Source organism: Netta rufina (assembly GCF_964035555.1).
Source record: "Netta rufina genome assembly, chromosome: 8".
Classification (NCBI taxonomy): Eukaryota; Metazoa; Chordata; class Aves; order Anseriformes; family Anatidae; genus Netta; species Netta rufina.
Genome location: NC_140131.1, coordinates 28,868,212 through 29,011,572, shown reverse-complemented (window position 1 = coordinate 29,011,572; position 143,361 = coordinate 28,868,212). Strand labels below are relative to the sequence as shown.

The 143,361-nt window shown below is 37.3% G+C and overlaps 7 protein-coding genes across 10 annotated transcripts; 4 read left to right on the top strand and 3 right to left on the bottom strand.

Moving 5' to 3' along the window:
* The first annotated feature begins 32,575 nt into the window (after positions 1–32,575).
* On the top strand, positions 32,576–56,390 carry SLC35A3 (solute carrier family 35 member A3). Its single transcript, XM_084291404.1, has 8 exons — positions 32,576–32,630; positions 43,390–43,594; positions 44,468–44,622; positions 44,726–44,848; positions 46,077–46,248; positions 49,340–49,458; positions 49,975–50,108; positions 55,137–56,390. The coding sequence occupies exons 2-8, from the start codon at positions 43,408–43,410 to the stop codon at positions 55,225–55,227; spliced, it is 981 nt and encodes a 326-aa protein (XP_084147530.1). The 5' UTR covers positions 32,576–32,630; positions 43,390–43,407; the 3' UTR covers positions 55,228–56,390.
* Positions 56,391–62,410: 6,020 nt separating this feature from the next.
* On the top strand, positions 62,411–75,517 carry MFSD14A (major facilitator superfamily domain containing 14A). The gene is made up of 12 exons (XM_084290899.1): positions 62,411–62,550; positions 66,438–66,533; positions 68,194–68,256; positions 68,835–68,962; positions 69,948–70,062; positions 70,360–70,578; positions 70,887–71,000; positions 71,437–71,508; positions 71,953–72,065; positions 72,190–72,287; positions 72,849–73,012; positions 74,166–75,517. The coding sequence occupies exons 1-12, from the start codon at positions 62,464–62,466 to the stop codon at positions 74,370–74,372; spliced, it is 1,476 nt and encodes a 491-aa protein (XP_084147025.1). The 5' UTR covers positions 62,411–62,463; the 3' UTR covers positions 74,373–75,517.
* Positions 75,518–76,358: 841 nt separating this feature from the next.
* On the bottom strand, positions 76,359–89,702 carry SASS6 (SAS-6 centriolar assembly protein). 2 transcript variants are annotated; one of them, XM_084290873.1, is made up of 17 exons: positions 89,603–89,702; positions 88,776–88,836; positions 86,541–86,620; positions 85,342–85,446; positions 84,193–84,364; positions 83,200–83,277; positions 82,118–82,237; positions 81,845–82,036; positions 81,426–81,620; positions 80,939–81,028; positions 80,673–80,852; positions 79,971–80,052; positions 79,417–79,526; positions 78,516–78,638; positions 78,141–78,232; positions 77,601–77,692; positions 76,359–77,494 (listed from the first exon to the last, which is right to left on the bottom strand). In XM_084290873.1, the coding sequence occupies exons 1-17, from the start codon at positions 89,668–89,670 to the stop codon at positions 77,409–77,411; spliced, it is 1,926 nt and encodes a 641-aa protein (XP_084146999.1). In that variant the 5' UTR covers positions 89,671–89,702; the 3' UTR covers positions 76,359–77,408. The 2 variants fall into 2 exon arrangements, with proteins under 2 accessions (XP_084146999.1, XP_084146998.1); XM_084290872.1 differs by having other exon boundaries at positions 78,141–78,235; positions 89,603–89,684.
* A 30-nt stretch (positions 89,703–89,732) lies between these two features.
* On the top strand, positions 89,733–97,111 carry TRMT13 (tRNA methyltransferase 13 homolog). Of its 2 annotated transcripts, XM_084290869.1 has the most exons (11): positions 89,733–89,892; positions 90,279–90,325; positions 90,425–90,491; positions 91,230–91,292; positions 91,403–91,472; positions 91,904–92,010; positions 92,937–93,104; positions 93,763–93,835; positions 94,748–94,822; positions 95,719–96,124; positions 96,439–97,111. In XM_084290869.1, exons 1-11 carry the CDS (start codon positions 89,761–89,763, stop codon positions 96,611–96,613), a joined length of 1,383 nt encoding a protein of 460 aa, XP_084146995.1. In that variant the 5' UTR covers positions 89,733–89,760; the 3' UTR covers positions 96,614–97,111. The 2 variants fall into 2 exon arrangements, with proteins under 2 accessions (XP_084146995.1, XP_084146996.1); XM_084290870.1 differs by lacking the exon at positions 94,748–94,822.
* On the bottom strand, positions 96,826–104,077 carry LRRC39 (leucine rich repeat containing 39). Its single transcript, XM_084290871.1, has 9 exons — positions 103,892–104,077; positions 102,943–103,141; positions 101,936–102,041; positions 100,692–100,848; positions 99,952–100,088; positions 99,384–99,529; positions 98,865–99,017; positions 97,507–97,646; positions 96,826–96,947 (listed from the first exon to the last, which is right to left on the bottom strand). Exons 2-9 carry the CDS (start codon positions 103,065–103,067, stop codon positions 96,892–96,894), a joined length of 1,020 nt encoding a protein of 339 aa, XP_084146997.1. The 5' UTR covers positions 103,068–103,141; positions 103,892–104,077; the 3' UTR covers positions 96,826–96,891.
* On the bottom strand, positions 103,892–120,241 carry DBT (dihydrolipoamide branched chain transacylase E2). 2 transcript variants are annotated; one of them, XM_084290868.1, is made up of 14 exons: positions 119,919–120,241; positions 116,565–116,688; positions 116,329–116,404; positions 115,262–115,443; positions 114,693–114,820; positions 113,307–113,550; positions 112,693–112,859; positions 111,598–111,675; positions 109,786–109,977; positions 109,534–109,605; positions 107,045–108,521; positions 106,721–106,792; positions 105,610–105,655; positions 103,892–104,002 (listed from the first exon to the last, which is right to left on the bottom strand). In XM_084290868.1, exons 1-11 carry the CDS (start codon positions 119,967–119,969, stop codon positions 108,354–108,356), a joined length of 1,482 nt encoding a protein of 493 aa, XP_084146994.1. In that variant the 5' UTR covers positions 119,970–120,241; the 3' UTR covers positions 103,892–104,002; positions 105,610–105,655; positions 106,721–106,792; positions 107,045–108,353. The 2 variants fall into 2 exon arrangements, with proteins under 2 accessions (XP_084146994.1, XP_084146993.1); XM_084290867.1 differs by having other exon boundaries at positions 106,721–108,521.
* A 201-nt stretch (positions 120,242–120,442) lies between these two features.
* RTCA (RNA 3'-terminal phosphate cyclase) lies at positions 120,443–129,146 on the top strand. The gene is made up of 11 exons (XM_084291407.1): positions 120,443–120,579; positions 120,696–120,796; positions 122,354–122,497; positions 123,894–124,017; positions 124,509–124,567; positions 125,088–125,229; positions 125,978–126,102; positions 126,226–126,284; positions 126,898–126,992; positions 127,799–127,903; positions 128,262–129,146. The coding sequence occupies exons 1-11, from the start codon at positions 120,535–120,537 to the stop codon at positions 128,358–128,360; spliced, it is 1,098 nt and encodes a 365-aa protein (XP_084147533.1). The 5' UTR covers positions 120,443–120,534; the 3' UTR covers positions 128,361–129,146.
* Positions 129,147–143,361: the final 14,215 nt, after the last annotated feature.

Sequence of the window (143,361 nt, the reverse complement as noted above, 5' to 3'; positions counted from 1 at the left end):
AGATTGTTAGGAAACTGTTGATTCCTAAAAGCACTGACCAAAGCAAACTGTTCATTTTTGCCAATCGAGAGAAACTAGGATGATACAGAGACACATCAATTGCCAGCCTACTTTGCTTCTCATGTTCCACCCAAGTAATCCTGCTTTGATCACCTGTGTGTATGTTTTGATGAGTAAGTGTGGGAGTATGGGAGTGATAGAGGGTAGAGCCATAGCCTAAGATGATTAAATAAAATTAAACTCTCCCTCTGTTGAGTTAGAAATTTAAGAAGAAATATAATTACTTTGCTAGAAAATGAAAATGTGGGGATTTATCTTTTTGTTTGTCTGTTTTTCAACAGGGTACTTCATATGATAGCAATCCCTGCCACCAGGTAAATGGACTTCCATCTCTGATTTTAAGATATATCCAAAATGAGTTTTTCCACTGACTCAACTGGTAACATCCTCAGCTCTATAGAGTGCAAATCCATGTAATTTTAGAACCTTAGAATCAGTTGGAAGGGATCTTGAAGATCATCCAGTTCCAAACCCCTAGGCATGGGCAGGGATGTCACCCATTATATCAGGTTAGCCTAGGGCCCCATCCAACCTCCTAAACAAGTATCATAGTTTTCATTAAAAATAATCTGTAGTCAAACAGTAAGTGTCAAAACACACATTATTTCTTGTTTAATTTACAGGATGGATCACAGAGTGGTAGCCAGGTAGGTAGCTTTTTATTACCTATTGAATAAAAAATTGTAAGCAGCTCTAATCTAGAGTATAATTGTGTTACTCATGAGGATATAGGCTCGTGCAGAGTCTATCCATCTCCAGACTTCAATTAATTCCCAATAGTTTGTATTGGCCCTGAAACTTACATACCAAGAGCTCTGCAACCTAATAAAGCTAGCTTTGTGTGTTCTGATAAAATTTGGTTCTCCAGTGTTATAATTGTTGCTGTATTGTTTTCACAGAGTGGATCATACACCTCACAAAACTATGGTGGTAGACAAGTAAGTAATACATTTTTATTTCTTTCCATTGAAGTTTTACATCCCACAGGTTCTATGGTGTCTAATCAATAATGCTCCTGCAATATTGTAATACGTTTTTTAATTTTGTTGTTAGCAGAGTGGATCATCGTCCTCACAAAATTATGGTGGTAGCCAGGTAGGTAGACCTTGATTTATTTTTTATTTTTTTTTCTCCTGTCACAAGTTTTAATCCTATCTGATAAGAAATTCTAATCAGATTAGTTTTTCATTCTTAGGTAGCTACTCTGTGCCATGCTTGATTGAGATTCTGGTATTATGATTACTGACATCTAGAAAGTTCTATTTATTTAAAGGAATCCAAGGCAGTTTCTCATTGTTATTACCAGCCCCTGAATAAAATCACAATTTCTTCTGAAGTAGGGTTTCTGTTTGTTTTAAAGGGTGGTTCATCCTCACAAAACTATGGTGGCAGCCAAGTAAGTAATGCTTTATTTCTCTATTCATACATATTTTTACATAAGCTTTAGCCCCTGCTTAAAATTAGCTTTTCTGGTTGCTGATTTTATCTGATTTTTGATTGGTTGGTTTGTTTTAAAGCGTGGATCCTCTTCTCAAAACTATTATGGCGGCCAAGTAAGTAATGCTTTATTTCAGCAATTATACACCACTTCATACAAGCTTTAGCCTCTGCTCAAAATTGGGTTTTCTGTTTGCTAATTTTCTCTGATTTTTGGTTGGATTTTTTTTTTAAGGGTGGATCCTCCTCTCAAAACTATTACGGTGGCCAAGTAAGTAATGATTTGTTTCAGTAATTATACATTGCTTCATACAAGCTTTAGCCTCTGCTCAAAATTGGGTTTTCTGTTTGCTAATTTTCTCTGATTTTTGGTTGGATTTTTTTTTTAAGGGTGGATCCTCCTCTCAAAACTATTACGGTGGCCAAGTAAGTAATAATTTGTTTCAGCAATTATACTTCATACAAGCTTTTAGCCTCTGCTCAAAATTGGGTTTTCTATTTGCTAATTTTGTCTGATTTTTGGTTGGTTTGTTTTAAAGGGTGGATCATCCTCCTTTGACTATTATGATAATCAGGTAACTAGTTCTTTATTTCTTCTAGTTACACATTATTTCATGCATTTTTTTGTATTTTCTGATTAATTGTCATCTTTCTCATAGATGTAATAAAATGTAATGCTTTCTATGCTTTTCTTATTTCTTTTTCTGAAGCATGGAACATTCTCTCTAAACAGCTGTCACTGCCATGTATACAACTCTTTATTTTCCTTACAAAAATCCTTCTTTAACTCAGCAGCAAATTTTTGTTTTTCATGCTTTAGTTCTGTTCACATTTGCATTCACATTCACAGTTTGCACCTTTAGTTCTGTTCACAGAGTGCAAGATCAGACAAAATATATTATTAACAATCCTTTTTTTGTGAGGAAATAACTAGTATCTGATGTCCTTCTAGGATTCACAGGTTTCCTCAGATGATAATCCCAATGCTTGTGATGATGTGAGTATGCTTTATCTAATACATTTTCATCACAACATTTTTCATGTAGATGGGAAAATATTACACTACCATATGTAGTCTTGCAAAAAAAAAAAAAAGTTACCCAGAAGGAATATTTAGTCCCCACGCTAATAGCTGTTTCAGCAGCTGCATATTTTCTTACTGAAAATTTTCAGGTGTTTACAGATGTATTTTGTGCTTTTAAACACATTTACCTTGATGAAACAAAATATGAATAAAAAGATTTCAGTAACTGCACTAACAGAAAAAAATTCCCCAAAATAAGGATACATTTTACAGTAATTAAAAATAAAATCAAATGGACAAGGTTTAAATACATACAGTGAAAGAATGAAAAGAGAAAAAAATGCCAGATATTCCACTGCTTTTCACTTCATGTTTTTACTAACCTAAAGTTAGTGTTAAAATGTTCTTCATACTGGAATGATAGGATTTCAAACTAATTTAGGCAAGACAGTGGAGGATGCAAGCAATAAAGCACGTATGATGTATGTTGTCTGTACACGACATCAGAAAGAATTGGGTTTCTGTAAGTTTATTGTATTTAAATTTAATTTATTCTTTTCCAGAATGACACAACATATAGTGCTAATGGTCGGGTAAGTGCTTTTTCTCTTCTACAGTACTCAGATTGTAATGACTAATGACATTTTTAGTAGCACTTCCATGTTAGATCTGTGGGCCTTTACTTACAATATATGATTAATTTTTGAAAGATTTTATAAAGCAATAAAAGAATGAGATTATTTGATCTCATATTTCTCTGCACTCAGTCCCTTCTATCAGTCCTCAAGGCTGCTGCACAGTTACCTAAAACTGTAGAGTACTTATAGGAATATACAATAACACAGTTTTTATGAGGACCCTTACTATATGTACTTTGGATAGTTACTTTGGAATTAACCATCTGTCTATGTGAGGTATGTAGCTGCCTCAAGCTTTTGTCACTTTTTCTAATTTAAACTTGCAAATATGCTAGGGTTCTAAAGTAAGATTTATCCTCTGTTGATGCTCCCTCTGTCAGGACTTTCCATCCTGTCCCACAAGCATGAATGGTGACTTACATGGACAAATTGTTACCAAGCAAATACACTGCTGTGTAAATGAATGATGTTTTTCCATACTTGCTCATGGAAAAGCTTTTTCCATCTGTTACAGCCTACTTTTCTACTTCTTACTGCCATCTAGAGTAACTTTTTGTCATCTGCCTCTTGCTTTTTCTTCAGTTGTCACCCATATTCTTTACTGCTTCACTATTTTTCCCTGTTTTTCCTCTTGGATGTTAGTACTGTACAAGATATGCATCCTAGGAAGTAAGGAGGTCTTCTAAAAACTTTTTTTCTTTGGCAGTTGTATTTATCTTGAAAGCAGTGCATTAAGTTTAATGTAACAAGTTCTGCAAAGCAATTCCTTCCACAGTAAGCGTTCTTTAAGCCTTCTCATTGCTTCCTGCTTTAGCCACGTAAGATGCTATTATTTTCTTGGTTATCCCTGTTCAGTGTGCATTGTTGGACTTCATTTTAAAAGAGTTTTCTTTTAAGTGCTCTCACAAAGAAGATGTATAGAATGTTTGTACACACACACACTGCTCTAAACCACAGTGGGTGAGCTGAGAGAGACATAGAACTCTGCTAAGCACAAACATCTTATGGAGAAGTTGAAGGGTGAAAAACAGCCTTCAAATATGTTATGTAAGACTCAATGATAGCAAAGTGTATTGCCTCTGATAGAAAAAATATGACAACATGTAACTGAACACAGATTGCAGAACATCTTTTAACAAAAATCAGGTAATGAATTTGACACAAATTCTTGCTTTTCTCAGTACTCAAGCCAATTTCTTGAAAATTGGAATCACGCTTTGAATATAGAGTTGATACAGTTTAGTAAACAAAGTGCTTTATGCTTTTGTGGTTTCATACTGAATTGCAGGAGTGGGATGGGTGAATACAAGCAGGAGAGAGACTTTGCTACCTCACTGTTTATTGGGTGTGTATTATGGTACAATTTGGTCTGAATTTTGTATTGGTTCCACATGAAGAAACAGGATTTGGATTCCTATATTTACAATATGATTTTTTTAGAAGATAAATGATGCTTTCCTCTCTTGCTCCAAAATTAGTTTATCAATGTTTGAGTTATTTGAAAATAAAAAATGACTAATACAAGTATTTTCCACTGTCATCTGTTGAAAGTGAGGAAAGTCAGAACTCCATAGACACTTTCCTCTACCTAAATGTGCCACTTTGATACACTTAGATTCTTGCTGGAAGTATTTTGTGTGGATGTCTATCTATAAAGTAATAACTGGCTTCTGGTTCCCTTACAGAAATCCGGTTGTGCAAAGAAGAAGGTTGTTGCCAGAGTAAGTAACTTTTATTTCCCACTGCTTTGTAGGACTTTTGCCCAAATTATACCTTATTTGTTATAATTATATCTATTTTTCTCTAATTATGTTTGACCTAATGAATATTCTCCTGTTTAATGAAGTAAATAAATAAAATAAAAAAGTTTGGCCATTTGCTCTTTTGGTGAATTTATTTTAAAACAACATATACATATATATGAAGAAATACATGACATTAAAATCTTGCTGTGTGGTATGGGGTAACTCAAATTCCTGTTCATCAGGAAGTACATATAGAGATACTTTAATCTACCGTTAGTTAAAATTAATGTGTTATACAAACAGAGGGCAGTTAAAATGGTAACTGAATTCAGACAGAATGATGAAGTAAGACAAAGTAATGCTCAGTAATTTATTCTGCTTCTTTTTGTATGGAGGAGACATAGATATCTGTGTTGTATAGCTTCAAGTCAGTAACCTATAAAAAATTAAGCAAAGGATATTTTATTTTATAATAAGATGCTTCTACTCATATCCATTAAAGGTTGTGGAGTCATAAATAAGTAATACAGACCAAAAAAAAGGCTGATGACTGCCTATAGATCAGAGTTTTAATCTCTTAATAGCAAATGTCTCTCTTTACAGGATACATCACATGTTTTGAGCAGAAGAGACTATGATGTACAGGTAAACCATACTTGTCATTTCTGAATGCTGATATTACAGCTGCTTGATGTATTAGAAGAATAAAGATTTAGCTTCTTCAACAGATTATTCTATCTAGAGTTAGATAGTTCTTTTCCAATAGAACTATATATTTGAATTTATTACCATTGCTGAAAAAATGAGTTACTACTTATTTCTTCACAGAATGAATCTTCTACTTCAAATAACAGCCACACTAACTTTCAGGTAATAATATAGTGTCCACTCTATCATCTTACTGAAAAGAGCTTTCTCAAACTATATTTCAGTTTCTGAAAATTACATTCCTCTTATTTATCTGTGCTACACAACGTTATTTTGATGTGGCAGCATTTCCCCATAACGTTAAAATTTTGTGCAGTTGTGAATGATAAAAGGCACAGAATTTAGAGTCCTTGTTCTTCCACTCCATTAAGCAGGTAGCAATTGCAGGTAGATTTTTACATAATATGTTCTCAAAAGTTGTTTTTAAAACACAAAAGAAATAGTTTCAGAGTCTCTTTTTAGAAACAGTCCTTCTATAGTGATGGTAATGGCCAGTTATATCATTTTCATCTAGAATTTGGTAACAAGGTATACCTTAATTGTGTACTTCCATCACAAAAGTAGGTCTAGCCTTCTAGCCTTCATGTTCTGTAGACCTGTGAACTGTTGCAGTAGTCTATATGTTCCAGAGTTACGTGAAAGTTTGACCTACCCTGAGTGACAACTGATTCTATTTTTTTTTAATACTTTGTACTCTAGCAGTACCCATCAGCTTTCTCAGAGATCTGTAATCTCACTATGCCCAGCATTATGCAGATGTAACATTATCACAGTCCTTTGACTGAGAGTTTGAGGTCTAATTCAGTAATTCAGTGAGATCCCTGAGCTCCAGTGGGTAGCACTTCTCTTAATTAGTTTTCCTGATACCCATTTGTTATGTGTTGTACCAGTCCCCAAATAGGTTTCAGCCAACTTTACATTTTCAGAATGATTCAGGCAAAAAGTTATGAATAAGTTTGTTTGGTGCAGGGAAGTAGTACAAAGAGTTTGTGACCTTATATCTCACTACATCGGTTTATACACATCAGATTCTTTTCCTTTTCTATGCTTTACATATGATAAAATGTTTCTATAAAAAAATAATTGGTTTCTTCACAGGGTGGATCATTTATTGCAACTGGTGGTGGATCAAGTAGTCAGGTCAGGCATTTCTCTATTGTTGACTAGTTTTGTTCACATAGCTTCCTGGTAATTAAACTAATTAAACTAAGGAATTAGAGTTTAAGTCCAGTAATTTTGTGCAGGGGTTTGCTAATGTCATATATTAAATTGTAAATGAAGTGAGCTTGTTCAGACTATGTTTATTTGAAATGGCTTCTGAAATCACTTTTTAATATTTTCAATTTCACACATGACTTATTGGCAAATGGACATTGGTGATTCTTTGTACTCCTGACTTCCAGATAGTTCTATCTTGATTAGACATATATAACTGAGACATAACACTGAGAGATGTAATGTTAGTTTAACTTCCAAAGCAAACTTCAAACATCTAGGACTATGCTTTCTCATTCATTCCAGATATAAGAAAAGTCACAGCTCCACGGTAGTCCCCCAGTCTTTCTTTCCCTAAAAACGGTTTGGCATCTCACATATGGTGTTATACTTAACTTTCACAAATCAATCTGTTTCCTTTTATTTATTTATTATTATTTTATTTATAGGGTGGCTGCATTTGTCCTGATGGAAGCAGTGGTGTTAGACAGGTAATTCTTTTTCCTGAGTTTATACTTACATCTACATAATGAAGTGTTTTGAATTAATCATCTAATAAATATAGAAAATAAATATAGTGTAATACTGAACATTATTAATATTTTCCTTAGTATGCATAGAATTACATACAATGAAATGGAATAATGAAGTCTCACAGTAAGCACGCAATTAGTATTTGGGTGCTAACTTTCTGTAAATGCTTTGTAATGCAAATGTTCTGTCAGTTGACTGTTACGTGCTAATTACTCGTTGCTTTCAAAAACATGTGTCAATATGTCCCATAGTAACCCCAGATTTTAAATGGATTCAGATTAGCTTCCTAGTACTTCTCACACATCTTTTAAAGCATTGTGACTAAAATGTCAAAATTTGATAAATATTTCAAAAGATAATCTTTTAAATTAATACTTAAACTAGTTCTTACCCATAAAGAGAATCACTGCAACCTCATTGTCAGTGGGGCATTTTTATATTGCATAGCAGTGAATTATTTACTAAAATTCGTCATATCTATTGCCCTATAAAACATAAGCATTTCTACAGTTTGAATAGACAGAAACAGGAATATTTTATTATAAAGTGTAAGATATGTATTTTTTGATTCTCAGATGTTACAGATTTAAACTATCCCTGTTGTAAATTGTATAGAATGTGGATTTTTACATCATCTATTTCATACCTGAAAAATTACAATACAATTTTTTCTTGAAGCTGTATTTACACAAACCCTCCTGAGCAGTGTAAATTTTTTTTTAGTTTTCAATTTCAACAAGAAACTTGTTGTGATTTATTATTTCTATAAAAAGCATGCACTTTAAACAAATTAATTGTATGAAGAAATAACTGCTTTCCGAACTTACTGTGGTTAACATTTAGCAACAGTAATTTTGGTCTGGCAGAAGATCACCTCTCTCACATAATTGAGGTTGACCAGTAATGATGACCCATATGTTTTAAAAATATAGCCTTTAATTAATCTTAAAATTTAATTGAAGAAAAATTTTTTTTTGCTTTGTTATGTAATACTACATTAAAAAAATACATTTACAAGGAAAAAGTATGTAATTATGCAAGTTTTCATTCTACTATGGCCTTTTCCCCTTTGTGCTTTCAATTGGTTTTAAACAGCAAATGACCATACCCTGGCCAGGAGGTGGAGGGTGTGTTTAGTTACTATCAAAGAACGATTTTCAACAGGAAGGAAAAACGTATCAGGTTCTTTAACCTGAAAAGTCCAAGCTAAAGGTTTTTTCACTTCTAACAAAAATTACCAGTATTCTCTTTAAATGATAGCAGAAACATCCCTTCTAAAATAAAATGTATATATTTTATAACATCTATTTTGAAAAATATTTTTTTGAAAGAACAAATTCATAACTGGACTCATTTACTTAGATGTCTGTTTTCAATAATATAGTTAGTCTGTGTTTTCCTTTTAGGGAGCCCCAGGTTCATTCCACGGCTCTTATTCTGGTAACCAGGTACACATTCTAATCATTGTACCTGCATGCAAGAAGCCTAAAAAAACTTTCTTGAGAGAACACCTTAGATCCAAAATAGTAACCCCTTATGTTTCCTCTGCAGGGAGGGTCTACCTTCTATCCCGGTGGATCTTATGGACAGGTAAGTTCTTCCTCATTTGTTATGTCAACACAGTCTTCCATTACCTTCGTTCCTGTACTCCCGAATAGTGACTGTTAGGAAATATCCTAATTAACAGCCAACAATTGAATCAAACACAATGTAACTTACAGCACGAAGCCTGTCAGAGGAAAAAGACTACTCTGTGTTTAGAACTGCCATGGATTCATCTTTCATTCAGCTCAGAAAATCATTGTTGTAAAGTTTTTTGTTCTTTAACAATATTGGCCTAAAGTGAAGGTCAGGCACATTTATTTATACCGCTCTGTTTGCAAGAAAGTAGGTAGTCTATGTTTTCCTTTCAGGGAGCACCAGGTTCTTCATACAGCACATATTCTGGTAACCAGGTAAACATTCAGATAAAGTGCCCTACTCAGAAGCTCCATCTAAAACCTTTCCAGAAGGAGTAGTCAAATGTAAATGAGTAACCCGTTCTGTCTTCTGCACAGGGAGGATCTTCCTTCTATCCTGGAGGATCCTATGGACAGGTAGTTGTTCCTCCTTCCTCGAGTGGATAACACAGACAGACATAATCCTGATTTCTAGACTGCCAGTATTGCGGTTGCTGTGAAACACTGTAATTATAGACCTGACAGTTTTCCCTTAGACTAGCTAACTTAAATCAACCGTGAAGTAACTTAGCAGTGTGAAGTCTGGCAGAGAACAGTACAGAAAGGTGAAGACAGGTTCTTTGCAGAAATTAAATGTCAACAGGCTAAGAAAACTGCTGCCTGAAAACTTCTCCTGCCTTAACATTATTGGTCTTAATTTTTATTTAGGCACTAAAGGTTATCTCAAAACTGAGAGAAAGAGTATAAACTGAGAACTGTATGCCTTGATAAGGAGCACTTACCTTGGCTGAAAGAAACTAGCTGGTCTGTGTTTTCCTTTTAGGGAGCCCCAGGTTCATTCCACGGCTCTTATTCTGGTAACCAGGTACACATTCTAGTCATTGTACCTGCATGCAAGAAGCCTAAAAAAACTTTCTTGGGAGAACACCTTAGATCCAAAATAGTAACTCCTTGTTTCCTCTGCAGGGAGGATCGTCCTACTATCCCGGTGGATCTTATGGACAGGTAAGTTCTTCCTCATTTGTTATGTAAACACAGTCTTCCATTACCTTTGTTCCTGTACTCCCGAATAGTGACTGTTAGGAAATATCCTAATTAACAGCCAACAATTGAATCAAATACAATGTAACTTACAGCACGAAGCCTGTCAGAGGAAAAAGACTACTCTGTGTTTAGAACTGCCATGGATTCATCTTTCATTCAGCTCAGAAAATCATTGTTGTAAAGTTTCTTGTTCTTTAACAATATTGGCCTAAAGTGAAGGTCAGGCACAGTTATTTATACTGCTCTTTTTGCAAGAAAGTAGGTAGTCTATGTTTTCCTTTCAGGGAGCACCAGGTTCTTCATACAGCACATATTCTGGTAACCAGGTAAACATTCAGATAAAGTGCCCTACTCAGAAGCTCCATCTAAAACCTTTCCAGAAGGAGTAGTCAAATGTAAATGAGTAACCCGTTCTGTCTTCTGCACAGGGAGGATCTTCCTTCTATCCTGGAGGATCCTATGGACAGGTAGTTGTTCCTCCTTCCTCGAGTGGATAACACAGACAGACATAATCCTGATTTCTAGACTGCCAGTATTGCGGTTGCTGTGAAACACTGTAATTATAGACCTGACAGTTTTCTCTTAGACTAGCTAACTTAAATCAACCGTGAAGTAACTTAGCAGTGTGAAGTCTGGCAGAGAACAGTACAGAAAGGTGAAGACAGGTTCTTTGCAGAAATTAAATGTCAACAGGCTAAGAAAACTGCTGCCTGAAAACTTCTCCTGCCTTAACATTATTGGTCTTAATTTTTATTTAGGCACTAAAGGTTATCTCAAAACTGAGAGAAAGAGTATAAACTGAGAACTGTATGCCTTGATAAGGAGCACTTACCTTGGCTGAAAGAAACTAGCTGGTCTGTGTTTTCCTTTTAGGGAGCCCCAGGTTCATTCCACGGCTCTTATTCTGGTAACCAGGTACACATTCTAGTCATTGTACCTGCATGCAAGAAGCCTAAAAAAAACTTTCTTGGGAGAACACCTTAGATCCAAAATAGTAACTCCTTGTTTCCTCTGCAGGGAGGATCGTCCTACTATCCCGGTGGATCTTATGGACAGGCAAGTTTTCTTCCTCATTTGTAAAGCCAACACAGTCTTCCATTATCTTCATTCCTGTACTGCCCTTGAAAGAAGAAAAACTCTTTCTTAGAGGAATCAAAATATTAAAGTCTTTTTTTTTTTTTTTTTTTTTTTTTCTCTATAGGGAGGGTCTTCTGCGTATGATAGTAACAGTGAATCTTACGGTCAGGTAAATACTCTTTTTTCCCTTTTTTGTTTTTGTATAAAGGTTGCTTGTATAAATAGTGCTTAGGGCCAACACCATGGTTCCTACATATAGCTATATATTCTTTATTTGGGCTCTTGCTTTACGTTTCAGTGACGGTTTTTGTTTGTTAGTTTGTTTTCTCTAAGGAGTGAAATTCCATATACTCGTCATGTCATGGAATTTTACAGGGATGTATGTGAAAAGTTGTGTGCTTCCAACTGCTAAAGCTTATTGTCCTCAATAATACTAGCTTTGAATTATCATCCATAAAAGTCTCTTCAATACTAGAAACAGAATTTGCTCTAAGAATATGTCAAGGTAGTGTTTTACAAGGATATAACTGACCTTCTCAATATTCATTCTAATAACTAAGTAAATATTTGCATAATTAAAATCTCCACAGAACCCCCACCCCCCTGCCCAGCAAGTATGCTTCCAAAATGAAATGTCTGTTTGCAAAATGAAAATGATTTCTGTTTTCTGAACAGGATGGATCTTCCACATATGGTGGAGCTGGATCTTATGGTCAGGTAAATATCATTTCTATCATGCTTCATCAAAAGCTGAAGATTGCTGTGTTGGTTCTTACATGCACTGGCTTCTATATTTCAACTTTTTTTTAAGTGATGACCATGTGATAGCTTTTGGTTTCCCTTTTATTTACCCATTTACAATTCCAAATATTTTCACAATGCTTGGAAGGTTATGCGTTATAAAACTATCCTGCTTACCGTGCCACTGTGACTATTCAGTCTTTTAATTAGGATAACATTTTTCCTCTTAATTAATGGTTTTGCAGTAGCTCACTGAAAAGTATTTTGTGCATTTACTTTACACCACTTACTTATGTAGAAGCCATTGAAAGTCTAGGGGAATGCACATACTGTATTTAAGTCTGTATGTATCGATGTGAACTGCATTGGAGAACCATTTTGTAGGGACTACATTCTTTTTTGTTTAGCAATATATTTCCACCACCCAAATTCATGTAAAATTATTTATTAAAAATAAGACATAATCTAGACTGCTTTTTCATAAAAAAATATTTTCTTATTGGTACTTCTATTGCAGAGTCTAGAAACAAAGTGTAGATAATGGGATATTTGGATGTAAATAATAGTTTATTTTGTAAATCAACTTTATCTAAGATGTTTCCTAAGAGAGAACATGTTTACAAGTAATTCTGAGAGGTGTGTGTGTATTAGTTTGTTCATTTTCTTAAACCTCCTCTGGTTAAGCAGCAAGTAAAGTTATACATCTTTTTCTTTTCTTGAACATTCCATGGCTTAGGTAAAATTGGAAATTCTAAGTGGTTCATTATTTTTATTCTTCTAATGTATCTTATTTACAAGTAAGGTCATAAGTCCTTTATATATGAAAATAAATGTTTTTCCATTATTTTATAGGATTCCATAGGAGGTGGTGAATCCGATGACTTCGTAAGTATTTTTTCTCTAGTATACCAATCTCAGAATTTACTACCTTTTAACATGTCTGGGTGCTTATGTGTACCTTTACCTATCTCATAGTCATACCTCTAAGAGCTCCTTCACAGCATATTCTAATAATCTGTGTTGCTTAGTAATCTTCTGCAAGAACTTCTTTGAAATTATATTATTTCTATAGATAAAAGAAAAAGCAGATTTAAATTATGTCACATTATTGTGCTATGGTATGATAAGGATTTAGCACACTAAAATTACAATTGCAACAGTTCATACTTGTCACAGTCATGCATTTTTGAATTGGTCATTTGAAGTAGCAATTACAAAGGAAGCTCTCTTTCTTTATTTCATAATTTCTGTCAAAATTCCACATCAGTATATTCTCACAATATAAAAAAAAAAAAAAAAACAAAACAAAACAAAAAAAAAACACCAACTAGATTCTTTCTACTTCCAGTGATTTGAGTACTTTGAGTATTTAATTTAATATAATAATAGTAATTTAATACTGCAACAACATCTGTATTATCACTATATCAGATGAACCATTTCAGTTCTTAATGGTTATTTTTTGTGGACTATATCCTTAAGAGCATATATATTTATTATTCTGGACTCTCATAACATTGACACTTATCTTGTTTCTTCACACAAATCAACTGTCCAATTCAATGGCTCTTAAAATCCAGATTTATTTTAAAATTCTATTTTTCCATGTTTTGAGAAAACACATATTCGACCTTTAATCATTATACCATTTCAGTCTATCTTACAACTTAACTTATCACTACTGGGGAAACTAGTTCCATCTCCTTCCATCTTCAGTTCAAACAGCACTTACTTCTGTGTTTTTTCCAATGGCAGATGAATAAAAGAGCTTCAAGCTCCTTCATTTACATATTATGTATGAATGCTGTGTTTTCATGTAGAATGGTCAGAACTGCTTTCTATTCTGTTTACTTCAGTCAGGAGGAAATACTTTTTTTTTTTTTTTTTTGTATTATATCTGTCTTATGTATTATTATATTTGTATTATGTATTATATTATAAAGGTGTTTATGAAACTTTCCACATTTCATTTGTCATTTTCATGGAGTCTTGAGCAATTGATTGAGCAATTTTAACTTTATTTCTACTAAGTCAGTTTTCGAATGTATTGGTGAGTAGAAAATGGTTCTTCAAAGGTTTTTATAAGTACAGTTGTGTACTTCAGCCACACTTATTATTAGTTTACACAACAGTTTCTTTAATCAAAACTTTATTGTGGATGTTCATCAAAGTTGAACTACGCTACAGATGACTCCTAGGCTTATGAAAGGAACTAAACTCTTAAGAACATTGGTGTGTACCGCTGAAGTCTTTCAAGATCCAAGACATCTTTTAAAATGCAACTGTTTTTCTCTATTATATTCTAAAGGGAAATAACATAGTTTATGATGAGACTTCACTCTTTTATTGCTCGATACTGAAAATCTACTTAAAAAAATATAAATTACACTAGTTTATATAAATCTCTATCAATGTTTCTGTTGTTTGGTTTTTTTTTTTTCTGATTTTTTTGGTCTTGTTTTTTGTTTTTTGTTTTTTTCTAGGGCAACTAATCCTTTCTTGCTAGCTCTGGCCTGGGATAGCTTTCCAAATAAAGAAGTGCCACTCTCACAAAAATGAGCACAGAAAGAACTTGAAAGCATACTGCATATTCTACACCCTCCATTTTTAACTTTCCCAACAAGTCACACAAACAAAGCCACAGTTTTCTTTGTTTTCCACCCTTGCTTAGATGAAATGGAGATATCTGCCATGAAATAACTGGATTCTAATGTTTTTACAGGATTCCACCTCACCATCTGGCAGCCGGCAGAGTGAACGGGTAAGCACTCCTTCTTAAATGTTACTGGGTTCTCTGCCCCAGAGTTTTTTAGGACTGGCAAGTACTAGCCAGCTGAATTACAACTTGTGCGGAAGCTGGTGTAGCAGCTTTTGATGTGGACTAGAAAGCCCTCAAGCTAAGGCAAAGACAGAATGAGAGTATGGCTAAAGTGTTTAAGCACTACCAGAAATCCCAGCTGATTCTGAGGTCTGCTCTTAAATCTCAAATTCACAATTACAAGCACAGTGCCACAATTTACTTGCTCATGATCTCCCACTTTTTCACTCATTGTCCTTTGCAAAAGGTTTCTATGCCATGTTTTTTCCAGCATTTATTCTAGGCAAAACCCTGTGCTTTTTTGTGCATTATGATATACTTACAAGAGCTTCCACTTTCCTGTCATTTTAACTTGTCACCCATTTTATTACTTCAAATGAGAATACAGTGACTCAGACTAGGAAATTATTTTGGTGAAGATATACAAACTCTTTAGTCATTGTTTCCAAAAGAGTATCTTCTTCACAAAAAAAGCATGGATAAAGGGGCACGTGCTGTTTTATGCAGAAAGTGTTTCTTGTTCTTGAACAGTCCATGAAAGAAAGTTAAGGAATGTGGAGAGGCAGAAAGAGTATTCAACTTTCCTCCTTATCTTTCCATGCTACAAAAGAAAGGAAGTCTTGGGTTTTTTTGTCATGTACTTTCAATACATTTTTCCAGGATTTTTATTCCCCAGGAGGCAGCCAGTCAGGTGGACATGTAAGCATCTATTTTATTCATTATTTGCAGTTCCATTTCCAAGTGGCCCTTCTATTAAAAGTGATCTTTACAAATTATGCCCAACTATTCTTTCCAGAATCTCGTGACAGCTGTCTTGTGAAATCTAATTATAAACTTAATGAAAACCAAACAATTTTGTAAAAGCATGTATACAACTATTGAATAGCATAGTCTTGCTTTCTAGAAGCCTTATAAACAGAAATAAATTCAATTGTTGTTCTTTGTTTTCAGGGATTATCCTCTCAAGGTGGTGGCTACTCCAGTGGACAGGTAAATACTTTTGTACTTAAAAAAAAAAAAAAAAAAAAAAAAAAAAAAAAAAAAAACCTCTGTATTGTATTGCAGCGATTTCAATTTTTTAACCAGGACTGAAATCCATTTGGTCCTCTTATTTATATATAAGTTTATATAAATGTCCAAGTAGAAGCAGAATGCTCAAAATACAGTAATGGAATAAACTGTTTCTGACACTAAGAAACAAATGAAAGTAATAAAAATTCTTTACAATGTGTATTTTAAGAATAGAACGAAAGTAATTTGTAATTATTTTTTTCAGAGCTCATCCTCATCAGGAAGCAACCAGTATGGTGGGCAGGTAGGAAGTTTTTCTTCTTTTTTTTTTCCTAGTATATGTCTTTCAAGAAAATATTATGGAAGTGGTAACATGTAAGTTTTTAGACTACTGTATTTTTGGTGTTTTTTTTTTTTTTTTTTTTTAAACCCTCTTTAAAATTCTACAGAGTATAAAAGACAATACAGTTTGATCAAATAGACATGTCAAACTTAAAGATGATATTTCAAATGAAAATATAACTATTTACAGCGATCACCTTCTTCAGGAGGCAGCCAATATGGTGGACAGGTAGGCTTTTCTTTCTCCACACCAGACAGTTGTGCTAGTGACGGTCACCCCCAATTTACCCATGTATCTTTCCTTCACAAGAACTGTTTTTTCTCACCACTGTCTTTCTTGTCCAAAGCCTAGGTGGCATGCTACTTTCTTTTCCTATATTATTCAGAGATCCAAGAAGCCAAAGTAGCCATCTGTCTGTCAGTTGTATCTGAGTTTCATTTTCTTTATACTTATTTTATCTAGATTGCATGTGGCAATGAGGCACAGAATGGCAAACTCCAGCCACCTCTTAGTTTAATCAGAGTAGAAATCCTGGTAGGCCTCCGCTGGAAGTCATCTTTCCCTAACATCTGTAGTATGTAAGAATACTGAATGTATTCCAGCCACTCTGGCCTCTTTGAGAGAGGGAGAATAACCAAGACTTGTTCTGTAGTCCTACTCAGATTTTTTTTTACTTACACGTTTGGTGAGTAGAGTTCTCAAAGTAAAAACTGTAGCTAACAGATTTGAAGATAAAATTAGGTTTTACCCCAGGAATAGTTGCAAAGAATGGAGAGAACAAAAAATAGATTAATTTCTAGAGAGAACTTGGACAGATATGAATGTTATTTTATGGTTTGTATACCTGAGATTGTAGAAGAATTGTAACTAGAGTCCCTTTCAGTGCTGTGTTTCTGTGATCTTAAATACCTTCTGGATTCTTTACAGGGTGGATGTGATTGCTCTGGTGGAAGTTCTGTAAGTGTTGTTTGTTCATTGTATTTTTTTCTTACTATATATTAATTTGGAAAACTATCTGTATACCTATTTATTTATAACTCATTTACTTATCTATTTGAAAGTACTATTTGATTTTATATTCATTGTTCCTTTGGTGATGTTACATATAAATGGCATGATAGAAGATATTTCTCATTATGCCAAGATGCAGAATTCAGATGCCCACTGCTGGCACCAAGGTGTATTCACTGAACAGTACCTTTCAGTTACCATACAGTATCTATAGAAATGTGTATGTCTTCTTAAAAATAAATAACAATTCTAAAGAAAGGCAATAGTGGTTTTACTCTAGAGTAGAACTCTAAATTAAATACCAGAGTTAATTGACAAAAGTTTCGTCATGAAGGGAGGCTAAAATAACAAAGTCTATGAAATTGCCAGTTGTAAAAAAGTTGACTCAGAAATATATCTGTCTAATTAAAAAAAAACAAACAACAACAACAACAACAACAGCAAAACTCTGAAACACCTCTCATTTGTCATTTTAAGGACCTTTCATTGTCTTTTAAGTCCTTATCAAATTATTTAGGCTGTGAAATAAGGTACCATATGTTTTCCAAAGCAAAATAATATGTGGTCAATCAACCTGTAGCATGTAAAAGACATTCCCACAGCTTGAGTAGTGTTCTTATTTTCTAGGTAATCAGTCATGGGTAGATAAAAAATGGTTCTTTGTGATGGTTCTTTTGGCCTTACAGGCCAAAAAGGACAGATAGTTAGCTTGGCAAGTTAAGAAAAGAGAAATTTTAGTGTAATGTAACTTCAAACTGTGATATTCTTCTTTTAAAGTAGCAAGGAAGATGCATTGTAAGGTTTTGTTTCATTTTTAGTTTGATTAAAGACAAAGCAAAGGATAACTTACTTTACCTTTTTTTTTTTTCCTCCTTACCCACAGGGTGGATCACCTACCTCACTGAGAAGCAATTCCTCTGCAAATGTAAGCAGTGTTCATCACCTCTTAAGTGTGTCCTGTGTTCTTCTGTCAATGTGATGTCTAGAGAGACTAAAAAGAGTCAATAATGAATAGTTAAACACTTCTGAAAATTAATTAGTTACAATTTAAAATATACACAGGACCTTCTTGCATCATTCAATTTCTCTTTCCATTTGAGATATTATTCATTCAAACAGAAGTCTTTGAATGAAAATGTTTGGCAGAAAGACAGGTACATAACAATTTAAATATTTACTTTGGGAATCAGTTCCATTGCCTTCCTTGGAATGATGTCAAAATATCCCCTAGGGATATTTTAGTTTTATCTGTTTTGTATTCCTCTCAGATCATTCACTGCAAGAAATAGTTTAGTATTTCATTGATCAGTAATTTTGTGATCTTAATCACCTCATATGGATAAGAACTCTTTTTGCAGGAGAGACCTGTTTTACAGCATTCTCAAGACCAATTCTGTTCTCATGAGTTAGAAAGTCACGCAGTACATGTCACTGGAACTCCATATGTGCTGTACTAGAAGGAAAAAAAAAAAAAAGCACTGGGATCTTTCTGTACCTAGCACTGAACTCTGTGGCATTCTTGTCAGTCTGCTAGCTGGTATAAAGCCAGCTTAGATGCAGCTACATAAATGCACCGTATGAATTAATACTGTGGGATAAATAGAACTAGCCTTGTGCTCTCTTGTAAGGAGGACTGTGTATAGATTTACAGTCAGGAAAATATTCTAACTTGTCTGTGTTCTACATCCTTAATATTATGGTGGAGTTTGCTTTCTTTCAATCTTCTGATTAGGACTGAGGTTTTTTCATACTGACTTGGCCATCTTCAGAGAGCGGGTCTGAATCGGGGGTTGTATATAGAGTGAGCGAACTTAGCAGCTCTGTATACATGAACAACTACTGCAAACTTATAGAAACAGATATACAGAGTGAAACGGTCATTGCTGATGAATTGATGGCCACACTATACACATTTCCAGAAGGGTTAGTTCTAGTCTTGTGGATGAAAAGGCAGTTTACTACTGAAAGGCATTGTGTCCCTAAAGAACATCTTCCAATTTAGTTTCACCTGAAAGGCATCTAATTCATTCCCTCCAAGACCACTTCATGATGCAAACCAAACTGTAGTGAGTGGGTGCTACCAGGAATTTCATCTCAATGGTACACTCCTGATCCAATCCACAATGCACAGATGTACCCAGTACCTCAGCATGGGAAAACGGCTTGTGTATACTTAATGTAGGTCTCAGTTCTCCCCCAGCTGTATGTTGGGGTCCACCTCAGAATGTTGTCTTTTAGTATCTTCTCTACAGCGCAATTGGAAAGCCATTTTGCACAGTAAGGATTCCTTATGAAGGACACATTTCTGACAAGTGTTTAACATTATGTACTAGACACAAAACAGTTTTGTTTCATAATGAGGCTTAGCGGATCTTGTGGAAAAACAGTAGTATTCAAAAGGTCCATAGTACTCTGCAAGAATGAATATTAAAAGCTTTTTTGTGGGTGTGTCATTCTTCAGCGTGTTCACTGATTTTTAAACTGAAAGAAATAAACTGCCTGTCCTTCAGTCAGATCCTCTGAAGTGAAATAACTGATATTTCTCCTCTAAAAGTGCTCTAGGGACAGCCATTCTACTGGACAGGTACACATTGAATTCTAGACATGTTAGCAAAATAGGGAAGGATAGACTTTACATTTTGAGTGGATTTTAAACTCAAGAAAAAGAGTTAAAATAGAACTGCATGTACTATTGTCCTCCCAGAAGTCCTTAAAATAGTTCTGTTAGAGAAAAATAACTGATATTTTTTTCTTCCGCAGGGCACATCTTCTTCTGGAGGCAGCTATTACAGTAGCCAAGTAAGTACTCATTCAGAAAGAAGAGCCACCCTGACACTTTGCAAAATGATGGTTATTCAAAAACTCTGTTGAGTTCAGTTTGTTTGTGGGAACTTTGTTTAGAGAGCAAAAACTCAGTAAATTAAATTTGTTGAGTTTGGTACATCCTAAAAGCAGTACATGATGGCATTCTGAGCAACTAGTTGCCCTCATTTTGGGGGAACTTGCATGATGATGGTCACATAAAAAATAGATGTGGGAAACAATGAACCAGAATGCAGCATTTTTTATTCAAACTCACAATTACAAGCGTGGTGACATAAAAGAATTGTGAATCATGATAAGTATCATCAAAACATTATCAATAACAGTGACATATGATCATTCATCAGAAATAAAGAATCTGAGTCACAGAAAACAAAACAACAACAACAAAAAATGTCCAGGCAGAAAGGCTTGTTTCAAAGATGCATGTTCTGGTGTCATGCTGCTTGTATTGCTGACAAAGAAGTTTGATTTAAGGTGAATGCTGTTTTGTTTTATTCTACATCATCTGCAGTAGCAAGGATTCTTTTGGAGAAAAATCACATATCCAACAAAATATCTTTCATCACATTAGCACCTGTCTCATAAGCATAAAGGGGCGTGTGCTAGATTGTGCATGAAGAAATTATTTGTTATTTCTCTGAAATAATAAATTATTTGTTATTTCTCTGAGAGAGAATCTTGAGGTACATGGTGAGGCAAGGTAGAAAATAATTTCCGTTGTGACCTTTTGAAAGGTATGTAAGCCTTATCATGTCTGCAGAACAAAAGAGAAAATGTTTTCAGGAGTACTGTGACATTGCAGTGTACAGCTATCAAGAGAAACAAAAGTGCTTGTGTTTTAAAAGTAAAAAATTCAGTATGGATTGGCAATTCAAGTATTTCCTGAAGTTATGTGGTAAGGCTTGAACTCTAGTCATTAGAGCATACCGAAAGTCTTACTAACCTGTCTTCCCTCTTATCTTGTTGTCTTGCTCCTATTGTCCTGGGATAGTAGTGGTTTGATTTAAGGAAATCCTACAGCAAATAATTCACTTCTTTGGCATTTTTTACAGGATTCATATTCCTCTGAAACTAGCCGTTATGGTGGACATGTAAGCTCTTACTTTTAATATTTCTGTATTATTTTTTCTTAACAATATTTGACTCTTATCAACTAAATGATTATCAGGATAGCTGCCGCAATTTAAAATTTTGAGAACATTTTTAGTGATCTATTCTCTAGTAATATTGTGAATTTAAAGAAAATGAAAATGCAGAGTTTATTTTGTGAAGATTATAAACAAAACAGTAAAAGAACAAAATGCAGATGTATTCTCATATCCATGAGTTACCTTGTTTTCTGTTAAATCTTGTGAAACAGAAAAAAACAATTTTCAATATTTTTCCAGGGACCATCATCTTATGGAGGCAGCCATTATGGTGGACGAGTAAGCATTAATAGTCCCCACTTACATTTTTTTTACCTAAGCATAACTTGTATCTCATTCGATGTCTGCCCACCTTTAACTTAATTTATATTAGTCTATAATCCTAGAAAGTCTTTCAATATAGCACTGTGCTTGCTACTGTGATTAAACTAAACAAGTTTAGATGAAGACCATATTTAAGACTAAGAAGAAATAGAATGTAAAATACATGGTTGAGTCATATGGCTCCAGAAATTTGCAGGACTAGGTCATAAAAGTGTGTGTATGTGAATACAGTCCCTTGGGGTAAGATGCCACGTCTTTCTGAAATAAATACTTTGTGAAGCTGACCAAAAACTTTTAAAGTCTCATTATATGGATGTAAAGTTTCAGTTTCTTTTCTGTTGACATTCAGGGTTCACCTTCCTCAGGAGGCAGCCAGTATGGTGGACAGGTGAGAATTCTTCCCTTTTGGTATTTATGAATTTATACAAGATAATAAGTAGTTCTCTGTGTAAGAGACTACTCTAAGATTGGTTATTTTTATATTCTACTTAGTTTGCTGCTTATAGTAACTGTAAATGTACATGATACAAAACCACAAGAGAGTTTTTAGGAGATGTAATTTCTGATGCATCATGGTAGATGCATCAGACATTTTCACAGTCTGGTTAATCCGACTCATAGTTTTGCAGTGAAAGAAATGGGGTACCTTTCTTTTGTATGGATGGTGGTACAAAGGAGTACTATAACATGGCCATAAAGAACACTTAATTCTTTTTGTTCAGGGTTCACCTCCTTCAGGAGGCAGCCAGTATGGAGGACAGGTGAGAATCTCTTCCTGTGTAGTTCTTATGCTAACACACACACTTTCTATCTCATAACTCACTACTTTTGTATTGACTGCAAAAAATATAATTTTGAGTAAGCTCTGTTAATATGACTATAGATCATCAGGTTTCTAATGATCGTGATCTGAAACAATAAAAAAATATGAAAGGACAGTACTTCTGTTGTAGCCTCTGACTTACACTCCTCATTCTAGAACCTTCTTGCCTTCTACTACTGTTATGGTTTCTTAGTTCTCACTGTAAGAAGTGTGGAATCGAGTTGCATTCCTCCTCTACTTCAACCAATGGAACACCTCAACTCCCTTAGCAAAACGCAAGTACAGAGCTGGTATCAGAGAAACAACGTGCCTCAGGAAGGGAATGGGAGAAGGTTAGGAGTTGTTAAAGGAAGGTGTTCTATGCCCTTGTGAAATGAAAGAGGATGAAGAAGGTTTCTGGCCCAGTCTTACGGGGAGCCTTTCATATGCAGTGAAACCTCCCAACAGACTGGCCCTTGTCCTCTGAAAACATTTCTCATCAGATTTATTGGAAAGGAAATTAGATGAGAAATAAATTTTCAGTCAAAATAAAATGCCCCCCAAATGCAACTACATATAGAGTCATAATAGGTCATGATCACTCCTTACTATCAGTATTATGGAAGATTCACGTTACAGATGGTCCCTAACTTGCATAGAACACATAAAGGAGTAAGAGGAGTGCTTTTCTGTAATCCTTCATTGTACAACAGAGAAAGAAAATAGTGTTTCTTTCAAAATTCTGTAAAGAAGCTTTTTGATATAAATAATAATTGGTATCTTTGTGTCAGGGTCCATTTTTCTCAGGTGGCAGACATTATGGAGGACAGGTGACAACTGTTTTTCTCTCTCTGGGTTGTTTTCCTGTTGTTCACCTTTCTCTCTTTCCCTGTTCTGAGAAAAACAGTGTAGCTGTACTATTCGCACTTGTGTGAAGCTCCCTTTGATTTAAACTTTATTGTAATATTTATAAATATAGCCATTTTAAAGACCAACAGATATTTTTAAATGGTTATGAAGGAAGAGTTTATATTCCTGTGGCTTTTAAATCCATGGAAAATAAAATTGTGTTTTTCAATAACAGGTTGTAAGTTAAAGAATGTGCAACAAATATAAATGCTTCCTTATTTCTTTAGGGTATAGCTTCTTCAGGAAGCAGGCAGTACAGTGGACAGGTAAAATCTCTACCTTCATAGTATTTGCAGTTCTGGTAAAGAGTTCATCAAGAAAACCTTGTTCAGTAATGTTTGGAAAAATAAAAAATAAAAATCTAAGGAAGCATAGCTTTAAGCAAAAGTGTTGAGGATTGCAAAATCCAGGTCTATGTGGTATACCATGATATGAGCAAATGCTACAGGGGTCTGTGTGACTATATTGGAAATGCTTCCTTAAATTCAACCTTGATCTAAGAAATCCATTTTTTTTTTTAAACAGAAACAGTTTAAAAGGCTAAGGAACAGAGAACAACCAAGAATGTTACTGAATAACACAGAAATAATTTGTTTCTCATTTTTATTCTAGGGCTTTTCTTCAGGAGGCAGCCAATATGGTGGACAGGTAGGCTTTTCTTTCTCAATACCAGTCAATTGTGCTAGTGACAGGCACTCCCAATTTACCTGTGTATCTTTCCTTCACAAGAACTGTTTTTTCTCACCACTGTCCTTCTTGCCCAAAGCCTAGGTGGCATGCTATTTTCCTTTTGCATGTCATTCAGAGAACCCAAAGGCCAAAGTTTTCCCTAATATCTGTAACATGTAAGAATATTGCATTCATTCCAGCTGCTCTGGCCTCTTTTCAGGGGAGGTGGGAGAGGAATAACCAACACTTTTTCTGTACTCAGATTTCTTTATGCGCCCTTGTGGGAGTATAGTTTTCACTGTAAGAGTAAATGACAAAAAGATTATATTAACAAACAAACAGACGACAACAAAAAAAAAAAAAAAAAAAAAAAAAAAAAAAAAAACAGTAAGTGCACAACTTGCCTGAAAGAACAGTGGAGAGAGAAGAACATAATTTTTAGAAGGTGCTGAGTGAGTCTTTGAGCAGGAACTTGAGTCTGTTCTCTTGCTATAGCCAAATATGAGTTTGACTTTTTAATTCAGAAGCTTCTTCCAATCATGTACTCCTTAAAAAATAAACTTGTTTGTTTTGTATGTAATACAGGGTGGATGTCTGTGTCCTGGTGGAAGCTCAGTAAGTATTCTTTGTATATCTTCCATAGTAATGTGTAACTGGAATGTTCCCAAGGAACTACACTTGAATTAATTCTTCCCGTGAATTTATACAAATGATAATAGTTGTTTGGCATTGTGCTTAAGTGAGAGATTTTGAACTTGCTAAGGACTAAAATATTAATTGACTTGCAACTGTAATATTGTATTCAAAACTAGCTACCCACCCAGATGCATTTCTATTTAAAAAAAAAAACGGGGGGGGGGGGGGGGGGGGGAAATAAATTGCACTTTCCCCACCCTGGATAAAATAAATAGTAATGTTCTCCAGTCGTATTGAAGGAAACCCAGTGCCAATTCTCTAAAATACCCAGACATGAAAAACTGCTTCAAAGCATTTCATTTATTTGGTTTGTAAGAGAGGTGCAGAAGTTTTCTGAGAAACTGTTTTCCAAGTATCTCATAGCGTATTTGCTGTTTTTGGTATATGTGTGTGTGATACTGCTCTTTCTATGATGGTTATTAACAGAATGATTGAAATAGTGAGCTTGAATATAAAATTCTTGGCTTAAAATGCTTTCAGGTGGGAGCAGAGCAACATATTTATTTATTTATTTTAAAGGTTACTATTTTCATTTTTCTGTCTTAGTGTATTTTCTATATTTTTGTAACTACTAAAAACGAACAAAAACCACCTGCTTTGAATTTTATGATAATTTGTTTTTTAACTGGATTCAGTTATCTGTTGCTACAGTATAGACAAAATTGCTTAATTTCTTCTTTCTCACCTTATGAAATCAAGCAAAAAACATGTTGCATGAGTATACCACTGAGTATCAGAAGTGCTAAAAACAGCATATAAACTATTAGCTTGCTTCTCTTTGCAAGCAACCAATGTGAAGGAATAAGGAGTAATTGAAACTAAAACCTTTACTTGTTTGATCAACCAACTAGAAAAGTATACTAGCAATCAGTGTGAATTTCTTCACAGGCACAATAAGTCAAGATTATGTTCTTGATGCTTTTATGCTCTTATGTTTTTCCTCTACATAAGATGGAATTTTACACAAAGTAACAATTGCTATTTTTTGTTGAATATAGGGCTCTTTTGGAGGAAACAGCTACCATGGTGGACAGGTAAGCAATTATTCTTTAACACTTGAACGGATTAGCTTCTCGGGAATTAACATGGCTTGGTTGCCATATTCGCCCAGAAGCCATTAAATATTTAAGTTAATCACAGAGATAGGGACAGAGCTTTTAATGGAGTATATCTGGCTTTTATTGAATCAGTCTCTTCAGATTTCAATCGTATCTTTTTATAGTGTCTGTTGACTTTATCAGAGCCAAGATTTTAATAGTAGTCAAGATTGTAGTTTTAGAAACCTGTTTACTTTGAAAAAATATTTGAAAATATTTTGCAGGTTTTATCTCATTGAAAAAATACTAACGTAGTGCATAACAGTGCTCTTCCTCTGATGTAGTCATCTGCCACCTGCATTAATACCTATAAGACTCTTTCAGTTACTTGGTGTTAAGAATATTGTTTAGATTAGATCCATTTTTTGGTGCCAGGTAGTAGTGGGGAAAAAAAAAAAAATAAAAGAAAAGAAAAGAAAAAAAGAAAAAAAGAAAAAAAAAATAAATACAAAGCTTCAAAATTTCACTTTATTATTATTTTTTTTTACAGGGTTCATCTTATTCTGGAAGCAATCAGTATGGGGGACAGGCAAGCAACTCTTTGTTTTCAAGACTTTATTCCTACTTGTTATTTATTAAATGAAAAATACGATGCAGGGACTGTTAGTAACTGAAATGAAAAAAACAGCAACAAAATTCAATACAAAGAAAGTGAATAGATCATAATTTCAGTTGTTTTACCTCTGAATGCCTCTTACTTCAAGAGATAATTAAACCATTTTCATGTTTCTGTTGCCCATGGCTACGGTACCAGTTAAAAATCTATTTTCTGTGTTATTTTTCAATCTTAGTTAGCATATTTTTTTTGCAATTTTTTAGACCAAGTACTTGGAAATATGATGCAAAATATACTACTATATTGCTCTGAAAATACATATTTGAGTGTGTTGCCCACAATAATACTTCTTTCCTAATCTTCAGCTGCAATTCAAACCTCTCACTGTAAGCAGCTCCTTATGTGCCTTTTGTAGACTTAGTAGTTTGTTACAGATAGAGGAAATATTACTGGCCCAAAAAGTTAACAAATATAATAGATGCCTATCTAATAAGAGCGCAGAACATATTTTTCATTAGTATTACTCTGTTGGGAAAAAAAAAATCTTTTTACTTCACTGGAAAGCATTTGAGTTCACTATCACTGTATTTAGTCAATGATTTCTTGTAGCACAGAGAGAACAGAGGTCTAAATAACTCAGGTTTTATAAGCTTCATAACAAATCACATCTTTCCCAACTTACTTATTAGAAATAATAAGGAAAAAAATACACTCAAAGCTCTCTGTATGCATGCTTCACCTAACAGAAAAATCATAAGCAGAATTTTTCTTCTCTTGAACAGAACCATACATAAAGGCACTTGAAATCCATATATTTGTCAAAGAGTAGTCTTAGCGGGTGTTCTGTGATGGCCAAATTTACTACTTTCATCTGTTAAAGAATTTAGAGGAATTAGTCAGAAGTTTTTCAACTGCATCCTTTCAGATTAATACACTCCCAGATTGCTGCTGCTGTCTCCTGTCACAAGGTCTTTCTATGATATTTCATTCTGCACAGCAAAAAGGAGTAACTGTTGTTATTCTATTATTCTGTGAATACTTAAGGATTTTTTTTTCTGTGATTTTATTTTATTTTATTTATTTTATTTATTTATTTATTTATTTATAGGGATCTTCTCACTCAGGAAGCAGCCAGTATGGTGGGCAGGTGAGTGTATTCTCTTCCCATCACTGCTAATGCTTTCCCTGTACTCTCCGGGTCAGTTATTTGATGCTGAAAGATGCATTCATTTTTACTGAGCTTAAATATCTGAGGTAGATCAATATGTAAATATCTATTAAAGTAGCTTCAGCAAGTTGAATAAAAGAATTATCTATATTATTATAATTACTGCTCTGTGAAAAACATATCTTTGATCATACACTGCTTTTTTGATTCAGAATAATAAATTGCTGTTGTTTTGAGGTATAGTAGATAGATGAGGTTTTAAGTACCCCAGTTAGTTTTGTTCAAACAACATTCAAGTAAGTTTGTCCTAAGTACTGCACAAATGGTCTTAAGGCAGTGACACAAGATGTTTTTTATTCAACTAAAAGGTGTTTGATTGTCTTCTTACAGGGCTCATCTTCTTCAGGAGGCCGACAATATGGTAAACCAGTAAGTAAAAACTTTTCAAGTTCAACTTTTTGTTTGTTTATTTGTTTTTTCTGGTAAGCCTGTTTTTTCATTTTACTTTTTTTTTTTTTAAGAAAAAATTGTAGCCAATTAATTACAGACATTTTCTGAGAGTTACTCAAAACAAATATGCAGTGTGTTTGGACAATCTCAACAAATGCAAGCACAAGATTTATTTTCACTCAGTTCCCTAATTTTTTTGCCAGCATTTAACTCAGTAAATGGACTTTGTCATTCTCTAGATTATTTTTAGTAATAACAGAATGAGACTATAGGACTGTTATTTGTAGTAAGGGACTTTCACGAACAGTTACTTCTGTTTAAATTCATTCAGCAATCATACACTGTGTGTTCAGGGATCACTTTTTGAATTACTTTATATCTATATGTCTTTGAAAATATTCCTGGCTTCCTTTGAAGAAAATATTTTCATTTTGAAGGACACAATAGTTGCTACTTCACTATGTTTATTTTTACCTTTTCCCTTTAAGTATTTTCAACCATGTAATTTAGACCTTGCTCTTGTCAATCAATTGCAGGAGATACAAGTAAGCACATGCAATGTGCTTATTTCATGTTTCTCTCTTATAGAACATAAAACCTGTTCATATAGAACCTGTTCATTAAAAAGTGGGCACAACTGTTAATTTTCGTCCAGCTAAATCATAAAGGAGAGATGTTTTATGTACCATATTTGAGTACCATTATTGTACCACTTCTTAGAGTCAATGCCTGTGAGATTTCTTGTTGGCGATGACATTCAAATAAGCAGAGCTACTTTGCCAGAGGACCAAATAAGATTTTGTAGAATTACTAGCTTTTCAGTATTCACTTTTATTTTAAATTATGTTCCTTATTAGAGCTTTCTTTGGGGCTGTATAGGGCTATAGCATAAAGACTCTTAACGTTTCCTTTTTTTTTCCATTCTTCATTTCAATTTTAATTTACCTTTTTTTCCTAACTGTAGACTGATTCCAAATGAATTAATGTATAATTTGACCTTATTTTTTTCATTTCTATATATTGAATACATTGTAACTACAAATCAACTCCTTAAGAATTTGAATTAAACTTTCTATGACTAATACATCACACAAACAAATATTTACAACAGGACAATGCTAAGCATTCTTAATTCACATAGGCTACTCTCTGGGATTTTGGGGTGACTGGGCACAAAATACGTTTCATTGTCCTGTGGTCCTTTATTCCAGTTAGCAAGTATATAATGAAGTACAAATAAACTTAAAGTCAAAACGAACTGGCTATTTTTATTTTTATTTTCAGGGTTCATCTTCCTATGGAGGTGGTCATCAAGGAAAGCCAGTAAGGACATTCTTTTTTCAGTATACCACAACTAATTCGGAAATGCTGATTACAGTATTTAAAATAGTTTAATATAATTGAAAATTAAAATTATGTTACAATAGTAAATAAGTCATAAATGCCTGAGAAAACTGGCCACTAAATTACAGTTGGAATATTTTGTTCAAACTTCAACCTTAGGGTGAGGCTGCATTCATTCCTCCCACCAACAACGTTTTGATGTATCTGTTATTTGTCTAGGGGAATGTGTTTGGATAATTTTGTTAGGAATTATGTATTTAAATACCAGGGTAGCTGTTTCAGTTTCAAATTTTGTTGTTCACTCAGATTGATACATGGCTTTGAAAATCTTCTGAAACTGTTAATGGAATAAAAAAGGTGTAGCTGTGCTTACTTGAGACCGTTCACTTAAAACGGGAGAAAAAATTGCAAGGAAAATGTAAAATGAAAGTCTACTAATATAGGACATTTTCTAGATTCATGTATGTTCTTTAAACAGTTCATGAGTAGTCTACTACAGCAAAAGTAAATGTCTTATTAATATTTTACAGGGGTACTCTAACTCAGGAAGCACTTATTCTGGGAAACCGGTAAGAAAAATGTCATCATAGAATCTTTTAACATCATAGATTTTTTTAGTAAATAAATAAATAAATAAGTAAATAAAGAAGGATGGTTGGTAGAGCAATTTCTGGGTGATTTGGTTTGAAGATAACACTGTATATTAGTTCCTTTTGTATTAGAGCATATTTAAAGAAACTGCTATTGGAAACATGGGAAATACGGAAAACAGCCTCTGGTTGGGGAAGCTCTTTTGGTTTCAGTTATTTTAAATCTGAATCTGTCTTGCTTTACATTCCAGTTAGTGACCTTGTTACATTTTGCTGTCCTCCAGTTTTGAATTCCTGTTTTATCTGTGTAGGTTTTTGTAGGTCCTGCTTGGTTAATCCTTAGGTTTTGGTGTTGTTTTTTTTTGTTTTTGTTTATTGCTTTGATTAACCCAACTCTTGAGTCTTTCAGTTACAGGTTACTTCTTTTCCCCCACCGACCCCTCACACTGTTCCCTCCATTTTTATTTTTTAGCACTTCCTAATTTTTTAAATCCTCTTTCAAATACAGGGATGAGAAACTCTGTATGGAATGTGATAATGGAATGAGAGAAAAATAGGCTTTTGCCCCTTCATCAGTTGTAGCTGACATTTTCACATGTAAAATGGGATAAAGAGAATGTGGAACTAAAACTATTTCCTTCAACTGTCTGAATCTAACCCACAGCATATTTTTTATTGTTATTATTATTTTTTTAAAAAAATAGTGGTCTTCAACAAAACTGTCTTCAAAACCATTGAGTTTGAACACTTCTAGATTTCCTTACTTTTTGTTTGTTTGTTTGTTTGCAGAATTCGCCTTCCTCAGGGGGCAGTCAAGTGGTAAGCAATTTTCCTCTTTGTGGTTTCTACTGGTTTCTTCCTATTTATGTATTGCAGAAAATTGAAAGAATTTATTATACTTGTGAGGCCTAAACAATATATAGATTATCAGATTTCCTGTATGTGAATAAGCATTTGAGACTGCATGTGCAATGTACATATAATAAATGTGGACAGTATCAATAAAAATGTAGAAAAGCAGGACTATGTAGGTGGTCCTGGTTTTGAATGTATACTTTTTATACTCCTGTTTATTACTTGAAAACTGAACACCTGTTGAGTTGCACATACTACAGATGTGGCACATATTTTTTTAATGTCAGAAGTATCTACACAATAGAAGGGGCTAATAGAAAAAGATTGCTCTGAAACTTTCTATGCTTTTAATGAGGGGAATTTATTTTGAATTTAGCTTATCACAATTGTTCTCTGTTTTTATAGAGCTCTGCTGGGAAACACTCCAGTCCCCAACTCCTGCTGTTTTTCAGTGTTTTGAGTGCCTTTGTACTCTCTGCTGTTACATCAAAATGGTCTATATGAACTTCTGAAGATGTGTTTGGCATCCTAGACATGGATTGTACACAGTAATATCAGATTAATTACCCGGTGTCAGAAAAAATACCCTTAAATGAAATTGGCAGATTGTACTTGGTTGTCATGTTCTATGTCTGGTTAATATGTCATGTCTTTCATTAGTTTATCTTCTGGTTTTAGTCATTAGTAGATATCATTAGTTTCATCAGTGTTTTAGGCATCATTTTAGGTATAATTTTAAGAGAGCATATTGTACCTACCTGTATGATTTTTTTTTTATTATTTTTATGTCCAGTCAAGAATGTGATGAACACCTATCTGAACTTTGATTGGTGAGAGAATCAAATGCTTAGAAAATTCTTGGTTAGTAACCAAAGCAGAAGGAAGTCGGATTGTTTTATGTGCAAACTGAGCAGTGTCCAGGTCCTCACCACATAAAATAAAGACAGCCTGTAACTTCTGGTAAGCAGATGTCCATAGTATAGCAGAAAAATTGCTAAAATAATATCAGAGTATTGGCTTTAGTCTATTGTAGTCAAATTCATGTTTAATATGGAGGTTGAAAAGTGAAAGATCTTACAGAGGACTGAAATCTGTTGGGTATTAAAGCATATTTATTAAAGAAGCCAAACAGCTCAAGGCAAAGAAACAAATGGATTGCAAATAAGCTAGGGCAGCACAGGAGGCAGTTAGGTCAGTTGCCTGGAAGCTGCTGAAAACCAATGTATTTTCCCCTGGGAAGGAACAGAAATGTAATTAAGTTCACAAAATTGGTAGTATCTTAGGATTGGCTCCTTTTCTGAAGTGTTTTGTCTAGCTTACGCCACCTGATGTATCTGCAAGTTTAATCTCAAGAATGACGCTGATACCCGCAACCAGGTACAGGACACGTGGGCGCAGAGGACCCTGGCCCATCCTTGGCTTCAGGAGCTGTTCCACCGCGTGCAGTACCATCTGTCGGAGCCGCCAGCCTTGGTGCAGTGCCCACGGCAGTGGCACCAGCGTGGCGGTGGCGTGCCCATGGCGGTACTGCCGATACCACCTCGGCGCCAGCTTCGCGCTGCGTGATGTTACCAGCACGCCTTCTGCTTACCCATGCTTCTAGTTCATGTCTTGTTGAGGGTATGCCCACCAATAAACTTGTATTTATTGTCTCCTACGGTTTGCAACTGCACCTCGCGAGGTCTATCTCTATCCACCTGCCACCAGCCCCCCGCTGCTGCCCCCCGCTGAGCCCCCGAAGCCGTGATTCAGGCATAAAACACACGAACGCGACCTTGACCCCTGGGCGGACAATTACAATAACGCTGCGTTAATGGGAGAGCGCGCTGCGAGCTGGCGCCGCGCCGCGGCTCCCCGGCCAGGCCGCCCCTGGCGGGGGGAGGCCCCGGGGGCTCGGTGCCCTCACACGGCGGCGGCCCCGGGGGCCGGGCGGGGCGGGAGGCGAGGCCCGGCACGGCTCGGCACGGCCCGGCACGGCTCTGGGAACGGAGCGGGCGGGGCCGCGGCTGCAGCCGGAGCCTTTGCGGGACGGGACCGCGGCGCCCGGAAACAGCGCGGGGCCGGGGCCGGGGCCGGGGCCGGGCCGCGAGGGGCCAGCGGGGCGCCCGCAGGTGGGAGACGGCGCTGGGGGGGAACCGCGGCGCCCTCAGCCTGGGGGAGCGCTGCGAGAGGGGCGGCCTGGGGAGGGGGAGCCGGGGAGGCCGGGGTGAGGCGGGGGTGCCGAGCAGCCGGGTGGGTGCTGCGAGCAGGTGGGAAGGGGCAGGGCAGCACCAGCGCAGCGCAGGGAGCCCCGTGGAGCCTGTCCCGAGTGAGAACGGGGGGGAGCTGGGCACCAGGGGAAAGGCTGTCAGGGAATTATGCGTTAGAGAAGAGAGAGACCTAAATAAATGCACCGGGGCTTGTGTTATTTGAGACCTAAACAGGCCTGAGCGATACGCAACAAAATCCCCTAAAATTGAGTGGGCGCCCGCTGGCAAGCTTGTCTGTCGTGGTGGCCTCTGCGTGGAAGTGTTGGGGTCGCAGGCAAGCCTCGCTTCCCAGAGAACTTGGGAGCAGGCTGACAAAATGGGTTTGGGAACGAACATCAGCTGAGAGACTGCGCCTCCCAAAATTTGTGGGGTGCCTTTCTGTGCAGTCAGGCACTGTGCGTGACCCCCTCGTACCCACTGCGTGTGGGCCCGGAGGGCCTGACCTGCTCAGTTCTTCTCAGCAAACCCCACAAAAAGCCCGGCTGTGCAGGCAGTCTGTTGGAGTAGACTCCAGCTCTGTGGCTTCAGCTGCAGCAGGCTGTAGCCCTGTAGCTCAGGCTTTTCTTTTACCAAGGAAGAAGTCGCACCAAATTTTAGGGGCTGCAGAATGAGTTTGAAGCCGTAGAGAAACTGATTTACAGTAACCCTTTCCTTTGGAAAACTGTAACTCATGGTTCCTTTCCCCATTATCTCTCCTTCTGGGAGATAAGGATCCATTGGTTTGGGATGCGTGATGTTCTGGCATGTGGAAGCAGAGTGTGTAGTGAAAATGTAGGTCTGGGGAAAGACTGTGGTAGAAGTAAGTATAAATTTGATTTAATCAATGCAATGTATTTAGAAGTCGCTCTATATCCCTAACAATCCTACATTTCCTTATGCTGGTTATGGTGCTTTTTGTAACAACATAAAAAAGTCAGGGGTCATCTGAACCAGGTACCTAGGGGAATTAAATCACTTGTCTGAAATCACATGCCAAATTTGTCATGGTTAAATCAGGGCAACACATTCTTGATCTCTGGGACAAGCTTGCTACTTGGAGCTAGCTATTCCTCTTCTATTACTCTTGAATGGCTTGCTACCTGGGCATGTTCTTCATCAGTTACTTCAGTCCCTGCCTGTACGCATGCTGCTCCCGTAGGCGTAGTGCCCTCCTTGGAGCTCAGGAGGCTGCACGGCTGGGCTGCAGGGAAGGAGGGGTTCTTAGTGTGTGCCTCCTAGGAGCCAGCCTAAGAACATACCATGGTTAGGAGTTTGGTATTTTCCCATTTGAACCATTCACACTTTTGAATCTTGTTGTCTTATACTCAGACCCCTTCAGTACACTGCTTACCGGTCTAAATGTATTGGTAATGACTAGCTTTCTGCAATAAGTGTCTACAGATTTATTTTCACTGCAGTATCTTGCTTGCATTACTGCACTCAAACTGTGTGGCCTTGTTGGAGGGTGGCTGCCCTGCCTCGAGTGCACAGACTTGGTTAGTAACTCATGAGTAGCATAACTGTGAGCTGCAGCTGAACCCCAGCAGTATTCAGTGTTCGCTCTCAGCACCTTAAATTGAGCCACGTCATTGACTTTACGCATCTGCAGGAGCTGCAGCGGGGCAGCGCCTCAGTTCACCCCCAGCCTGATGTTGCACTCATGTACATGTATGTTTGAGGAGGGATTTGGACTAAAAGTGAGAACTGACTGCCTGCTTGCTCTCAGAGCCTGAGTGTGACGAGTATCTTTCCATACTGTGACCTGTACAATGAATGCAGTGTGTGTACTGTTTGAAGAGAGAGGCAGGTTGTATCAAATTTCCATGCTGGCAGGCAGGCGTTGGCTTAATAACCTGAGTCAATATAAAACTACTGCACTACTGTGCGCATATAAAAAGTCTTTCACCTTATAAGCAATGCTGAAGGTAGATTTAGTTCAATGAGGGCCTGCATTTCCTGAGCACTGAATATTTATACTCAATATGCGATTTCTTGAACACTCATCAAACCAAATTAAATTCTCATCAGTCAAAAAAAAAAAAAATAATCTTATCTTTGGGTTCTTAGCTTTGCTGTAAAGGATGAAGTTTTGGTTGGGTTTGCATTTGTTGGTTTGCCCAGGGTGGGGTGTTAAAGTGTATTTAGCCACACTGAAAATTTGTCTTACATTTGAGATTCACAATTCTCAACTTTTCTCTCTGATACATAGATTAGAATGGTGACATTTTTGCCAAACAAAAAAGAATAAAAATCCTTTGTGTGGTCATTAAAAAGAAAAAAACAAACAAACAAACAAACAACAACAACAAAAAAAAACAGTGTTACGTTCTGCATAGTTTTCTGTGAATATGGAAGAAAACCTTACCTAGGTCCCAACCAATCCATAGTATTATCTGAAATGAAACATTAGTTAATATGTAATTGCATCCTCTTTATTAGACTTGGCAATGTCAGACTTTTCTGGTTGAACGATATGCCAGTGAATCACTGATACAGCTTTCCAGTATCCTTGGCAAAAGCCTAGGTTTTTGGACCAAAGTTGAGAAGAAATCATTGGCTGGTCTTTAGCAATTGCATTTTAATGTGTAACTGCTCTGTCTATAATTACCTTTTAGCATCAGCCTGATTTTTATAAGGCCATATTTCAGGAGCTAGGTCCATCAGTGTTCCACTGTGTTGTGCTTGATATCCTTCTCATGAAATACTGTTAGAAAGTAGTGAGATGCTTTTATTTTTTTTCACTAGTTAAGATATTTTTTTTTTAATGTAAAAGGAGAAATTGAAAATACTACTATAAGGAAACATTCATCTGGAGAGAAAAAAAAAATGTTTTTCACTTCTTGCTAGAAAAAAAAGGGAAAAACTCTGCTAGAGGTATTTGCTCTTATAATACTTATGAGAAGAATACAAGCTTAAAGAAAAACGGTGCACTTAATTCACATTATAAAGTATCCAGCGAGAAGAATGAGTAACAAACAGAAAAACAAACGAAGGAGCAAGGTAAGGTGACAATTATAGGCAGTTTATGTGAGGGAACAGAGGTGAAATCCAGTATGAGGAAGATGGAAAACATTAATGGTGACGTTTTAAACATCAGAAATACCAGCTTTGGGGTTATTACAAATATTTACAACTTTATTATGATTTTCATAAAATTGACAGGCATGTGAAAGATTTACATATTTGGGGCAGAATGGGGAAGAGATGCATTATTGAATGATAGAAATCCAAATTTGGCAGTTAAGTATTTCTATGCGTGTAAAATCCTGTTCAGAAACCAGTTTGGCAGCACTTTCTAGATCCTGAAAGGTCTTCACTTCCTCAGTACCATCTGGGATATTTATTTACGTACATAAACTGTTCATTGTATTAGGTGTTGCTTTCAGCTGTAAAGAAGGCTACACTGAGTCCGATAGCTTCTACACCAATGCTTTATGGAACAGAGTGTCCCTGTGAGGAATGTGGCTGGGGTACAGAAAGTAGCATGTTCTGTGCATGTTATCCGACCCAGGGAAGAGGGCAGTGCCCATGGTAAAACAGAGAAGGAAGAGTTTTAGTGGGGAAAAAGAGGTTCTTCAGGTTCTGTGAGCTAGCTCTCCCTCCACCTCCCCATTGTGCTTTTCCTCCTTGTTGCCAGCTTATTGTACCTGTCTGTGTAGGAACAGCAGCAGCAGTGGGTTCACGTTCCTCCTGAGAAATGCGAGAACACAGCCCTGTTTCTGTGATCTGCTGTCTTGATTTTAAAGATTTTCACCCAGGAAGTGCATCCATACCTGTTCCGCCAGAATTAGTGTTGACTCTACTGTTCGCTTTCCTTTTTTTCCCCCTTCTGTAAGGCAGGCTTAATCAGTGCTTATTTTCTGGCAGTTCAGACACAGAACTTGCGTACTGGCACACAAAAATTAATAAACTTTTCCTTTTGCACTTGTTAAGAGTCTGGCAAATTCTGTCAGCTTTGTGTTATAACTGTGTGACTGCCTTTTCTTTGGTTAAGCATTCTGAAACTCGTAACAGGAGAGCACATTATTATTTAATCTGTGAATTTAACCTGTGCTTTTGTTCTGTGACTTGCTGGAATTCATACTTAACTGCTTTCTTGGTGTTTTATCCGCTTCTCAGGGTAGTGTTGCGTGTTTGGTTTATTTTGGATGCTGAATTCCTTTTTAATTTTTTTTGTATAAACCCCTGAAGTTTCAGAAATGTGAGGAAAGTTAAATTTAATAAATTTAATTAAAATTGAGCCTGCTGCAGTGACTAAGAAAAGCTTTCTAGTAATTGAAACTGAATTAGTGAAATATATTGCAGAATACTAGTTAATTTAGGATAGTCTATAGTTGCAAAAGAAATGCATAGTCAAATGAAATGTGGATCATTTGAGCATGAATTGAAATCTTTTTTTTAATTATCAAACAATGAGAAAATGCAAGAGCTTAAAAATTCGATGAGTCTGAAACATGCTGATCAAATAAGATACTTTGTGTTAGACAAAGCTGTCTTAGGGGTTCTGTGCTTACCTTATCTTAATTTCTTTGTAACATCATGGTGAAAAATTTAGGGAGCACCTGGACCCGTGTGATCGCCCTGCGCCCTTTTATTCTTGCCCACAGTGTCAGACCAGGCTTGCAGAAGAGATCTCCTCATATGCAACTCAAACTGCCCTTGGGCAATCATAGAATCATAGAATATCCTGAGTTGGAAGGGACCCTTAAGGATCATCAAGTCCAACTCTTGACACCACACAGGTCTACCCAAAAGTTCAGACCATGTGCCTAAGTGCACAGTCCAATCTCTTCTTAAATTCAGACAGGCTCGGTGCAGTGACCACTTCCCTGGGGAGCCTGTTCCAGTGTGCAACCACCCTCTCTGTGAAGAACCCCCTCCTGATGTCAAGCCTAAATTTCCCCTGCCTCAGCTTAACCCCGTTCCCGCGGGTCCTGTCACTGGTGTTAATGGAGAAAAGGTCTCCTGCCTCTCGACACCCCCGTACGAGGAAGTTGTAGACTGTGATGAGGTCTCCCCTCAGCCTCCTCTTCTCCAGGCTGAACAGGCCCAGTGACCTCAGCCGTTCCTTGTACATCTTCCCCTCCAGGCCTTTCACCATCTTCGTAGCCCTCCTCTGGACACTTTCCAACAGTTTCATGTCCTTTTTATACTGTGGTGCCCAGAACTGCACACAGTACTCGAGGTGAGGCCGCACCAGCGCAGAGTAGAGCGGGACAATCACCTCCCTTGACCTACTAGCGATGCCGTGCTTGATGCACCCCAGGACACGGTTGGCCCTCCTGGCTGCCAGGGCACACTGCTGGCTCATATTCAACTTGCTGTCTACCACGACCCCCAGATCCCTCTCTGTGAGGCTGCTCTCCAGCGTCTCATCGCCCAGTCTGTACGTGCAGCCAGGGTTTCCCCGTCCCAGGTGCAGGACCCGGCACTTGCTCTTATTGAACTTCATGCGGTTGGTGATCGCCCAGCTCTCCAACCTATCCAGATCCCTCTGCAAGGCCTTTCCACCCTCATTCGAGTCCACAACTCCTCCAAGTTTGGTGTCATCAGCAAACTTGCTCAAAATACCTTCTATTCCTACATCCAGATCGTTTATAAAAATATTGAAAAGTACCGGCCCTAAAATGGAGCTTTGAGGGACCCCACTGGTGACCGCCCGCCAGCCTGACGCAGCCCCATTTACCATAACCCTTTGGGCCCTGCCCGTTAGCCAATTGCTCACCCATCGTATGATGTTTTTATTTAGCTGTATGGTGGACATTTTGTCCAGTAGGATCCTATGGGAAACCGTGTCAAAAGCCTTGCTGAAGTCCAAAAAAATCACATCAGCTGGTCGTCTCTGAGTTTAATGAGGCATTTCATTTAAAATAGGTTGGTCATATTTCCTGCTAGAATTCTCTTTTTTAGTGGTTTAGGTATCTGTAACTAAAGTAATTCAGTTAGATTTGGAGACCTCCTACAAACTTGAGAATAAACTCTTAAACAAATCCTTGATTTTGTGCAAGATTCTCTTGCTGTGGATATATAGCGGCTGAGAAGCTCAAAAGTTTATACAGTCAGATCTTTAAGAGACAGAAGTTTTAAGGCTAAGAAAAGTCCTGTCGTTTTCTTCTTGTTGCTCATATAGTAAATTCGGATAATATTCGTGGGTTTTGTTCAAGAATGGAGAGAGGAAAATAAATACACCCCCTAGGTTTACTGTCCATTAAGCCAAATTGATTGTGTTCCTTTTGACCTAATATATTACATCTGTAAACAGTGGGGCATACCAGTATTTCAGGAAGGACAGTGTAAGAATGATATTAAAGTAAAATTGAAGATGTAAAATTTTAGCCTGTTGTGGAGAAGTTACTAAAGGAAATGAAAATCTGCAAGTCAGAAATGCATTTGTTTTGTCTGAAAGAAGATTGCGAAGTGGAAAAAGGTGATTTTACACTTCTAAAAGTCTGCTTCCTTTTAGCGGTTATTTTCCAGACTTCCCACAGTCTGATATTTTATGAGCTGAAGGTCAATGTGTCCTGTATAGTTGTGTTGTGTTTTTTTTTTTTTTTTTATCATTTTCTCATGCTGCAAAACCTTTTCCATGTCCTCCTCCCTTTTGTTTTTGAGGAGAACAGCTCCTCACGTAGCATCCCTGTACATTTTCCCCCCCATGTACTGCCATCCCCACCGGATGAAATGCCGTCCTGGCTCCCTGCAGGCAGGCTCTGGGTCCGGGCCTGCCCCTCACCTCTTCCTCACCTCCTGCTGTTACCGCAGGGTGCGGCCACAAGGTTTGCTGAGTAAACTCTGCAGGCGCAGTTTATTGTACTGTGTTTTTCTCTTTTACCTGGACTAATAAAAGAAAAAGATAATGAGGCTAATAAAGTCGCAGGGTTATTGTGGCCACTGAACACCCAGCCTTTGAATTAGCACGTGTAGATCTGGTTGGTGAACAGATGCGTGCTGCAGTACTGAGCAGCCCGGCCAAAGTCCAGTGAGAAACCAGCCTGGGAGGAACCCTGTACACAAGAAGCGCGTCAGGAACTTCGATTTCAGTATTGATTTAAGACCTCAAGGTGCAGGCTGTTACTGCTGACAGTATTTAATCTTGCTTATGACTGCACAGTCCGTTGCAGCGGGGGTAGCAGGAACTCCTGGCTAGGTGGGTGATTACCCCGCTGGCAGCGATCTGTACATCTAAACCCCCTGTGAAACTGCAGCTGAAGGCAGTTCGGCTGTTTGAAGTTCAGCACTTGGCTCATCTTCTGGATCCAGTCCCCAGTTTGCACCCAGGATTAAGGACTGATATGCAAATGTTATAAAAGCAGGGAAGAGAGATGAGGATAGTTGATAAGACGTTGTTTGCTCAGCTGAGGGTGCTTAGTTCATTGGTACAGGTAAGGATCTGAACTATGTAGTTCCTGCTCGGTGAACCTTTCGTGGATTTAGTACGGCATGAAACTGGTTCTCTGCAAACCTGTCATGCTGACCACTGACAACACAGCTTTTAGTCTATTCAGCTATCAAACTGGACTCTTAAAGTCCTTTTTTTAATGAATTTGGTAAAACTCTGAAACTGCTTTGGTGGATTATTGTGAAGAAACACATTCTGCTGCTGGTGCTTTTTTGGACACGTTGCTTGGCTTCACAAAGCAGCTTGGTAAATGGGACAAGGTGGAGTTGTGACTGTGTTTCTGGAAGCAAGATTACATCAGTACTATTACTGTGGGGAAAGTTCCCTTTTTTTGGATCATGATTACTAATCAGGATAATACTGTAGTTCGAGACGACGTGGTATGTGCTCCTTATGGATTTGCTGGTGGGCTTACTAAACTGCCGTGCATGTCGGTAGGCTTTCATATGAATGCTTTGATGCTTGCTCATAAACAAGGTATTGGTGATACGTTTTTACACTGCATAGTATACTATAAGCTGCTTAGTAAATAGTTGTATTTCAGCAAGAAATGCATGTGAATGTTATTTTTTGGTATTGTGACCTATTTCATTTGAATTATTGAACTCCGAGAACTGTGAACATCTCTAAAATAATTTGTCACTTTACAGGCTCACAGAACACAGAAATTTTGGTCACAGTTCAGCAGAGATGTGTGTTCCCATTACCTATATTTTGTTCAGAAGCTTTTTGAAAAATGAAAACCAAAAAGTTTAAAAAAAAACAAACAAACTTATATGTAAGTGTATTTTTATGAGATGGTGTTGTTCATCATAACCACATATTGCTCTTTGTACATCCAGATTTTCAGGTCTCAATACTAAAAAATTGGGTAGATGGAAAAGCAGCACAGAAATGGTGTGAGTTGGCCTCTAAATGTGCATTTGCCTACCAGTTTTTTCCTGTAGCATAGCCAGACCTTTTTATAAAGTTCAGTTCTGTCTTCTCTGTCAGTGGAATTATTTTTTCTTTTCCTTTTTTTCCCTCTGTTTTCTCTATTCTGCTGGTATTTCCCCAGAGGGTATGACGTCTGATCTTTCATATCTTCTCTTCATCGCTTCAGAGAAACCGTTCTTTTTCTTCTCTTTCTCCTCCTTGTTCTCAGCTATAGCAAATGTACTCCTGGAGGTGCTTCTCCCTGACTAACTGTTCTCCACTTTGTTCTTGGGATGTGTAGTTACAGTTATCCTTATGTCAGGGGTTATTCCATCAGAACTTGTTCTTTGAAAAAGTTAGCAAAACTGAACTTTTGTCTGCGGTTTTCTTCATGTGTTACATTTCTGTCTGATTTATACTGTTCTCTGCAGCTGCATCTTTAGCATTCATGTCTTCAGTGAAGAAGCTATGAAGCCATAGTTCCTACAAAAGTATCTTTGGTTAAGTTTCCTCAAAGAAATTCTTGTGCATTACTTCTTCAGCTTCTGCCTCCAGGCATCTTTTTATTTCTCCTTTTCTATTAGGCTTTTGCAAATATTTAGGCAGCCAAATGACTCTTGAGGTAAACAACTATATATTGTAGGAGATGTGTCCGTACTTCATACCTCTCTGACTGTCTGCACTTCATAGTTGCTTGCAGGTTCCTGCGGTGTCTCTTAAGTACAGATGCCATATAGACACCCAGCTGACTTTCTAGACTTGACTGCAAAAAATCATCTACAGCTTAGGGACAGGGTAAGGGCAAGTCAGAAATATTTGAATAACACAGGTATGCAGATCACTGAAAAATATCAGTAATAATCGTTGTGAAGTGCATCTTTAGTTAGAGAAGTGCAGTCAGAGGGAAACCACTTCAGTTTCAGTCGCAAATATTTAGAGGTACCAGCACATCATTCTGCAGCGTGTACAAAACTAGATGGTTAAGAGTCAAAATTTGTGTTAAAAATGTTGCACTCTATAAATGTAAAGCGTATATGGGGGCAGCTTTGGCAAATGTATCCAAGAAGTACTACACATCAGCTTTACACTTCTAAAAATTAGAACTGCATGCAATGTATTGACTTGTTACTATTTTTCTTTTACTTAAAAATGTTTGTTAACTTTTAATTACTTGTTTGCTTTTATTTCGGCATTATAAAACACTGCTCTGTTTTTTGAATAAGTGGGTAGTGAAGACTGTAACATTAAATTTTCTACAGGGAAACATTTCTGTGTAGATGGATCTTCTTCATACTTAACGTGTATGAAGAATATCAGAAAACAGTGTAACATTCTGAGTAACCCTGGTGCATTTTTGAATTTCCTTGCAATATATCGTGCTTCCAAAAGCAGAATTGCTCTCTGATAGTCTCCTGCACTAAGTTAGTGCTCAAATTGGTGGGAAAGGGCAAAGAAATGATGTTGAAAGTTGATTCTAGGTATGAAGGGCATACAGTTTTACTAGTGTAAGGTTTGTGGTAGTAACCGCAGTATGAGAAAGTAGGTGCAATCACTTTTATGCAGCTCATTTTTTCTGAGCAGGATAATCAGCAGGACAGAATTAGTGTTGTTTCCCCTGCTGCCCCACCATCCTCTGTGTCTTCCTGTCCAGCCCTGCTTCCCCACAACTCTCCTGAAGCCGTTCTTTCAGCTTCAGGCACACCCCTTACTCTCACTTAAAGCAAGCCAGTCCTCACCCAGTCTTACACCATCACGACATCACCTAGCAGGGCAGAAACTGCAGCCTGAAAAACTCTTCAGAGAGAGAGAGAGAGAGAGATCTCCTTCCTCCACCTCTCCATTGTGGGGATAGCTCATTGCAGCAGGTGTACTGAGCATTCTGCAGTACCACAGTATGGGGCTTTTTATTTGATATTTTGAAGGTATCTCTTATATAGGTGAAGGCTCAGAAGGTCTGTGACTGGTTTAACTTCAGAGATTTCTTCTGTGAAACCAGTTATTGGAAAGTTAATTGTAAGTTAGGAGTCCTTATTTGACTTTTTTTAACAGGTAAATATTCCACTGAATTCTTCTATTAACTGTTAGGTTTAATATTCTAATATGCTTCCCCATTTCTAGTCATGTATTTAAAAATATTTCTAAAGTGTTAATCTCCTTTCTCTTTAAATATCAGATTAGGTTCTTTGTTTTCTTTTGCTGGCTGAGGTCTCTGGCTAACATTTTTAATATGCTGATTCCTAAGGGAAATGTCTGTTTGTGATGTTACCTTTTAAGCCTGTTTTTATATATGTTTTTTTTTCTTGTTTGTTTGTTTTGGTTGTGTTTCAGGAAAAAAATAATCAAGAAATGTCTACCAATTTAAAGTACCTTTCCTTGAGCATCCTGGTTTTTCAGACTACAAGTCTAGTGTTGACCATGCGTTATTCTCGGACACTGAAAGAAGAAGGACCTCGTTACTTATCCTCTACTGCAGTAGTTCTTGCTGAACTCCTGAAGATTTTAACCTGTATTCTATTGGTCTACAAAGACAGCAGTATGTGTTAAATTTTGCACCTAGTAATTTTTGTAATCAATATGCTGTATTGTAATAGCAACTGCAAGGCAGCCATGTGAGTATGGGCCCACAATAAAACATTTTCCTTCTTATTTAAGAAATATTCTTGGAAAGACTGTAGTCATACTTCACTTCTCAACGCATAACATATTGTCTATTTGCTGAAGAGCATTCTCTTTGAATATGAATACTAAGGTATGCAAGAATAAATTTTCTACTAGCAGCTTGAAGCTTGTGTTTTTCAGGCATTTTAGGAAATTCATAAATAGAAGTAGGAAAAAGCACGAATGGTAATGTAGAAACGTATAGCAAACAAAATGACAGATGCTGGAGGAAGGAAGCAATTTCATTAATACAGAAAGAAGCACAGTCTTAAGCTCAAAAAAAAAGTATATTTGCATTTACTCTATCATTCTTATCTTTTATATTTTATACTGCATTTATCCAATTCCTTGACATACATATTTGGTCTTCGGTAATTATAAACATCATTATGTATGCAAAAATATTGCTGACTCTGTAGGCTCCTAAATGTGTACTGCTTAGCTGATGTTCTTTAATGTATCATCTTGAAATATATATGATTATTAATAACTTTTACTTTAACATAGTTTGAATAATTGTTCTAGTTCTGATAGTCTAGGACAGCAGGACGCTTTGCAGGACGTTTTTAAAAAGATGAGGTTTATGAGAACCAAACAAACATTGTACAGTATTTTGAGTTCTTGATAGTGGTGACAGCTATAGAAGGGGGGCAATAATGTGGAGAACAGTACATTGCTCTCTCCTTTTTTTTTTTTTTTTTTTCCCCTTTCCATTTAGTTAACGTCTATTTCTGTGTTTCTTTGGTAGAGTGCAATTTACGGGCTCTGAACAGAGTGTTACATGATGAAATCCTTAATAAGCCCATGGAAACTCTTAAACTTGCAATTCCTTCAGGAATTTATACTCTTCAGAATAACCTGCTGTATGTAGCATTGTCAAACCTAGATGCAGCCACATACCAGGTATTGTACATTTGGATTGCTCCGCAAGTTTAAAAAAAAAAAAAAAAAAAAAAAGGAAGAGAATATGAATTGTGTGGTAATAACTGTTTCTGGGTTCTTTTAGGTTACATATCAACTGAAAATTCTTACCACGGCACTCTTTTCTGTGTCCATGTTAAGCAAGAAATTGGGCGTATACCAGTGGCTGTCATTAGTGATTTTGATGACAGGAGTGGCATTTGTGCAGGTAAATAGTAGCAGGTGGTTTGTAATGTGCTTGTGTAATGTGTTTAATCAAGGAACATGAGTTTGTATCCTGATTATACAGCTTCATGATTCTACCACCTCTGTGCCAGTAACAGAGTACAGCCAGGAGCTACATATCACAATTGGCCAGGGCTACAGGACACCAGAAATGGTTCAAAGGCAAAAGATAGCAACCTCTTCATGTGTTCTGCTGTATAATGTGACTGAGCCTCTGGAGCATCCTTCAAATAACAGCATTACAAGTATTTATTTACACATTTTTTCTGACATTAGTGATTTGGATTCACAGGCCTTACATGATAGCACAGTCCTGCTGCTCACCTTATGATACAGTTTCACCATGGCAAATTTACTCAAACCATTTTGGGAGCAAAATTCATTCCAAATGATATAGCTACAGGGGTTTGTAGTTTTCAGAGGGTAGGATCTGGGGATAAGAGGCTATTCTAAGAATTTTTAACAGATTTTAGCATATCATAAAAATCTTTTATCTTAAATCTTAAAGATTTTTTTTTTTTAATTCTAAGGATTAAATGTTATGGAACTTTCAAATTTAATAATTAAAAATGAGAACAGAACATTCTGACAGTAATTAATAGTCTCTTCAATACATTGTCCACGGTATCGCCTTTTATTCTGTTAGCTTTAGAGATATTGTGAGGTTTAGTTTCACAAAGTTCAGCATGTTTTAGCTCTCACACTGAAGAGTGATTTTGTGTGACACACACAAAAGACAATTCATCACATTTTAAAGACAGCTGTTATAAGTGTATATTCTGATTTATCTGAGTGTATATAGCTGTTATAAGTGGTATTCTGATTTATACTTGTATGGAGAATAGGTAACTAACTGGCATGTGGTAAAAGTTAGTGACTGTGAATAACCAGGACAGATCATGTTGGGATTCAGAAACAGTGCTGACGGTCCAGAAACGTGTCAGATAAAATCCTGGCCTGTTTAAATTGATAGGTATTCACCCAGCTGAGTCACAACTTTACTCGTTATAAATACATAGAAAGAAAAGTTATGATTTTGCAGTTCTTTAGAAGTGTTTGTGATACAAAATGCAAAACCTTACAAGCATATGATAGTCTGCATTTAGTAACTAGTATTGCTTAAGGAAAAAAACAAAACTTGTTTTAGATGTTATAGATGCTTATGACTTTATTGTAATAGTGACATTTGAATAATTGTTTTTTATATCCAGTGGCCTTCAGACTCTCAAGCAACAGCTGCTAAGGAACACTCAGCAGGATCTCAGTTTGTAGGCCTGATGGCAGTTCTTATAGCATGCTTTTCTAGTGGATTCGCTGGAGTTTATTTTGAGAAAATTTTGAAGGAAACTAAGCAGTCTGTGTGGATCAGAAACATTCAGCTTGGTAAGTTTAATTTTAGTCTTTTGTTACAACAGGAATACTGTATTCTAAAGAATTAAGATAAATGTGCAAAAAATAAAAAATACCGAAAACATTTTAGTATTCTGCATAAACGTACTTTATAAATAAGAGTAGTTTAAACTCTGCTAGATAGGGTTCTAGGAATTGCTTTCTGCTGTCAACCTAGTTCTTGATTTAACTTGGTTATAGAGTGTTTGTAAGTTTGTCCAGAATCTGTGAATTGAATTTGTATTTAAAATGTTCTAAGGAATGTTATCTTATGCAGAGTTTTGTATATCCTTTGTGTCTTTTGCACTAATTAATCGGATAAATGTACATAGTAGCTTTTTTTCCATATTTTTTATTTTTCTTAGAGAGCATAGGAACATTAAAAATAAATATGTTCCTAAAACAATGCTTTGAGACCTATTTTAAAATAAACATTTTTTCTCTTGTCTGGATAGGAAGTTTTTATAGCTTGGCACTTTTAATACAAAAAGAACTCATACATTCATGAATAAAGTTGAGGTAATTTATTATGATTATTTCAGTACAAAGGTCAGTTTGTTTAAGTTGTCTGTGTAATCACCAAAGAAAGGTATGTGCAAATGTTCATCCTAACTATTTGAATGCCGGCACCTATTAGTACGGGAATACCTTCTATTTCCAAAGTAGTTCTACATCTTCTAGACCATAGATATAAATGATGACAGAGTTGATCCATTTTCCTGGATGTGTTTTCTCTCACCTCAGAGCAATCTTGCCCAGTTTGTAAGATGAGAAACACCACAACAGCAATACCTTTTTGTCCCTGTTTTTGCAATAGGAACACAACTGACTGATGGACTTGCCTTCTTCCTCTAATGGGATACCTCTGGTCCTCACCTGTAGGCAATAATTTTTATTGCATATTTAAGTAAATTTTGGGGGCAGAATTTGAACTTAGGATAACACTTAGGATAGACCTTTGACCAAATTCACAGTACTGTAGACTTAAGTCATAAGGATATTTTGTTTCATCAGGATGTGTACTAGGTCTTGTAAAAGGTAATGAAGTAACATAAAAACAGGAGATGGTGGTGTTTTTAGTTTGTTTGTTTTTTAATTAGCTAATCGCTAATATTTGTTAACATTTATTGAAATTGTATACATTAACACTAAGGCTTCCCTGTGGCTTCATGCTGTTGTGACCTTTTCCCTTCCCAGTCGTAGCCAATAACCATGGTTAACCACATGCAAACAGGGCTTTTTGATCTCCCCTCATGTTACAGTCCTGCATACTTGTTTGCCAGGTAGTTTGAATGGCTTTCAATTTGGAACAGGTAAGAAGCAAAAACATGAGTATTGCTTCTTGTTTCTTTCACAGATTGGCTGAAAACCCAAATAACTGTGTAGACAGGCTGTTGACTATTTGAACTGATTATTACTCTGAATTTCCATAGCACTATGGTATGCCACAGTGCAGATATCAGATACAAATTCCACTTAAACACTTAGAGTTATTGAAAAAATCAATAATCCTTAAAAAGTACTCTTCAGATTTTTCTACAGTGCACAATTGTATGTATGAAAGCAAATGACTTTACTAGTTTGATAGTAAGCCTGGTCATACATTGAATGTTTCAGTAACTGTTTCATGAAAACAATGAGATCAGAACAGATTGCATATTAACATAAACAGTTTAAGATAACGAATAACTGGGACTATGATGTATAAAGACATAAATGTTTGTAAGAGTAGTGAAAATCAGATCACCTGATTTATTTAATTTGCTTCAATAGAAAATTCAGTAGAATATGTTTCCTGTTACATTTGTTTTTCAGTTCAGAAATGAAATTAATTTTGTCGTATTTCATAAAGGATTTCCTGATACAGCTTTTAGAAAATATTTAAAACATTTAACCATAATTTCAGAAATACTTTAGTGTATCCTTTCTGCAAGTGCAAGATAGTTACCCTCTTCAGATGTTACATCATTCACAAACAAGTCAGTCATAAGCAAGAGCTTTGAAACAGAGCTTTACTTAAAATACAAAGAACAAAAAACATACATCCAACGTGATGTTCATTTTCATATCCGTAGAGACTTATTAGAACTGTAGGAAAAAATGAAAACAATATCTGAATATTTTTTGAAAAATTGTCCTCATTCAGTTTCTAACACATGCTAGTATCTTATCTGGGATGTATAAGTAGTTGGTTTCTTGTTTCTGTATTTCTGCGGCTCAACAAGAAAAGAGAAATAATTGGTTTCATATGAGTCAAATCTAAATCATTAAGTATGTCTACAAAAAAAAAAAAAAGTATTTCATGTCAAATGGAAGGTTTTACTTCACTCAAAACCAGGCCCTTCTTTTCAGATGCAAGAAAAAACAATGAAAATAGCAGTCAGCTATTCACAGAAATGGAGTGGAGTAAGTGCTTCCCCTTTCCTGCTCAGGACTAGAGCCTAGATCAGTCATAGAGGAGATGCTTTCATCACTTATTTCCTGAGGGGATTACAGAAGGCTTCCTGTCTGATAGCAGAACACCAAATAGTCACCAAATTAGAAACTTTAAAATCTCACCTCGGTTTCTTCTTCTGATGTTGTCAGTGCTAGTAAATGTTCATTGTGTTCGAGGCTGCTAGCTCAGACAAGGGTCTTGGAAGTGGGGTGCTTCCAAAACTGAACTGATCAGTCCCTCTTTTGCCATGCCAGTGGCCATCTCCTCCTCTGAAAGGTTTCCCTGTTTTTCCTTCCTGAAGTGTGACTTCAGCCTTTAGTCATGACAAGTTTCAGAAAAACTGAAATTGTGCTTAAGTGAGGTTTTTTTACATGCCATAAACAAAAATCACCTTATTTCAGTAGAAAGTAATGAAAGATATGTGTATAAGAATGTCACAGTGGACACAAGGAAAAAATGTGGATATAAATGTGGAAAATAGCTTTTTAAAAGGGATGATCCATCTGAACACTGATTGCATTTGAATGTGGTGATGTTGGATGTGCAAGTCCTATTTTCAATTCAGATATATGTGAGCAGACCTTGAACAAGGAACCTGTTTGCGTGCTTTTTTTGCCTGAAGTTTTTAAACCCATCTTGTACTTTCAGGATTTTTTGGTAGCATATTTGGACTGATGGGTGTATACATTTATGATGGAGAACAGCTGTCAAAAAATGGATTTTTTCAAGGATATAATCAACTTACTTGGATAGTTGTTGTTCTACAGGTGAGATATCCTCTATCATGCTTTGTGAGTTGGGGACTTAACTTTTCTGTAAATGACTGGGTAAATGAGTGTAATTGAAGCTAAGTTCTATAGTTAAGTCTGATACAGCGCTATTAGAATTAACTTCTAAATAAAAACCTGGAGAATTCAGAGCAAGTATATGATTAACTATTGTGCAACATAAAAGCATGTAAGCATTTTTTCTTTTGCAATGCTTAAAAAAAAAAAAAGGAAGAAAAAATGTATGCCCTTTCTCCTTTGGCTAAAACTGCAAGTGTAAAGTACAATAATTTTTTCTACTGATTTAATAATGGTAATATGATAAACAACTTATTTATTAGGAATTGAAGAACACCACTACTCATCTTCAACAGTGTATATACATAGCAGAAAATAAATGTTTCTATACATAGACAAAAGCTTTTCCTGAAGTAAGTGTATGTTGTTAAGCATAGATGCTCCCAGTGGAATTATCACATTGCAAATCCAAACTTCATTTTCAAACTTATTTTTCAGGCACTTGGAGGCCTGGTCGTTGCTGCTGTTATAAAATATGCAGACAACATTTTAAAGGGATTTGCAACTTCCCTCTCTATTATACTGTCAACATTGATCTCCTATTTCTGGCTTCAGGATTTTGTTCCTACAAGGTAAGAACTATTTTCCATGTGTACAGAAAAAAACAAAAACAAAAACAAAAACAAAAAACAACAGTAGTTGAAAACTTAATGCTTACCAGATATAACTACTAAATAAACGAATAAATAAATAAATAAATAAGCCTTTATAAAATATTTAGATTCAACTCCCACAGAAAAAAATAGTTTCATAGCATAACTAACACTTAAATTTTGTGGTATAATTGGCAAAATCAAATTTTCTATAAGATAGAGCACCCTACAGGTCACAAATAATTGAATCTCAAATTTCATCTTTTGCCAAAACATCCTCTTTATTCCAGGCTCTATGTTTTAGTTCACTGTTCCTTTCTTTCTATCCTCCACCCATTCTCACTGTTTGTTCAGCTCATTCCTCATTAGATTTGATGCTTGCCTTGCACTGCGTTTATCTCTGCTCCTTGAACTAATCTCCCCCTTGTGGCTGTTCTGAATAAGGTTGGGACTAAGGGATTACTCTTGTTCACTAGTTAGCTTCTAAAGGCCAGTATCTTAGGCAAGTCACCTCATTGCAAGATGACTTATGGCTGGAACAACGATAATGATGATAATCTTTTTATACTGCTTGTCATCCAGTCTCAAAGATTATCTTTAAAAGAAGTCTTTGAAAGTGATTATTGCAGTCATTCACGTGTGGAAATTACATTATAGTGATTAGTTGCTCTTGGACTCCTCTGAACTCGCTCTAACAAGTACACCTCTTTCTTGTGCTCAGGGCCCCAAACCTGGATGCAGTAATCCAGGTGGGGCCTCACAAGGGCAGAGCAGGGTAGAGGGACACAATCACCTCCCTCCCCTGCCGGCCACTCCTCTCTTGATGCAGCCCAGGGTCCAGTTGGCTTTCTGGGCTAAAAGTGAGCACTGCTGGCTCATGTCAAGCCTTTTGTCCACCAGAATCCCTGAGTTTCTATCTGCAGGACTGCTCTCAGTGTGTTCTTCTCCCAGTCTGTGCTCCTGTCTGGGATTGCCCCGACCCAGGTGCCTTGCACCTTGCAATTGGACTTGTTGAACCTCATTCAGTTCATATGGGCCCACTTCTCCAGCCTGTCCAAGTCAATGTAAACAATAGGACCATCGGTCAAAATGGACTTATGTTTTCACATATCATACACATTCCTAGTTTTAAAATATTTCTGATATAAATAAAACTTTATTTTTTAATCTAAAAGTAGCATTTGCAATACTAGCAGGAGGAGCTGGCAGGGCTCATTGAGAGGGCTTTAAACTAGGTAGGAAGGGGGATGGGGAGAGAATAAGGCTGGTTAGAGGTGTGCCAGGGAGAAAAATGTCAGGCCCGGGGTTGCAGGCAGTGGCCCAGCTGAAGTGCATCTACACTAATGCACGCAGCATGGGCAACAATCAGGAGGAGCTGGAAGCCATCGTGCAGCAGGCAGGCTATGGCTTGGTTGCCATCACTGGGACTGCTCCCATGACTGGAGTGCTGCAGTGTCTGGCTATAGGCTCTTCAGAAGGGACAGGCAGCACAGAAGGGGTAGTGGTGTGGCTCTCTATATTAGATGTTGTGGATCTTGAGGCTGAGATTGGGAATGATAAGGTTGAGTCCCTGTGGGTTAGGATTGGTGGGAAGGCCAACAAGGCAGGCATCCTGGTGGGGGTCTGTTACAGACTGCCAAACCAGGATGAGGAGACGGATGAGGAATTCTACAGGCAGCTGGCAAAAGTTGTGAAATCATCAGCTCTTGTCCTCGTGGGGGACTTCAACTTCCCAGATGTATCCTGGAGATGCAATACAGCTCAGAGGAAGCAGTCTAGGAGGTTTCTGGAGAGCGCGGAAGATAGCTTCCTGACGCAGCTGGTTAGTGAGTCTACCAGGGGAGGTGCCCCTCTGGACCTTCTGTTCACAAACAGAGAACTGGTGGGAGATGTGGTGGTCAGGAGCTGTCTTGGGCAGAGTGACCAAAATGAAGAGTGACCATTTCACTCCACCATGAAATGGTGGAGTTCTCTATTCTTGGAGAAGCCAGGAAGGGGACCAGTAAAACCGCTGTATTGGACTTCTGGAGGGCTGACTTTGAGCTGCTCAGGACACTGGTTGGTAGAGTCCCTTGGGAGGCGGTTCTGAAGGGCAGAGGAGTCCAGGAAGGCTGGGCGCTCTTCAAGAGGGAAATCTTAATGGCGCAGGAGCGGTCTGTCCCCATGTGCCCAAAGACCAGCTGGTGTGGAAGAAGACCGGCCTGGCTGAACAGAGAGTTGTGGCTAGAGATTAGGAAAAAAAAAACAGGGTTTATGATCTTTGGAAAAGAGGGCAGGCCACTCAGAAGGGTTGTAAGGATGTTGTGTGTAGGGACAAAATTAGAAAGGCCAAAGCTCATCTGGAGCTTAATCTGGCTACTGCTGTTAAAGATAACAACAAATGTTTTTATAAATATATTAACACGACAAGGACTAAGGAGAATCTCCATCCTTTACTGGATGGGGGGGGAACTTAGTGATGAGAGATGAGGAAAAGGCTGAGGTGCAACAGTCCTGGCTATCGGGGGAGGTCCCAGTTGACTGGCGGCTAGCGAACGTGACGCCCATCTACAAGAAGCGCCGGAGGGCTGACCCGGGAAACTACAGGCCTGCCAGTTTGACCTCAGTGCCAGGGAAGCTCATGGAGCAGATGATCTTGAGTGCCATCATGCGACACTTGCAGGGCAAGCAGGCGATCAGGCCCACTCAGCATGGGTTTATGAAAGGCAGGTCCTGCTTGATGAACCTGATCTCCTTCTATGACAAAGTGACGCGCTGGGTGGATGAGGGAAAGGCTGTGGATGTGGTCTGCCTTGACTTCAGCAAGGCTTTTGACACCGTTTCCCACAGCATTCTCCTCAAGAAACTGGCTGCTCTTGGCTTGGACTGGCGCACGCTTCGTTGGGTTAGAAACTGGCTGGATAGCCGGGCCCAAAGAGTCGTGGTGAATGGAGCCAAGTCCAGTTGGAGGCCAGTCACTAGTGGCGTTCCCCAGGGCTCGGTGCTGGGGCCGGTCCTCTTTAATATCTTCATCGATGATCTGGATGAGGGGATCAAGTGCACCCTCACTAAGTTTGCAAATGACACTGAGTTAGGTTCGTATGTTGATCTGCTCAAGGGCAGGAAGGCTCTGCAGGAGGATCTGGATAGGCTGCACCGATGGGCTGAGGCCAACTGCATGAAGTTCAACAAGGCCAAGTGCCGGGTCCTGCACCTGAAGTGCAACAACCCCAAGCAGAAATACAGACTAGGAGAGGAATGGTTGGAGAGCTGTCTGGTGGAGAAGAACCTGGAAGTATTGGTGGATAGTCAGCTGAATATGAGCCAGCAGTGTGCTCAGGTGGCCAAAAAGGCCAACAGCGTCCTGGCTTGCATAAGAAGCAGTGTGGCCGGCAGGGCTAGGGAGGTGATTGTCCCCCTGTACTCGGCTCTGGTGAGGCCGCACCTCGAGTACTGTGTTCAGTTTTGGGCCCCTGGCTACAAGGACATGGAGGTGCTCGAGCGAGTCCAGAGAAGGGCGATGAAGCTGGTGAGGGGCCTGGAGAACAGGTCTTACGAGGAGCAGCTGAGCGACCTTATCGCTCTCTACAGGTACCTTAAGGGAGGCTGTAGCGAGGTTGGGGTTGGTCTATTCTCACACATGGCTGGTGACAGGACGAGGGGGAACGGGCTAAAGTTGCGCCAGGGGTGTTTTAGGTTGGATGTTAGGAAGAACTTCTTTACCGAACGGGTTGTGAGGCATTGGAATGGGCTGCCAAGGGAAGTGGTGGAGTCACCATCCCTGGAGGTCTTTAAAAGACGTTTAGATGTAGAGCTTAGGGATATGGTTTAGTGGGGACTGGTTAGTGTTAGGTCAGAGGTTGGACTCAGTGATCTTGGAGGTCTCTTCCAACCTAGATGATTTTGTGATTCTGTGAAAGCAGAACAAATGATTGGGACTTAAAAATGGAACGCATCAGACTTAATTTATAAGTAGCTTACCTTTAAATGTGTAAAGGTTTAAAACATTCTGTGTGTTTAAATAGAAATTAATAAGTAACTTACTAGCCTCTGCAAACATGGTGAAAATGGAAACTGGTAAATAATTAAATGAGGTAGAGCCAACTAGCAGCATGTACAACTTGAATCCATCTAGTTTAATAGAACTTACTCTTCAGTGTGTTTTTATACCAACAGAATTTATTTGAACTGAAACTCCTTAATTCTTTTTCTCACTTCAGCAAACATTTCTGATTGGGATAGTAGATGTAAAGTGCTTAAGTGCTTAAATCTGCTGCAATGGATCATGTCCTGAAATATGATAATCCTTCAGCGAATACAGTTTGCCTGTCATGTGACTCAATTTTTTTTTAGTGTTCGGCATGGAAAATCAGATCGTCAACATTAGCATGTCGTTATTACAAGGTTCTTTTCTAAAATGTGTACTTGTAGCTATCAAAACAACTTGAAAGGCCCATACATCACAGTACAAAAGATGTCTTTATTATCTTATTTTTACATAAATATTTATGCATCTGCCAAAACTTAGTTTATGCTGATTTGCAACTGGTTCATGGGCAGCAGTAATTAGTTTTGACACAAGCTTTGGACTTCAAAGCTAACATAACTCCAACAGCATGATGTATGTCAGATGCTAAAAATGCCTGGGTAGCTACAGAAGATGCAATTCTTTAGCTTCTTCTTGAATTTTGCATACAGCCTTAGTCAAAATGAAAAAAAAAAAAATCAAAGTTCAGTCTGATTACCTTTGACAGTTCTTCCATGAAGCTATTTCAAAATATGTCAGTGTTAGTTTTTTTGTAAAAAAAACCTAACCATACATTAGGTTTTTTTATTTCAAATTCTTCCTGCATTCTTCTCTAAGAAATATATGGAAATAATGTTGTTCATTATAAATTGAATGAATAAAATTGATGCTTTGCTTGTTCCCAAAGGAAAAAAGTCCCTTGATTGTATTACATAAATAAAATTGTGCTGACTAAAACCAACTAACTTTTTTTTTTTTTCTTCTGTTCCTATTCTATTTAGTGTCTTTTTCTTCGGAGCCATCCTTGTAATAGCAGCTACTTTCCTGTATGGTTATGATCCAAAACCTGCAGGAAATCCTATTAAGGCATAGCAGACTTCCTCATCAGCCTGCTTCTCAAGATCATGCACTGGGGGCCTTGCTAGCAATGGCACGTGGAAGGTGTCATTGTGCACTGCAAGGAGAGGATTACTACCCTGAATCTAGTGAAGAAATGCTTATTGAGTAGTTTTGAAGAACCAGAAGGATTGAAGATGGATCATGATACTGTCTGTAACTGGTGAAAAAAATGGCAGGGGCAAGCCCAGTGCAATGTGCTAATAAAAACTTGAACAAAAAGTTTCCAAGAAACTGCAATTAGGAATGTTTACAGCTTTGACCTGGGATTGCATCAAAAGAATTTACTGTATTGACTGCTGCAGAAATATGTCCTATGCACTCTTTGAAATAGCACATGACAGCGTTGTCAGATTATTTGTTTTTGCAATTTGACTATATTTAATCTTAGTAAATGTTTTTAACTGTTTGTCTATTTACATGAAATCAACTGAATGCACATCATAGTTCTAAAGCGATGGTTCTAATTAGGTATTCCTTATTAAAACTATGAAAATTGAAGTATGATTGAAAGACATTTTCACAATATCAGATATTTTTATATTTTTAGAAGGCAGATTTAATAACAGAAATATGTGTTCTGTTGCTTCTATAAAGCTGTTGTAAGAATGTTAACATTCTCACCTAAGTACACAAAGGGAGAAATTGAGAAAGAAAACTGAAAGTCTGTGTTGGTACTCCTGCCATCATCAGGATAGCTTGCAGTGTTCCAACAGATGCAATAAGTCTGTGAACACACAGTGCAGTAATCTGGCACTATGAGTTGGCTTACAATGGAGTGCTTGCTCAGATGTAATGTTCATTATTTTTATTGATTATGAATCAGCTTGTGGGTAGAACCTTTAAAGTAGGTGGGTGGGGGTTTTTTTGTTTGTTTTGTTTTGTTTTTGATTTACATATCCCCTGCAGATTTTTTTTTTACCTGCAATTTTGAAACCCATAATAAACATTTTATATTCATTATTGTAATCTGTAACAGCTCCATCTGGAGCCATTATGGTATATCATCTGTATACTGTACTGTATTTTATTACAGAGGTGTTTTTTGTTTGTTTGTTTTTTAAACAAGTGTTGTTTACTCGTGAACTCTCCAAGGCTGTTTCAGTACATTTGTATGTAATAGTTCAATTAGAGTTTTTTTTATTGTTATTATTTTGTTCTAGAAGTCCTTGGGCTAACAGACCAAACTGGGTTCTGTGGAGCTGTTCAGTCTAGTAGTGGAATTACTTCAATAGGGAACAGAATGAAAAATTTACGAATTGTGCAATAGGCAAATATAAAAGCATGCTGTTCTTTTTTTTTTAAAACCAAAAAAAGACATAAAGAAACATATACAGTTAGACTGTTATGAACACTTTGCTTGTTGAAGTATTTGCATATAGCCAATTGAGACAGAAACACAATGCCAGAATTAGTGTTTTTTTTTTTTGTTTTTTTTAAAAAAAACTTAAAAATCATGTCTTCAGGAGACCTGTTCACAGTGGATATTAATGTAGGGTGGCTTCCTGCGTGTTACATATGTGAATGGATGCCTTACGCAAAAGCATATCGATAGTCCCTTAGTTGAATGGCAAGCGTTAAAGGTGTTATGGGTTTTTTGTTGTTTTGTTTTTTTTTTTCCTCTCTGCACTTATTCACGTCTTTCATGTGCTAATGATTATGTTGTGAATTGAGAGGTGTTTCAAAATGTTTACCAAAGTACCTCAGCCTCTTTTCCCCAACACTGTAAATGGTGGATTGCCAAGAGAGGATTCTGTAAGAGCACTCTTTGATTTTTAATTAAGTATTGTAAATGGAAAAGGAAGAATTCCACTTGATGTCAGCCAAGTAAAAATACTGCTTTCTCTTGTTGTCAATGGCATGCATTATCAACGTTTTGTCTGTAATGTCAGAGCAAGGAAGTAATGTCGGTGTTATGCCAAGGGCATGCTAAGCTTTCCAAACTGTGCATGCCATAATTGCAGGAGCTATGTTATTTGGTAGTCAAAATTATCTAATATTACCCTAAATTGGCATCCTACTTTTAATATTAAACCTTTCACCTCTAACACTCAATCAGGCAAAATCAAAACTTACATCACTTTACCACTGAAATACAACACGAGGGTAAGATGTGTTGAGTAGAAGCTCACAGCACTACTTAGTGTAGAAAGAGAAGTACACGTGACTGTGAAATGATTTGATGAGTGCTGGTAGTAATATCTGAATTGGAATTTGGCCTACACAACAGTAGTTTTAAATTCATGAAGCATGAATCACGGTAGTGGAAATGTTCGGGTGATGGAATTGGTTACTTTGTTAAGGAATTTCTCCAGAAAATAGGAGCAGATTGAGAACACTTTAAAACCAGTTGCACAGGACGGGACCAAACAGGCCCAGTGATCGCTGCATTGCTGGAGTTCTGTTAAACACAACCCAGTTTTAATATTTTTGTCTTTAGGCTTCAGCTTATAGGAAAGAATGGGAATATGTGCACTTTGCTTTTGAATAGGACCTCATAGCTCTGGAAAACAATATACCTGTTGTGTTCAGGAATGGTAACTCCTGTCTTTGGGTCAGTGACTGTCGTGCTTTCAATTTTCAGTCCCATTAAATTTTCATAGTAGAGGGACAGATCTCTTTATGCACCTGTCGCTGTAAAGGAAATATGAATTTGCATTTTTAGCTGCCTTTCCTTAGCAACTTACAGCTTCTGAGGGACCTCCAGGCTGAAAAGCATTACTGTAGAGGGCAGGAAGGCGGTGTGCCCTTCTTGTGAAGGGAAAGGATTTGAGGAGGATTTACAGATTTCTGTAACTTCTGCAATCTGAAAGCATATGTGCATTTTCCCATTGGGATACTTCTGGATCTGAGGGGGAAAAAATAAATCTAATTCAATCGCTGATTAACTAACCAAAGAAGCATAGCTAGCGCAGAGCATTGGGACACAGGGAACAGCGTGCTTTGAGTGTGCCCTAAAAGTGGTCTGTAGGAGTCTAACTTTCCAAAAATAAACTTATCTTTCTGAATTACAGTTCTGACTTTAAGACAATGGATTTGTTAGTTTAGTTGTATATTTAGGAGGCTAATCTGTACTCAGCAGAATTTTATTTAAATATTTATGAAGTTACAGCTAGATATTTATTTGCAATAACTTGAATTATATGATTTTTTTGAAGGCTTACATAATGAGAGTACTAGTATTTATTGAATACTTGGATGTTCAGTAGTTTTATTTGAGAATCTCTGGGATACATTATAAATGGTCAAATACCAGTAAGCTATTAGAACTGTCTCCAAAGCAAAATAAATCAGCAATTCAGTGGTGAAAAATCCTCAATCTAATAAAGTAAGGCGAACATTTCTTTGAACGTTGTATTTTCATGTTAACCGCAAGTGCCCAATTATCTTTTTTCTCAAAGAATTCTGATAATTTTATAGTTCTATTAAAGTTCTTTGTTTTAGACAAACTGTAGCAAAACTTCTATTTTTGTTTGCTTTAATAGTAGAGGATAGGTTAATGTACTAGTTCCTGCTTGTACGAGATAATACCTGTTTTTACTATAACTTTCTAAGAAAATAGTTTTACTTTTTTTTTTTTTTCCTCAAAGAAATTACTTTATTTTGGGATCGTATGCTTACATTTCACTTATTCATAAGGTCCTTTAACAGATTTTTGAGAGTACCTAACCCTTTTGTGTTCCTAACTTAATTTTATGGCTGTAATTCAAGAGACTGTAATGGATTTTGTCAAATTGTTTTAAAAGTGATAAATGAACCTTTGCATTTCTTATGTTTTTCGTTGTCTGTAATTTTCATCTGTTTCTATGTTTCCATATCAGCCATGCATGTTCTGTTGTACAAAAGCAATCATTTGCCAAATTTGAAGCTGTTGCTCATTTTTCTCCTGTTGACAGTGTTTCTTGCTGGATATTGTAAGTGAGGAAGATTATTATTTTTCTTCTCTTAAATCCATGTTTTTGTAAGATTTTTTAAAAGTGAATGTTTTGCGTGCGTGTATTAGAACGGTAATGTTTATCTGTAGTGTGCTGTTATACCATATACGTGGTAGTGTATCATTACCTATGGTATTCTTATAAGAAAGTCCAAGAAATGTGCCCTTCATTTGTTATCATTGTTCTGTTCATTTTTAATGCCAATTTTTTTTCCCTCCACAGGAAGTTATTTGAGAACTCTTTCTTTCTACTCTTTCCAGGTGAGCTCATTATACACTTCTAGAATGAGGATATTTTTAGTGGGTAAAAGGCAGGGGAAAATGCAACAAAATAAGTGGGATTAATTAGATAACAATTTCTGCTCCAGTTACTGTGAATCCAAATTTCCTATTTAGTTGAATTAATGATTTTGTCTAATTATTTCCTGCTAGGTGATTTTATAGGTCTTTGCAGAAGCAAAAAAATCTGTCCTGTGGTGCAGTTCGGTGCTCATTCTTGAATGTCTTCTACACATTTGCATCCAAGAGCAAAATTTTGCCATTACATTTTTAATTCTTGCCTCAAACCTTACATCATTGTTCTGACTAATTAGCCATATTGATTTCATTAGCAATTGATAACCAAGTAAAAATTGCTTATATGTTAAACGTGTATTTGCTGTTGAGTAACACTTTTATAGATTTTTTTAACGTTTGTATTTTTTCAGTATATTTTAAATGAAGTTTTAAATATATAAGCACAAATATAAATTGTATATTCAAACATTGTGGCAAAATTTTTAGGGTAGTGTTAGGATTTTTTGTGTGTTGATGTTGATACATGTGTACCTACACTGAATACGATTCTAATATATGGTGTTTCCCAGCAGTTTGGAAACAAGTCATTTTATTGCTATTACACTGCTGAACCACAGAATACATGAAGTCTTTTGAAAATCTGTAATGGGATAAAAAACTGATTTTTTTTTTTCCCTCCTTTTGGCACAATTTTAATTCTTACTGAGACAGACTTTTTTTGGCCAATGTATCCTGATTTGTGAATGCATTGCAGCAGTATTCTAGTGGCTGTCTGTCTCTGCACTCTCATCTAGTCTGAAAATCCTGGTCTCCTTCTTCAGAACTAGAGTTCATGAACAGGAGGTTGTAGGGAACATCTAATACAATTCCTCACAGCGCTAGTGTGAGACCAGGGAGCTGCAAGATTTTCTATTCCTATTCTTGATCTTGCAAGGTTTAGTCTTTACCTGTCTGTAAGTGAGAGTGAGTTACTGATAAGTTTAATCAGGCTGCACAGTGTGAGGCGATCTCTGTAAAAGCACTTCTGAATGAAAACTCACTCTGGAACTTTTTGCCTAATGTTATGCTACCAGTAGTGAGCAGATTCTTGGGAGGATGGTGTTTGTGCCATAAACTGGCTTTGTGGGTATAAATGAGAACATTACTTCACTGTTTTTACTCCAAGGGAAATATTCCTGATTTGTATCTGAGAAACACTATTGCACTCTAGGCTTGCATCTTCTTTAGCATCTTATGCGATTTTTACAAGTTGCTTTGCAAAGACTCTAGGCATCTAATTTCATGTAAGGAAAGTAGTGGTCCATCTTTTTAAAGTTCTTCAAGAGCTTTTTGGGAAGTAGGGTATTGTATGATGTGCAGTGTAAAATACTGTAATCCACTGTAAAGGGTTGTGCCACAAGTTAGCAGGAGACAGACCGTGATTCCATAGCTTGGGTGTTGTTTTGTTGGTGGTTTTTGTTTTGTTTTAAATAGTTTTGATAGCAGTGGAAAGTACTATATGATACACTGTCTAGAATACAGCAAGCACAGTCTATTGATTGCTACAGTTTAGAAGCTGAGGGGTTTTTGTAGGTGTAATTTACAATAGAGCAAAGACCTGAACAGTTCACAAAGGCATTGCTATGGAAGGTAACATATTTCCCTGCGCCTTCCAGACATCTGTATATATTAAAATCAAGTCATTTCACCAGCTATGCACCAATAATTCTCAGGACTCCTATTCTGTCAGTTCTTTTTGTAATTGTAATTTTATCAATTACATTCTGAATTTAGTGGAATCAGTATGATTTATACTGCATTTTTTAGGCCATTAGGTTACAGAAAAGAATGACTCATCAACTGACCAAAAGAGCATAGTTAGGACAGGGCATCGGGGAATGCTGTAATTTGGGTTTTGCCTAAAAGCAAGGAGTCTTTACCGAAACTATTAAAACCATTATTGGTGCTTCAAAATCAAGGTTTTCCCTTGGGAATGTAAGTGCTTTGTCCATTTTCATTCCAATTCAAAAAAGATGTAAAATCTTCAGCTAATGGTTAGCGTTACGCATTAGCTTTGTACTGGAGGTTGAGCAGTACAGGTGTTTGGATGTAACAGACAAAACTTTTGTTTCTCTTCTTCAGGAAACTAAATGTTTGTCAGGAATTTGTCTCACTTAAATAATGGTAGAGCGGATTGTGTCAGGACTTATGTAGGTAAGTGGAGTTTGCAATTTGGACATATGTAGCTGGCTGAAATTAATGACAGCAAAAACAAGTCATGTTTATCTAGACTTTATTCTAAATTTATGAATTCTTACTTGAGCCACCTGTTCCACCTACATAAACAAGCTTGTTATTTCTCTTAAGATGCATTTATTTTTGGATAACGCCATTGATAACAAAGGTTGTTTTAATATAAATGCACAGGTGGAAAAATAGCTGTTTAACCAGCCTGGTCACAGGATGTCATCGCTAATGTACAGTTGTGGTGCCCTTTTAACCCGAGCTCCTTACATTAACGTACACCTGTGTGACTCCCACCGCAGAGTGACACCACTCTCCACGGGGTGGGCTTGAAACCGTGCCAAACTTTCGGTCCCCCTTTTCAAATAAAGGAGTGAGAAATCACGGAACGCGGGATTTATTCCCGTAGGAGCTGGGGTGACAGGGATAGGCAGGAAATGTGAGGGCGCAGGGCTGGGGACAGCGGTGACGGGGCGCTGAGGCGGGCAGGGGCAGGGGCCGGGGCCGGGGCCGGGGCCGGCGCTGAGGCGGGCGGGCACCGCGGGGCGGGCGGCGCGGCCACGTGACCGGCGGGAGGCCAATGGGGCGATCGCGTGAGGCGCGGCGGCGGCCGGGGCGGCTGGCCAAGATGGCGGCGCGTGCCTGAGCCCGAGCCCGAGCGGCGGCGGCGGCGGCGGGGGGAGGCGCGGGGCGGGGAGGCCAGGCCAGGCCGCGCTGCTCGCTCGGCTGGGCGCCGCGCCGCGCCGGAGGATGGTAAGATGAGCCAGGGCGGCAAGAAGAAGAAACGCGCCGCGAACCGCAGCGTCATGCTGGCCAAGAAGATCATCATTAAGGACGGCGGCACGGTGAGGCCGCGCAACGGCACGGGGGCGGCTGAGGCCGGGCGGGGGGGGCCGCCGGGACAGCGCCGGGGCCCGCTCTGGGGAGCCCGGTGGGGAGAGGAGGGGAAGGGAGGGGAGGGGAGGGGCCCGCAGCCGTTGGTGAGAACCGGCACGGGGCTGGGGCGCTGTGCTCGGGGCTGGCCGGTGCTGTGAGGGCAGAACCGCGCGGGAGCCCCTCGCACAGGCGTTAAACGCGCATAATTCAGGGTGAGGCGCAGAAGCAGAGCGGCCGCTGTCACGTTAACGCCGTGCTTCAGGATTACTTCTCTCCAGAGTGAGTGCTGGACACTGGCTAAGACATCACATATTTCCAGGTTAAATGTGTCAGCTTCCATCTGCCAAGGGGCCAGGAAGGATTTTATGGCAGCAGCTCTCAGTGGTACTTCTGGTTCAGTGTCTCCCACCATTACAGAGGCAGGGCGCAAGCTCACGGGGGGGAGCTGCGAGCAGTTGTTGGTTGTTTTTAACACAGTGAGACAAAACAGGCTGCAAATGCTACATGGAGGTACAAAGACCTGTCGCTGGATAACAAAGATACAAGATGGTGATGCTTTGTACCTTCAAATAACTGTTCAGAGAACTTTATGAAAAGTTAATTTTTAGAACTATAAAATCTGCTATAGCAGAGTATAATGACAGCAAAAGCGTATTTATGCTTGGGTTGTTGTTCTGCTGCAGCATTGTGTTTAATTAGTCTCCTGTGCTCAGCCTGGCTGGTGTCTTTGCCTGCCCAACGTGCTGTTTGACGTTATGGGAGACAGGTAAATGAAAAGGGCCCATGACTTGAACATCTGCAATTAGCAAACCAGTAATTAATCAAGCATCTAAGTGTACAGTTTCCAGTCTGATTGGCTTATTTTGAAACTATTTCACATCAAAGAAAACTTTGTGACTCTTTCGCCTGCAAGAGTATGCAGCTGCTTAATGAGGCGCTGTCAGAGGCAAAAATATTTACTGATGGGGAACTTCCATCAGGTTAACTTACTGTCCCTCTGTTGATCCTGATGTTGAAGAAAAAGAAGAAGGAAAAAAGAAAGCAAGCAAAAGGGGAAAAAACACCCACAGGCTCTGCAAGGCCTCTCCTTCCGCCGCAGGTTCCGGTGGGTCCCTGCAGCGAGCGGTGCAGGTCGCGCCAGGGCACGGTGCTCCTCCACCCACTGCTCTCCCTTCCTCCCTCCTGCCCCAGCTTTGGCAGTTTTGGGTGTAGGCCAGTTTTAGTGCTTACCACTTCGGTGTTCTGGCACAGGCTTTATGAACTCACCTCATTCAGAGGCACCTCAGACTCCTTGAGTTGGCTTGGCCTTGGCACGCGGTGTGTCCGTGTCACCCCGTGCCATACTTCCTTACAAGTACTTCCAGTATTTCACCAGCAGAATTTGAAAAGGGTGACTATGCCAGCGCCATCCCATCGAGCTGTCTCCCAGTTTTGTGTGTTACTCCCCGCAGCTGTGTAGCCGTATGGCAGAGGCAGTGCCTTGCTGTCCGTGTGCGTGCTGCCAGCTGTGTGCTGAGTGACCCGGAGAGAGGCGCTAACAGCAGTTAGGTGCTATCAGCACTAATTCTGCCTTTCTGAGTGACCTGCTGGAATTCACCTTACGTAAGGCCGCGCGTTTTTGAAGCACTCATCAAATGCATTGAGTTACACACTGATCGAGATGTGACTAAATTACTTCTGCATTAGTAGATGAGAACAAATAACAGTACCTGTGAGAAGCGAGCAATAGAAATGGAAGGAAGTTTAACCCCCGTGGTCTAGATGCCACTGCAGGCTTGTTTCTGCCATAGTAATGGAAACATCGGCTCAGTGCTGCTTGCTGATGACATGGCAGAGGGCAGCAGTCACCTCGTGTATTGTTCTAAAATGGCAAACGCTTCGGTTGTGCAGAACAGCTCCTGGTTTCAGTCAGCTGCTTTGGTTTCCGTGTGCGATCCCAGGAACCTGCAGGGTCCTGGCCTAGGGCAGCACCGAGCCGGAGCTGCCAAGCTCAGAGACAGCTCTGAGCCCTGGCACTCGGAGGGAGAGGGTGGTTTGTGATGGCACCGCTGCTGCCCCGCCGGCTGCGACACCCGGGGGGTCACGAGGCAGGGACTGGGAAGGAACTGGGGGAATACGAGAACAAACCTGATTTTCTGTAGCAGACTGAGGCAAACAGCTAAGACTGTTACTTCTGGCTTGCGCAGAGCGACATAAATTTTTAATGCAAACCCAAAATAGGGGTTGTGGGTGGAAAGAGGAAGGAATTGTGGGAAGTGAAGATAATTATAGCCACTTTCTGTACCTGTGAAGGCTGTTAATTTACTTCTTTAAGAGAATAAGGCTTAAAAAAATAGCAGAGATCTAGATGAACTGAAGAGAGCTTGGGAAAGAAAAATAGCATAGTATTCAGGTACTTTTGTGGCTTACCTTTCATGTATTGATAAAACTACTTTTGAAAATGGTGATCTTCTAGCTGTAGGGTGAATGGTCCCTGTGGTTTTCTGTATTTATTTCCTACGGTCGTTCAAAAGGCTTTTTTTTTTTTTTTTTTCCTCTGTTGGAAGAAATTGGAATCTGGAGAAAAAAAAAAAAGCTGGCTATGACTTGCATCCATCTTGTAATCAAGGGAAGAGTCTAGTGTCACCTAACTGGAACTTAGCATTGTACAGCATTTGGGGTCAGAAGGCACCTCTGAACATCTCTGGGTTTGCCACCCAGCCCTTCTCCAGACAGCATCGACTAGAGCGGTTTGCTCAGGTCAGCGCCCAGGCGAGTTCAGGGGGCAGGGATCTGCAGCCTTACAGGGCAGCCTGGGCTGTGTTCTGCTGCGCTGAACATTTCAGTAGAACTTACTGTGCCTCCCTTTGTGCCTCTGCTCTTGCCACTGAACGTGCCTGAGAAGAGCTGGGCTGGGGCTGGGGCTGGGGCTGTGCTCGCTGTAAGCGCCAGGCCTGACCCAGCCGGTGCCTCTCCATAGCAGCCTTACACCAAGCGGGGACAGGTGCTAAGGCAGCACCTCTGGGCGTACAGCCCGCGTGTGAGAGGTCTGAGGGGTGGTTCGTATTGCATGCATATAAAATACTTCGTGCACTGGTTCTGTAATTTGCACATATGGCACGTTGTTGGGCAGGCGGCGTTTCAGGAGAATATATGAGATGAGGTTATTCCACTCATGCTCTTACGTGCTCAAAAGCTGCTTCTAATTGTACCAAATTACCAAAGAATTTGAAGTCTCTTACTTTGTAACTTTTATTTATATTTATTTTTTATAATCTTATATATATATGTAGTATATATATAAGATTATATATATATGTAATATATATATAGTAATATATATGTATATATAATGTATATAAAAGAATATACATGTGTATATATAATGCATATATACATATACATATATATGCAATATATATATAATATATAATATATATAATATATATTATATATATTAATATATAATTAATATATATAATTATATTATATATATATATTATAATTATATATATATATATATATATATATATATATATATATATATATATATATATAAGGGAAAAAAATCTAGTCTTCGGTAGAGTCTGTTTCTGCTTTCAGTAGCATCCTTGTTTCCCAGCCTGGCCGTATGAGCGGTTCATTTCTGAATTTGAGATGAGGGTGTACTTTGCACTCCGCAGGGCATTGTCGCTTCAGCACATTTGCAGCAAAAGGTTAAGAAGGGAGCTCCACCTGGTAGCAGCCAGCTTGGGCACCTGCGTTCAGATGTTCTGAGTTCAGTCTCATTTCTTAACCCTTCTGTTTATAGCGTTCAGATATGTGATTATGACAGCTTGTCGGATGCTTTAATGACCCAGTTTTCCTTTTGTTTTAGCCTCAAGGAATAGGTTCGCCTAGTGTCTACCACGCTGTGATAGTGATATTTTTGGAGTTCTTTGCTTGGGGACTCTTAACAGCACCCACTCTGGTGGTAAGTGACGTGCTTAAACTTCTTGTTGCATGGGAGATTTGTGAAAGCATGAAATACCTGAATTAAATGAAAAGTGGGTACTATTGAGCTGCTCTCTTGTGCAAGTACAAAGTTTTTTGATTTACTTTATTTCTATATGGGGTCAGAAATTCAAAATTAACCAAAGCAGTGTAACAGCATGACGTATTTATGTGGCAGTCTGCTAACACTGGAGCTTGCTTGTCTGTGTGTGTGTGTGTGTGTGTGTGTGCAAGAAGCTCTTTGCTCACCTCGCTGTGCTTTTAGAACCAAGCTTTACGGCAGGCCCAGTTACGGCAGTTAGAGCCTCCCTATGATCAGTGTGACATTCATAGCGATGGGTTTGTACCAAATTCTTATCTAGTCCAGTTGGTTGCTCTCCATTTGGATTTATTCTCTGAGAGTGACACATGCTTACTAATGAGATAGAACAAAGGCTTAAAGATCTCCAAGCGAGCTCCACCTAAAATGCCATCTTGGTGCAGGTCTGTAAGCTGATGCTAGCCACGAGCAGTCTCTGGGTTACCAACTTGAAGCCAGGCACCGAATGGAAACCGTCTCAGGCAACACTGTCAGACTGGAGAGCGGTGCCTGCTGTAACCCTCACGTCTAGGCTGCAGTCACTGAGCTGGGAGAGGCGCTTCAGAACGGCGATGTCGCTCTCCTTCCAGCTTCCTACAGACAACAGTAGTGTGGAGAATCTGGGATGAAATAGCTTTTATAGGTTCTTTGTGTTCTTAGACTTCTGATATTGAAATTGGACGCAACGAATCCTTCGCAAAGTACCAAAACAGGCCTCTATCAAGCAAAGCTAAAACCTCAAAGTAACTTCCACATGAATTAAATTATAGGTTATTTGTGGTGTGTTTATGGTAATACCCAAAATTGAGGAAGAAAATACTTAGATGGCATAGTTGATAAATAAATGTACTTAGGAATTCTGAAGGTGTCTCTGCCCCTCCCCAGTTAAGATTTGCGCTTCATGCTTGCATCAGGGTTGTCTCCCTACCTACAGTAAAGCATTTTACTGTATTTTTTGAAATGTTGGTACTTACAGCTAGAGCAACAACTTTGTGGCAGGTGCTGTTTGAAAAAAAGTCATTTTGGTATCTTACAACTAAAATAATACAGGTAGACCTTACCCATTGTTGAAGGGGAGACTCAATGTATTATTTAGTATTATATTAGTAAAGTACAGCAAATGTCTGTAGAGATTATCCCAAAGAGTGCTTTGGTCATTGACTTTACTCATATTGTTCTTTGCAAAGCAAGAACGGCGAAGGAGACTGCTTAGTTATTTCCCCCCTTTCTATGAATTTTGCTGAGGTGATGGATTTTGTGTATTTGGAGCATTCTTCTTGTGTAATTCAGGAAGTAACCTTGAAACTAACTTGTTGGATAATGAACCTGAAAATAATGGTTACTAAGTAGAAGTGTAGACTTTGATTTTTTTTAGTGTTTTAGGTGTATTAATCTTGCATAACTTTGGATGTCGTAAAGGTTCAAGACCTTTTAAGATCTGTCTATAATCAGTGGAAATAGAAGCTGGTGTGGATGTACCACACTGTAGAAGATGGATGCGTTATGAGTACTATCTATGGTCAATATTGGGTGAATAACAGTGTTCTTATCTCCTTTCCAGGTTTTGCATGAAACCTTCCCAAAACATACATTTCTAATGAATGGTTTAATTCAAGGAGTAAAGGTAGGGTAACAAATGTTTGAGTAATTGAAAATACAGTTTTGTGCAAACGGTTGGCGGGATTTAGAAATGACTGCCAGATGAGAGAAACTTTCAGGATAGTTTTCATGGTATAAAAAATACAAGATCAAAGTATTGCCAACAAAGGGAATACCAATCATTTTATTTTCTGTAGGATAGTGTTTGGTCTGTAACTGTTGTTTGAGTTCACAAAATAAAAAGGTAGTTAACTGATCCAAAACGATGTGTGGTGTTAAGATTTGCTGGTCTAGTAGGGTATTGGCAGTTATTTACATTCATGCGAATTCCAAATGTAAAACAAAACACAGTTCGTAAAACTGCTGATATTGCTGGATCATCATTCTTGAGCTTTATATATCTCTGGGGATTTAAAATTTGAATTTTATGTAACTATGGGGTAGAAAATTAGGAATGCTTGACCATTTTGCCTTTGATGCATCGCACTGTAGTGATGAAGTTTTGTAAAAACAGAGCCCAGTCGCTGTCAGCTCGTGGCATGGCTGGCTGTCGCAGTTCTAACCGCGTGGTTCTAACTGAAGCGTTCTCTCTATTTCACCTAGGGCTTGCTATCGTTCCTCAGTGCCCCGCTTATAGGTGCCCTGTCTGACGTGTGGGGACGGAAGTCCTTCCTGCTGCTAACAGTATTTTTCACCTGTGCACCAATACCACTAATGAAGATCAGCCCATGGTTAGTGCAGTCCTTCACACTAGATGCACGCTTCTCCTCTAGGTTGTTGTCTAATCCGTGTGTTTGTGGTATTGCTGATAAAATGTTATTTGCTCCATGCAATATCGAGGCTTTTGTGTTATTTCACTGAAAAGTTGGGGGAACGGATTCAAAGTGGAGTAGCTGTCCTTTAGCCCCCATTGAGTACTTTCAGCACATTTGTCAAGTGTTTTAGGATGCCACCCAAGAAATGGTAACAAGGCTTTTTTGTGTCCATGTTACTCTAAAACTAACCAGGTGCAAAGAAATGAAAACTTACCTTATGCATGAAGTAACTATGTGTAACCTAAAATGTTGCTTCAATTTTATACTTCTGTTTCTCAAGCTTTAAAATCCATCAGCTTTCACCGGCTGTGCAAGTCGAGTAAGATCAAACTGGCACGTGCATTACCCTGGTACTGCCCCAGTCGGTGCTCGGTGTGGGACCAGCTGTGTGCTGTACCTCAGGGTGCAGCTGAAATAACGCAGACTGCACCGACACAGGAGGCGGCGGCTGTGCAGGCAGCTCCAGATGCCTTTCCAGTTTTCTCTCTGGTCACATGGATTCCTCGTCCCTTTCCTGGAAGCAGCTCATTTCCCAGTGTAGCTGGTTTCCAATGACGTCAGCACTGCCTAGCATCAAGATGAGGCTTATGTTGAGAGCTCTCAGTGAGCAGTTTGAAGTTCCTGACTTGCTTTCAGTCACAGACGCATCAACACGTAGCTTCCTAGAAGTGTTAAATCGCAGCAGCTTTTTGTACGTTACAAAATTATGCTGTTTAGCTTTGTGGTCAGTGCATAGAAGAAATCATACAACTGTATCCAGGTGCACTCATATTGGCTTTATCTTAATGCTTGTCAGGAAAACTTAGACAAGGCAGTAACTGTTGAACTGTATTTGGATTTTAAGTACAGACTTTTTCTTTCGTTTTGTGTGTTCTAATTTTTGTATATGATTTTTTTTTAGGTGGTACTTTGCTGTTATATCTGTCTCTGGAGTTTTTGCAGTGACATTTTCAGTGGTTTTTGCATATGTAGCAGACATAACGCAAGAACATGAAAGAAGTATGGCCTATGGTTTGGTATGTATTTTTTTTTAACTCTCTCTGTCTCTGTGGTATTCGGTGCTTATTACTTCAGTAGGTAAAGGTTTTCAAAATCGCTATTTTTGTTTCTTCCCTGGTAAGTCAGGTTCAGTTTGGAGTAGGGCTTTTCTGATTGCTTGTTCTTGCCACCCAGTCCTGGAGCTCCTCTTGAATATTCTGCTTCTGACTTAAAAGGTTTTACTATGCTTGTATTATATTTCTGTAGTTACTATCATTGTAATAACACTTTTGAATTGTGTCCTTGAAGATCTTACCGGCTGTTACTTGTTTCAGGTTTCAGCAACTTTTGCAGCAAGTTTAGTTACCAGCCCTGCTATTGGTGCTTACCTTGGTCGAGTCTACGGAGACAGCTTGGTTGTGGTCCTAGCCACGGCGATCGCCTTGTTAGACATTTGTTTTATTCTGGTTGCTGTACCAGAATCGCTGCCAGAGAAGATGAGGCCAGCATCGTGGGGAGCACCCATTTCGTGGGAACAGGCTGACCCGTTTGCAGTAAGCTAGCTAAATATGGCGGGATGCTTGTGTTAAGCTTGAGAGAAGTGATTGAATTTACTACATCTCAAGCTTTAAAAAAAAAAAAAAAAAAGCCATCTTTTATCAAGTTTAATCTTGCATTGCTGCCAATACCTTTGCCAACAATCTTGCTAAACACACAGAAAATGTTTTGGTGGTGCCATGTAATGATTTAATTAATTGATTTGAATAATGATTTCATTAATTGATTCATTTTCTTATTATGTATGCTTTTCTGAATATGACAATTGAATGTTTTCCTTTTTTTTTTTTTTTTCCTGCCATAGTCCCTGAAGAAAGTTGGCCAGGACTCAGTTGTGCTGCTAATCTGCATAACAGTCTTTCTTTCCTACCTCCCGGAGGCAGGCCAATATTCTAGCTTCTTCCTATACCTCAGACAGGTAACGTAACATTTTGATATGGATTTGAAGTAAATTTATAGGAAAGTTTACAATAGTTCTGAATAAAAAACAGAGGTAACTAGTGTAATTTAACAGCTTGCAGCAGTTAAGTACTCTTGCTGTTATTTTTGGTTTTTAGAGACAGAGATGAACACATTAAAGCAACTTCTCCAATTTTGTAACTATTTGCATTATTCTTGGGTTATGAAAATCACTATTTTAAACTGCTTTATTACTTTGAGGGAATCATTTACTTGTTTTCCATTTATGCTATTGCTTTTTGTGTTTTCCACTTTATTTAGTGGAAAATATATATTTAAAAAAAAAAATTGAATAATTCCAGTTTTCTGCATTGTGTGTTCCCACACTGATACGTGTGATATGATACACGTTTTTTTGGTCAATAATCAAATTACCATTCTTATTTTTTATACAGATAATGGGATTTTCATCTGAAAGCGTAGCAGCATTCATAGCAGTACTTGGGATTCTTTCCATTATTGCACAGGTGAGTTAATTTATGTAATTCACTGAGTAACTCTGGAGAGAGCTAAGCACTGTGGAGAACTTCCATAATATTGTGGTTCCGGAAACATGAGTCACCTTCTTTTAGCTGTTTTTCTAAGCATCTAACAGTTTATTAACACTTCTACTTTAACTAACTTAGATGAATAAAACAGCTTGCCAAACAGGGTTTGGTTCATTAATATCCAAAGTGTTTTGTGTTGGGAAAACTAAATCCTCTTATGTATCAAATAAGCAGTGATAGTTTGTTTATATTACTTGCTAAATTATATATATATTTTTCTTTTTTTTTGGTAGAGGCAGGACTCCTGACTACAAGGCAAATACTGCTTTTGAACTTAGCTTTTTTAATGCATTAATGTATTTGCATGTATTTAACATTTAGATTAACTTTTTTTCCCTTGTACCTTGTTCCTTGCTCTATCAGACAATAGTTTTGAGTTTACTTATGCGGTCCATTGGAAATAAAAACACCATCCTACTGGGTCTAGGATTTCAAATACTACAACTTGCGTGGTATGGCTTTGGATCAGAACCATGGTATGTAAATTCCATTTTAATATCTGAATGTGATACTTACAAACATGCACGTGTACATACATATGCTCCGTATGCAGAATGCTGTCCCGGCTGAACAGTTCCTTTGAATCTTTATTTTCTGCAGGATGATGTGGGCAGCTGGAGCTGTCGCAGCCATGTCCAGTATTACTTTCCCAGCTGTAAGTGCACTGGTTTCACGAACTGCTGATGCTGACCAACAAGGTAGGTGTTGTCCTAACCCTTTGAATTCTAGTCAAAGATCACTGTGAAGCTAAACATGTCTAGTGAGTTATCCTTACTCGTGGTAGCCTATATACCTGAGCACAGGTCACAAAAAGTTAAAATCACTTTAAAGCTGCCATATGTGCATGACAAGTCCTTCTGGCCCAGAGGCAAGAACATTCAGACCCCAAACATAGTACAATATTTAAAGCTGTTTGTTTTCTGTACTTTTGATGTAAGTTGGCTTTGTTGTACAGGCTGTATGCAGTGCTGCTGTGTGAGACTAAGGATATTGTATATACTGATCTCTTAATATGCATGGCATAGGAGGCATTACTCTGAGCCTATAGGGAGATAGGAAAAAATATATATACCATAAAGACAAGTTGTCTGCACCCTTTGTTTATTGCTACTCATAGTCCAACAGCAGTGAGAGAAGTTTTCCTTTTTGCATCAGTGTAAAAGTCTTACTGATGTGTTCATAATCTATTAAAATCATTTTTACATATATAAATGTTATGTATATATGTAGATAGATAATAGAATATCTTGTTTTCTCAGGTGTGGTTCAAGGGATGATAACAGGAATTCGAGGCTTGTGTAATGGTTTGGGACCAGCACTTTATGGTTTTATATTCTATATATTTCACGTTGAACTGAACGAACTCCCGATGCCTGAATCACCACCAGGAAGCAGTGTTGTTACACAATACCATTTACAACAGGTACTCTTCTTTTACTGACTGATTCCCAAAAAAAAAGGAATTGGGAAGGGACCATGTCTCTGGTGGTTCCTGACGACGATGCTGAATTACATTGTCAGGCTAACTGTAAATTAAGCATGTAAAAATAGGTTCTTAAATCACTCTCACAGGCTTTGGCTTGAGACAAGGTACTATGGTTCAGTTTTTGTTCCTATTAGCTGGATCTCTCAGTAGTTAGGCAACTGCCAGCCTTTCTAAAGGCAAAGGAAAGATGAATTAATAACTACATAATCCCACTGTTTTCTTGTCTTACTGAGCAGGTCTCTGACGTTGTATTTACCTCTGAGGTATCACACATTTGGGTCGTGGTGTCTTTTAGCCTTCTAGCCAAGGCCTCTATTTTTTTTAGTTCCTAACAGATGATAAATTTTGGAGGAGATTCAGCAGGTGACTGTACTGGTTGCAGCAGGATATGTGATACTTCTCTTCAGCTGTTACACTGCAGTGCTGTCTAGCTATGCCTAACTGATTAAGTTACAAGCAAAAGCTTTTCCCATACCTTGTTTGCAGAATTTTATTCAGTATTTTTTTCGTTAATGTGTTTTTTGTAAGTCCACTCTACAAACAGCAGTGAAATTGAATGATAATGGAAATACTCATTGTTCAGACCGCAAACAAAACTTGTCTGCACTGCTTTCATACAGTTGTGCTGTGTGCATGTACCTGTCTGGAACTAAAAAAGCAAATGGTACCTTGAAGAGAAGGAGAGAAAAGAACCAAGTTTAAGGTTAGTAGGGAGAAGACGCTAGATTTGAGTCTCCCCAGGTATCTCACGGGGAGCATGCTATACATAATGAAGTCCAGCCATCAAGTACATAAAAGCGCAGGAAGTTGGCCTACTGCTGAAGAGCTGTTTGCTTCATAAAAGTTGCCTTAGAAAAGGAAGTTAGCAAACATTAGTAAATAACATGCGCTTCCTCTCCTAAATCAGAAACTTCATCATCGCAGATTTCTTAGACTCTGCTTGGAGACAAGTACTGTATTGGCTAGCATAGCAAGAAAAAAAAAAAAAAACAACTTTTAAAATTTGTTATAATTAGCCTTTCTTAGTATGTTAACACATGTAAAGGTTTAATTATATTTTGTGATGTTAACTGTCTATTTCTTTCCTCAGAATTCTATAATTCCTGGACCCCCGTTCTTATTTGGAGCGTGCTCTGTGCTGTTGGCACTACTTGTTGCCTTGTTTATTCCTGAACACACCAACTTAAGTGTACGATCCAGCAACTGGAAGAAACACTGCGGCAGCCACAGCCATCCCCACAGCCCACAAGCTCCCGGTGAAGCTAAAGAACCATTATTGCAAGATACAAATGTATGACAAAAAAATCCAGGAAGACTTTTTAGCTTTTTTTTCATCTGCAGTTTGGGATATACATTCCACTTCCATCAAAAACTTCTTAAGGTAATCTTAAGAAATATCTTTTTGCATGACGTTCATAGGAATTTAAAAACAAAAACAACAAAAACTGGAAGTTTCTCCAAAGATGTTGCCATTAAATTAATAATATACTTTAAGAAAATATTACGTACTCGTCTCTTGCCATGAAATACTGTTACTATTAAACTTTATGTTCTAGTTTGGAGACAAAAAGGAATATAGTTAAGGTATGAGCATGTGTCTTTCTGTTTCCTTAAGGTGGTGAGCTTTAATTCTATTCATGCTAAGTCTCAATGAGACATACTAGCATCCATGTGGACCCATTCATTTTAATGTTGTAAAATCGTGGGTCAGATGATTCAAAGCCTTAATGTAAATGTACTCGAGTAGGGGAAAGGTGAATTGGTATCATTTATTTTAAAAAGTCATATGGTGGATTTGTTTGTTTGTTTTTTAAGTTTGTACTAATATAAAAATCACATGAGCACGCTTGCTGAACAGTAAAAGTTATTTTTTATGTAAGTGCATTTACTCTTTCTATTTTTGAACAAACAGTAGTATCAAATACTTGTTTAAATATTAAGTGGGTGTTTTGAGCCTGCAAATTTTAATATTGGCTCTAAAACTCTGCTTTCATAAGTACCATTTATTATACCACTATATTTCTGATGTTTGCATAATCATAAAAGGACCTCAAAACTTGAATACACAGACTGAAATATAAGCTGATAGCCTTGAATATGTCAGTGTGCTATATAGTGGCCTTTGAGGACTGTCACAATAACCCTTTTACATTACAGAGCTAATGTTTTAGTCCTAAATTTTCAGGACCCCTTAGTACAGAAGAGAGCTTTATACAATTACTGATGTGAATTTCTCTAAAAGTGTATATTTTTGTGTCCAGTTGTATTATTTAAGTGTTCCTTTGTATAAATTTATGTATAAAGTATTGTATAGGTTTAAAATGTTTTCATCTTGTGGTTATTGCTTAATGCTTTTTTTACCTTTGAACATTCACCATGGTTGACCAAGAGCAGGAAAAAAAATGTAAATATACTGTTAATAAAGTTGAATATTTTAATGAATTTTTAAATAATTGTTAATGTCTCTTGCACCCTTAGTCAAAGTTACGTAGTATGTATGTTACACTTCAGCAGGGTTTTCAAGAAGGCTGGAGTACATGTCCAGCACTATACCTTGTCAGATGAGCCTGCCTTGAGCAGGTAGGTGTTATCCCTTACGTTTAGCAGCACAAGCTGTCTGCAGCTGTCTGCCTCTTTCCTTAGGGCTCTGGCAGAACAGTACTATTATAGATATGCTATACATAAACTTGTCAGTAACAAAGACAGTTTAACCTGTAGTGCACTGCAGTTCTGCCTCCTCTTGTGAAATTTCAAATTCTCAAGCCCACTAAAGTTTTATTTTATCTTATATTTGAACAAGACTGGGAGAAGTTAATGTTTTAGTTACCAGTCTGCTGTTGGATAGCAGCTTATACATACTTCCAAGAGAAACAGATCAACTTCACATTCAGTTATACCTACTCACTCAAACTAAACTAGCTTGACCTTGCACAAGCACAGACCTTAGAATGGGGTGGCTGTCATCTGCAGATGGTACGTGCACCGTAGTGCTGGTCCAGCAATGCAGCATTGCGTGAGGAAGTGAATAAGCTGGGAAGGAAACTCCAGAGAAAAGTGAATACAGTAGTACAGAACCATTCTGCCATTGTCCTCATCGTGGCATGTCAGTGTACTAGAAATATTAATATAGTAATCTTAAAAACCTCTGAAAATAATGTTTTATAAACGTTTAATATTTCCATTGAACTTACACATATCAAAAGTCAATATACATGATGCTGATTATAAACAAATATACACATTTTGCACTGCAAAACAAACCACTAAAATATACATCCCTCTGGCTGCAGTTAAATATTCAGGTATGAACTATCTTTAAAAACAAGTATGTAAACTGGCTTTGAAAAAAGAAGTGTATTTTAGCTGTTACAAGTACTTGCGTGCCAGTTCTTTATTGGGACACCAAGTGAAAAATTGCACCAAATGAAGTTGTAACATGATTCTAGCATTTGAGCACAGGTAATAAAATATGCTGAATAGACTCAAATTTAGTTTGAGTGTTAGAATATCCTCAGTTTCTGTACGGTGTTATAGTTGTAAAATACAATTAGTAAATACAAAATAGCTTTTAGATGTTGTGCTAATTTCAATAGTTCAGATAAATTGTTTTACAGCATTTTATGTGCAGTGGCCTGGGGGCTATAGTACTGACAGAAAACAGACATTAAGGCAACACCAAATGACATTTTTAACCCATACTTTTATACCTTCAGTGAAATCATTCAGGATCTTAGTATTAGTTACAGTATTTGTAAACCTGTATGCAATTCAAATAAGCTGGTTCCCAAATTGATCAAGTTTTCAAAAATAAACCTGAAAGGGGAAAAAAGTCATGCTAACTTACAAGCTTGACCATTAGTAAAGTTAACAGCACAACCAAGGAAGTGCTGGAAATTATGTGCAACACCCTTTCTCTGAAAGAAGAAAAGTAGTCATACGGAAAAACGTTCCATATTGGGGAATACCAGAGAATACACATCATCTGTTACGGAGCCACACTTGTCAATTCCTATAAAAAAGATGTCAGTGCACTTCTGTGCATTTTCAGGAAGACAAAGTTCTCAAATACCAGGAGAAAATTCAGCGCTTAATTCAGTGACTTACCTACAGTGGCGTTACCATTAAGGCTGAGGCCCCTTAAAGCTTTATCTTTTCTGAATTGGTTTAACTATCCGAAAAAGTCATCCGTATACGTCGAGATATCTTTCTCAAAGAAAACAGATCCAGACGTTACCTTGTCAGTTCATACTGATACTTTACGAGTATGTTGTTAATACAGGACATCTCCAAATTCCCCAAACAGTTAAGAGAAAGTTCTTAAGCATCCTGTCTGCTATCCAGGAAAATAAGCTGAGGCTGTTGTTACTGTAGCTGTTGGTAATGGTTGGACTTTTGTTGGTAAGTAGGGTTTCAAGTACTCTGTAGAATAGCAGAAACAAGACAGTGTTCATAGAATCATAACTATTGTTACCCTTTAAGTACATTTCAAATAAGGTCTTGTTTAATTCTTTCCATACACACATACCTGAGTTTAGTGTATTTTGACTAAGCCCTCGTAAAGGAATGCTGTCATCTTTTTTCTTGAAATACCTTGATTCCAGCCCCAAATTCTCACCACTAGAAATAAAAAAGCTAATTAAGGATTTTAAACAATTAACATTGACTGTGGACAGAAACACATTCAGGAAAATAAAAGAGAGACTTGAAGTGGAACTACTAAGTTCCTATGAATTTTATCATTCAAATATAAACAATGCCTGATTCAGTCAAATAAGAACAATCTACAACTCATTTTCTGACTGATCTATCCCTGGTAGCCATGGATATGTCAGCAGAAGGGACATACCTGCTTGGTACTTCCTCCTGAAAGCAAAGATCCTGATTTGCTACCTGCAAACCAAGCTTACTGAGCAGCAAGTCTGCCAGAACTTAAAATTCGTTAACATGTCAGTGGAGAAAATCAGATCACAGAACAAGCTTGCTACTGGAAATGTTTTGCTCAGTTGCAGATACTCACAGAAGATAAATGGCTTTATAAAAGGAAAATGCAATAGATAATACTTACTTCTCCTTATTTGCTGGATGACTAGTTGTAGCAGTCACTGTCTGAACATCTGAATGTTGATCCATTTTTGAAAGCTGCGTGTTAAATTGAATCTGCTGAAAAAAAAAGGAGTTGCAGGTTAAGTAAAGATGCTCCAGATACTCCAGACAGGACGGTCCACCCGCAGGTATTCAGAGTGGGCTTCTCAGGGATTAACACTTCTATGCTTTGAATAGCAGTTAAGTACAGCAAAGCACACTAACCGTGTATTATCTTTGTTAAGCTGTACACTAGTTATACTGCAAATATTTATGCATTTTGAGAAACATTCAAAACAAAGTTTTGATTTTTTATGCTGTTATAGTTTTAGCCAAACAGAAAAGTCAAAATACCTACCTTTGGTACTGGACATTGCGGATTGATATTTTTGTTACGTGCTTGTTCTGGAAACTTCTGGAAGGCATACAGGGGAGAAAAAGGATGATTGATTCCTAGGCTAGGAAAGGATGGTCGGTCAAGCTGTAAGAGAAAGAACACATCTGAAAGAAAGGAAGAATACATCTCTAAAGGAGAAAACAATTCTTCAAATATATGTGCTGTAGAAATTTGAAATTCCAGGCTTAACAAGTAAACACAATTGCTAAGTTAACATTTCAATCATGTAATTCTTTCTAATAGGAAGGAAAAAAAAAAAAAAAACACATTTCCAAGATTCACATTTGTAAGGAAAACCTGTAGCCTTTTAAAATTTGAAGGACATGAGCACTGTTCTAGCTTATACTAAAATAAAATCGTAATAAGCTACATACTGTGTAACTGATTAATATATTACATGCATAAGTCAGGCATCTTCACATGAATATGCCCTTCCACTGAGTAAGAAACTCACTCATCAGCTGCAAGGTGCAAATAGAAGCCTGTACACATGGGGGCTAAAAAGGAGCAGGAACCACTAAGCTACGATTCTTAGCGATAGCCTGATAGGGCTTTTTACTGTGTACTTTCACATTTCCAAATCCCACTAGTAAGTGTATCCAAAAAGGAATAAACATTACATTTTGATTCATACAAAGATCCTTAGAACGTTAGTTAACTTCACAGCACAAAAGTGGAGGGTGGGGAGGTGTTTGTTTTCATCCCACACTTAATTTTTTCAAAAACAGTTTTAATATTGTTTCATGTATTTTAATTAGTTAGAGCTTAAAAAATACTCCCAAGGCCAGGGCATCAGCTAGCACCAAATTGGGTATTACGTTCTAACAACAACAGTTTATTGCTATTTATATTTGTATCTTACCATGCCATGAGGTGAAATTGCAGTCCTAGCACCACCATGCGTGCTGGTAGGAGTATCCATCTTCTTTGTCATCTGAACTTCATTCAGCTGTTTGTTTAACCATGTGATTACTGAAGAGAAATGAAAAAAAAAAAAAAAAAAAAAAGAGGTCAAGCTCACCTCCTAGCTAAAACAAGCCGTTTAAAACACCAGTTAACTCTTCCTCAAACAAAAGTGACCGTTTGGTGGGCTTTCCCCCAACCCACTTCCTCAAGCTCAAGTATCACTGTAAGCCCAGGTCTCACAAAAAGGCTTTTTGCTTAAACTTCCCCCTCCTACAGGCCACTGCTCCTTCCTCTGCACCCTGAGCTAGAGCTAGCCCCATGCACGCAAAGGCAGTCATCTCTACTGTACAGCTCTAGGTTACTACGCACCCAGACAGAAGCTTATTTGTGCTATGCTGACAATAACTGCAGCTCTTAAAAAAAAAAAAAAAAAAAAAAAAAAAAAAAAAAAAAGCAAACTAGCTAAATCATCGTAAAATTTCAAAGAGAAATTAAATGGTATAAACGTACCATTTTCATTGGTTTTCAGTAACTGCTTACTTTCTTCCAGTTTCTGTATTGTAGCTTCAAGTTGTTCTTGTAACTTGCAAACCTGCAATGTTCCCATACTGATTACAGCTCCATCAGGAACTAGTACTGATTCAAAACTCAAGAAATATGATCGTATATATAAGAAGTAACGGATATATACATAAGAGTGAAGGATCGGGACAATTCCAAACTGAGAGAAGTTCAAACTAAATATCATACAAAAGCAGTATGACAATACTTCGAAACTAAGTACCGCTTCTAGCCAGAGTTTGGACCAGACTGCAGCCAGAGACCTTTCTGACCTTAATTCTTCATTATTAAACAATGCAAGGGCCCTAAGCAAGACAAGGGAACAAGTTCACTCTTACTTTTTTGCCTCTACCTCCAGCTTTCACAGGAATATACCCTGTAAAGCACGTCTATTCATTTGTTGCACTGCTTTGTACTTTCAGCAGTATTTTCCTTCATGTGGACGTACGTCTCTTGCAAATCAGTTTAACATGACAATATGAAAACATTCATCACACACACACATGCATTAACTAATTTACAGTAAGTCTATTATGTTGAATAGAATTATTGCTGTAGGTATTTTAAGTTTAAAAAAAACCCACGATACACACAAGAAAACGTACTACATACAATAATGTTTACAGGACAGAGGTTCATCTATCACAATACCTCCTGCTCTTTCATTCGAAGAGATTGTCCAGTCTCCTGCAATTCTCTCTGCTCTTTTTGAAGTCTCTCTTCTTTTTCTGCTAATAGTTTTTCTTGTTGAATCGTTACTGTATTTTTCAGTTTTAATTTACTCATTAAGGTTTTCAAATCTCCTTGTAATTTCTTGATAATTTCATTAGCCTATTTAAAAAAAAAAGGTGTATTTTCAAAATAAGAAACACCTAAAGGACAGACAGACATAAAGCTAATGGTATGTTCAAACAAACCTTAAGAAGTTCAGATGACAGTGACCTAATTGTTGTCTCAAGTTTTTCAATATGACCTTGTTTTTTTTCTGTATTCTCTTCCAGTATCACCTTTAAAAGAATTTTGAATATTTTTTAATAATTAAGATATGGAATAGACATCATAATTTTAAATAGAACCTCATTAATTTTTATAACTAGTCCTTAAAAAATAATAAAAAAAAATCAGTCCTTGCTTTTCAGTCAAATTGCATAGGGTTCTGTCAATTCATCCACCTTTACAAAAATTACCACTAACTTCACCCAACTGCCACAAAATAGTAAAACAGTGGCTACCTTCATCAAAACGAACCCAGTTTACTTTTGATGCCATAATTCAGGACCTTTATCTAAATTTGAAAGCTTACTTGCTGCACTCATAAAATGTGGTCATCTAGTAACCTAAAGACAGTACAATTAACAAGGTTTACAGAGGTTTAGAGAGAATGAATTTGAAACTTGAAGGAACCTTTTGTTCTTGTGTTGCATCTAATACTTCTTTGGTTCTAACAACCAGTTGATCTTTATCTTTGATCTCTTGTTCCAGGACAGCAACCCGTGTCTGTAACTGATTAATGAGTTTCTCTTTTTCATGACATTCAGCATCCAGAGTAGTGTTCTCCCGCCGCAGTGACAGCACCTCCTGCTTTGCTCTTTGACATTCCTAGAATGTTGGGAAGGAATTTTATTGTCTTAATTAAAAAACAAAAACAACAACAAAACACACTATAATACTAATTTTAAAAGATACATTGAAATTATAGCATGCAAAATGTGGAATGAAGAAGAGTCAAACTTAATATGCTATATTTTCTCTTATCAGCATAGGCAGGCAGCTTTATCACTCTAAAAATTATAAGTTTGGTTATGGGAATTAATTAGCCATACATCATCTACTCCAGATAGCTTTGCTTTCAGTTCTCTGACTGTGGAGTCTCCTTTGTATCTCCTTTCTGTTAGATCTTTATTGATAACCTCAAGTTCTGAGAGTCTGTTCTGCAACTGTTGAATACTTTTCTGATGCAAACTTTCCAATTCCTTTTTCTGTTGTTCATGCTGTTGTTGGTACTGAGCTTGTGCCTACAAAGAGGAAAAAAACAGTTATCCAACAAATCTTAAGCATAAGCCAAGAATATTGTTAATTCTTTCCTGCTGTCATACCTGGAGAGTTCTTTCCTTCTCATTTGTCAACTCCTGCGTGTGTTTGTTTGTCAGAGCTGCAGTGTACGATGTCCATTCGTTTTTCAGTTTGTCTAGTTCTCGGCTCTTCTCTGACAAGCTCTGTTGAAGTTTGACAAACCACACAGCAAGGTTTTAAAAAACGAAGCATTTAATTCGATACTGAATGATTCTTTATTGTTACTTTGTGAAAGTGCATCTCAGTACAAGACACCAAAATATCCGGTCATTCTAAGAACAGGAAAGTTGTTGAGAAGCTCAATAGCAGCTTTCTGACCTTATGTGAATAAAATAATCTGCATTTCAAATTGTATTTTCTTCTAACTTAAGAGTGAAAGAACAGTCTGCTGATGTTCCCTATCATTATCTCTTCTGGATGTTTTAAACACAAAGTGCTCTAGTGGGAGGGGCCAGGGGGAGAGTTCTTAAGCAGCATCTTTTTGTATTTTTGGTTTGTAGTTCTGCATTACAATTTACCAAATATAATCTATTAGACTCCAATTGCATGAAAAATGCAAAGATGAATGTTCTACTCCAAAAAAATGCTCCACAACAGGAGATTTAAGGAAATTTTTCTGTTTCATGATGGTCAAAAAAGCCACCTTGATAGTTCTAGAATTTGACCCATTGCTATCATTCTCCTAAAGCGCAAATGCGAAGTCACTACTGGGCTGACTATAAAAATCCAAAAGTGAACCTCCAATACTTCTGATTTATTTGTCATGGTTTCACAGTTTCTGCAAATATAAAGGTTTCTAACCATATGGAGAATATTTAGAGAATATTTGTCTACTCTTATTGTTTTCTCTCATTTCCACATCAATTATTTTGGCTAAGTAGCAGTTACCAACCAGACCACTATACACACATTCTCCACAGACTGGGGAAAAAAACAAAAAAGTACTAAAACAGAAAAAAAGAGGTAGAACAAGAAAAAATGAATTTGTTAGCATAGCCTTATACTGGAAGTTCACAATTAACAAGTTGTATTCATGTGTAGCATTGGTCACCTAACCTAGGAAGTACAAACAACTTAGAACAGGAGAGTTAAAAACGTGCGTTACCTGTTGAGTATAACTCAGTTGTCTGGTCAGATCCTCTTCGTTTTTTTTAAGTTTTTCTTCCAAAATCATTTTGTCTTCCTGTGTACAAATTGATAGCAAGACAAACCCTTAGCTCCTAAATTGCTAGTGTTTAGGTTCCATTTTACCATCATTATATCCTTTCTAAGCAGCCACATTGTAATTGTGGAAACATCACCTTATTAAATAAAATCCATATTGAGTAAGATTATCTATACATTAAAAAAAGAAATAAATGCATTAGCTCACAAGGTAAAAATACTGTATTAAACTTATTAAGTCTCTTTAAGGAAAGAGAGCTATAAAGATTTGAGTACAAAGGAGCTGCATTAGTAACAAATTAACTAAATACTGTAAATTTGTTTCATTAAAATGACTTCATAGGCAGCTCTAAACATGATAGCACAATAGAAGGGAGGCAAATCGCAGGCTACAAAAGAGACAACAGTCAAACTATGAAATCATTAATTTTGCATTAGATTAAAATTTAGCACGCTACCAACTGCACCAACATTACAATTCTCATTTGCTATTTACACCACTAGCCCTCTGAAGCCCCTAGGACCTTAGAATTATACACACACACATGGTTTCCTAAACCCGATTGCAGAAAAAAAGACAGAAAGCTTACAGTATGCTATTTTTGCAGTTGATCTGGCAATCAGAACAAGGCTATGAAGCATGAAACACCGAAGTATTCAACAGCTGCATAGTGCATGCACTGCATATAAACACCCGATTTTCTGTCAGTTCGAATTATAACACTTGGTTTAGTGGGTATGTAAGATTCTCATTGCTAGAGAGAAAGTAACAATTTAGTTTTGTAACATGTGCCAAAATAACTGCATGCAATGACACACATGAACTAAAATAATAATAAAACATCTACACAATTTGGTGCATGCTTTTAAAGTATTAAGACTGAAAAAAAAAAGTTTAAATACACATAGCATCAAGACTCAGTCATCATTTTACCTTAAGGCATTTCAAGCAGTTGGCTAAAAATTTCTTTATTTCTGCATCATTTCCTGGTAGGAATTTTAGAGAGAGATGGGTAAGGTGCTTAAAAGGGTTGGTCTCCACAATGTTTAAAGAGACAGGAGTGTGATCTAGATCAGATGTTGAAGAAACTAACTGCAGCAAAAACCTAGGGAAAAACAAAATAAAAACAACATTTACCATACCATTACTGAGACGACCTATAGATCCTACAAGCTATTTTCAAATAAAATATATTTTTATACATGCAATAAAAGGCTGACCAGATTTTCATTTGAAAAAATGACTATGCCATTCAATTCCAATGTTGTAGTTGATACTACAAATAAATATAATTTGGAATGCTTACACTTTATAACAAGAAATGTACAAAACTTATCAGTTCAGTTATCTGTAAAATTTTCAGAAGCCCATCTTAAACTTAGGTGTCCAAAATCAAGTAAGGCCTTGGTAACCTAATTCCAAAAGAAAATAGACTCCTCGATCCTATTGCCTAGTTAAATTCAAAGTCCATAGTACACACTTCAGGAAACGACCCCAACTACTGGGGAGTGAGGTACTGTGAACAGGGCTTTCTCAGTGTGCACACACAAAAGCCACGTATGAAAATACCACTATAGGAAAGAGTAAACCTCAGGTCACCCGCCTCACATACTAGTATCTGAGCACTGAAACAAAAGCAAGAGAAAATCCTTATCAGAATGCCTTATTACTGTGGCTTCTCTTGTGAAAAATAACAATTTATACTTCAGTCCATTAAGCTCGTATTAGCTTTCTAGTATTAAACTGTTCCAACCCGCTGAAAAACAAACAAAAAAAAAAAACAACACAAAAATATACAACCACCCAAATCACACAGTGGCACTGCATCCTTGCACATCTGCTAGCTTCTTGTAACTTGCCAGCTTCAATTCTGATAAGGGAGCCTACATGTATTATTAGGCAGCAATGTCACTGCTGAGACCTCTTAAGATTTAGGCTGTGTCAGCAACATCCACTAACCGATACTGAGATGTCCAAGGAAAGGTTAAACAATCCTTGTTCTACTGACTTAGACTGTTGGACAAATATTTTAAAAACTCAAAACAGATACACAGAGTGATATGGTACTCACTTATCACCTACCTCGGGGTATCTTTGTTCTGTTCATGAATGCATTGTTGAAGCAGATCTATAAATTTTTGTGGGAAAGCAGAGAAGTCTACCAAGAGACCTTGCTGGGATTTCAAGCTACATAAACAGATTGGGAAAAAAAATATTAACATTATATAGAAATGTAATTTATTTTCTAGAGAAGTATTTTGTTTACATGAATAGAAAGAACCAATTCTGATCATATCATTAAGTTTGCTAGTATGTTATTTTCAACCCTGAACACAGAAGAAACGTGATCATGTCTTGGATAATATTCTCTGGTGATTACTTTTAACTTCAAGAATTTTTGCAAGACTGCTGCACTAAGAAAAAAAAAAAAAAAGCTATTGTGGCAGAACAAGCACATTCCTTCAAGCATAAGTCCTTCTTAAGCACAGCACAGTAAGGATAGGGGCACAGGGAAGTATAAAGGGACAATGCTTTGCAGATGAGGGAAGAGTCAAAAATTACAAAGATTTTACCTGCCTACTTGCTCATTTAATTGTGCACCTTCAATACTAATGTGGTAAATTCAAAGAGTTAAACATGTATGCAGAAGCCATACTTTGTATAATGAAAAAATGAAATATTTCTGCACATCTGCTTTAAAAATTCTATTTTACTTTTGAAGCACGTTGATTACACAGGTGTGTATGTATGATATATAATAATACCTTTTTTGAAGAAGAAAAGCATGAACTGTTTGTGCCTGGGGCTCAAATTTGATGATCAAATTCTGAACAAGCGAAATAAACTGAGATTCAACAGTGCAATTAGAATGGAAAAAAAAAAAAAAAAAACAACCACAAGACAAAGCCTCAGGTTTGGAAGCTATGTATGCAGACGTACTTTCCTCTTGCAGTTAGCTCTTTAAATAGTTCACAAACTTACAATAATCTATAAGAAGCAGTTATGATACAAAAAAAAGACACAGGGAGTACAATAAACTGTGGTACTGTAACTACACAGGGAACTTAATGTCAGGATTCTGTCACTCATCTGCATAACCTCGAGCCAATAACCTTCCTAGACTTGTCAGTTTCACAGATGGGTGGAAGAGAATACTACCGCCAAAAATCTGCAAATGAGATATGCTAGAAACAAAAGTCTAAGATAAACCTTTATAAGCTAAAAAAACATATTTTTTTATTACCATGAGGAATGTTCACAAATATTACCACTTCACTCACCTTTGAAAATCTTCCTCAGATATGACAAGATTATAAAGGAAAAAAGGGTCAGCATCATTAGTCAATCGGACAGCTAAATCCTGAAAAGAAAGGTATTTCAATATGTTTTTAAAATACTGTAAAATACACTGTAGGATTGTTTAAATATTGCAAACAGTTTATTTAATATTTTTACTTTTTAACCAAATTAAAATAAGAATTATGGCAACTAATTTAGAAAGGAGAAAACATTCACATTTAACACAATTTCGATTTTAAATACTACAGTGGGGAAAAAAAAACAGAAAAACTATTTCTCACAAAAATAAAACAAGTAAAAAACATTCAAATTTCAGCAGCAAATTTTTCAAAATTCCGCATCCCTTCATTGTTCTACCTGAAGAAATTTATTTGCCCGCTGAAGGAAGAATATCCCCCATCATTAAATAGTGTGCAGATCCCCCCTATGAGCGAGCAGTCCACTGTAGTGGGTCACAAACACACCATTCCCACATTTGCAGGTTTTTCAGGTCCTATTGCTCCAAGCAATTTGAGAAAACACCTTCTGAACAGTCTATATACTTGAATAGAAAGCTTAGCAAAGGAAACATATAATTGATGCTGCTAAAATCTAGTAAACTTGTAAGGAAAATTGTAGTTTTATGCTGCTTTGGTTTTAAAAAAATAAACTCATTTGTTCACTGGAAGCCTCCACAGTGTTTTGGAAAAATTGCTTTCTCTAAAAATTGTAGTCTTGTTACAAGCCTGGGACTATTAGAAACACCTGGTACATTAGACCCACACACCTGCTGTCTAATAGTCTCGCACCTACGTGAAGAGCAGAAGAAAACCAAGCAGAAAACTGACTGGCTCTTCCAGCCTAACTGAGGTGTTACCACAGCACATGTACACCTACAAAACTGAAGTAAGCTGCAGTAATTCAGGTACCACTAAGAATAACAAAACTCTTAGCTAGAGCGGTGTAAACAAACCTTGGGACTTACACATAAAGCTAGCTGTTAAAACTACTGACACTACAATACAACTAGGGTAGGCTGTCGGGTAGGATAAGAACGCCTGCTTGGTTTCATGTCCAACAAACTTATCCAAGTACATGGAGTTATCTTTTTAGAGTGATCACTCACTGATGTACACAACTGGATTTCAACAATCCCACTTATACAGATATATATATGTATATATATATATATCCACACTTGGTACACAGTTCTTAACTGAACACTTCTTGTTCACATAACATCATCACCACAGTTAAGAGAATTAAATATATAAAAAAATATATATAATTAGAATTAAATATATTTATACCATATTATATATAACGTATATATTAATATGCTTAATTCTGGTTATGTTTATATTTAATATATCATATTATATATTAGTTATAATGTATATATATATTTAATTCTAATTATATATATATTTAATTCTCTTAACTGTGGTGATGATAATGTTATGTGAACAAGCAGTGTTCAGTTAAGTGTTCGGTTAATGAAGACAGATACAGATGAGTGTGTAAAGGAGCAAAACATAGATTTATGTGTACATATATATACATAGGCATACATATAAATATATATGCGTGTATATGTTTTGCTCCTTTACACACCCATCAGTCTTCATTAACTCTATCACCAACTGGTGACCAACCGTAACACCACGGTAGGTGGAAATAAAGTTTAACTAACAAATTAGACACACAACAAAACGGATTTTATAATCCCTAATATAAATCTAATTGCTAGTTTCCTAAGGATTTTTTTTTACTGCAATTTAGTACATTACTTCTTTCCTATCCCTACTGGGTGAATTCCAAACATTCAAGGACAGCAACACGCACACTCATAAAAAACCAAAATGTTGCATCCACACAGAAGTTGTAATTTTCAGTAGTTTAGATGAGGACTTTGCAAGGTCAATAGCATTTTTAAACAAGAACTAACTATACTTAAAACAAGACTGCTCTTAAGCTAACTCAAGATCCTCCAAGGGTCTACAAATTCTTCTCGTTTTTAAGTTTATAAATTTCCACGAACAGCAAAACTAAAAAGGGTGAGCTAAAAAGGCTATGGGGAGATTCATACCAAACCAACTGAGTTACTCAAAAATAAAATAAGATCAAGTGACAAACATACCAAAATCTTATTTTGCTTTTCCGTTGCCTATCTGTCCTGTTATGCAACAAAATACTGATAAAACAATGAACAACACAAATGTAATAAATCTACAAACCTTTCTGTGAACAGGATTAGAAATTGACAGCAGCTCAATATTCACTCGGACATCTAATCTCCTGTGTACAACAAGATGTAACATTAACAAATCAAGAAAATATTCTTCAGATAACATCTGCTCATAGCAACCTTACAGGAATCAGATGACACTTAGCAAACAAAGTTTAAGCAGAAATATCAAGAAAGCTCGCACTACTACTACTAAGATAACTGAAATCATGGGGCTTTCACGTATCATTACAGCTCCTCAGTCACCTCAGCTGCTTTTTGTTTGTTTTATGCTTACGATCCACCAAACTCTCAATAACAAGGCAGAAGTTTTTAAACTTTGTCTGAAACCAGGACCTCTGCAAAAGTCTGCTGAGATGTATTAATGACTGCTGAAGATTATAACAATCATTTAAGCACCGCTACCTCTTGTCGAGTGACCTGAGAGGTTACGTGCATTAAAACACCCCACAGAAACCAACCGTCCCGTGCCAACTCCGCCGGGCCCTCAGTAACCGCGGCTGCCCGGAGACGCACGCAAACAGCGGCCGGCCGCAGCCCCACAGGGGGAAGCCGCCTTCAGCCACCTTCAGCCGCCTTCCCCCCGTCCCTCCTGTAACCGCGTCCCCACCGCCCCTCTGTGCCTCCTCCCCGGCCGGAGCCGCTCCGGCCCCATAACGCGCGGACCCCCAGCGCAGCCCCACAGCCGCACCGATACAGCGCAGAAAGCGAAAAGCGTAAAGGAAAAGGCGTCGTTCGGGAGCCCTTCTCTCGAAAGAGGCAACGGAGCTTCCCTGCAGCTGGAGACGAGCCCGCGATCCCTCCCTCCCTCCTCACCTCTCCTGGCAGCCGGGGCCCCGCAGCCGCACGCTGAGCGGCCGGTTGAACAGCCCCTCGGCCGCCATTTTGCGCTTTGACTTTGCCGCTCGGCGCCCGCGGAGGAGGAGCCTCAAGATGGCGCCCGGGAAGCCAGCGCGGGGGGAGCTGGGAGCGAGATGGCGGCGCCGCAGCCGGAGCTGGAGCCGGAGCCGGGCCGGTGCGCCTATTTCGTGGCGAGGAAGAAGCGCTTCTGCAGGATGGTGCCGGCCCTCGGGAGGCGCTTCTGCGGGGAGCACGGGCAGCAGGAGGTACCGGGAGGGGCGGGCCCTGGGGGCTGCGGTGTCCTGGGAGGGGTCGGGGCGCTGAGGCAGCCGCCGCCGCCGCCTCCGGCTGTGGTGGCCCCGCTGCATGGACGGGGCCGTCCTGTGAGCCCTGGAGTCCTACGGGCAGCAGCTCAGCGGTAACGCTGTCATTCAGTTAAAGGTTTAGGAGGTGTTTTATTTTTAGATATTCAATTCTTGACCCGCTTCCTCCACTCTAGTTAACCTGGCTACCTCAGCATAGGTGTTTCAAACACTCAAACGTTGCTCAGAACTCGTAACGTTCATAAAACTCAAAACACTCGTAACATTCTCTAAAATGGGAACACTGAATGCGTGCTTTAGTGTTGTTTAAACCTTTTCTTTATAACTAGAAAGAAAATGACAGGAAAAGAATTCCATGTCCTCTTGATCCAAAACAGTAAGTATATGTAAATATGCGTGTTTTTGTGTTTTGTTTTTTTTTAAATCAGAGTTCTCATTATAAATGGTGTTACTTACTTTTCTATTTGGATTTTAGCACTGTATATGAAGACCAGCTACAAAAACATTTGAAAAAATGCAATTCAAGAGAGAAGCCAAAGCCAGTAAGTACAGTGTAAAATTCAGCATTACTTCATCTCAGCTTTAAGGCCCCAACCATTACAGCTTTGCACAGAATTTACTGTGGTGAATATAGCTGTGAAGAAGAAAACTGCAGTCTTAGCAAGCACTACCATAAGCACAGTGTGGAAACTTGTTCAGCTGAAATGGAATTCGCATTCCATGCTCCTTATCTTCTATATCTCACTGTAATTCTGTATAACTTTTCAGTTCTCTTAGTTATGAAGGAAAATGCTAAATGGAATTTTCTCAGATGTTTTCTAAGAACAAGCTCTCACAATGCCACAAAATCATTTATTTTAGAGGCTTAATGAGAGATTGTCCTGGAAAAGCACAACTGGCAGAGAGCTGTAGATGTTCTCTTACCTCTGGCAGTCTGCTAACTTAAGTATCTGCCAGCTTCACTCCATTTAGCAGTGAATTATGGAAAGCAAGGCTGGCAGTTGCAGTCAGTGCTGAAGGAAGGAGTCAGATACATCTCAACAGCTGTTCCAAGAAAACAAAGACAGCTTCTTTATGTTTCTGTCTTATCAATGCTGCACATAAGAAATATTAAAGTTGTCACTGTTACCGGTCTAGTAAGCATTAACAGCTTAATTCTTATAAATACATTCATTCTTGTCAAAATATGCCAGAACAGTAACTTCTGCTGGGTATTCAGGATCAGACTTTAGGAAAATAATGGTAATAAAATCAGATTGCTTTTCTCTTGTTTTTTGAAGGTCTACTTTGTTCAAGATATTAACGCAGGTTTAAAAGATGTAGCAGAAATACCAGAAAAACAAGTGAGTACACTTACTCATTCCAAAGCTTGTTCCCTACGTAACATGCTGCAATTTATGATATGACTAAAGAACTAGCAAAAATAAAAAGGTCTTTTTTTTTCCCTTAAAAGGTAACACTTTCTTCCCTATCCAAAGAAGAGTTAGAGAATTTAATTATCAAGTTGAAAAAAGCAACTAATGGTGAGCTCACTTAATAGACTAAGGCATTTTGAATTGAATTAATTATTTCCTTGTTATATTTGTCATTAAATATTTATGAAAAGGTGAGATGTATTTGACACTAGAACACATCTGAAGTGATTATCATTAAGGTGTAGACAATCCTCTAATAACTAAATCTTAAGTAGTGAACATGATTGAGAGAATGATAAAATGAATTTTGGTGGTGTTCATGTAGCTAATTTTCCCTCCTTTTGTGCTTTCTTTTGGTTGTTTTTCACTCAAATATCACTACAGATAACTGTTTCTGTTACGAAGCTGTGATGATAGACTTAGGCTCTCAACAGACTGTTTTGTTAATGCCACAAATTGAGCTCATGTTTGAATATCTTAACATGCTACGAAAACAAACTCTTGACACCTATACTGAAAAGTTTTACATTTGTATGCAGGTCTGGAACTTGACCTTAAGGAACAAATACTGTCTCACAAGGCTTTACATGAAGCCTTAAATGACCCAAAGAATGGAGAATCTGCTTTTAAACATTTGAAACAACAGGTATGGTCTCTGCTTTACTAATAGCTGTAGATGTCTTCAAAAATGTGGAATTCTCCAGCCGTAAATTCTGATGACTGCACATGCATAGTGCTAGTCACTTCATATAGAGGAAATCTGATATGCTTTTTATAGTTCTATGCTTTTCAAATACTAGCCTATCTATATTAAACTTAAAAATAGCTGCTTTAAGTGTTAGTAACAAAAGTTTATTAGGATCATAAAATAAAGTACAGTGTGAGGTTCTCGTGAGTTTTCATTTGTGTATTCTTATTTTCTATTGACTTAAAAATAAATTTGAGCTACAAAAGGTAAACTACTGTAGTGCTAAGTGTAAAAGGAATTTCTTACTTTTTCAATAAAGACTTTCCAGTTGTGTAGAAACATAAAAAGAATTAGTCTGAGTTTATTTTCTGCCTTTTTAGTGTATATTGAATATATATAGGAATTTTAAGGAAGATGGATTGCATACTATAGCAAAGTAGGACTTTGAGGAAGGAAAAAAAAAGTGAGAAACATCTGTTTTCCATACTTTCTTCCTGTGCTCTACTTTTCTTTCCTATACATAACGACACAGATACAGAGAAGGCTCTGTGGGTACTGATGGTTCATAGCTGTCTAGAGTAGCACCCGTATTTTGGGTGGCTACTTTGAGAATCAGCAAAGAACACTAATCTTACTGTGTACCTGATCCCAAAAGTCCATTCCAAAGGCTTCTAGGTGGAGTTCTGTGGGGTTGGGTGATGCTGATTTGCCAGAAGTTTTAACTCTTTTCCTCTGTGCACACAAGATCCCTTCCCTAATATGTCATGGAAGGGAGGCCTTGAAAAAGTTTTCTGCAGTTTGATGAAATAATAATTTTTTGTCAGGCATTGCCATACACATGTATATATTTGCTTGTTTCATAAATAATCTTCTTATGTTTGTAGGCTTCCATTTTAGGTAACATGGAAAAATTACATTTGCTTGGTCCAGGAAGATGTTTTATTGAGTTTGGAGCTGGGCGAGGAAAGCTGTCTCATTGGGTTGATGTTGCCTTACAGGATATTGAAGATATTCAATTTTTGCTTGTGGAAAGGGCAACTACAAGATTCAAGGTAGAAGAGAATATTGTCACAGTAGCGGAGTGTAATTTTTAAGCTGTTGTTACTGAAGTTGTTAGCATTTGCTTTTTATCTTCAAAATAACATAAAACCTAAAGAAGAGAAGGCTCCGGAGGGAGACCTTGTTGCAGCTTTTCAGTTGTTAAAGGGGACATAAAAAAAGATGGAGAGTGACTCCTTGTCAATCAGATAATGACAGGACAAGGGGTAATGGTTTTAAACTAAAAGAGGGGCAATGTAGATTAGAAGTTAGGAGGAAATTCTTCACTCAGAGGGTGGTGAGGCACTGGAACAAGTTGCCCAGAGAGGTTGTGGATGCCCCATCCCTGGAGGTGTTCAAGGTGAGGTTAGATGACACCCTGAGCATCCTGATCTAGTGGGTGACATCCTTGCCTATGGCAGGGGGTTAGAACTAGATGATCTTCGAGATCCCTTCCAACACGAGCCATTCTATGAAATGTTAAAAGTTGTGGAAGTGTTCTTGTGTTCCGTACGTTGTAATAAATAGCGTATTAGAAAAAAAATCTTGGTGTTTTATGTTAGAAAGGTGCAGATGTTGACTTAAAAGCAAAAAGTGTGGCACTATTAGCTGCAGCAAAACTGTAATTATTAGTGGCTGGCCATATTTAATGAATCTATTTTATTTACACAGGTGGATGGAAAACATAAAAAGAGAGATTCTGTATTTGAAAGGCTTCAAGTTGATATTCAGCACTTATGCTTAAGTAAGACTTAAAATTAAGCCTTTATTTCAGAATTAAAGAGTTTAATTCTGTATATTGAGTCCATTTGTTTGTAGTACATTTAAATGTATCTCGTTTTGAAGATTCTTTCTTACTGCTTACCTAGTATTGTTAATGGGGTGTGTATGTGTGTATATGTATAAAAATCACTATCTTAAAATTATCAAACAGACTTAAAATTTCTGCTTTTTATACATTTATGGGACAGTGTTGTGGATGAAAAACAACAAAACAAAAAACACTTGAAAGATTTTTTTAGAAGTTGCAAGATTATACATCTTTGGGTGTACAGAAGGAAGCAAGTTCTGTATCTCATTTATATGCAAATACATACTGTAGATTAATGCATCTCCGAAAGACAGTTGTTAATACATAATGTCATGCTTACATTTAATAGTATGGAAAGGCTGGAATGGTTAAGTGCATTTATTCTAGTATAAATGCAAAATCCTTTATTTCTAATACTGCATTTTAATAAAAGGCACAGTATTTACATTACTATTTAACCGAAGCTTTTCTCTGGGCCACAGTTAATTCCAGAGTTCTCTGGTAATCATTTTACTGATACATTGTTTTTGTTGCTGCTCAGAAACAAAACTGTGTTGCTTTATAACACCATTAAAATACATTGTTCATACAAAGCTGAGTTGTTCAAGAATAGTGCTTCTCAACCACTACATCTGCTTCCCTTCATTTTAGAAAAAATTGTTTTAGTAACAGTATGTGCAGACCACTGTATTTTTAGTAGTATCAAACATTTATTTGTTCTTGTGTTGTGTGCTGAAGTTGTATTAAAAAAATACTGCCCCCTACAGTAATGGGAGGGCAGTTTATTTTTTTATTTAAAAATAAAAGGTTGTGTGTTGTTTTGTTGTTGTTTTTTTTTTCTCCCAGATAAGGTACCTAGTTTAGAGAAGAAAAAACTACCTGTGGTAGGAATTGGGAAACATTTGTGTGGGGCTGCCACAGGTATGAATTACATGTTTGTTGACTGCAGGAAGTTAGGATATTATGTCTTACATTCTGAAGGGAATGATTTTCCAAACCATTTTTATGCTTTTTCTTTCCATCTAGCTCGCTATTGATGAATTCTATTCTAAATATCTGTTGCCTGCAGTGGAACTGAAAATAGATAATAGTAGACCCAAATTGTACTTCAGTTTATGACACAGTAGAACAAATAATGGGGTGGGTGGGGGTTGTCCTTGTCAACTGTTGAAAGTTATCTCTTTACACTGTCACCTCTATCCTAAAATATTTTTCTTTCTAAAATTGTATTGGCTCTAAGTACATATTCCAAACAAATAAGAACTTCTTTTCTGTCCTCATAATTTTGAACTAATACACTTTTCCTAAAATTACATGCCTACTAACTTAAGACATCTCAACTCTAATGCTTGTATATGTACTGTTAAAGATGATACAGGTAAACATTTAAGAAGTATACATATTATTAAAAAGTATACGTAACATAAACATTAAGAAGCATATATATATTAGTATATCCTAGGTATTAAACTTTTAGAGCAAATAGTGACATGTTTTATAGGGAAGAGATCCTCCTTCAATATACCACTCAATTAACCAAAATATTTCAACTTGATTTGGGTAGAAGAAGAAGAGAACTCAAGAGAATAAGCCCTTAGGAGCTCTAGAGGTCTCATAATATTAATTTAGCACTTCAGGTTTTATGTTTTCAAACTATGCTTCTAATTTTTCAGTATTCTCAAAGTCGTTGTTTGGCTTGTGATGCATACTTCTATTCTTTTTGGGACATACGTTCCCAGCTGCGATACAGCTGATATAAATAAAGGCAGGGTGGTCATTGCTATTAGTTTCAGTATATCTGTTTTTTTTTTTTCCAGATCTTGCTTTGAGATGTTTGGTAGAAAGCTACGCAACTTGCTGTGAAGGAGAAAATGAAGAGCCTGCAGCAAAACGTCCTAAGAATGATAAGACAGAAATGGCTGCTAGGAGTTCAGCTGATAATGAAAGGAACAAAGACTTTAAGCCTGTAGCTGGAATTGTTATTGCACTGTGTTGCCATCACAAATGTGACTGGACACACTATGTAGGAAGAGAGTTCTTCCAGTCAGTAGGACTTGGACCAGTAGAATTTCATTATTTTCAGAGAATGAGTAGCTGGGCCACTTGTGGCATGCGAGAAACCGTAACCTCTACTAGTGAAGAAAGTGAAGATCACACTAACAACACAGAAGAACATGACCAACCATACAGCAAAACAGAGACTGGTTTTGACACTCTGCAAGGGTATGTGATTATATTCTTAAAAAAAAAAAAAAGACTCCAGCAGAAAAGCAAAATTACATATGGTAGAACATGAAATTGTTTTGGGTCCTCAACAGGACTTGTTTTTACAGGAATACTTTAATTACTCATAAAAACATTCTACTTCAAAAATTCAGTTTTCACAGACAAAAGTTTTAAAATATTTAAATGAGATGCTTGTCTGAGGTAAAGTGAATTTATAGTGACTTCAGTAGTTTTTCTAAGCATAAGTGCTAATGTTCATTAAAATTATTCTCCTAATACATGCTGTTTTTTTCTCCTGTTTGTGAAACTAGGCTACCCGTTGAAGAGCGAAAGGAGATTGGTGCCCTCTGTAAACTGCTGATTGATCATGGACGGATCAAATATTTACAACAACGAGGATACAGGGCTACACTACAGTATTACACAGAGTCTGCTGTATCCTTGGAGAATGTCCTGTTGACTGCTGTCCCAGAGCCAACTACATGATAGGATATAGATTTGGAATTGGTAGAAGACAAACTAAAATCTGTCTAGATCACTTGAAAAGCAGATTTAGTGCTTACAAAAAAAAAAAAAAAAAAACTGTTTTAGTCTTTCCTCTACTCAGAAAACGGTTTTACAGTTCCCAGTTTCAGTTGGAATTACAACTACACAATCCAGTTCTCATTACTGGAACAAAATCCCTAAGAATACTTGAGACTGGTTGTAGGCCTCATTGTTAGGAAGAAGTATATTCAGTATTCTCTTCTACTCAATTACATTCTTTAATCATTAACAGTTACGATAGAAGAAGGACCAGAAGTGCAACTCTCCAAATTTCCTGAAAGACAATGGGTTAAAATAAGAGAAATTAATATACTTAGTTTGTTTTCAGTTTAAAGTTCAGGATAGTTTTGTATTTTAAGTAGGCCAAAGTACTTGTTTTATCAGTTCATGCTGATAATGGAATTCATTAAGGAATAAAATTCATTTTTAAACTCTCGATGTATTTTTGATAATTTGAATATTCATTTAGGAAATACCACTTTAAAAAGCTGGCTTAGGGTTCTAAAGAGCATGTCATTTTTTTTTAAGCCTTCATGAAGAACATGTCTTCAATGAATTAAGTTCCTTGCAAGTAACAGCTGCTACCTGCACATCTGTTCAAAAGTGGTTTTTGGTCTTTTACTGTGACCTTTAAGCACAGAGAAATAGAATATGTTGCTTTAGATATTACTGCCACTGGGCGTCTTTTTTTGTTGGTTTCTTTACATCTCCTAGTTTTCTTTTATCTAGTTTATCCTTCCCGCTATTCTTATCCTCACTCTAGAGTTTATCCTCAAATAGAGTTTATTCCTCACTCTATTCCAGAGGGATTGGAATTTGGAAAGAAACCATACCTGTTTTCTTCAGTGACTCCTGAATATACAAGTGCATGAATTCAATGCCGTACATTTCCTGTTGCTCCTCCTCTTCTGTATTCTCACACGGAGGGAGTGTGATCTCTAACTCCAGTGGATTGTCTCTGAAGTTGACAAATCTGACAGTTCATTGCAAAATGTTATGCTTGCACTAGGTTTTGTCCAGAGAAAAAAGCTTTTGAAACTGAATTAAGATTCATCAGACAACATCTTGAACAAATGAGAAGTAATTTTAAGGGTATTTTCTCCAGATGCTATCTTACAAGTTAATAGAAACCACCAATATTAGTAGAATTATGTAAACTAAATGAAGATGACTTCTTACATTAACTGTAGCTGATTGTGGTGGGAGAAAATGTTGCAGTCTTCTGGGCTTCTCCCAGCTGTCAGCCTCATCTACTTTTCATAACCAGATGAGTGGGTGAGAACAAGGGTGCAAGTGCTGGTGTTCTCCTAAGTTTGTAAGGCAAGAGCCAGTCCAGTCTTCCTCTGTTCTCAGTTCACCCCTTTCAGCTATTCCACGTGTACCTGTGCCTGACTCTATTTCTGATGGTTACCTTAGGGGCTTTTTGCTACAGCATGCTCAGGATATTTTAGCTGCTGTAGGAAATGGGCCAAATAAGAACTGTAAACTGGGTATTTCTCTACTTGAGGAAAATGACACCTCTGAGCCTGTCCCTCCATGCCCAACCTACTACATTCTACAACAGCTACCATTACACAGGGAACACAGATTGTAGACAGATAAAGCCTACATCTCCCCTTTCACAAACTAAAGATTACATTGGGCAGGTGAGCTTGTATGTGTGTGTTTAAACAGATGCTGCTTCCTCCTAAATGGTCTGAAAACAGAAGAGTTGCTTTACTGGATTAGGGATCATTTAGACTAATATTCTTTCTGTAAAATAACTACATGAAAACACAAATAACAGGAAAGTTTGTCATAGAATACAAAATCTAGTTGTACCAATTAACAACTTACGTTCTTTCATTTTATTTTTTTTTCTAATCTAGTACAGAAGAGTTTTATCCGTATCCTTATAGCTGATACTTTTTTCTTCAATTCTGAGTGTTTGGCTTTGCAGTGCCAACATTGTACTTCATCTTTTTCACGTTCAACACCTATCTTTCCTCCTGGCTCTTGGATTTAGGGAGCAATATATAAGGCCAATTAGAAGTAAGCATCTGGGCCTTTCGGAAATGAGAACATGTATTACAGTCTCCATTCACCTTTGGGGCTGTATCTATCATAGCTTATGTTCTTTAAATGATACACAACTTAAGGGAAGCTTTAAAACTTATTTGCTAGCATTTTTATTTATGCAGCTTTTTCTTACCTCAGATTTGTCATCTGCTTCATACAAGCAGGAATATCTTTAAGCTTGTTGTTGCTAAGAACAAGAGTACTAAGATTTTTCATATTACCAATGGTTTCTGGCAAAGAGTTTATTTCGTTCCTCTGGAGCCATAAGGTATGGAGATTTTCCATTCTGTCAAAGTAGGTATTTGCACAATCAGTCAAGAATTAGAGAAATAAATATTAATACAAAGAAATTGATTCATCTTAAGAATCATAAATGAATTCATTCAGTCAGTTACATAAAGGACTCACATAAAGAATACTAAAATATCAAAGAAATAAATCATTGGTAAAAAACATTTAACTTGATAAGTGATAGCAAATTTATTACTTGTTTATTGAATTGATTATTCCAATTTATCAAAAATGTATTAGGGCTGATAAATTCTAAGTTTGCTTTGAGGGTAATATTAAAATAATCTTTTGATGAATTTAACCGTTAGAATTTCAGTGCAGCAGAATTCAGACTAAGATGTGATCTTTGAACTGTACTTACCTGTCAATTGCATCAGGAAGCTCCTGGAGTTTATTTCCCCCCATATCTAACCACTCTAGATTTGGCATGTTGAGAAGAGCTGAAGGAAGGGTAGTAAACTGATTCATGCACAAATCTACATGTGAAAGCTTCTTTAATTCACTTAACTGAAAAGTAAGAGAGATTTAATGCTTGTATACATGTTCCATTACAGCAGTGATGTAATCATGACTAAGAAAAAATTTAAAATACATTAAAATGTATTTCAGAGTTTGTAAACAAAGAATGGTTTTTAAGTTGCATTAGCTGATATGCCTTAACAACTGCAGTACTCTGGACAAAAACAGATTGGCTCCTGCAACTACTCAGGTGTATATATATATCCTTCTCATGTGACTTCAGTTTGACTAGTCCTGTGAGAATACTGGTCATGTGTGTTTCTGTGGAGTATTTATGAAATCAGACTATCAAAATAAATCTGAAAACATGGAGTGCAACTTCTCATGAGAATAGGTTTTGAATAAATTCAAAATACACATTACCAAACAAACAAAAAAAAAAAAAAAAAAAAAGAACAGTATCTCAAAACCTGAGGAGGGAGATCACAGATATTCCTGTTGACAGCCAGTTCCAATCTTTCCAGGCTGATGCAATTGCTTATTTCCTTAGGAACAGACTTTATTCTATTGTAACTGAGAAGCAGCTCTTGGAGGCTAGTTAGCTGGCCTGCAGAAAGCATAAATGAAAGAACAAACATTGACATTTTAAGAGATTTGAAATACAACATTAACTGTTTTTCGTTATCCTAGTATTTTTATACAAGTACTTTGTGTTCTCACTAGAAAAAAAAAAAAAAATCACTGAAATTCAAGAACTTCAGGACACTAGTATAGAACTCTAGTTGAGTACTTCAAAAAAGCCTGAAAACTTACAAACAAGGGCAACTCCTGCTGTGAGCTCAGAACTTATAGCATGTTTTTCAGTATCACTTTTCTTTTATGTCTAATAACTGCTGTGCTTACAAGCTCTTCCCCCCCCCCCCAAAGAGCTTTCATAAAGATATAAAGATATGTCTTTTTCTACCTGGCCTTTTTTATTTTTCCTGATTTGTAGGGACTCAATAGCTTTAAGATCTGTCTCACTGCCAAATTTAAATCATGTTTATCATGTCTATCATGTCTATCATGTTTATCATGTCTAATCATGTCTATCCAGTTAGAATGCTAAAGACGCAAAATGCACAAAAGTGGCATGTTTGAATAAAATTATTTTTCTTAGAAAAGCAGTTTAAAATAAAAGCAGTTTAAAATAAAAGAAAGCATAGCTCACCAATTTCTTTAGGTATACTTTCTATTGAATTCCGGGATAGATCCAGAACAACAAGATTGTGAAATCTTCCAATGAACTGAGGAATTTTCTGCAAGCTAGTTCTGTGAAGCTGCCATTCCTGGAGATGGAGTAGTTTCAATAAACATGAAGGTAATGTCTAAGACAAGAAAGAGAGACCAGAAGAAATTCGGCTTAATACACAATAATACAGGCTTTGGTAGAAGGTGGTGGTTGATTATTTGAAATATTAACACTTTGTATTATCATTATAATAAATAAGTCTTCCTTGTTCTTAAGCTATACTGTAGGATCCAGAAAAATAGTTCTGAACACTTGTGTCATTCTAATCATTGTTTTAACCTGCCCACTGTTGTTCCCAGGATTTAGATATCTGCACTACTGCCATTACTTGAAAAGCTTCAGGCTTTATAACTGAAGATGAAACTGCTCTAAATTGCTTTTTGCACTTCAGTGGTGATCTGAACTGTATTTCTTGTTCTGTCAAGAGAAACAGTGAGCAGCTGAGAGCAGAAGAGTGGAGGGATAGAATAACTGCAGTGGTTGTATGTTATTTGTTCTTAACAAAGAACAGAGCTTCCTTACACTAACCTATGGACCCCCAGAGTATTTCTGGGTGGGGCTGTTACTCTCACTGGCCCCAGCATGGCCTCATTCACTTCATAGAGACCAGTATCTGCATTTCTGTGTTGGTGAAGCTGCCAGCTCTGCAGCTTAGGTGGTGGTTAGAATCCATTCAGTTGTTGATTCTACAGTTAGCACTTGTGTACATACATGTACACTAGAAACAATTAACTATTCTGGGAATACAATTTATTCATTTTCTCTTTTAGAAAAAGTAACTAACAGGAAGAAATCTTTTCACTCATCTAAACACAGGTTTTTTTCCTTGATATATTTCAGTAGTTTTGGTACATTAACAAAATGAGGATTTACCTAATTAAACTCATGATTTGCAATGCAAATCTCTCCTAATGCAGGAAATGGGCTGTATTTGGGCTGTATTTTTGCAAAGTAATGCTTAATACTCAGGACTAAAAAAAAAAAAAAAAATCAGCTTGCTTTTACAGTCTCACAACAGTGCACCTCAATTCACTGTTAGCAAAGCACCACATGAGCGCTTCATAGAATAAAAATAGTATAGCTGTGAGTGTAAAGATGTAAATAGTAGTTTTCTAATGCATCAGTCATTCAGCCCAAGCAACGTTAATACCTATTAACACTACCTTCCATTCTTCTTCTTCTATCCTTAAAATTGCTCTTCCATCTTCGTTAATTATTTTTTCTTTGAGCTTTGCTAAAGCGGCTCTCTCCTCCCAGACAAGCAGTAGCCTACAACAGAAAGAAACTCTCAGGGTTTCTCAATACTGGCAATAATTGTTACACATTCTATTTTCTGGAACAACAAAGAAACAGTAACTATTTTGGGTGACAAACAATATTTATTACCTCTGGACGCTAGTTATACTATCAATTAAGGGAAGACAAGAACATGAAGTACATGAAGTAATGTTTGTCTGGGGTAACTTATAGGAATTTTACTTATTTGCAGCTCAACACATTTCTTCAAATTTATGGTCAGAAGGAAAACAAAACTGCATTCAGTTTCATCATATTGCATCAGGGCAAAAGAATATAAAGTCATGTGAAATTACAGTTCCAATTTTGAAACAACCTCTTGGGACAGTTCAACCTGAACTGAGTAAGTGCAAGCAGACAAGGTCAATCAGCTAAGCATTCGTTTAGCTTGGTTTCTGAAGGGGACTTGAATAAGAATTATGAGAATAAAGCTAATTCTCTTTCTTTCAGCTTTTATTTTTCAATAGTAACTTCTGAATTTGTAATTCCATTTCAAAACACATTTGACAAATAAGGAAGGGTTCCGAAACCGCTAATTTCTTCACATGTCATTAAATTGCTGGCCACATAGAAAACTGAGTAACCCTGTTAATTCCTCCATTGAGGATAAAGCATAGCAAATTAAATCCTGTATGGATTTAACCAGTGGAGAGAATTTTAATATCCGTATTTAGTGGGTTTAGTATATGCTAATATTTTTATCTTAAAACGCAGTTCTTTGCTTGATGAACATATTGCCAGATTTGAACCAGTGGGAATTCTGCTGGAGTAAGGGCTAAAGAATTGGACTGGATGAGTTTGAAAAGACTAGTTACAGTCTCCTGCAGCGTACCTTATGGTTTAGTTTTTTACAAGCCATCTGCAATTTACCTACCTTCCTGCAGACCTCTGTCTGAATTCCTTTTCTTTCCGTAACTCTTCATTTATCTTCTGTATTCTTACTTCCCAAAGTGTCTTCACAGCAGTGAACGATCCAATACAAACTGCAGTTTCAGTCATGACTCTTACATGTTCAGGTTCAGCCACACGAATCTGACTGTAATTTCAGGCTCAATGCATCAACTTTATAACAGCTACCAGATGGGAACAGTGACATGAAAACTAAAATATTGCCATATCTCCTCGATTACATCATTAAGCATAGTTAATGTATTTAAGCTGACAGATTTTACCAATTGCTTTCTCTCTACAAAATAATTGCATCTAGTTAAATTTTATAGTTAAAAAAAGGTGATTAGTTTCATAAATCAGTTTTCAACAAAATCATTGTACAATGACCTGGGGAATTTGACCATTGGAGATCATTAAACCACAGTAGAAGTATCATTCAAATATGTTTATAACTACAATAAATAATGACAACAAATAAATTAGAAAGCACAAGGAATTTAAACCTTCATTTCGGGAATCAAGGTAAATAATAACTGCTGAAAGCACCATTTTGAACTTTTTTTTCCCCCAAAAGGTACCCCTGTGAAGTATGTTTTTGCAATCTCTTCTGCATTCTTTATCAGTGAAGAACTATTCTTTCAGTTTCTTACACCTTGCAATTGTAGACTAAGAACAACCATAATTATTAAATGCAGATATAAACATTCATTCCTTTCCCAGGAAGAAATGAAACTGTTCCATGCAATTTTAGGCAGTTAAATCATGGTAGCTGCATCCTGGCAGGTATAAATGTTTGGAATTAAAGGAGTTTTGCACTTCAGAGAAACTAAAATGTTGCTGGAAATAAATTATCATGCTTAATTTTCTTAATGGTTTCTCTCATATTCTCATATATAATCTCATATTATATTTTAGAGTTAGTAATACATTACCTTTCAAGGCTTTTTAAGTTCTTCACACCTCTCTCTCAGTCTTCTTGGGGTCCTCCTGAGTTTCAGGATCCCAATTTATAAATAAGGCTAATGTTCTGAAGTCATCTTTTCCTTAGAGAGATAATTAATACATAATTTTCTGAAGAGCTGCAAAGTAGGATATTCAATCATCCCAATAGGTGCATCCCTCTGAAAAATACTGTCAGTATTGTAATGATTTGGGGAAAGTTGTTTGTTTGTTTTTAGAAGTAAACTGAAGCAGTGATAATCATATCAAGGGAGAGCTTGGAGGGTTAAACTTTGTGCAAATAGCAGTGTACATACCTGTACTCTGGATGCTGGCAATCTGATTGCTCTATTTCAACTTTTTAATAATATTTGCAGGGGCTAAGTAACAAAAATGTTTACATATCCATTCAAACTGAAAAAGTGAGGAAAACTTTCTTCCTAACAAGTAGGTAGATGTAACGGAAGTGGAACGTCAAGTCTTTTCATGCAAATATTTCCTTACAATAACTGCAGCAGGTCTGCCTTTTAGAACATCCTTTACCATCATGCTTATTCTATTGTAATTTTACATTGCATGGATTACAGTCGTTTAGTGAACATTTCTGTGTTCAAACAAGTAATCATTCTGCTTCATGTTTACAGAGTCTTTTGCTACCAGAGTTATTTGTAAAGCCTGGTTATACTGAAATCAATTAATCAACAAGGTATAGCCAGGCAAATAATAATAATTTTAAATCATCAGGATTACTTTCTGTTATAAAGACAGCATACAATCATATTATAAAGCTTGAATAAAGGAGAATCTGGACCAACACTTTCATATTGAGGATTCTTAACTGTTCTCTGTTAAGGAAAATTGGCAGAACTTGACAGGTGATGCAAACAGTGTCACACAATGTGGCACAATGCACCCTGGTGCATTACGAATTCAATCCCTTTTTAGGAATCCAATCCCTTTTTTCCTTTAAAAGAGGATTCTTTCCTTTTTCTCTCTTCTGCATAAACATAATCACATTTATGTGCTGTATTTTGAAAGATTAACTTCTCTTCCAGTGATCCACAAAGAAATTACCTTTCCCATTCATCATGCAAATATGCAACAGTAGTGACTAAAACACTGTATGAGGCTTTTTGCTCTGATTTGTAGTTTCAATTTAAATTGCCATATTCTTCAGGGCTAGATTTCTATTGGCAATTTACCTGATCCATCATACCTGATTTTCTGAACTATATGCGTTTTCAGGTAGAAAACTAGAAATCTTTTTAAGTGTTTTGTGCAGAAAGGAGACATTAGGGTTCCAGTCTCAAAAGATGTATTTGTTCATGCATACTAAACCCAGTATCAGACTATATAATCAATACTTATTCTTATTGCAATCTTACACTTGGCAACTCTCATTTGTAGTGGAAAACAGACGATTTAATAGACATTGCCTTAAAGCCATGAAATATCAAAGAGGCCCTGGGGATACGATTCTGTTTTCAAGGATGTTTAATTATATCACAGGATTATCAAAAGCTTTTAGTTCTTTTATGTTTCATTTTCATGACTAAAAAATGGACCACAAACATAAAAATCACATTGTCACTGACAATTCAGATGGGAATTCACAAGTGTGGCTGTGAAACAACCTCAAGTTCCTCCCATGTAATCTGATCTCCCCAAAACTTCATCTCCAATCATGTGAACAAGTTTAAGAACAACTTACCTCAAAGATGTGGTGCTTTCAAAGATTTTCCATGACTCATTGCTTTCTGCACAAGAGAATAGATAAGTTACAAATCTTGTCTGTACTACCAAAAACATTTGGAACTCTCACGCAGGCTCCAATGCAACGTCAGTCTAGTTCTAATTTTAACCTATGCTGAGAATAGAAGGTATCATATGAGGCACTTCTGCAAAACCCCCAAGCATTTACCACTCTTCACATCTCCCCAGTTTGCTGAAAATGGCTAGACTCCCATACATTGTTTATGAGATTAACAAAAATTACTAATTGTGAACAAAAAGAACAACATACTTGTTATGACACATAATGAAAAATAAGCAAGTTTTCAATTCAAAACGGCAATTACTTGTTTTACTCTTATATTGTTTAATAAAATTATAGATCACTATTTGAGATAAAAGTCAGAAAACTGGATCATTCTAACCCACATTGCAGGTTATAAGGGTATAAAATACGAAGATGAAACTTAACAAATGTCAGCCATTTGATTGCAATCCTCTTTCAGTAGAAAGAATTTTCAGTCATTAGGCTTTCTTAAACTATTTAGATTCTACTGTTACAACACAGAACTTTATAAGAAAAAAAAGGCAGGGGTAAACCCTCTCCAGACCATCAAAAACTACCTGACTGCTAATGCCTACATAAAAAAGATACTGTTTTAGCTTTCAGTCTTCAAATGTGTATTTTTCATAATTTTGTGTGTTTGTTTGTTTTTGATGGAGCTGGGGCAAAGTTATGCAAAAGCAAAAATGATACAACAGCTTCTTTCGTAATAGGTATTTCTTCTTTCAGTTCTAGTATATGTTCAATCCTCACAGTATTTTTATTTTTTAATACAAAAAATCGTAACTTAAAGTCTACTTAATTTCTTCTTCCTTGGAAGAGGTGGATAATTAGAGTTAGACTAAAAAACCCTTCCCTTTTATTGGAGTTTTAAGAAATTTCACATTTCTCCTGTGAACAAAAATCTTCTATGAAACATTTCAAGATCACTTTATCACTTTCTATTTTACACTTTTGTTGTCCCATTTCATTTTTTGCATGATCATAACACTAAGAAAAAAATACACTGCTCAGACTGGACCCTTACCACAACAATATACTTGTAGGAGAATAGCCATTAGGCTGCGTTCTTTTAGTAGTCTCAAGTGCAGTAGGTTCTCTAAGATAAGAAGAAATAGAAGACTGAGCCACCTGTATAGGATTGCCTGCATGAAATTCACAAATAAAACCAGTATTACTACAATTCTTTGTGGCTTTAAAAAATTTATTAGGAATAAATAAATCTGATAAAAATGAAATAAGTGATAAGCACAACATATTAGTCAAACATTGCAAAAAACGACTAATATAAAAGACCCTTATACCACAATAAAAATATAAATAGCACCTTACATGTATACTCTCCACCTACATTACCAGCTTTCCTCTTGCTCAGTCTCAGCATCAAGGGTAACAGAGATTCTACCTCTGGTAGCTTGTGTCTTGCATCTTCACAGCTAAATACATTAGACTACTTTGGTCTACTATTTTGGAGAATGCTCCTGTAGAGACAGTTTTTGATATATCTAAAGAAAGGAGAAAATGTCCAATTTGCATATTAATTTTTAAGGCCATGTAACTGTCCAGCTTACATTTCTAGAAGGCATTTATATCCAACCATTTTCTTTGTATTTCCTGTTAAATACAGCTATAATCCTTACCATCTGTTTAGTTTACCTTAAAGAAACATTACTATTGTCTGTTCTGAAGGCATTAACTTGAACTTGTTAATTACTTGACTTGGATCTCCGTTATCCCACATAGTATTTTTATAATACTAATTCTTTGTTGTATTAGAGTAACCTGTCAGATTCTAGTATCTGAACATCAATAACGCAAGATGGTGAAAACTTTTAGAACACATTCTGCTTATTGTCAGGCTTATCTAACCACAGAATAACTAGTAAGATCCTCTTTTTTTTTTTTTTTTTTTACAGACATGCTTTCTGTAAGAAACAAAAATAACTGGAAGGAATTTAAAGATTGCAACTACTTACAGCCTACAAAAATACAGTATATTCTAGACAGTTTTAAGGCCCCGATAGTTATCATTAAATGTTATCAGTAAGCATTTGAATAAGTGTGCCCTCTTCCCTTTATCATTTGATAAAGAGTACCTGTGCATATAATGCCAGGAAAAAGTGGAGTACCAAAAGTTTTGAGAGGTTAATTAGTTAAATAACAAAAAGCTCTCTGGACATCTTACAGCAGAAGCATAATAGGTATTTTATTCGTGTTTGATTTTTGCATAACTTCTTTTGGGAATTTGGATATTACCTGTTAAAATAAATTTATGTTTCCAACAAAGAACAACTGCAAGCTTTTCCCTTCAAAACCGGTTAATCAGTTTAAAAATATTGCAGACGTAGATCGATCAGTGATTCATTTAGACCAGCCTCATGACCATATGTATTACAAAAGGCAAAATAAAGACAATCCATCACCACATTCAGAAGTCGCGCCATGACCTATTGACAGCTGGCTGTAGAAGAAATTACAGCACTACTAATTAAAAGAAGTAACAATTAATTGATAGACTGATTTAAGCTGTTGAGAACTTTTAACCACATAAAATTGTTATATAATGTAAGTAGCAAAGGGCATGTGCTAGCCGAGACAGCTTTTGTAATTCTTCAGTCTAATATGAAAAATTTAGAGGCATATTCTAGCCATGGTTTCCTTTATTTAAGGTCTAGCAGCATTGAAGCAGGGTTCTCCAAATAAGATTTCCACAAGTTAGAAAATCGGGCCATTGTAGCTCCATCAATAATGCGGTGATCAGCTGACCAGCTCACATTCATTATCTGTGCTTTAAATACTTCACCTTTTCCATTAAACCGAGGAAGAATCTAAAAATCAGAGAAAGGAATAAAATAAAATAAAATAGAAATATGGAATATTTTAATTAACAAATCTGTAGTTTTATTGTTCATTTGTTAATCTAAATTCAAACATTTGACTAAATTAGGCAGACAGGTAACAGTAGTGCCATTCAGAAATGAAAGAGCTTCCATCATTCTTTGTGCTGCAGATGAGACTATATTGTGAACCTATATAAGAAAGAGCTGTATCCTGTTTCCACCATCCTGAAAATACTGAAGTAGTGAAAACCTTTCTTGACTCAAAAGCCCCCTCCTGAATAGTTTCTTTCACTGCTAGCATTCAAAATGACAGTGTCCCTAAAGCATTCCCTGAGCAAAAGGATCACAGAAAGAACATACGAAAAGTAAATCTAGTTAATATTAAGTCATGTTCAGTATTGATCTCAAATGTCTACATTAAAAACTTAAATCCCCAAATTCAGAAAATAAGAAGTTGCCTTAACCATACAGAGTTCTGTATAGATTCAGCCACCTGAATCTATACATTCTAATTCTAATAATCTAATTATAAGCATTATTAGAATACTTTTTCAGTCTCAAGTTCTCTCCTTGATCATAGCAAGAGTGCTATGGCCGTGTTGCAAAACTTATAAAAATATAATTTACGATATTTACTAATAACTAGAAGATTAAATATATATGTGAGTGAATATAACAGAATTCTAGAAAATAAATCTGAATTTTTGGCATAAAAGACTTCTACTGAAACATTTGGCATCTCTGGCCAGCCATCTAAAATTACAACAAAACTTTTCAATCACAAGCTATGCGTTCATATAACAGAAAGAGGTCATGTTTTTGTGAATATATATACACACACAATATATATATATACATATATATGTGTGTGTGCACACATGTATGTTTATATATATATATTTGTATATATGAATATAAATAATATAAATATATCTAAGAACATTATCATTTAATTTGACCTTAGTTCACTAGAATTAAACACGTCACTAAGTTAATATACCTGTATCTTTCCAAGTGCTCCAATAGCTACTTCAGGAGGTAGTATTACTGGTTTGGCGTAAGTGCCACCAATCTAAAAAAGAAAATGCTAGAGATATTATCAGTTAAAGAATAATTATATAATTTATTTGAAAAGGTTGATTGTTTCTAGAATGAATTGTTAATCATTTTATTCTTTGCATATTAAACTTTAATTAGAGTATTAATTTCAGAAGCAGTTTTCAGGTTACGTTCTCATTTTTCTGGTACTTACTGTGCCAATATTTGAAAGGGTGAATGTTCCCCCAGTGAGGTCATTTGTTCCCAGCTGGCCAGCAGAACCCAAGGCTTGGAGGCGATTTAATTCAGAAGCAATCTCAAAAACACTGCAGACTTGAACATTTTTCACATTTGGGACAATTAAACCTTGTTCTGTGTCCATAGCAACTCCAATGTTGTGCGAAGCCTACAATAAGTTTCATTAACTGGATATTAACATAAACAGTCAACGTAACATGTATTGCACACAAAAAACACTTGAAGAATGCTTTCAAAATTATATATATATATATTGGCAATAATATGTATACGCACGCACAATAAAATATATACATATTTTTAACCAAGGAAGCTTTCTCCACATTAAGCTCCTCTATACTATTTTGAGTGGAGGAATGAACGTAAATTTTTAAGAATTAGCTTTTCACATCTGCAAAGTAAGTCCAAACTGATTTTTGTGGGAATTTCACCTCCAGGAAACACAAAATCTGGAATCAAGTTTGCACTGAAAATATTTCATGTTTTGTTACCCATACAACCATCTTTAAAACGACTATCAGTTTGGAAGAGAACACTATAATACTATAGAACACTATAATATGAAAAACGATAAAAAAAAAAAAAAAAAAAAAAAGGAAAGTGAGTTGTCTTTCATTTTGTAGAAGAAATATGTAAGGATTCGTCTATGAGAGTCTGACAAAACAGCACAACAGGAGCTTGGAGCTTCAGGACCTTTTACCATTATGTGTATTATATACAGTACTTTAGAAAACAGGCATTTGTTTTCCAGAAATATCCCACCAGTGCTTTGTATGAAATTTAAATGTTTTATTAAATTTATCTTATGAGTTTAATATGTAAGGGTTGAGAGTCAGAACAGTAGAACAAATGTGTCATTACTAAAAATTGCTGTCACTGGATTTCAGATGTTCTCATTTGAATTGCTTGGTCCATCTTCAGGTGAAAACTAGGAAATCATTATAGTATGTATTTTTGAGAACAAACCCAAATAAAGAAGTAAAAGTAACTTTAAAAGTAACATTAAACAAACCACAAAAATTAGATGTATATTGAACCAAATCTAATCTTAGACAGAATCTAGATCCTCAAATTATTTTCCAGCACAACACCAATTGGTGGTTTCACACCAATGGACAGTTAACCTCCACCACAATCAATCTTTCACTCCCTCTCCTCAAAAGGAAAGGAAGGGAGGAAAGTATGATGGACAGAAAAAAAAACCTCACAGGTTGAGATAAGGATAATTTCAGAAAGAAAAAAAAAGCAAGAGGTTCATGGAAGCAAAGAAAGAAAAAAAATATTTTCTACTTCCCATTAACAAGTGATGTTCAGACATGGCTTAAGTGGGGCCTCAATACATGCAGCAGTGTGTCAGGAGGACAGATGTTCTCTTAACAGGAGCCCCCTCTTCTCCTTCCCCTTTTTCAGATTTTATTGCTGAGCATGACTTCATGGCATGGAATACCCCTTGGCTGGTTTGGGTCTGCTGCCCTGGCCGTGTCCTTTCTCCACCTCTTGCCCACCCACAGCCAGTAGGCTGGGGAGAGGGTCTTAATGCTGTGCCAGCACTGCTCAGCAATGGACAAAACCTCAGTGCGGTAACAGTGCTGTCCCAGCTACAAAAACAGAGCACAGCTGTGGGGAAACTTAACTCCATCCTAGCCAGAGGCAGTACACACTATAATTTTAGTACAAGTCATTACAATTAGGTCAGACGTTCTGAAAAGTCCTCATTAGCTGTTAGCTTGGATTTTCTGTTCACAATTTTTATCAGTAGTTTACAAACCTTATATGTGACGTTTTGACAGCTTTCATCCAAAGAAGCATTAAGAATGGGATACTGCAATAATCCTAGAGAAGCTGCCTGTTAAATATAAACAAGAAATAGATTGTCATACTTTGTATCTCAGAGAGGTACATGGAAAGCAAGAAATGGTGAGAGAATTTAGATTGATAACAATTTGGTTCTTAGTGCAATAAAACGTGGCTTCAACTCTCCTAAGCTCTTTGTGTGTTGATGCTTCATCATGATTAGGAAAACAGAACAAAAACTTCCAGAAAACAAAGATAGATGAAACAGACATATAAAAGATAATCCCTTCATGAAATATAATTGAAATTGAATCAGCATTTGTAATTTCCTGTTCAAGAATTCAAATCAAATAGCCCAAGAAAAAAAGTTACAAGATGCCTCAGCAGCGTCATTCTGAACTCCCCACTTAGACGATTATTATTTCAGGGACTATTAATGCTGCCTAAAAAGAGCGGGAAGATTAAGAGCTTATTTAACACTCCAGCTGAAATAGCATTATCCTAAGTTTTAGACTAAACTATACATTCAGCCTTCAGTGATGACAACAGTTGGAAATGAAACATGACAACTAAATGAGTACAAGTGCCCGGTCTCCTGAACAAGAGAGGACACAGACTCAATTCACCTGAACAACAGAAGAGACATACTCATTCACCTGAGGGATTCATTACCAACAGACACCAAATCAAAACAAAATTAAATTGTGTTCCACACATGAGGTTAATTTTAATGGAGCTCACTAAAAATACCAATAGTTTGCTAAATTTGTTTTGTTTAATTTAAATACCCAGTGATGCTTACCCCTTTCCTAAGTAATACTTTGTCTGCTTTATCTTTCCCCATTAGTATTTCAAATAATTTCCATGGTATTATCTAACCCTGGCTACAATTCCAACACTAAATTGATGAGCAGTTCAATAAACAAGAAAAACTGATACTTTTCTTGTGATCTGTGATTTTTCAGGTGATAGAGGTGCTCCAACCTACAATAATAACCTATCAGAAGATTTTAAATCTTCTTAAAAAACAGCATTAGTACTTCAAATAGCCCTCTACTGGTTGTCTCACCTTTATGAAGAAGGGCATAAATGAAAGCTTAATTCCACGAATTTGTGCTAAAGGTTTCATCTCTTCTCGCAACTGAACAAGCTGAGTCAAGTCAATCTCATCACAATAACCAAAGTGAGGGATCTTCAAAGCTGCACTCATAGTCTTTACCATTGCCTTGTGAAAACCTGGAAAATATTCACTGACTTCATACTCCAAGAAAATTAACTTCTGGGAAGTTACGGTGAAATTGCAATTATTTGTTTATGCTAAAATTACTAAACTTTAAAAAAAGCACAGGATAAAGTCCACCTTAGGGCCAACAGTTATTCAGCACACACAGCTCAATTTTTACAACTTTATTATTTCGGATCATATTACTACATCTCTCTCCTCTGTATATTTTTGAAATCATAGTGTCATAGTACAGTGATCTGCACTATTTCTGCACTATTCACTCTACAAGCCAATACTGCCTGAAAGGCAACCAGAAATCTTTTTTTTTTCCTCTCCAATTTGCAACCCAAATCCATCCAACCAAAACATAAGCAATTATTTCATAAATGTTCATTGAGTAACTTTTACTGGTAGTCTACTGTGAACATCATATCAAGACTTCAGATTTCATGAATTACCTGTTATAGGTTCAGTTTTGTCTTTTCCTGAAAACACAACCGGTCTGGAAACAGGTACAGGAATTTTGCGTGCTTTGTCCTTTGGAGCAGTTGGCACTGTCTCTGATTTTGGCAGTGGTGGGATAATTTCAGCCTTTGGTGAAGGAGGTAGAATAGCTCCCGTTTGTTTGGCCAAATAATTGAGTATGTCTTCCTTAAGGATTCTGTTATCTTTCCCTGTTCCAACAACTTCACTCAATTTAATCTGAAAAGTACATAACAAGCTATGACACTTGCTTTACAGAGATATAAAAATATTCAATATTGTGAGAAACAGTTCATTATTCCAAGTATTAATCCAACATGCCTACAATTTCCCTCCCTTCCAGCATCTTGTAGGTTCTGTGCACCTGACCAACCAGGATATGACCCCATCACAGAACAGGGAAGCAAAACAGGACACAGAGCGTTGCCTATGAAATCAAGCAGCTACGAATCCTAGGCAGGATTTGGACCAGACATGCCACTATACAGCAAAACACATGGTTTTCTGGTGGTCAAGGACACCTCCATTTAATTAGAACAAAAGCTAAGTAACCATAAGCTACACTACTTATGAAATTGTGTGCTATGCTAATTACAAAATTCTGTGAAAAAATAAAGCTTTAATTCTAACTACAACTTAGTAGCGTTTTACCCACGATCCCTAAGAATACATCTGTCTCTGCAGCAGCCAGGTGACACTTTCAGTAATTTACTAGGTACTCAACTTTGCTCAGATCATCTAAAAGGCCCTGCAAGGTGTCTAACTGCATACTTAAGGAGGGACAAATGCTACTTACCTCTTTATTACATGATCAGTGGTAAAATATTAATTTGAAGAAAATTAGTTGTCACTTAAATTTCTCTCTATTGTGGTGCATTTTTAGGAGAAAAATTAAACAAGCTTTCAAAAACAGTGGAATATTCATAGATTCACCAAAAAAATAAAGAATTTAAAAAATCCTTAAAGGACCACCTAGTCCATCCCCTGCTCTTACACAAATCTGGAGAACAGAACAAACTACCTAAAGCTGAGAACTCTTCCCTCCTTTGTCCCAGAAATCCATTTTGATACTTCATTCTTTTTTCCCCTCTAAAAAGGTTTTCTAAAACCTCTACCCGAGAGCACCCTAGCTTCATTTTAAGCCCAGTAATTATTTTCCTATACGTCATAATCATCAGAAAGCATCATTCTCTCCATTGCTACATTTTTTACGCATTTGAAATAAAATTTCAAATATTTGAAATAAAATTTCAAATAAGTCATTTATCACTGTACTTTCCTCTAATCAATATCCTCTCAGTCAGTCAACTGATTTATAAAAGAGGGATAAAATGTGGCCAGATGCAATTCAGCAAACTTACATTGTTTTCCATAGCAAGGCGACGAACTGCAGGCGTTGCTAATGTTTTGTGTCCTTTTATCTCTTGGTGCGTGTGTTCTTCATGAGACATAGCAGGTGTTTCAACAACATCTTCTTCTGGGGCAACACCTGAAAATAAAATGAAAAAAATAACTTTATTAGACTATTCTATAAGAATTTGATAGATTTCAGAATTTAAATTTGATTTAAATTTTCTAACTCAAGAAAAAGTTAAATGGACAGTGAACACTGTCCCAGATTTCTTACAATAAAATAATAATAATAAAAAAAAACACAACAAAGGAAATATTACCTATCCCTCACATGAGATACTGGGGAAGGGAACACAGTGCTAAAGACTGTTGCTTGAGTTTTCAATAGGAAGTAACTGGTCATTGAAGTTTTAAATTTTAACACAGCATCACAACGTTTTCCAGTTAATCTTCTTGGCTTTACAGAACAAAAAGTCAATTTCACATTTATCATTTTCAGGAGGAAAAAGTAAACTCCCCTGTTAATCTGATGGTTTATGACAACAAAATACGCAATAGAAAAAACTGCTTGCAATACCTTTTGAAGCATCAATTTCAATGTCCACTAATGGTTTTCCAACATAAGCAATTTCATCTAAGTTGTAATGGAGTTTCCTAATGATGCCATCATAACGACTAGTAATAGTAACAGAAGCTTTATCGCTTTGTACTTCACAGATGCTATCGAACTGAGAAACGCTATCACCTTCTTTTATATACCTAAAAGAAAAGACATGTTAATATAAACATAACAACTGTTAAAATCCACTTTGTGTATTCTTTTGATAAATTCAGTTATGTATATCTCCACAACGTTAAATGCATTCCAGATAAGATGACAAATCACACATACTGGATACATTGGCTATATACCTTTTGCCAGATGTCACACAAAAATGTTTTTTGAGCAGTGCCACAATGTTTCAGAATATCACCACATATACAATTTTTACTATTACTTTAGCTAAGCAGAGTTTTTTTGGCAGATAATAAACCATGTAAAAATAAGAATAAGCCTAGCTTAGTTTGAAGCTGAAGAAGTCTGTTTTGAGTTGTCAGGATCAGTGTATCATCAGTTTCAGAACAGAATCTAGAAGCCGGAATCTGTCTCCTACACAGAGATATTGCACCTGTGTGTACAAAGAGTGAGACATTCTAACACTGCCTTGCTCCCTCTACTGGACACTTTGTTTTTGCTTAATCCAAACATCACCGGCTTTCTAGCAACAATTTAAATGTTTAAATATTTCGTTAAATTTAATGAAAAAGGGGTAAAAGATAATTTTACGTAGATTCTCTAGAGTTGTATTTTTTTCTAAAGTATAGCCAAGACCTTCTGCACCCTGAAAACACTAAAGGAAAGCCTATGAACAGGTGCAGTTAGGGCACCCCATTCCCTCCACCCATTTATTTCCCATTTTCAAATGAAGCAGATTACAAATATACGAAACATAAAGCTTACTGTATGCAATGAAAACAAAACTTGAAAAACTTCACAGAAAACACTGTCAGGTAAATAACTGAATTATTGACAATTATCAATAATACTCAAACCACTTGCTGATTTCTTAGTATATTTCTTATATATACGAAAGCTTAGCTTACCATTCTTTCACAGTCACCTCTGTAATCCCTTCTCCAATATCAGAAAGCTTAAACTGGACAATTTGGCCACACGAAACTTAAAACAGACAATAAAGAAAAACAGCATGTTTAATATTAAATATAAGACAGAATGATCTGAATGCATTAAAAATGGTCTATATACCAGCATATAGAAGTCTCTAACATAACATTCATAAAATAGCAAAATAAAATAATTTTATTATGAAAAAGATTACCAGCAGATGTTCTGAATAATCGCTGTTGATGACTAAACTTGAAGGCAGATTTGTCAAACACGCACACATATTTTGATTTTACAAAGCGAATGCTGCTGCATGATCTAACGTGGTGAGCACAAACCTGGGGGAAAAAAGTCTTAAGCGTTAAAATATTAGACTGAGGAGGCAGAGCTCATTTAATAATCTTGATGCAACAGCAGTAACAAAAGAGTTTAACTGTAATTTATATAGAGAAATTCTTATGAAAACACAATTATACCAAATAAGTACTGAATGTATAATAACCATTAAATTAGCATAAGCTTTGCAACGTCTTTAACTTCTTTTACTAACACAACACATGGAGAGATTAAAGCCACGGTAACATAATCAATTAACAAAAATCATGACAAGACCTGAAGAGATTCATAGTTGCTATAGTTTCTCTAAACAATTGGTTTCATCAGGACACACACAAAAAAGCATACATAATAGCAAAAACATCAGCCATTTGGAATATTCTCATGCAGAACAAATGCTGGAAAGGTCCCCTAGACTGTGGGAAAAAAATCAGCATATTATTCTTTGATGGTTCTTATTCCAATCAAAAGGTGATCAGAAGTGCAAATTGGAAAGGAAATTCACACCAGAGGGCACAAACAGTTGCCCTTTTATTTCTGTTATTGTATAGGAGACAAACATCTTCAAGTAAATTTCAATTGCAATTATATTTATCCAGGAATCAAAGGGTCAAAAAATCTTCTGAAAGGTTATTTATGGAAAACTGTCTGCTTTAAAGCACCGTGAAATCAGTCATGATTTTGGTCAAAAGCAAAGCCAGTAGCACTTATATTGAAATAAACAGGCATTTTATCATTAATCTCAACAGAAGTTAGTTCAGACCCTTTCTTATTTAGTAATATTTCTTAAATCTAATTCTGGTGTTATGTTGTCTTGGGTTCTGTAAAATTCATAAAAATAAAAATTATCTGTAGATACTATCTCTAATTAATTTAGAGATTAAAAAAAAATCAGGTGCTACAATGTACCTCAAGTAGCTCACAACTGTAAAATTTAGAAATTATCTTCTTAGATGAGCCAGAAAACAGGACACCTGTATGGGAAAGTTCATTTAAACTTTTTTTTAAATATCCTTTCAAATAATATAGAGTATTATTAAACTTCCTAATTGCCCTCCCACCCCCCAAACCGTTGAACTATTTGAACTATATACTACACATTTACAATATAGATTACCCCCAAATCTGTACAATTCTGAATTGACAGTGTACATTTTCTATAGTATTTGATCTAGCATTGCAAGTTACATTTAATATTGTCTTTTAGAAACAAGTATTTATAAAATACAAACTCCGGTAAAGGACACAGCAAAGTCACATTGAGTTACTTCGCATCTGCCTGCTATCAAGATTGCATCTACTGATCTAGAGCATTTTTCTAACTCCTATCATGAACAAACAGTAAATCCTTTTTGTTAGTTCTCCAAATAATTCTCCCTGAAAAAAAAAAAAAAAGGCAAATGGTAATTGTAAGCGATGACAAATCCTATTGCATGAACACACTTAAAATTTTAATTCAATTCAAAATTGGTATATAATCTGTCTTCAGAAATCTATTTGCTCCTATTTTTAATTTTGTATGTCTGTCCACATGGTTACATTTTTTTTGTCCAACAAGATCTTTTTGTCCCAAACTTACAATAAAACTTTTCTCTTTATATAAACCTACATGGCAACCATTCAGTATTTACCTGTGAAGATGATCACAAGGAGCACATCAAATCTCTGAACTATCTCTAAGTGTGAAGTTTCATAATGCTTCCCATGTGATTTTAACATCTGGTAACCAGGTAGTTACTACCAAGCAGGTAGCGAATTAGCAATGTGTCTGCCAAAACCCAGACTGGTTTTGTTACAGAAGTTTCAATGCTGTTTCAATTTATATCTGTAGGAATCATTCAAAACTGCTGCATTTCAGAGAACTTAATTATTTTGGTTTGCAGGTTTTGCACATTATCTAGCTGATGTGCTAGTATGTTAAAGCAATAATACAGTATCCAATCTCTTCATAGAACAGTATTCCTTTCTAACAAGGTAAACAATTTTATACCATAAAATAAGAAGACCATGCTTGTATTCAGTATTTAATCACTTTAATAATCCTTGCTGCATAATGCGAAGTAAGGAAATAATAAGAGCATATAAAAGACAAGATTAGTTCTAACATTCATCGCATACCCATACATACTCATGCAAGTACTAAATGTCAAAAAAGTTAAACAACCTATGGATCTTGGTATCTGGAAAAATAAAATAATAATAAAAAATCCCAAGTAGCAAAGTACTAGCAGTTATGCTTCTGTCACCACTATCATGCTGTATGACAACCTAAAGGCAATACTTTCCTGGGCATCTTTTCAAGGAGCAGAGTTACCGTCAGGAGAAGGGACTAATGGTCTGCTCCAGTCTCTCACTGGTATTGAGGAGGTATCAGCCACTGTTTTGTGGATGACCTGAGACTTGTGGCTTGAACCAAGGCAACACACAAGCTGTATGCTATTTGGGGAAGAACTGTCTTGCCCCGTTTAGTTCAATTTGCACTGTTCCCGTAAGAAGCAGCCTACCGTGCTTTTCTAAATCACCTCCAACCCTAGAGATCTACTGCTGGCTTCAGAACAAAGTGTTGTTACACAGCACGCGGGTAACAGAATACCTGATGAAGTAACACTCAATTTCAAAGTCATACTGAGTGTGCTGTGCTCAAAGGCAACTATTTCGTATTAAAGGATATTCTTCTATGGAACTCTTTGGACTTGCTGTCATATTGAGTCATTTTTATTGACCATTTAATTATCTTGGATGTGTTTCGCATACATCTTCTGTATTTCCGAGTATAAAGTTACCTACACGCTAAACCAACAGCCTTACCAGCATATTCCCGAAGGACATAATTCCTTGCCTTAACACTTGGCACGCTGCCTGGCCTCTAGCTAACTGTTATTTCTCCACCATTTAACCCTAGATCGCCGGGCTCCTTTCTCACTTACTAACCTACAGCCTCCACGAACCACCACAACCTGCCTCTCTTCCCCTTGACAACCACAAAAAAAAGAAGAAAAAGAGAATATTCAAACACAACACTTCAGAATTGCAATAAGCATCCTTTTTTTTTTTTTTTTCTTGGATGTCGCCAGACGCCCGCCGAGCGCCAGCAGGCTGCGGGCGGCCTGCCGGGGGAGCACGGGTCCCTCTGGCAGCAGGCGCTGAGGCGCCCCGCGGGCGAGGGGCTGAGGGGAGGCGCCAGCCCCTGGCGGCGGGGCCTTGGCGCGGCGGCCCCCGGCCCGTCCCTTACCAGGCGCCCCGCGGTCCGGCAGCCGCTCCGCAGCGCGGTCACCGCCGCCATCTTCGCCCGGCAGCCGCGGCCGCCGCCCCGCACACCTCCCACCCGGCAGCCAACCCGCGCGCAGCCCCGCGAGCCGCAGCCAACCGGGCGGCGGGGCCGGGGCCGGGACTGGGGCCAGGGGCTGAGGCAGCGGCTACGCTCCGTGAGGGGCCGGCGCGGCGCCACCGGCACCCAGCGCCCCCCAGCTCCCGGGGGCAGCGCGCAGGGTGCGGCCGCTGGAATAAACGTCCCCGAGGGGCCCCGTGTCCGTGTGTGTGTCCGTGTGTGTGTGTGCGTGTCCGTGTGTGTCCTGAACGATCCCTGCACCGGGACGGGACGGGGCGGGGTGGCTGGGGCGGGCCGGAGGGCGCTGTCCCCGCCCGCTACGCGGCCGCCCGGGCGCTGGGACCCGGCGGCGGCTCCTCAGGCAGCGGCAGCACCGCCCCCGCCCGCCCGCTCTGCGCCTGCTCCAGCGCCGCCGCCCGGCACCGGCACCGGCACCGGCATCAGCACCGGGCTGTGGGCGCTGCTTCGCCGGGCTCTCGCCGTCCTCGGGGCTCGCTGCGGCTCCCCGCGGCTGCCCGCCATGGATGGGGACAGGGTGGAGATAGACGGCGGCATCATGGAGGGGGTGAGCATCCGAACCGGGCCGGGCCGTGCTGGGCTCCGCTGGGCTGCGCTCGCCTCGCCTCGCCCGCGGGCGGCGGGTGCGGGACCGCAGCGCTGACGGCGCCGTTCCCCCCGCAGGGCGGGCAGATCCTGCGCGTGTCCACGGCGCTGAGCTGCCTGCTGGGCCTGCCGCTCCGCGTGCGCCGCATCCGCGCCGGGAGGAGCCAGCCCGGACTCAGGTAACGGCCCCGAAACGCCTCCAAGGGCAAAAACCGCGCCCTGGCAGCGTTTTAAGCGGCATTTTTTAAACAAAAAGTCTTCCTGTGGCTCGCTGGCGTGGAGGGACCGAGTGCGGAGGGAAGCCAGAAGGTAGCAGGCCTGGCAGAGCAGGCAGAGCCGCGCTGCGCTTTGCTTTCTGCCCTCTCCTTCCTCAGGGCAGCTTCCTCCCTCCCCCTGGCCCTGCCTTGCTGCCAGGAGCGGTGAGGGCACTCCCTCTGCCCCCACCTGTCAGGCAGCGCAGCCTTAAAAGTGCCTGAAAACTATTTTCAAAGGTAAAGTAGCCTGCGTGGTGTGAAACAAAATGTAATTAAGATCGTATAATGCCTCACTGAGACATTAATCACTGAGTATATAGCATATATATCATATACACCATACAAAATGTTTCATATTCTATACAAAACAGTTCCTATGCTATCTGTATGTCCCAGAGCAGTCATTTGTATTCTGAACGCTACCAGAAACATCAGACACATTACTTGCATTTCTCATCTTGATTTAATAACTGGCATTATTCTGCCTAGAATTGTGCTCCTTCATTAACTCAGTTAATTAGTGACATGCTTTTTGACTAACATCACATTTGTAAGACAAACACGGAGGTCAGAATCATCATTTATTTAGGATGAGTTTTAATTACAACTAAGGAAAACCGATCCCTTAGCATTTTTATATATGTGTAGTAGTGTAGTTTTTCAGCATAAAAAAAAAAAAGATTATTGGTCTTTAAACGTATCCAGGAGAGATATGAGCTTTGAGGTAGTTAGTTTAGGCTTACTGAAACAGTCTCGCTTATCCATGCTACTGTTTCATAACTGCCTTGAAAGTAGTCTGTAGAATGGTATACAGTGGGTTTTGCTGTATTTCCCGATGGTTTTCGTGTAAGGAAATTCATATATTAAGAGGGGCTTGACAGTCAATTGATAATGAGCTTTACTGTCTTAACAGCCTGTTAGGCTACTGAATAAAATCATAGCTCAGGTTCTTAATGACATCTTCAAAATGTAACAACACGAAAAAAAGATTTATTTATTTATTTATTTTCTCTCCTATGTAAACTACACAAGCAAATGGAAATGCAAGCACTGCAGGAGAGATGCACTGAACTAACTGTTAGCTCTCTTATGGCTCTGGGAACAGTTAATCGGCTTTGGCTCCAGTTCAGTATTGCTATCATTATACCACTTGGCAGCATTATCCCATTACATTTTTGTCATTTATCACATTAGGACAGTGACTGTTGCATCTCGTCTGTCTGTCCTGACCCTTTCTATTGGAAGACACACCAGGACCCTATGAATTTCAGAATGATCAGAAAGCTACTCCTTTAGCTCCTCTGAACTCAGGAGAAATGTAGGAACCAGATTTGATTTTCTGATCCTTGTTTTAAATCGGCAATTGATGTTGACTGATGTATTAGTTGATGTTTAGTTGTTGTTGTTTTTTTTTTTTTTTTAATGTAACATGATTATGTAGTCTATTTGAATGGATCTTTAACTTCGTATTATGACTTTAAGACCCCAGCATCTGTCTGGATTGGAGATCGTTCGAGATTTATGTGAAGGGAAGCTGGAGGGTGGAGAAATTGGTTCAACAGAAATAACCTTCACTCCTGGGAAGATCAAAGGTGGAACCCACATAGCAGATACAAAAACAGCAGGGTATGTCTTTGTACGTGGATAATGATTGACAAGCAACTGCTCTTAACTGCTTTTGGTAACTTTAAAATTGTCACAAAAGAGGTGAAAAAAGAACGTTAACACGTGGCTAATGAGCCATGATCTGTGCTGTCTGCTACCTGTGAGCAAAGCTCCTGCTATGTAAGCAGGATATATATTGATAAAGTATATAATTACATATAAATTGTTGAACAAATATAAAAGTTGAACATTTGGTTAATGTTAAAAAAAAAAAAAAGATGCCCATGCACTTAAAAAATTATTTTCTTCCATTAGCACATGAAATGTTAGGTCAATGCATCAAATTAGATAGGTATTTCACAAATGCAAAAATACATTGCAAAGGTATTACATATCTGATGTTGAATTAGTACATTGATTAATGTATTAATATATTGATTATACAATGAAATATTGAATTAGTTTTTATATAATAAAGTCAGTTTTAAGGTTGTACGTACGCACATGGTGGTGCAGTATACTAGTCTTTTGGAACTTGGGCCATATTCAATCAGCTGGTTTTTGTCCCTGTGTTTCTTCCATTTTGTTTTTCCTGTATTGAATCCTTTGTTCTAGGAATCTGTTGCAAAAAAGTAGAATGGGTTTAGCTGTGAACTTGAAAGTGTAAGCTAGGGTAGGTATAAGTTAAGGTTTCCTTTAAGAGAAATATGTTTCTGAATTGCGATAGTATAAACAACTAAGCTGATGTCTTTTATGTCTTTTACTGAAACATAATGCAGAAAGGCTTGAGTAGGCAACAATGCAGAAGAATTAATAAAATTAATCACAAGTGTGTGTCATCAAAAAAAAAGTATAGTTCACAAACATGAAACACCCATGACATAACTGTTTCACTTACTTTTGTAAAACTATTTTGAGGTTCATTATTATCTATGGAATGTGGAGGGATTCAGTAACAGGAGAATCATGTATCTCAAAGCATATTTTCTATGCCCCTGAATTTTCTTGTGTGAGATGTTGAACAGCTTCTAAGCAATTTTGCAGGTTTTTATGTATTTTATTATTAATTAAATATTAAAATGTTAAAATTGCTGCCTAAACCTTTCCTGCTTTTACCATCTGCTGTCTAACCCTACAGTTTTCACAGTACCATCAGTATACTAAGAAAGCATACGTTACTTTTACTTCAAACAGGAATATTAAAGGTACAATTATTGTGAAACAAAAGTGTTTATGTTTAGGCTTGCCAAGAACATGAAGTTTTAATTAGAATTATTTTTAAGAGTAATAAGTTTACTTTATAGATAATGTTAAAAATCAAATACTTATTCTCTGTAAAGTCATTTGCCCTCTGTGTGTTGTGATTCTACACAGATTGTGACCGCATGACATTTGAGTATCTTGTAATTGCTTTTAGGAGCGTGTGTCTGCTGATGCAGGTAGCAATGCCCTGTGTGCTGTTCGCTGCTTCCCCATCAGAACTTCATTTTAAAGGTGGGACCAATGCTGAGATGGCTCCTCAGATAGACTACACACTCATGGTAGGGAAAAATTCCTTCAACTCATGCCTATATATGTAATATAACTATCCTACTTCTGTTGCTCTTTTGCAAGTTTATTTGTAATTATGGAATCAAGCATGGGAATATTACACTATCCGTATACCATATGTATACAGCAACCAATGCTTCATGGAAGTCCCTGAAATAATGGCTTGTCTGTTTGCATAATTTAGTAATTATAAAATTACTAAAGCAAAATTCACTTAAGATATATTCTTTATTCTAGAAGCTCTGTGAATTGTTATTTGTTCTCTTCCTCTTCTCAAAAAAGAATCCTTTAACACAAAGCATTATTCAGAATACAATATGGGGAACCTCAAATAAGCTGTATGGATGAGACTGCCTATCTTTTTATAATGTAATTGAAATTTTTGTTTTGAACTTTTTTTTTTTGAAGACCGAATGAAATAGTGGGAAATGATAAATTCAAAATAGATTCACTGTGTATTTTTATATATGCTTGTTTTTAGGTTTTCAAGCCAATAGTTGAAAAGTTCAATTTCACATTTAATTGTGACATAAAAAAGAGGTGAGTTACAGTGTCGTGTGGCAGAAGCAGTCCTTACAGCAGTGTGTGAGCATGGAGGCACACGCAAGGTGCTCTGAATCAATCTAAGGGCTGAATTTATCTTACATTAACTATACTGTATTAGCGGCCCCTGTGCGGACCATCACTGTATGACGAATGTTATGTGGTTCTTCCCTGTCTTTTCTTTTTCATTGCTGAGCCTTCAGCTATTGTTTTAATGTTTCCAGAGAACTAACCCCTGAGGGAAGTGCATGCTGAACAGTCAGTCCATTACTGAGCTTTTTCTGGGGTACCAGTTACGTTAGTGTTAGGCAGTTAATAAGATCTGTATTTTGAGGTAATGCTATTGGAGAATATTCTTGTATCACAAAGATTTCTTAGGCACACCAACAAAATTGATATGTATAGTAACAGAGAACATGAGAATGTATCACAGAATATACAAAGAGGCTTATGGTTATTTTCTGGGTTTCCCTGTGATCTTTACATTTAATTATATCTGATTACTGTTTGTAAACAGGGGCTACTATCCTCAGGGAGGTGGTGAAGTTGTAGTCCAGATGTCACCAGTCAAAGAGCTGAGCGCAATAAACTTAACAGAACGTGGCACCGTGACAAAGATATATGGAAGAGCGTTTGTTGCTGGAGCACTGCCTATAAAAGTGAGTGCTGATAATAGCTGTGGTGGTATCCAACTTCACAGATCTATATAAAATTGCATGTAACCTCTCTAGCACACCTCTACTGTTCCTGTACTCTGCAGTCACATATAAGCCAAGTAGTTGTGTTAAATGGATTGCATTATTCAGGCCATAAAACAGAATTTTGGATTTCTAAAATATTGTTATTGCACAGGGATATGGTAGCAGCTAAAATAGGAAATAAGAACAGTGTCTGTGGTATCCTTCGTGTAACCATTCAAAAATATTTAGTATCTATTGAGGGGTATCATATCTAGGTATAGTTCATGTTTCTGTGAATTATCTGAAATCTGAAATAATGGCTGTTTTTCATAGATTCATGGCTAAACTGTGGTGCACTGTAATAGAAGACAGACAAAATCAGACTTCAACTATTGTTACTGGGATCAGACAGAACAAGTTAAGTTAGCCAAAAAAAAAAAAAAAAAAAGATAAATTTGCCCCTTTATGCCTCCTCCTTTCCATTATTTCTATCCTATCTGTGTTTACAGAGAATGAGTGTTGGAATCTCCTCAGGGCTCCATCTCACACACAGACTAGGAAACAGAAAAGGAAGGGAGAGGAGAAACTGAGCTAGTTTTTGAAGAGTGCTGAGTTTGGTCTTAAAATCTCTGACCCTATGAATATCACAAGGATAGGATAAGCTTCATCTGCCCCCACGTGCCTAAGTTACATCATTTAATTAATTAATGTTTCTACCTCTTGTTAGCTGGCAAAAGACATGTCAGCAGCAGCAGTGAGATGCATCAGAAAAGAAATCAGAGATCTTTACATTAACATTCAGCCTGTTCGAGAACCTGATGATCAAGCCTTTGGGACTGGAAGTGGAATAATGTAAGACAAGCCTAAACTTTCTATTAATGCCTGTAACGTTACTGGTCGATTAGCTAGGTCTTGATTAATTGTCTGATGAAGTGTACTGTGACTGATCTTGTTTTTAATACTTTTTCTGCTCAGCATTGTTGCAGAGACATCAACAGGTTGTTTGTTAGCTGGGTCATCACTTGGCAAGAGAGGTAAGAGTTGTATGGAATACATCTCTTTCAGAATCAACTTAGTATTCTATTAAGTAGAAATCTGAAGTATAATCTGTTCAAAGATCTGATGCTTTGAGTGTTGCATTTTTAAGTGGATGTTATTTACTAATAAGGGATAGAGGAAATTAACAGATTTGAAACTCAGTAGATAAAATATTGCACTTTGTATTTCTAAGCTGCTTTTACGTATCAAAAAAAAATTACAAAATTACAAAATTCACCTTTTATCAGAAAGGTTTGTTAAGGATCACTGAGTTGAAAATACTTCTGGACTTTTCATACAGGTTCTATGGTTTACCTCTGAAGGTTTTGTTCAGCATTGAATCTAGATGTGTATCTAGATTAAAAGGAATAGATGTGCTTTTGATCTACATGGTTTGAATAAAATGTTTTTCTGACTGTAAGTGGGGCCATGTGCTTCCCAGTGCTTATGGAATATGTCATCATAAGACAGGAGTTTTTTCAAGAAGACATTTGAGGCAAGAGCATGGAAATAAAGTTTAAAAAGTTGTTGTTTGCTTGTTTGTTTTCTCTAGTTTTTATGTGCTAAAAATAATTGGCAGCATCCTAACTTCTTACATTTCTCTGTTAGGAAAAAATTCTGACAAGGTTGGCATTGAAGCAGCTGAGATACTGCTGAAGAATCTTAAACATGGTGGAGCTGTGGATGATTCTTTACAAGACCAAGTAAGGCTCCTATTTGTGTTTACATGAAGGTGATGTAGCAAGAACATTTATGTATATATTACTTGTAAATAATGTAAATCCGAACAGTGAAAGAACGGCACATAGATTTCAAAGTTGGATTTTATCTCCACAAGTAGGCATGGCTTTAAATAATTAATTGATAATCAGTGTTGAGAGATTTCCAGGTGTGGTACACATCAGTACTGGTTCACATCAGTAGAATTAGCATATTACGTGCAGTTCTTAGGAACCGCAGATGCTTCTGGCTTTGCACACATCATTAAATAGTAGGTATAAAATATGAAGTAGTAATTGGCTTCTATTTGGTGCTGCATGTATAGGAGTAAAAGTAGCTCCCTGGTTAAAGTTATTGGAGAACAGATTATCTAGGAGGTATTCCTGTCTGTCTGGTGAATATGTCATCATAAAGTGTTATATTTAAAAACCTTTTCTGAGTTTTTCTCTCCACACAAAGGTAGTCTTGTAATCTGGAGTCTGACATGACTTTGGGGAAGCCTGAGGAATGAGGAGCAAAGTAAAACATAGTAACACAAATTCTAGTGGCAAACTTGACTAGTAGTAGCCCTTCTGTAATCAGGCATCACATTAGTAAATTCCAAGCTTCTTGAGCTTTGGATCACTCTTAACACTCAGCAGCATGAACTTTTATGATATTTGGCAGACAATGTTTTTACATTTACAGACTTCATGGATTTTTTTATATATATATATTTTTTTTTTTTAAATCAGTAACTTCCTAGGATCTGAAGAGGTATTTAATAATGACCTTTTCCCCCTCTTTTCAGCTGATCATTTTTATGGCACTAGCAAAGGGGGTGTCTAGAGTGAAAAGTGGACCAATTACACTTCATACACAAACTGCTATACACTTTGCAGAACAGCTAACAAAGGTGAGTCCAAAACTTCAGGAATTTTATCCTCTCAGTTGCATTCCAGTAACTAAGAAGGGTGCAGTTTTGTAGATTCACACTGTTTTATGCAGGCAGTGTGAACTGAATTTTGTCATTGAGGGTAAGCATTGATAAAATAACTGTTACAGTATTTATGGGGGAGTTTGCCAGTATAAATTAAACATAATTTAGAGTTTAATGCCTTTAGAATTGTTAGATACTTCTACCACCTTTAAGTTAATATTTGTAATGAAATCAGTAAAATCTGTAATATGTATAAATTATTGGACATCAGATATTGAAAATTTAAACTTGCATATAACTGAATTTGTGATGTATATTTCTAATCCTGTTTTAGGCCAAATTTACTGTGACAAAATCAGAAGAGGAAGATCCCAGTAAAGATACCTACATCATTGAGTGCCAAGGAATGGGGATGATAAACTCAAACTTATAGGGTTAAAAAACAACAACAAAAAAGAAAGCTAGCAAAAGCAAGCTTTTTGCTAGAAAAAAAAAAGCAAGAAAACTCGACATACCTCAGTGATGCATTGCACTACATTTCAATAGATGTCTAATATGCATGTGAACAGGAGGATCCTTCTGTCACATCTAATTGATTTGATTTAACTTCAAGGATGATATCAAGTTTTCCCTTGGTGTGCTGAGAATCTGTGGTGCAAAAAATGGAAATTTTTTTTATTTTTTTTTTTACTTTTTTTTTCTATTATCAGCAAAATGAGTACAGATAGGACAGCAAACAGAATACAGTGCATGTACTCGGGCATCCAAGAACATCAATTAGAAGCTCTAAGAATTCAGATTCATCAAAGCAGAAAATAACTGTTTCAGTTTTGGGAAAAAAAATACCTAGATGATACATTCTTTCCACTTTAAAACATGTACATTTTTATTTCTTGGGATCCTTATGTTATGAGGAGCGTGGAATGAAGTGTACCATCAAATCTGTATCTCTGTTCTTCCCTAACAATTTTGCTTAAATCATATATGAGGAAATAAAAAAAGAAATAGCACCAAACAAGTCTGGTATTTCTTTTTGCTATTAACTCAGCAGGTTGTGTTAATAGGAGATTGATATAAAGAAAGTGTTCAGAAATGTAATTTCTTTCCCTCAGTAGAGTAAGAACACCCAATGCATATAACAGTCTTATTTTAAATCTTCTCTTTTTATCAGTTTTATAAAAATCTTCTCAGACAAGCTTAGAAAATGTACAATGTTACATCCCAAATAGAAAAAATACAATTATTATTTTCTATCTACATCTGTCCTTTTTAGCTAAGAGTAATTGGTCTACATTTGCACAAAGCTGTTGTTTCTTCTTAATGGGAGTACTTTATTTCAGCTGAGATTAGAGAGCTGTTGAATACAGGTATATACACACAAATGTATACATGTGCATACACTGAGCAGTGCACATACAAGTGTATTTAGGCATATAAAACTCAGTTGCATTATCCCCTATCTGGGGAGCAGGTAAGAAAGAATTTCTGCTAATCTGGTCTTGATCTTGCTATCAAATCTTACTCTGAATTAAAAGATTTAAAAAGAGATGAGGCATCATGTGTTTTGCACATGAAGAACTGAATCACAGAATTGGAATGACTTTACCAAAAATGTATAAACACAGTCTAGATTAATCTAATTATTTTCCAGTTTTCCCACATCCTAGTCCACTGATTTTTTCCAAGTCCAAGATCTTTTTTCCTACTGTATTGAACCTAGTAGCTGAAGTAGTAACTTGAAGTACAGTTTGTCTTACTCATTAAAATAAAATCTACTGCTGATATATAAAAAAAAAAAATCACCAGCTATCTACTTAAAAATGTATTTATTCTTAGGGTTCTTTCCCACTCCCCAGCAAAAACTAGTGCAGAAGAATGGAATGCTATTAATTTCCGCTTTAAAAAATTTTCTTTAATACTGGGAGTAGTCTGAAGGGGGCAGCAGATACCCACTGAATTATGTCTGTAATACTGATACTCTAAATTCTTCATTTAATAAAAGCGTCCCTCTCTAAATTCCTATTTGCTGCTGCTCATGATTTTCAGTGTTTCCTTTTGGAAGAACTTAAAATGTATTTTAAAAAGAAAACTTGAAAAAAAAGCTCCCAAGGAGTTGTTTTCTGTGCTTGTTTTGTTTGCCTACTTCCCCAGTTCAAAAATTTAATGTACTTAACTAATTACCCTTCTACTGGAGAGATTCCCACTGAAGGGAGGGCTGGCTGTAACATAATTCAACAGCATCAGTTTTTCACAAATTCTTTCAGAAGAAGTTGTGGCCAAAAATAACAATATAGAAGATTTCTGGTATGTGGGGAATCCTCAGGTTACTCTGGCAGCTGAGAAAGAGGAAGCTTCAATTAAGCCCTAAAACCTAAGAAGTTATAGCCAAAAATTAATTACAGGCAGTTACTTAATACAGAAAAGCATATCAAAAGCCGTTTGTAACCTACAAATATTCATTTTTATTACCTTTGAAGTTCAATAACTGAATTCTGTATAATGTAATAATACCTTTTTACCAATATCCAATCAAACAACTTGCACAGACTACAGGCAATTACAATTATTTGTTATGAAATTGAAGCCTTTGTAGAAATTATGTTTAGAGAGAGAGAATAAAATTGTCATTTTTTGTAGTATTATTCAAAATAAGCCAACACAGTGCACATCTTTATAAATTACAATCCAGGAATTAATGCTTTGCCTTTAGTTTTTAAAATCTCTATTGAGTTTCTTATACACTTAGCCTTCTTGCTCTACAATTGTCGTGGTTCCGCTCGAGTGGGCAGCCGAGCTCCACCACAGCCGCTCTCTCACTCCCCCTCCTCAAAGAGGAATGGGGAGAAAATATGTGAAAAGGGCTCAAGGGTTGAGATAAGGATGAGAAAATCACACAATAATTATTGTAACGGGCAAAACAGACTCAGCATAAGAAGATAGTAAGATTTATTGCTCGTTACTAACAAGCTAGAGAAGTGACAAAAAAAAAGGAAAGAAACCAAAAGCACCTTCCCCCCCCATCCACCCTCTTCCACCTCCTCCCCCCTAGTGGCGCAGGGAAATGGGGGAATGGGGGTTATGGTCAGTCTACAGCGCTTCTCTGCCGCTCCTTCTCAGTCACTCTTGTCCCCTGTGCTGTGGGGTCCCACCCACGGGATGCAGTCCTTGATGAACTGATCCGGCGTGGGCTTCCCACAGGCAGCAGCTCTTCCAGAACTGCTCCAGATATGGGTCCGTACCACGGGGTCCATCCCTCAGGAGCGAACTGCTCCAACCTGGGTCCCCCACAGGCAGCAGCTCCTGCCAGGTCACCTGCTCCTGCGTGGGCTCCTCTCCACGGGCTACAGGTCCGGCCCAGAATCTGCTCCGGCAGGGGTCTTCCACAGGCGGCAGCCTCCGTCGGTGCAGGGCCACCTGCTCCACTGTGGTCTCCTCCACGGGCTGCAGCGTGGGACCCTGCTCCACCGTGGTACTCCATGGGCTGCAGGGGGACATCCTGCTTCACCATGGGCCTCACCACAGGCCGCAGGGGACTTCTGCTCCGGCGCCTGGAGCACCTCTCCCCCTCCTTCTGCACTGACCTTGGTGCCTGCAAGGCTGTTCCTCACTCCCTTCACTCTCACAGCTGCTGTGTGGCACAGGGTTTTTTTCCCTGTCTTAAATATGCTCTCACAGAGGCACAAAACAACATCGCTTATTGGTTCAGATCTGGAAAACAATGAGGCCCTTACCAAACATGGGGCAGCTTCTAGATCTTTCTCACAGAAACCACCCCTATGGCCCCCTGCTACCAAAACCTTGCCACGTAAACCCACTACAACAATCACTACTTTAGCAATCAAATATGGAAGATCTGCTCTCTTGCCTAATTGATTATTTGTGGACTGTAAGCACACTTAGATGTTAATGCCAAGATAGTTTAAAAATAAACAAATCAACATACCTATCTCCTGTCATGTTAAGAAAACCTTATGCATAAAAGTACAGCTAAATAAAATCTTTCAGATTTAGGCATGCTTCAATATATTTGTGCACATACACATATTGCATTATTCATGAAAAGTGGGATGAGCTTGAGCATGATTTTATATCTGGTCTCAAAGGCTGGCTGGAATACTTTTTCACAGCTTTTCTTCGCTTCTGAAAAATGTCTGTTTGCACACTGGAGATGTCTGCAGTGCAACCAGAATTTTTCCCACATTCACAAATGCCCAAGACTGTCTTGGAATAATTGCAGCAAAATAAAGAACTGCAAAACCTTGAGACAGCTAACTCACATTAGAATTTCTAGTTCTGAAATTAGATCTATCTAGCTAAAATTTTATTTTGGAAAAAAAAGAATCAACATACGCAGGTTCTGTTTCTAAGGATAATAATAAAAACAAACAAAATGGACAGATAAATTGCCATTAAAAAACTGAAATGCAAATCCTGTCTTCTAGGCAGGACTACAAATGCATATAAATGCCAATATATTTGATAAAGACAAACAAAACCAAGGTTGGAAAGGTTTACATTTACATTCAATTCACCCACATTTTAAATCTAAAAATCAAAACATGCTGCAGTTCTTGTTGCACACTTCTGCACTGTACATGCTGTATATACTTAAGCTTAAACTTTACGGCATAATTAAGTCTTAAAGTGAATGCTGTATGTAAATCAGTTGTTTCTAGTTAGTGTTGTAAATTCTTTTTTTTTTTTTAAAAAAAAAACTTCCTGCCCTTTTGAATATTGACTAATAATTACAGTGTGCTACTTGAAGCTTTTTAACTCTCATTTATATCAATTTACAATCATATCATTTTTAGTGTTAAGGTTGGATTAAGTCATTTGTAGGAATGTATTAACCTTTTGTTCAGGAAGAGATGAGACATCGCTTGCACCTGCTCTACAAATATGCACTGGGTTTTCTTATGTTAATCAGGCACATTAGAATCTTATATAAAAACTTCAGTGTGGGTGTATAGATACAACTAAGATGCTTACATTTAATACTGCTCAAACAAGTAGTGGCAGTGACTCACAAGTTCTATATGCCAAGGAGACAGGATTAATTCTCCCAACCTGTGTGTCTGTAGTGTATTTCCATGAAAGCCAATAGTGTTTAGATGGATGTAATGATCAGAGAAAGCCACTGCACTGAGATATGTGGGGACTGAAGTCTCAAGACTAATAATACAGGCATTATATGTAGCCAGATACAAAAAGCTCCTCAGAAAATACTGCACCCTGGTTCTGATTACTCTCAAAAAGAGCATCTTTTAGCCTTGTCTTCACATGTCCTACTTCAGCTAGTAACTGTTACTCTTCTGAGCTCATGCATCTCAGTCTATTCACTAAAATATTACTTAAATATTTACTGTTTTCTGGACTTTGTCAAAAACCCTGCATTTAGTTTCAGGCACCTCTGTCGTGGTTTAACCCAGCCACAAAGCCATTCGCTCACCCTCCCCCCTCTCTCTCTGGGATGGGGGAGAGAAACGGGAAAGTGAAGCCCATGAGTTGAGATAAAGACAGTTTAATAAGACAGGAAAATAATAATAACAATAATAATAATAACAATAATAATAATAACAATAATAATAATAACAATGATGATAATACATATAGTACTACTACTAATAATGTGTACAAACAAGTGATGCACAATGCAATTGCTCACCATCCGCTGACTGATACCCAGCCTAACCCTGAGCAGCCGCCCTCCCCCCCCTATATATTGTTCAGCATGACCCCATATGGGATGGAATACCCCTGTGGCTAGTTTGGATCACCTGTCCTGGGTCTGTCCCCTCCCAGCTCTTGCTGCACCCCCAGCCTGCCCGCGGGCAGGACAGAGCGAGAAGCTGAGATGTCCTTGGCTTGGTGTAAGCACTGCTCTGCAGTAATTAAAACATCGGGGTGTTATCAGCACTCTTCTCATCCTAAGCCAAAACATAGCATTCTACCAGCTACTAGGAAGAAAATTAACTCTGTCCTAACTGAAACCAGGACAATCTCCAAACAAGAAAGACACTAGCGGTTAAGGTGGTCAGGGGCTGGAGCTCTGTGAGGAGAGGATGAGGGGAGGGGACTTGCTCAGCCTGCAGAGAGGAGGGCATGAGGGTGACACCTACCAGCAACCTGCCAGTGCTTGGTAGCAATCCTGCAAGCTGGTTACAGAGGAGACAGAGCCAGGCACTTCGCAGTGGGTGAGAGACAGCAGGGTAAGCTGAAACCAGAGAGACACAGGTGAGATAAAGCCCTGAGCAACCTGGTCTGAGCTCATGGCTGACCCTGAGCTGAGCAGCAGGTTGGACCAAAGCCTTCCCACAGCCCTTCCCACCCGAATTGTCCTACAATCCTGAGTGCCCTGTCTGGAAACTAATGATCATCTGAACACAGCACAGAAGAGTTTTCTAAAATAATATTCCAGCAGAGCTTATTTACAATGGACATTGCTAAAAGGAGTCACAGGTTCAATAAGGCTCTATATAAAATAAAGGTGCATATAGAAAAAAATGCCAAGTAAAATTATTTCCAAAGGAAATAACAGAATTAGAGCTACATGTTTTTGACTTAAAAGCAAGCCAATGCAAACACAGAGGTTCATTCTGTTGGTTATTAGAGATAATAGGAACTATTATGGAACAAAAATTTAAGTTAGACAGATCAACTGAAAAGCATTGTTACTGCTTCCCTAATATTTGACTACAGAAAAGTCTGTAAAGGCAGAGGTAAAATAATGAGAAACTCAGTTCTGTGTAAAATTAAGCAGAACCAGATTTTTTCCTTTAATCCCAGATTTATTAGTACATTTAGGGCCAAAGTTCAAGGCTTAGGAAACCTACTGATAAGCCCACGTAAAAGCTAAAAGCCCTTATGGAGTACCAATACGGAGAAGCTCACACTACAAGCTGTGGGATTTCAAGTTTTTGTACCACCCAGCTGCCTCTTAGGAGTTTTGCAGCCTTTCCTCTGCCCAGGATTCTTTCTGCCCAATGCTTTCCAAATCCAATACCGTAATGCCACGACAATACAGTATCTACTAGGACAAAGAACTGTGATTTGAAAATCCTGCTTTCAAACAATAACTGAACCTTTTTCTTCACAGACAAGTATTCTAGGGTGAAACTTTAGACAAATTTTCTGCCATATCATGCAAGTGTTCCAACGTCCATTAAAAACAAACAAACATATAGAACAAAGAAAAAACACACATTGTATTAGACCAGAAATATCTAGAATTATTTCTCCTTCCCTCCTTCCAAATACACTTATTTAGTCACTTAAGACTTCCATTTACTGAATAATGGTTCCCGTGTAAAATTTGTGAAAATTTGTGAGAACACTTTCCACATAGAAATTTTTCCACATGGAAACCTCTGTATATACAGAGAATTTTACACACACTGCACTGGTTTATACATTGCCAGTTGACCTGAAATTTATACAGGTCCTGTAACCCAGGAATGAGCTAGTAGATTGTATGTTTTCTCAACCAGTAATGCTTGTAGCACCTGAATAAAGCCAGGTTTCGATCCCAGTCTTCTTTCCTACATTAGTATTATATTTTATATATATATATATATATATATATATATATATATATATATATATATATATATAAAAGTGAAGAATAAAGCATTCACTTTTTATCAGACTGTACCCTTATACACAAGCATACTGCAGACTAAAACAAATTCCAGTGTGTTTTAGAAACAATTATCAAGACTTTCTTATTGTAACACAACAGCAAACTTAGGCTTATAAATACAGCCAAACTATGACTAAGGGAATTTATGTCAATATAACTGAAGATGGAATTTGGTCTATAAATTTAAATGGAAAAGATTGTCAGATTATAGCATTTGGAATGGAGAGTAAGCAGTCGGTTTACACAACATTTCCTTCACTTTTATTCTAGCATCATCCCCTCAAAATGTAGCCACAGACTACTTTGACTTTGAACTATACCTTGCTGTAACAGCTTGCCAGTGAGCACTTCACAGCAAATGAATTATGCTCACTCACTTACCTTCAGCTACTCAAATTTACCACTTATTTTACTTTTTACAGAAGGTGATCCTCTCTTCCCTGGACTCATCTCCAAAGATTCACTAGATTTTGCCTTTCTCCCCAGTTAAGGATAAGTCAAAAGTTAGGTCTTCTGTCAGTACCATTTTAAGATCGGAATGTAAAGACAGATTCTCAATTTATAGCTATTAAATTCACACAACATCCAAATAAGTCAAAGAAGTTGCTCTGAAGTAGCACTGGAAAGCACTGGCCCCATACTGAACAGGGAATACCAACGTGTGCTGACAGAACTTAGATAGCTTCAGTGAGCTTGTCATTAGAAATGAGGATAAGCACATGGCCCCTTTATGTTTAAGTGATTTGGTTGTGCTGTATAAATATCTCTTATCAGAACAAGATTGCTAGCATTCTCATCCAAGTGGGAGAGTTCATTTTCATAATCAAATTATCAGATGTAAGACTGTACGGGAAGCTGTGAGTAAAGCTGAACCACATCAGCTCAAAATAAGAGCTAAAAGTAATTACATTCCATAAAGCCCTACAAATCCCTGGCCTTCCAACTTTTTATCCAAACCTTTCATCTTTTTATTACCTCCAACAACATATCTCTGAACTTTAAACATCAGCTACTCAGCTTTACCAGTGATTTTGCTACACACAACTGTCTTCTCAGCTTAAACACTCTTACTAGTATCACATATTTATTTATTTTCCTGTTCCAAAATGTAAAAATCTCTAAAAATTATTCATACTTCTGTACTTTCCTGAACTTTTTTTTTTTTTTTTTACTTCTAGAAATGAACAATTAAAAAAAAATCAGTCTAAGATGCTGCTTTTGCTGGAAGTCTAAGAAAAGTGCTATGAGGCTAATTGATGAAATCATTCAAATTCGCCAGTTTCCTTCACCTTGTTAATTACAGCTAGAGCAAAACTTTCAAACTGGATGTACTGCTGAAACAAAATTTTTAAAAGCAACTAACTGATTTATAAATGTATATCCTTCAGCAGCATAGGAAAAGTAAAGCATGTTACTAAATAGAATGTTAAGAATTGGCTAATATAGCTCAAAAAGTCATATACTAAATAAGAATACTTTATATCATCAGAAATATATAAATTTTTGCATTTTCAGATATCAATTAAAATACCCAAATTATTGATAATCACTGTCAGAGAGAAAAGGTCAATATGATTTTGAACTAGCTTGCTTTTAACACATTTTGGCCAGTCAGCACAAATAATTTTGAAACTGTGCTTTTAGGCACATTTGTTCACTTCCGTCTTAGAAGATGGTGACCTCCAGGACCAAAAGATTTATGTCCTCTGACTGCAAGCCAGATTTCTGTATCCTGTTTATTATTTAATATGTGCTCTGTAAAATAAGCACAATTCAAATGCTTTGCCACTCAATCGAGAGTCAAGCTTAAGCCCGCATTTAGACAGAATGTAGATGTATTAAACATACGCTGTTTAATCCAGTGATAATTTAATGATGCTGAAACAGAACCAACGAAACCTTTTTCCATGTGAATGACCATGCTGCTCCTGTTATCATGCAGGAAGAGAGGAGAGCCTCTTTCCCACAGCCTATTAAATAGTTGTTAATATTTACTGAAATTTAGAGGGAAATCTATTTAAATCCTTTCTGGCAGAGGAAGAAATCAAGCATGAATCTCTTAATTCCTGGATGATATTAACTCACACATTGCAAAAAGAAGGAAACCCTACCACCTCTTGTCCTGATTTTTAAGTGACTCCCTCTGTCTTTCTGATGAAAAGGTTGACTGTCTGTCAGACTACAACCTGGTGGACAGACATCTCTACAGACCTGTGGGAGAAACTGGCTTTCGTACATACCTAGGTATTGCTCCCTGCCACTTAGGTCTTGGCCACAATTAGCAACATTTTGGGTGGTTTCCTGCTCCACAACTCACAGGCTGCACAGTGAGCCTTGGGGTCAAACCCAGATCTCCCACTCCCCAGGAATTTGGGCCTCAGAGCCAGGCAATGAAATCCAACTATTTCTCCAAAGCTTCTTCTTCCACCACATGACTGCATGAAGTTCAATTTCCAGTAAATCCTAGCAGGCTGTTTCCAGGAGCCACTACTCCCCTGGACATGTAAGTAGTGTGATAAGATAAATAAGGTCAAAATTCAGCAGAAGAGAATAAGAAAAACACAGCAGAAAATGCACAATTTTCTCGTGACATATTACAAAAATCCTGAAACACAGCAGATTTAAATTACACAATCTCACCTACTGATATAATCCTTTCTTTTGCCTTTTATTCTCTCTCCTAGTCACTGTTCACTTTCTTTTCATCACTGGCTCTGCACTGCAGACTAACAGCATCTCCAGCTTGCAGACTCAGTTGCAGTAGAACTAAGCACTTCTGACAAGTAGGATCAAATTTTAAAAAGTGTCACGTTTTTTACTTCTAATCCTTTTGCCTTTCTATTTTATCTTACAGAAGCATTACAATATCACAGTATTGTTAAACTACAGAATTAGAAGTACAGTCTGGCTCCAGCTAGCCTTGGTTCTTGCAAAACCATTTTACTTCCTGCAAACTACAACAATTGGGGTTGCAAAACAGATTCAAGGACATCTTTGCAAGGCCCTCCTATTGTTTAAGGGGACTGAGGCTCGCTTCTACTGAGAGATATTCCCAGGAATGCAGCACTAGCCTATGCTTGCAGAAGGAGCTTCAGCAAATACTGGTTCAAGATATCTTATGAAATTTAAGAAATATTGCAATAGGGGGTTTCATTTTATTTCTCCAGGTACTGAGAAAAAAAGACATCCTCCTACAGAGTTTTCTGTTGGTTTGTTTTGTTTTGCATCAAGAAAGTTATTTAAACCACATAAAACTGAAGGAAATCATGCTCACACGTATAACACTGTAGCTGTGCCTGAGTTCCTGGAGGCAGCTGCACACACAGAGCCTCGTGGGGTAAGATTTTCACGTGAGCCAGGCTATCCCTATGCTTGTCACTTCTCCTGGAGAGTCCTGGGCTCAACAAAATTAGACAAAGTGAGAGTTAATGTGTAGGTGGATGATCCAGGAAAAGGGCAAGACTGGCTTTTCCCACATAAATGTAAGTCTGTCTTTCAATGAAACCATGACATGCATAATCCACAAAACAAAACAAACAAACAAACAAACAAACAAAAACAAACACAACACTTAATCAAATTTTCTGAACGTCTAGAAAATTCTCAGTGCATTTTACTCCTATGTATGATTTATCTACCCTGCACTCAAACTATCATCGTATGAGCAAGAGCACTCTTCTGCCCCAGTATCCTTCTCAGTGGCTAAAAAGTGATTTACATAAATTAAACCTCACTATATGCCCTAAAGGTAATGTGGTGTTACAAGGCGGGATATAGAAAAGAAAGATAAGTGAAGTGAATTGTTAAAAGGTTTACTAGAAAAGACAATCAAAAAGTAGGTTTCAGGATCCCTGGTTCTCAGTTCCTAGTTGTACTGCTTGACTGCTCTTATTATTTAGTAATGATTGTAAAGTTAATAATCAATTGAAAGACTTCCCCACATCACTGGTGGTAATGATATTTCAAATTACTGTAATATAGAACTAATAAACATCTTTTCGTTTTCATGCTAACAGATCTCTCAAAAGTCCCAAAGTGCCTCATATATTTTTCACAGTTTGTGTAATTTTGGAAATTCTTCTGGAAAAATAAAAAATAGCACCCAGCTTGTGTGCTGTACCACAGCTGTTCCATTATAGCATTATCACAAGCCCAAAGGACACATTTAATGCCTCTTTGCAAATACGAACGCAGCAAGGAATCAGGACCAGAGTAATTCAGAAACAATTTTCATTTATGAGCCTGGGGGTCTGACGTTTGTATCAACTACAGCTTTGTGGAAAGTTCTTTGATTCTATCCACAAATGAAGAGGAAAGCCTTTGCAGAGAAACTGCTCCTTCTGGAAAGCTTCTGAGAGCTATGTCACTGTGCTCCATGACTCCTGGCACTTTCAAGGCCACCCTTTCCACTGCCTCACAAGCTGCTACCTTGTCTCTTCTCCACAACATTCTGCAAGTATGGGTATACAGCTACAGTCACACATCTGGCATATGGAACAGGGTTGGGTCAGAGTCCTGAAAACACTTAAAAACTGGTTTCCATTTGCAAATAGTCTTACTGAAGTGCACTGAATTTACTTACACATTTAAAAAGCATCATATTTTGTTAACACGTGATTTTCAGTCTCACATCATCACTTCATGTGAGTGTCATGGTAATTTTTCAAGACTAACAAAACAGATCTTAGCCTTTGGGATCAATTATGTCTGCTGCAAAAAGATAAGGGATCAACTTATTCAGTTACTTCTTACCTCGTCTATACTACTGCAATTCAACTATCCAGAAAGGAGACAAATTTGTTAACAAAGTTAAATTAAAGATCCATCAAAAATTTAATAAATTACAGATAGTAGTAGTATTTAAAATAATGACTTCTACTATCCAAAAAGCCATCATAATGGCATAATGAAAAGTGTAGTAAAGATCTTTTTAATAGGCTTTTCACAATACCAGATTTGCTTAAACACTTTATGGATTTTAGTAATTAACAGCTTAAAAACCACTCTGGCACAGTTTTGCTACTGCATGAAAATAGAGACATTCCTTCCCCCTTCAATCTTAGAAGCAAACAATAGTAACATCGGCGGTGGTGACAAACTCACCAAATTTAAGTCAGGGTATTAAATAGCTGTGAGGACGGATGCCAGTTTGAACTATCATGATGTTCCTCTAAAAAATAAATTTAAAAAAAATCTGTTGATTGAAATTATATATTTTGATATTACACATATATAATCATATCAAAAACAGCTGACCTTAGATATCTCTGAAAAAAAATATTTCCTAAAGAATTTCTTTACAAGAAGACAGTAGGAAGACAAACAGCAGCAGTTTGTAGATTTATGTTCTTGACTCATGGGTTTTGACAAGAAGTTTTTTGTTTCTTTTTTGTTGTTAAGCAAGTGGGTGAATACAGGATGACAGGAATAATGTGTGTTCTTAACCAACTTGCTGTTTCAAAACAATGCTGGGAAGCTGCTGACATATCAGTATGTATCACTTGTACAGCAAAACTGCTGGAAGGAACTCAGAGAGCAACTTCATCTACAGTTTCAGATCTGCTCACCAAGTTCCTTGGGGAAAGCACCTGGCTCCAGACTGCAGGGTTTCTCCAGGGGCAGTAAACATCTGATTTTTCTCACCATCCTGATACAACTCATAGTCGTGGGTTTGTCTTGTGCACCCAACGTCCTGCCATCCCATCCAATCCATCCCTTGGTTAATGACATCACTGAAGTGGAAGACATTCAAGAACTGGTGTCTCGGTAGTATAGGGAAGCGCATACTGGAGTTCAGGGCTGAACCTGGGATGCGACTGGTGTGATTATAAAACAGATAATCCAGAACAGATATACATGTGAGAACTTTCAAACAGAAAAGAAGCAGAAGAGGTGTTTTGCATATCTAATACTAATGTATTAGTACTACTCTAATCCATTAGTATCTAATACTAATGTATTAGTATTCATACTACTGTATTAGTATTAGAAGTGAAAACTTCTACATTTTACTCAATGGTTATTCGGTAAAAACAAAATATGTTGGCCTTCCCCCATATCAAAAGTTCTTATAAGTTTCCATAGTGAGATACACATACATGTATTTTAATTGACTTCTGATAATATTAGTGACACAAGGATAGCTGATCCTAAATGCTGTTTGCAACATTCTAAAAAGGAAAGGGTTATGGCTGCAGAGAACTGCAGGGCAAAGGTAGGAGAAATACAGCCCATCATCACATCTTCCTTTGTAAAGGTTGAATCCTGTGTCCCGCATACTCTCTGTGAAGACTCATTTATTTCTACAGTGCAGGTCTTTACATTTAAGAGAACGTTAAGACAACCTTCAACTCTTTTCACTTGAATACACTTTTCAATCAAGGATACTATAAAGGAAGTTCTAAATGTGGTTATCAAATACATTTAAAATGTTCAGGGAAATGGAAAGTATTTTTCAGTCAACTTACTTGGAAAACGCAGGACATGCTTCAGAAATATCAAAGACAGAGAGAGAAGCTAACTGCCTTTGATTTCCTACAGGAAATTTTTGCTGGTGAGATGCTGAACAATGACTGTTTAGATGAGGTTATTCAATCCACTGTAAGTCTAGAATCCATTTTATAAGCAGGCAATTAACAATCACTGTTCTAAGCTCAGTAAAGATCTCTGCTGAGCGTGCATGTAAGGTTAAAAAAAGGTCAGCTGTCAAGAGTAACTGGTTTCACAGAGAGGGAGAACTGATGCGAGTGTGGGAGAGATGGCTCTGTCATCATGTTGATCATCATCACTGCCACTAGTTTGGTCGCTACAGACTAGATATGAGTAAGACCCTATGGCAAGTTGGGTGCAGGACCTGACCCAGCTGGAAGCTAGCCCAGCACAAAAAAAAAAAAAAAAAAGGATTGACTGGATGAGAAATTCGGATTTAGTAAGTAGCTAACTCTCCTTTTACCTATCATAGGTGAATGGGAATTTAAAGTATGAAATAACCTCTTTTGGCATCAGCTGGACTCTGTTGACCTAAGACCACTGTATCCCAAAATACTAGGATCTGCAAGGAATGAGATGAAGAACAATACAAAATCACTATTATTTGCTTAAGGTAACAAAATGATGGGGCTTCATTTGGAATGGTAAGTACCAGATTGATCACCACGTATGAAAGGTGATGCTGCTGTAGAAGTTTTGGAGAGGGTTACAAAGATTATAGACATATGAAATGTATTTCTAGACACAAACACTTGAGTGATATTTTGGCGATTTTTTTTTTCCATTGAGAAAAGACGTAAGACAGAATTGCACACATTAATGAACAGTAGAAAAGCAGTTGATGACCAACTTTTGTCTCCGTATATAGTAGTTCAAAAACAAGGGGACAAAGGAGACATATTTTAAACCATTCAAAGGAAATACTTCTTAGAAAGTGTGTAATTAAACTATGCCACTCTTATCCACAGGAAGCAATTTAGGACAGTACTTCAGCGAGAGTCGTAAAATGGCTGGCAATTTAGACTTATGACTAACATCAGTGATTTGGAAGAGAGACCAAGTCTTATGCCTACAAACTTAAATTTAAGCAACTTAGAGAAGCAAACAAACAAACAAAAAAATACTGTAGAAGCAGCAGTTCCTAAAGGACAGGGGTGTTCTTCAGGGGTGTTTTTTACATCCTCTTGTGAAACATTGGTTGCTGCTTATTACCAAAGAACTGTTTGTGTATTTTTTATTTTATCCTGTATGGCAATGACATCGTTCCTTATGAAACAAGCAACAGTAACTCAAGGAAGGCTCTGTA

Bases quoted from the DNA above. Each gene is read 5' to 3' on its own strand.
- SLC35A3 (XM_084291404.1), top strand. From the start codon at position 43,408: ATGTCTACCAATTTAAAGTACCTTTCCTTGAGCATCCTGGTTTTTCAG. The intron at 43,595-44,467 runs GTATGTGTTAAA...TTTCTTTGGTAG, and splicing joins ATTGGTCTACAAAGACAGCA to AGTGCAATTTACGGGCTCTG. The intron at 50,109-55,136 runs GTAAGAACTATT...TATTCTATTTAG, and splicing joins CAGGATTTTGTTCCTACAAG to TGTCTTTTTCTTCGGAGCCA.
- MFSD14A (XM_084290899.1), top strand. From the start codon at position 62,464: ATGAGCCAGGGCGGCAAGAAGAAGAAACGCGCCGCGAACCGCAGCGTC. The intron at 66,534-68,193 runs GTAAGTGACGTG...TCTCCTTTCCAG, and splicing joins TAACAGCACCCACTCTGGTG to GTTTTGCATGAAACCTTCCC. The intron at 71,001-71,436 runs GTAACGTAACAT...TTTTTTATACAG, and splicing joins TCTTCCTATACCTCAGACAG to ATAATGGGATTTTCATCTGA.
- SASS6 (XM_084290872.1), bottom strand. From the start codon at position 89,670: ATGGCGGCCGAGGGGCTGTTCAACCGGCCGCTCAGCGTGCGGCTGCGG. The intron at 82,238-83,199 runs GTAACGCACGTT...AAACTTCAACAG, and splicing joins AACTGAGTTATACTCAACAG to AGCTTGTCAGAGAAGAGCCG. The intron at 77,693-78,140 runs GTAAGTATTATC...TTTTATTTCTAG, and splicing joins CATCCAGCAAATAAGGAGAA to TGGTGAGAATTTGGGGCTGG.
- TRMT13 (XM_084290869.1), top strand. From the start codon at position 89,761: ATGGCGGCGCCGCAGCCGGAGCTGGAGCCGGAGCCGGGCCGGTGCGCC. The intron at 91,473-91,903 runs GTGAGCTCACTT...ATTTGTATGCAG, and splicing joins GTTGAAAAAAGCAACTAATG to GTCTGGAACTTGACCTTAAG. The intron at 92,011-92,936 runs GTATGGTCTCTG...TTATGTTTGTAG, and splicing joins TTAAACATTTGAAACAACAG to GCTTCCATTTTAGGTAACAT.
- LRRC39 (XM_084290871.1), bottom strand. From the start codon at position 103,067: ATGACTGAAACTGCAGTTTGTATTGGATCGTTCACTGCTGTGAAGACA. The intron at 100,849-101,935 runs GTAGTGTTAATA...TTCTTGTCTTAG, and splicing joins TAGAAGAAGAAGAATGGAAG to ACATTACCTTCATGTTTATT. The intron at 96,948-97,506 runs GTATGGTTTCTT...ATTGTCTTTCAG, and splicing joins GGAGTCACTGAAGAAAACAG to GAAATTTGGAGAGTTGCACT.
- DBT (XM_084290867.1), bottom strand. From the start codon at position 119,969: ATGGCGGCGGTGACCGCGCTGCGGAGCGGCTGCCGGACCGCGGGGCGC. The intron at 115,444-116,328 runs GTAAGCTAAGCT...CTTTTCTTTTAG, and splicing joins GAGGTGACTGTGAAAGAATG to GTATATAAAAGAAGGTGATA. The intron at 114,821-115,261 runs GTATTGCAAGCA...TTTTATTTTCAG, and splicing joins TGAAATTGATGCTTCAAAAG to GTGTTGCCCCAGAAGAAGAT.
- RTCA (XM_084291407.1), top strand. From the start codon at position 120,535: ATGGATGGGGACAGGGTGGAGATAGACGGCGGCATCATGGAGGGG. The intron at 126,993-127,798 runs GTAAGGCTCCTA...CCCTCTTTTCAG, and splicing joins ATGATTCTTTACAAGACCAA to CTGATCATTTTTATGGCACT. The intron at 127,904-128,261 runs GTGAGTCCAAAA...ATCCTGTTTTAG, and splicing joins TTGCAGAACAGCTAACAAAG to GCCAAATTTACTGTGACAAA.